This window comes from Trifolium pratense, linkage group LG3 (genome assembly GCF_020283565.1).
Source record: "Trifolium pratense cultivar HEN17-A07 linkage group LG3, ARS_RC_1.1, whole genome shotgun sequence".
NCBI lineage: Eukaryota > Viridiplantae > Streptophyta > Magnoliopsida > Fabales > Fabaceae > Trifolium > Trifolium pratense.
This window is the reverse complement of record NC_060061.1, coordinates 43030996-43152124: the sequence shown is the minus strand read 5'-3', so window position 1 is coordinate 43152124 and position 121129 is coordinate 43030996. Positions and strand designations below refer to the sequence as shown.

The 121129-nt window shown below is 32.8% G+C and overlaps 14 protein-coding genes across 23 annotated transcripts; 8 read left to right on the top strand and 6 right to left on the bottom strand.

The window, feature by feature from the left end:
- The first annotated feature begins 738 nt into the window (after positions 1-738).
- Positions 739-2212, top strand: LOC123915161 (classical arabinogalactan protein 9-like). Its single transcript, XM_045966307.1, has 2 exons — positions 739-862; positions 1608-2212. Exons 1-2 carry the CDS (start codon positions 739-741, stop codon positions 2210-2212), a joined length of 729 nt encoding a protein of 242 aa, XP_045822263.1.
- A 2528-nt stretch (positions 2213-4740) lies between these two features.
- LOC123912909 (4-coumarate--CoA ligase-like 1) lies at positions 4741-8061 on the top strand. Its single transcript, XM_045963501.1, has 6 exons — positions 4741-5203; positions 5571-6152; positions 6555-6747; positions 7017-7162; positions 7367-7434; positions 7680-8061. The coding sequence occupies exons 1-6, from the start codon at positions 4781-4783 to the stop codon at positions 7927-7929; spliced, it is 1662 nt and encodes a 553-aa protein (XP_045819457.1). The 5' UTR covers positions 4741-4780; the 3' UTR covers positions 7930-8061.
- A 5721-nt stretch (positions 8062-13782) lies between these two features.
- Positions 13783-15360, top strand: LOC123912908 (fasciclin-like arabinogalactan protein 1). The gene has a single exon (XM_045963500.1). The coding sequence runs from the start codon at positions 13856-13858 to the stop codon at positions 15104-15106; it is 1251 nt and encodes a 416-aa protein (XP_045819456.1). The 5' UTR covers positions 13783-13855; the 3' UTR covers positions 15107-15360.
- Positions 15361-17912: 2552 nt separating this feature from the next.
- Positions 17913-22776, bottom strand: LOC123912907 (nudix hydrolase 10-like). The gene is made up of 10 exons (XM_045963499.1): positions 22666-22776; positions 22461-22580; positions 21765-21961; positions 21496-21561; positions 21078-21215; positions 20902-20979; positions 20433-20483; positions 20299-20333; positions 18994-19102; positions 17913-18226 (listed from the first exon to the last, which is right to left on the bottom strand). The coding sequence occupies exons 2-10, from the start codon at positions 22477-22479 to the stop codon at positions 18032-18034; spliced, it is 888 nt and encodes a 295-aa protein (XP_045819455.1). The 5' UTR covers positions 22480-22580; positions 22666-22776; the 3' UTR covers positions 17913-18031.
- Positions 22777-24464: 1688 nt separating this feature from the next.
- Positions 24465-34245, bottom strand: LOC123912906 (NAD-dependent protein deacetylase SRT1). Of its 2 annotated transcripts, XM_045963498.1 has the most exons (15): positions 33997-34092; positions 32581-32642; positions 32191-32220; positions 31994-32086; positions 30726-30845; positions 30413-30513; positions 29924-30032; positions 29505-29584; positions 28997-29075; positions 28191-28244; positions 27666-27762; positions 27088-27170; positions 25432-25499; positions 25120-25222; positions 24465-25050 (listed from the first exon to the last, which is right to left on the bottom strand). In XM_045963498.1, exons 3-15 carry the CDS (start codon positions 32200-32202, stop codon positions 24760-24762), a joined length of 1290 nt encoding a protein of 429 aa, XP_045819454.1. In that variant the 5' UTR covers positions 32203-32220; positions 32581-32642; positions 33997-34092; the 3' UTR covers positions 24465-24759. The 2 variants fall into 2 exon arrangements, with proteins under 2 accessions (XP_045819454.1, XP_045819453.1); XM_045963497.1 differs by lacking the exon at positions 32581-32642 and having other exon boundaries at positions 33997-34245.
- A 4021-nt stretch (positions 34246-38266) lies between these two features.
- LOC123915160 (nuclear transcription factor Y subunit B-9-like) lies at positions 38267-38842 on the top strand. The gene has a single exon (XM_045966306.1). The coding sequence runs from the start codon at positions 38267-38269 to the stop codon at positions 38840-38842; it is 576 nt and encodes a 191-aa protein (XP_045822262.1).
- Positions 38843-41173: 2331 nt separating this feature from the next.
- LOC123912905 (probable L-type lectin-domain containing receptor kinase S.7) lies at positions 41174-43653 on the top strand. The gene has a single exon (XM_045963496.1). It carries the CDS (start codon positions 41399-41401, stop codon positions 43346-43348), a length of 1950 nt encoding a protein of 649 aa, XP_045819452.1. The 5' UTR covers positions 41174-41398; the 3' UTR covers positions 43349-43653.
- Positions 43654-45210: 1557 nt separating this feature from the next.
- On the bottom strand, positions 45211-54737 carry LOC123912904 (nuclear transcription factor Y subunit beta-like). 3 transcript variants are annotated; one of them, XM_045963495.1, is made up of 3 exons: positions 54359-54737; positions 52444-52696; positions 45211-45919 (listed from the first exon to the last, which is right to left on the bottom strand). In XM_045963495.1, exons 2-3 carry the CDS (start codon positions 52658-52660, stop codon positions 45252-45254), a joined length of 885 nt encoding a protein of 294 aa, XP_045819451.1. In that variant the 5' UTR covers positions 52661-52696; positions 54359-54737; the 3' UTR covers positions 45211-45251. The 3 variants fall into 3 exon arrangements, 1 of the variants encoding a protein (XP_045819451.1); XR_006811483.1 differs by lacking the exon at positions 45211-45919 and adding an exon at positions 50023-50805 and having other exon boundaries at positions 54359-54696; XR_006811484.1 differs by lacking the exon at positions 45211-45919 and adding an exon at positions 50110-50416 and having other exon boundaries at positions 54359-54696.
- A 3463-nt stretch (positions 54738-58200) lies between these two features.
- LOC123912903 (poly(A)-specific ribonuclease PARN) lies at positions 58201-63397 on the bottom strand. 2 transcript variants are annotated; one of them, XM_045963493.1, is made up of 7 exons: positions 62971-63397; positions 61696-61826; positions 60942-61267; positions 60650-60763; positions 60136-60262; positions 59783-60053; positions 58201-59260 (listed from the first exon to the last, which is right to left on the bottom strand). In XM_045963493.1, exons 1-7 carry the CDS (start codon positions 63333-63335, stop codon positions 58429-58431), a joined length of 2166 nt encoding a protein of 721 aa, XP_045819449.1. In that variant the 5' UTR covers positions 63336-63397; the 3' UTR covers positions 58201-58428. The 2 variants fall into 2 exon arrangements, with proteins under 2 accessions (XP_045819449.1, XP_045819450.1); XM_045963494.1 differs by lacking the exon at positions 62971-63397 and having other exon boundaries at positions 58203-59260; positions 60942-61248.
- A 1079-nt stretch (positions 63398-64476) lies between these two features.
- On the bottom strand, positions 64477-73952 carry LOC123912902 (DNA (cytosine-5)-methyltransferase 1-like). Of its 2 annotated transcripts, none has more exons than XM_045963492.1 (12): positions 73608-73952; positions 70070-71555; positions 68199-69711; positions 67884-68051; positions 67435-67630; positions 66999-67110; positions 66759-66906; positions 66248-66445; positions 65886-66164; positions 65618-65779; positions 65317-65535; positions 64477-64848 (listed from the first exon to the last, which is right to left on the bottom strand). In XM_045963492.1, the coding sequence occupies exons 1-12, from the start codon at positions 73651-73653 to the stop codon at positions 64699-64701; spliced, it is 4677 nt and encodes a 1558-aa protein (XP_045819448.1). In that variant the 5' UTR covers positions 73654-73952; the 3' UTR covers positions 64477-64698. The 2 variants fall into 2 exon arrangements, with proteins under 2 accessions (XP_045819448.1, XP_045819447.1); XM_045963491.1 differs by having other exon boundaries at positions 70070-71558; positions 73608-73890.
- A 9808-nt stretch (positions 73953-83760) lies between these two features.
- LOC123912901 (protein NOI4) lies at positions 83761-88643 on the top strand. Its single transcript, XM_045963490.1, has 3 exons — positions 83761-84259; positions 86989-87177; positions 88279-88643. Exons 1-3 carry the CDS (start codon positions 84254-84256, stop codon positions 88321-88323), a joined length of 240 nt encoding a protein of 79 aa, XP_045819446.1. The 5' UTR covers positions 83761-84253; the 3' UTR covers positions 88324-88643.
- A 662-nt stretch (positions 88644-89305) lies between these two features.
- LOC123915159 lies at positions 89306-92103 on the top strand. The gene is made up of 2 exons (XM_045966305.1): positions 89306-91140; positions 91198-92103. The coding sequence occupies exons 1-2, from the start codon at positions 89306-89308 to the stop codon at positions 91895-91897; spliced, it is 2535 nt and encodes an 844-aa protein (XP_045822261.1). The 3' UTR covers positions 91898-92103.
- Positions 92104-93270: 1167 nt separating this feature from the next.
- Positions 93271-106686, top strand: LOC123912898. 4 transcript variants are annotated; one of them, XM_045963483.1, is made up of 10 exons: positions 93271-93407; positions 94534-94594; positions 94928-94984; positions 95079-95184; positions 95751-95810; positions 96055-96120; positions 96206-96280; positions 96413-96487; positions 104978-105166; positions 106271-106686. In XM_045963483.1, exons 2-10 carry the CDS (start codon positions 94566-94568, stop codon positions 106394-106396), a joined length of 783 nt encoding a protein of 260 aa, XP_045819439.1. In that variant the 5' UTR covers positions 93271-93407; positions 94534-94565; the 3' UTR covers positions 106397-106686. The 4 variants fall into 4 exon arrangements, with proteins under 4 accessions (XP_045819439.1, XP_045819441.1, XP_045819442.1 ...); XM_045963484.1 differs by lacking the exon at positions 93271-93407 and adding an exon at positions 93862-93999; XM_045963485.1 differs by lacking the exon at positions 96413-96487.
- Positions 106687-106797: 111 nt separating this feature from the next.
- LOC123912900 (transmembrane emp24 domain-containing protein p24beta2-like) lies at positions 106798-109465 on the bottom strand. 2 transcript variants are annotated; one of them, XM_045963487.1, is made up of 5 exons: positions 109365-109465; positions 108333-108553; positions 107811-107997; positions 107598-107705; positions 106798-107434 (listed from the first exon to the last, which is right to left on the bottom strand). In XM_045963487.1, the coding sequence occupies exons 2-5, from the start codon at positions 108543-108545 to the stop codon at positions 107310-107312; spliced, it is 633 nt and encodes a 210-aa protein (XP_045819443.1). In that variant the 5' UTR covers positions 108546-108553; positions 109365-109465; the 3' UTR covers positions 106798-107309. The 2 variants fall into 2 exon arrangements, with proteins under 2 accessions (XP_045819443.1, XP_045819444.1); XM_045963488.1 differs by lacking the exon at positions 109365-109465 and having other exon boundaries at positions 108333-108681.
- Positions 109466-121129: the final 11664 nt, after the last annotated feature.

Sequence of the window (121129 nt, the reverse complement as noted above, 5' to 3'; positions counted from 1 at the left end):
GTGACAACTTGTTAAACATTGAACTATCTAAGGGTAAGGACGCCTTTTGGGCTGAACCATTAGAGGTGAGGATATTATAAAAACATGGGTGAAACCTACCAAGCGGTGACTAAACTCTATTCAAAATTGCAATATAAATAAGGGGAGGATAACTCTAAACTTATTTTAATAAAAATTAATCACCAGATAATATTTCGGTAGTGAGCAGATATAACGCCAGTTACCAAGTCGGAATAGGGGATGAATTCGAAAAGCACTTAACCATTGTTTTCATCTAAACTCAAAAACGTTACTTTCAAACTAATCTTTACTTTAATTGCTATTTATTTTTAACTTTCGAAAACCCTCTCAAACAAACAAAGCGAATGCAAAGTCCTTTACTTTAATTTACTTTTACTGCATAAATTCCTAATCGAAACTGGTAGTTTTGTCACAATCCCTATGGAGAACGATAACTTATCACTTTATTACTTGATAGCGATTCTGTGCACTTGCAGAGCCACCATCAATAAGTAAGGTGGACTTAGAATTCTCATCATTATTATAATTGTTATCCGAAAATTTGTACTAGATATTCGAAAGCTACTCAGGGCTTCAAACTATTTATGTTATTCGAATAAAGGCAAGCTTCGAGCGATATAGCACAAGCTTCGAGTTATATGTCAAAGTCAAATTCGAGAAGATTGGACAAAGCGTGCCAAAAGAGGTGTTCCCACCAAAATTTAAGTCAAAGCGGGAATGGTTTCGCGACGTGGCCTCAACATGGGGAAGTTGAGATCATGGAAGACATCACAAGCCCGACCACTACAGAACAGTTATCGAAGATATTTCTCAAGCTCTATCAATAGAGGAATCTTAGAAGGTACTTAGAAGGTACGTGTGTGGGTACTTAGAAGATACTCATAGGGTATGAATACATGTATAAAAGTTGTTATCCACATAGATATGAGAATAAATACGAGTATTTTTTCAAACTACGGATATGATAATATGATAATAAGTACTATAGTACCATACTCATTGTCATCCCTACTAATATTCTTTATAATTCAATTTTTACTTATAAAAAAAATTAGATACCATTTAGGCCTCATGTAATAAAAATAAAAATCCCCAACATACAATATTATGCTTTCCCCAACCCGAAAGATCAATGAAAAATAACAATAAAATACTGTATTGAATTCAATAACATAAATCTAATCCAAACTTAGTACTACTATAGTTTAATTAATAATCTGTTTTTATCTCCCAATGGAGAATCCAAACAAAACATGTCAGATCGGTCCAATGACACCAAACAACAATCAACGGCTACTTTACTGGCCATAACATGTGAACCATCGCAACGGTCACATTTCAGTTTCCCTAACGCTCCCAAACTGCTATAAATTCCCAACACCAACGTTTCAACGTTTCTCAAAAGACACACTTTGCCACAAAACAAAACACGACCACTTAGATTTCCAACGTTGTTACTCACAAACACATTGTTTCATTTTTTCCTCGTACTTTCCAAATCCTCAAAATAACTTCAAAAATGAATAAGTTTTTTTCACTCTTCGTACTTTCTATGTTCTTCACAACTTTGATTTTGGTTCGTTCAGATAATGCTCCGGCTTCTTCCCCTAAGTCATCGGTTTCACAGCCGCCGGCGAAACCACCATCTTCGGTTTCTATTTCTCCGGCACAGTCTCCGGCAGTTTCTAAAACACCCCCTGCAAAGTCTCCAACTTTATCTCCGCCTTCACAAACTCCGTCGATTTCTCCATCTGGGTCTACACAACCGCCAGCAACAGCCCCACCGGCGAAGTCTCCGACCGTTCAGCCGCCGTCTTCAATTTCTCCGGCAATCAGTCCATCCCATAATGCATCTTCACCACCGGTTCAATCTCCGGCGACTCCTCCACCAACGGCAGCGGTGTCTCCGGTGAGTAGTCCTGTTGCGGCTCCATCGGTGACCGAGGGTCCGTCTGTTTCTTCTCCACCAGAGGCTTCTTCTCCAGGAATCTCTTCAAGTTCGGCTACCCCGGCAGATTCACCGGCGACACTTCCGTCAAGCAAATCACCGCCTGTTGGAACTGCACCGTCGAGTTCTTCGCCGGAGACTTCACCGGGTCCTATCGGTGATGATTCGGGTTCAATGTCAAATCTCAGGGCTCCAGTTATTTTGTGTGGTGCTGTTGCTTTTTGGGTCGCCTTATCTTTCTAAGGCGTTTTGCAATTTTATGTGATTTTTTTTTTTGTCTAGGCAATTCTTTTGAACTATTAGTATTAGTATCTGTTTTATTATCTTGATGGATAAATAATTTATTGTTAATTAGTTTAACATTTTAATTTAGTTAGTTATTGTTTTTAATTGAATCTGCAGAGGGTTCTATTGTAAACCCAAGAATTTTTCACTTCTATATTATTGATTTAAGATTAATTTACAAAAGTAGACGAATATGTTATCATAATCGTAAATTTTTATCGGATACATGTGTAAAATTGCTTTACAAATGGTCGATAGGTTGGCTATGACATGGATGAAATATATTCAAAGGCAAATACATTCTGGGGTAAAACATTGTTCAAATCTTCCTTGTTGTAACAAGTCATAATTCATAAAACATTTGTAAGTTATTCAATAACATGAACACATAAACAAAACAATACAATACATACATTCTGATAAAACAATTTTTACTCTCAAGGCTTTAATCAATCTTTTGTCTTTTTGACTTGCAAATGTTGTAATAGTGGTACATCAAACAAGCCATTTTTACTATATCAATTTCCACCCTTAATCAATGTATTAGGGATATCATAACTTATAAGGTTGGGAATACTTAGGACTTTGACTGATATATATGATATATCTTATGTTTGGAGGGAGGTATTTGGTTCAATTTCATAGGGGATGAGTGCTATTTTATTTACTCACTTGGCCCATAACACTGATTTCTGTGATTGGTTACTGCATTGGTTGCTTGCAATAGATATTTTGGCTCAACAATTATTCAGCATCACCTTATGGAAATTGTGGCATCAAAGATATGCTTGTGTTTTCAAAAGGGATGATTCCTTTCAAAAGGAAATTGTGGCAACAATAGTGGTGAAGTGGTATTACAAAACCTGCTGCTATTGCTATTTTAGCCTTGGATTGTTTAGAAATTCTTGCAAGGCTAGAGAATGCTAGTGTTAGATTTGTTAAATGAGATTGCAATGTTGTTTTGTTGCTTATAGCCTTGTTGGTTTGGCACTTTCTTTTTTGACTTATTGGCACTTTCTTGTGGATGTAAGTCTTGGGAAGGCAATGTTCCTGACCAAATTATGTCTTCTTTTTGTAAGGATTTCCTAGTTATCAATGAAAATCATTTCCTGTCAAAATAAAAAAAAATTAAGCATCTTGGTTGTATCTCAAAATTTCATTTCCATTTGATTATAGTTTAGCTAGAAGTTAATATTTTCTTCATTTACTTTGAATTTCATGTGACTCGTGTCCACGTGACGTCACCCCAAAGGCGTCACTGCAATTAAAATAAAACATATCTACTTTGGTCCTTTTCCTTTTGGCGTCGCATTAAGAGAAGCGAAGTGGAGACGAACAATGAGAAAGAATAATATGAATGGAGGAGAAAGAGTGAAAATGGTGAGAGCGGATGGCGTCAAAGCAAAGGTGAGAATCACAAAAGAATTTGTGAGATCGGAGGAGAAAAGAATTTAAGATTTTGATCATTAACTTTTGTTTATGAAAAAAATTCAGTTGAGAGAGGATAATTCATCTTATATCCTCTTCAATGTTTTAATTTCTTTTTATCATGTATATGTGTATGACTTTTTATATCTTGTAATTGTGTTGTTATGTTAGCATCTACAAAAAACATAAAATTCTTATTTCTTGTGAAAAATCAAAATGTGTCTTCACTAAAAAAAATAACAACCAAGGGACACTAAAAGAGTGTTAAACAGGAGGTCTAAGATTTGTCTTCTAAAAAGTAAAAACTATTAAGATAACATCTAACTTACTAACACAGACCTCCACTTTTCGTACAAATATTTTTAAGTCAAAATTTCTTATACAAGACACGAGTTCTTATCCATAAAAAAGAAAAAAAGAAGACACGAGTTCTTACACTAGTTGATTTTAATTTGAATTTGGAGTACACGCATAGAATGGATTTTGCAAACTTTATCCCAATTTTGAAAAAAATAAATCCAAACCGGGCTACAAATCTACTAAAAATTCAAAGTGCAACACATGTCACACACATATTTGTTACCATATTAAAAGTATAAACTTTTACCGTCATTTAGCAACGATTAATCTCTATTGGAAAATAAAAATTAGTGATTGAATATGAACATAAAAGTCCAAATCTCTTATCACTTTTATGATACACAAACATATCTTCTATATGACTATATTCTGGTGTTAGAATTGAAACAATAAACCTTTCATTGCATAAGCAATAGGCGTCACCTACATTTATTTGTTAATGAAGGAACATTCACCAAAATAGAGAAACCGTTTACCTATTTGATTCATTAGTTGGATAAGAATAGCCAAATATTGTAGTTGGCCATTGTCAATTTCATGATTCAACAAATACTCACCAACAAAAACCACATGCATGTCAAATTTTCAATTTCACTTTACTTACAACTTTTCTAACTTCAAACCATACAAAAAGTATGACTAATGACTAAAAATGTCTATATAATAATCTCAAATCCTCAACTTCACTATTCAACTCCATCCTTTTATCAATTGCTTATCCACAAAAAACACTTAAACATGGGAACCTACATAGAAAATGTTGTAGATGAGCATGAACACATTTTCCATAGCCAATATTCGCCTGTTCCGGTTCCGGACAACGTGACATTGCCAGAATTTGTGCTTCAAAATGTTGAATTTTATGGTGATAAGGTTGCATTTGTCGATGCGGAGAGTGGAAAAGGGGTTACATATAGCGAGGTAGCGAGGGATATACATAGATTTTCAAAGGCTTTAAGATCTCTTGGTTTGAGAAAAGGAAGTGTTGTGATTGTTGTACTTCCAAATGTAGTTGAATATGCTATTGTTGCTTTAGGGATTATGGATTCTGGTGGTGTATTTTCAGGTGCAAATCCAGCTTCACATACTTCAGAAATTAAGAAACAAGCTGAATCTGCTGATGCCAAATTAATTATCACAAATAGTTCAACTCATGAAAAGGTAACTCCTTCTACATCATAAATCACATCTATTTTTAATGTTTGTTTTCACCACCAGTATCTGGCCCACTGGACTGTCTAATCTAGTTCAAGGGTCAGTTCTGACATCAAGTGGTTCCAGCCCCCTCCCGATCGCAGTAGCGGGGCATCGAACCGTGGTCCTCCCTACCAAATATATCATTTTTTTTTGTTTCTCATAGATTCCTCCAATTGTTATACGAGTACTATTTGACACAAAATATAGACACATCTTTTAACTAGGATTTGAACATTGATTTGTCACATTGATTTAAAAGTATTTTTACTTTTAATTACAATTGAACATGTTGAACTAGATTTTGAGACTTGTTGAATTGAAAATGGAACAGGTGAAAACTCTAGGACTACCTGTGATTGTCCTAGGAGATGAACTTGTTGAAGATGCTATGAATTGGAACAAACTTCTTGAAGCAGCAGACAAGGCAGGCGACGATTTAATGAAAGAACCAATTAACCAAAACGATCTTTGTGCCATGCCATTCTCCTCCGGCACAACAGGAATGTCAAAGGGTGTGATGCTTACACACAGAAATCTCGTCGCAAATCTTTGCTCTACACTCTTTAGTGTAGTGCCAGAAATGATTGGTCAAGTTACCACATTAGGGTTAATTCCATTTTTTCACATTTATGGCATCACTGGAATATGTTGTGCAACTATTAGAAACAAAGGGAAAGTTGTGGTTATGGGAAGATATGATTTGAAAATATTTTTGAAAGCTTTGATTACACACGAGGTCACATTTGCACCTATTGTTCCACCTATTATTCTTGGTTTGGTTAAAAATCCTATAGTTGATGAATTTGATCTTAGTAAGCTTAAGCTTCAAGCTATTATGACTGCTGCTGCACCACTTGCACCTGAAATACTTACTTCCTTTCAACATAAGTTCCCTGGTGTTGTTGTCCAAGAGGTTCTCACTTCATCCTTCTATAATATTAGTTCACTATAAATATTTTCTATTTTCATTGTTTTCTTTACTATTAGTTGCAATTTGTAAAGGAAATGATGGAAATTTTAAAAATACTTTTTCACCAATTTTGGCTGTCTGCAGTCACAATTTCACGCATTCATGTAGTCAGTACATCAGTAGTCACTGGATTGAGATCAAACCGTGCAAAAAGCAAGAAATTTTTTATTTTATTTAAAATCTAAAGTACCAAGCTTGAAATATGGACCATTTCCAATCTCAATCCAACGACTACCAATATGTTGACCGTATAAATGTGTGAGATTGTTGACTGCACGCAATCCAAATCTACTACTTAGGTACTTATAGTATGTTTTTCTCAAGTGCAAGTTTATTATTATGCAGGCATATGGACTAACTGAGCATAGTTGCATCACACTTACATTTGCACAAAAAGGATTAGGAAGTACACATAAAAATTCAGTTGGTTTTATCCTTCCAAATTTGGAAGTCAAGTTTATTGATCCTGAGACAGGTAGATCCCTCCCAAGGAACACACCAGGGGAACTTTGTGTAAGAAGCCAATGTGTAATGCAAGGTAATGGAAAATGTAGATACAATATTCCTTATAAAACTATGTGTAACATGTCCATGTGAACATAGTTCAGTTGGTAGAGAGTAGGGACATTGCATGTAAAATGCAGGGACCGGGGTCCGAACTCTGGTACTCCCACTATTTCACTTTAAAAAGTGAAATTCTAGCCACTAGGCTACTTGACCCCCAAAATTAAAAAACTATGTGTAACATTATGTATAGTTATATCATAAATATAAATATGTAATATAAGTTATTTGTGTCTTTATTAGGTTACTATAAACAGGTGGATGAGACTGCTCAGACTATTGACAAGAATGGATGGCTTCATACTGGTGATATTGGATTCATAGATGATGAAGAAAATGTTTTTATTGTTGATCGAATTAAGGAGTTGATTAAATATAAAGGCTTTCAAGTAAGTTCTTGTTCCTATTTATGAACAAATTTGAACATCATGTAACATTCATGCATCACCTACACATAATATGTATTACTAATTTACCAAATAGATTATGAGCTTGAACTTGGTCATAAAATAACATGTATCTATAAGCCTAAGGAATCATATGAAAAAGTATATGCTAAAATTAATTTATGTCTTACTTTTTTATGAATACAGGTTGCTCCTGCAGAGTTAGAGGCTATTTTGCTGTCTCATTCTTCAGTTGAAGATGCAGCTGTTGTACCGTAAGTAACCGATCAATGTAATATAAGATTGAGTTTAATTTTGATACATTGTTAGTGTAAAAGGATTTACTGTCGACAAATTACAACCAATCATGTGACTTTAGAGATATTTAATTTTAAAGTCAAATATTTTTAATGATCTGACGATTATGATTGACCGTGTCAGATATATTTATACAAACGGTCTATATGAATTAAATCTTATAAGTTGCAATCTTATGTTGTTTTGTGCAATGATTATTCAGATTACCAGATGAAGAGGCAGGGGAAATTCCAGCTGCAAGTGTTGTTTTGAGCAAAGGTGCAAAAGAGACCGAAGAAGATATTATGAACTATGTTGCTTCTAATGCTGCTCATTACAAGAAAGTGAGAGTGGTTCACTTTGTTGAAGCTATACCAAAATCACCTTCGGGTAAAATAATGAGAAGGCTTATCAAAGAGAAGATGGTGGAAAAGATGAAGGAAAATTCTCTAACAAAACCCAACAATTATTAAAATTATTAGCATATAATGTAATGTGATTTGATGGTTCATATGTCACCATCTAGTTCATGAGTGTTAATTTGACATGTTATTTTAGTATATGTTTAAATTAGTGTTTGAGAATAAAATTTAATAATTATATTTGTGTCCTTATTGGTATGCTTGATTTGTTATCTTATGTTTTGTCAAACCATTGAGATTCAACTTAAATATCAAACAATTTGCACATCTCACTTATAATTATAGGCAAAAATGTGAAATTATACCTTAACGGTATGTCACTATCATGATAGCTGAATGTCGACGCCACAACAATAATGTTAATAGACCAACGACAACAATATTAATATTGTTGTCGGCTTATTGACCTTGTTGTTAGTGGCCTTTTGACCTTATTTACCTTTAACTTAGACGTTCTTCATATAAGTTATATCCGATCGACATTTTTTCACCAATGTGAGTAATTTCTTTGTTTTTTTTATAAGCTTGTTCCTTTTTGTAATTATCGATTTCATGCTGAATATTCCTTCCATCACAGTTTCATTCACTTACTACTAGGGATCTTCTGATTCTTCTGTCATCATGTGTTAAACAATATTTTAATTTTCTTCTTTAAAAGGTTTGCTTAATATATGTATCACATTTTTGTTTTTTTAAGTGAAGATATGATATTATAATTATTGGTAGGTTATGTGTAACTTAAGAAAAAATATAATACATGGAGTGAATCTCACTTGTGAAATTTATATAATATTAATACTCACACCCCCTTCTTTTTGGGTGAATTCTCCTTGACAATAGTCAATAACCCAATCTCTCTAACACACAAGATATTCCTAACTTAATCAACTAATTCTTCTTCATTTTTTGAATTTCTCCTTTTATTTTTTTAGATAAATAAAAATAAAACCAGAGACTAATCAACCACATTAAATTTCCTTTCTATCTTAACACGAGACTTTGGAATTGTTAAGAAGAAAGAACAACAAATCCCAAGTAAATGTAATGTAAAGCACAATCTAAGTCATGCTTTGCAACCAAACGATAAAGGAAAATGAATAAACCAAAATGAGAAGAAAATATTGTCGGTGGTATACATGTTCTAGCAACGTCACATGCATGCATGCATCTCCTACATTTTATGGTCTACACTCTGAAATAAACTCCTTAATTTGTAGGCTTAATTGCACTATATGTCTTTAATGTTATATACTCACAAAAATACAAAATAGTAATCTCTTTTTAAAATCAATTTTTTTTTGTCATACTACTTTTAAAATTGTTTCAATTTTATCCAATTCGGTGTTTTGTCTTAAAAATCATAAGTTTTGTTCAAAAGTTATACTTAGGGCCTCATTGGTTCGAGGTAGATGGAGAGGAGAGGGAGGGGAGGTGAGGAGGTAAACTTGACAAAACAAGATTTCTTTTTATTAAATCATTTTTTTTTAAAAAAAAATGTTTTTTATTCTTGAAAAAAAGAAACAAAATTTAAAAACAAATTTTTTTAAAATGTTCCCCCACAATTTAAAATGTTCGATGAATCTAAAATATTTCTTTTGCCAATTTAAAACTTTTTTTAACATTGTAAAAAAAACGTTTTTTTAACCAATCAAATCTCTCTGATAATTGAGATTTTTTGTTTAAGAATAAAAAACATTTTTTTTTTTTGAAAAAATGATTTAATAAAAAGAAATCTTTTTTTGTCAAGATTACCCCCCTCCCCTGCTCTCCATCTACCTCGAACCAATCGGGCCCTTAGAGTCCGTTTGAATTGACTTATTTTTGCGTTTATGCAAAATAACTTATGTAAATAAATAAGTTTTTATGTATTATTATAAGTTTTTCAAGATGTATGAAAAAATAACTTATAAAGCCACAATTTTTGTTAGTGAAAACTTATAAATTAAGTATAACATAAAAGTTTATTTATTTGCTTAAATTATTTTCATAAACTCAAAAATAAGTTGAATTCAAACAGACCAGTATCACATGAACCTCTTTGTTATAACTTATTTTGTAATAAAAATGTCAATCACTCTTAGAAGTTTTCATTTGTTTGCCGCAAATTCTTAAAAAATGTGAATATATTATTAATAATCTAAAATTATATTTTTTAAATGGCAAATAATATTATACAAAATTCAATTAATAATTTAAGAATTAGTCACATATAATTCTTTTCACCCTTAACTAGTTAGTAACCTAGTAGTTACTAACTCAAAACAGTCTAGCTATCCACTTCACCCCATTTTTTTTTGAAGTTAAACCTTTATGATTAGATCTTAAGATCCCGTTTGCCCCTACTTATTTTTCACTCTGCTTAAAAGTAATAAATAAGTAAAAAATTGTATTTGACCTAACTTCTCCTTATTTTATACTTCTTTACTTTATTTCTCTAATTCTTTTAAGGTAAAATAGTGTAAAATACAATTTTATACTGCACTATTTCTTTTAAATAAAAAAATATAAAATAAATAGGGTCAAACTGGACTTAAATGCCAAATAATTTTTCAAATTGAAACCCACACGAAAAGCATACCTTTTCACTTTACGGTTGGTATTGATATATATGGTCTTGGGGCATGCATGCATTACAGCTTGTGATTATGCGATTCCACGCTTGTTTGGTAGTACAATTAAGTATTAACTTCTCTTTTTGTGTAACTCCTTCTATTCTCCACGAGAAAGGATGCGGTGGTAAATCGTTTGTTGATACACTTTTGGAGTAATATTTATTGGATTTAATTGATATGTACTAACGGTGTAAAATAATTTTACACTGTCAGTCAATACCAACTATGTTTTTTGCCACATCATCTCACTTCACCCAACTTTCTTAACATGACATGGCAAAATGATGGTTATTTATTGGACGATAATGTAAAACTATTTTACACCGTCAGTACGTATCAATTAAACTCATATTTATTTTAAGATCCGAGTTTATTTTTTTATCACCACAATTGTTCTGGACTGGGCCTTGAGCCCAATAGCAGAGGAAAATCCATGAATCAACGAGCATAAGCCCAAGTAGCGAACAACCCACCATTCTAATCTCTCAAGCACCAACGGTCACAACGCTCGACGCGTTGTAACAGCCGTTCACCGGAATGATGAGCATTAACTGCTCATCAAGGCTTTCCAGCCGTTTTCCGGCAGCCACTTGATGACCATTAATTCCACCAAGGGCCTTGGCCCAGCACTGGGGGCCATATATACACATCTCATTGTCATTTGCAAGGTACGTATCATTTAGCACAGAAAACCTCCAGTCCACACTTAACTTACTTGAGCGTCGGAGTACCTGCAGATACACAAACCCCCTCCGCTTTAATAGGGGCTTACGTGAGCAACGCCGGCGCGGTCGTCCTCTCTGATCAGGAAGGATCAGCAATACTAATCTTCGTTTGAGAACTTATGGAGCACACAAGGTGAATTCTTCTTTCATAATCGAATTTTTTTCATACGCATGAGCCAGAAATCGAACTCTTGATCACATATTTTAAGGGGACTAAATTTTTTATCACTTAGACTAATTCATTATCGGTGATCCGAGTTTAAATATCTAAAGACGACTAATTCAAAAGAAATCCATCTCACAAGTGATATCGTGAAATCCGGTTGAAATTAGAATTTTTTCTATGGTTCAATATTACAAGTGATGTCGAGAGAACTTAAATCCTAAATAAATTTTTTAAAAGGAACATATTTAATTTAAGGTCTCAAACCTTAGCATATATTAGTATTGTTAGTTTTTTACATGGACTAAAAACACTAGAAAAATTGTACCCAAAAAAAAAAAAAAACTAGAAAAAATGATAACCTAAGCGAAGATCACCCAGAAAACTTGATTTTTTTTTTTATAAGATTGATATTTGATTCAATCCAAAATCAAAAGAGTAATGCTTACAATATTTACTCATAAGTATTTCTTTTTTCAACAAAATTATTTAAACGGAAGGGTTATAAAAAAAAAAAAAAAAATAGCCAAAATTATTTAGTGAAAATTTCGTGCATGATCAAAGAAAGCTAAAAAAAAGAAAAAGATGACAAATAAATACACTAACAATTACTGTATATTAGGTAGAGTTCATTTAAATTAAAGTTTCCTAATTTATCGAATTTTCAACATCCAGTGTCATTGCCAGCAGTTAGCATCATTCCAGCATTTACCTTCTTTATTCTTTATCACCGTCCATAAACTGTAACCAGCTCCAGCTGTTAGTGAAAAGGAGATTATCTACTAAAAAAAGCTTAACTAATGAATCAATTACAGTTTAATTTTTTTGGTTAACCCTTCCGTTCTTAGAGGAAGGAGATTCTAATTATTTAGAGTTTAACCGCAAGACAATTAAAGTCTAGTTAGTTAAGAAATGTTTTTACCCAAAATCAAATTTAAATTCTTCCAAATAATTTAATTTTTTTTTGGTGAAATTCATTAACCATTTCATCTCAATCTATTAGTTAGTTTATCCAAGAGCATTTAGACTTAGATGAGATGTCGCATGTCTCTTTAGTTTAACCAAGGTCCTATATTTGATCTCTGGCTTGGACATACAACAATGTTAAAACTCTTAGGAAGAACTTGTCATCCATTTAGGTCTTACAAAACTCGAGGGATTAGTCTCTGCAGTTGCGCGGAATAGATACCCGCTTAAAAAAAATCTATTAGTTAGTTTAATTTTATTCTTTCTCCTAGGGAACAAGAAAGAGATGCTCCTCAAGTCACTTGTTATGCTCCCAACTGTTTCCTCTTTTATTCAACGAACTTCTCATCTTTTGGTCTTCCTGATTCTTTTCCATATTTTTATTCCAACTTCCAAAAGTGCTATCGACACTAGTGCCACTGCCAACACTGATTAATCAATTTTTTTTGTAAAATTTAGTTTTCTCATTTTATAAAACCATTTTTAAACTTCAGAATAGTTTGAAATAACTTATTTTTAAACTTATGTAAAATAACTTATATAAATAAATTACTAGTTTTTATGTTAATTTATAAATTTTCGCTAACAAATACTGTATTTTTATAAGCTATTTTTCTTATAAACTACTTTGACAAACTTATAATAATACATAAAAATTTATTTATTAGCATAAGCTGCTTTGCATAAGCTCAAAAATAACCTATTCCAAACAGACCCATAATTAAATTTTCAAAAAAATATTGCTAATTAAATGAAGAGAAGGAAAATATCATCATTTATCTCTTAATAATTTAACTATTTAAGGATAATTTTGAAAAGAAAAAAAACATTATTAAAAAATTTAATACAATTTTTTTTAATTCTTATGTTTTTGTAAAAAAATAAAGTATTTAAACTGATACATACAACTACACTACAGTATTAATTATTAAAACAATTAATTATTTTCCTTTTTTTGTTTTGAAACAATTAATTATTTTCTTAATATATCCATAGACAACTCAAATATGACCATACTCTTGTAAAAAAAACATCTGAAAAATTACACATTAGTAAGATTAAGTAATTAATTTTGGAAAATGCTAAACAGTGCCCCCGGAGCATTAGTTAAGGATACAGATATAGAAGTTTTATCTCGCAAATTATGCATTTAATGTTTTAATGATGTTAAAAGTTATTCTCTCTCATCATTAACTTTATCATTTGTTTCCTTTTTTAGTATGCTTAACTAGTGCCACAGGAGCACTTTTAGCATGACCATTAACTTTATTTCCTATTTCAAAAAACAATTAACTTTATTTCCCAAAAAGAAACTAATTAACTACTCTAATATCGCCAAAAAAGAAGTAAAAAACGTGTCTATCATGAATGGCAAAATCTGTAATAATCTTAAACCCCAAACCCCATTGTATATAACACTCTTATCAGTATCTCTCTGTTCTGTTGTCTCACTCACTCACTTTCTCCACTCTCCACTTCTTCTACAGATCTCATCTCATTCTTCTTCCACAATGCAGAACTTTCTCCGACCGTCACCTATGGCGGCGTTCACGGCGGCGCTACTCTTCATCTCAACCATTTTCACAACCTCCAACGCACACAACATCACAGCCATTCTCTCCAAAGACCCTGAATTCTCCACCTTCAACCACTACCTAACCCTAACACACCTCGCACCAGCAATCAACGGCAAACAAACAATCACCGTCTTAGCCGTCGACAACGACGCCATGCACGACTTAACATCCAAAAACCTTTCGATCTCCACCGTCAAAAACATCCTCTCCCTCCACGTCCTCCTCGACTACTACGACACCAAAAAGCTTCACCAAATCACAAAAGGAACCACTGACGTAGCCACAATGTACCAAACCACCGGCGCCGCTACTGGAATAGCAGGACACGTCAACATTACCGTTCTTCGCGGCGGAAAAGTCGGATTCGGTGCTCAAGACAACGATGGAACCCTACCTGCTACTTACGTCAAATCAATTCAAGAAATTCCTTCCAACATTTCCGTTCTACAAATCAGTCAAATTCTTCCTTCCGCCTCCGCTGAAGCTCCTACACCACCGCCAACCGAACATAACATCACCGATATAATGTCCAAACAGGGTTGCAAATCCTTCGCCGAAACACTTGCCGCTAATCCTGACGCGTTCGACACTTTTAACGGCAATCTCAACGGTGGATTAACCGTTTTTTGTCCCGCCGATAAAGCTTTCAATGCTTTCTTACCAAAATTCAAAAACCTAACAACCGTCGCAAAAATCGCGCTTCTCGAATTTCACGGTATTCCGGTTTATCAATCAAAAGATATGCTGAAATCGAGTAATGGACCTATGAACACTCTTGCTACAGATCGTGGCGGTTACGATTTCGATGTTCAAAACGACGGTGATGAGATCACACTGAAGACGAAAGCTGTAACTGCTAAGATAATGGACACGATCTTTGATGAAGTTCCCGATGCGATCTTTACTATTTCTAAGGTTCTTCTTCCAGAGGAGTTGTTTAAAGGTAAAGCTCAGAGTCCTTCTCCGGCACCGGCGCCGGAGCCTGCTGCTGCTGATGGTCCTCAGCCGCCTAAGAAAAAGGGAAAGAAGAAGGATGCGCCGGCGGACGATGATTCTGACTCGCCGGCTGATTCGCCGGATGATTCAGCTGATGATAATGCCGATGATAAAAACGGCGCCGCCGTTAGGTTTAACGGTATCTTTTTTATGGTTTTGAGTTTGGTTTTGGGATTTTTATTGCTCTGAGCTGTAACACACAAAACTTACATTGTGTTGTTTTTAATTTATTTAAATTAAATAATTTTTTTTTTTTAGTTTTTTATTTTGTTTAGTAAGGAAATGAAGGGAATTTCAAATGCTGTCCCTATTTTTCCGTTTGAGTCGTAACAGAGCAGGTGTGAATTTTTATTTCATTATTTTGGTGGTAAAGGAACAGTAATTTTTACTTGGTTGTGAATGTTAATGTAAACATTTGTTTACTACTTACTATCCTTTAACTATCTTATGGTTAGGTTAATCTTTATCAAAATTAAATTATCTTATAATTTTATCCTTTTTATTCTTAGTGATGACTTTATTTTCAATAGTGGATACTGTATATCATAGGTTGAAATTTCATCCCGTAAATTACATGCAATATTTTTATCGACGAATGAGTTGCACTAGAGTTCAAACTATCATTCTGCATATTACATACAATGTTTGTAACAACTCAACCATGCTTACATCCCAAGATTTTGTTTAATGTTGTAAATTTGAAAAAAAAATATTGACAAATGAAAGTGGTGTATTCTATTCTTCTGATGTTATCGACAAGGACAATAGTTGTATTCTTTCTTGTCTTTTCTTGATCATTATCAAGTACTGTCTTTTCTTTCAATGTTTTCTTAATTTCCAATTCTTCCATCTAATTTGGGGGAAACTGGGTTGTTTTCCTACTGCTTTTATTTTGGTTCATAGTTTCGAATTCTTTTCGAAATAATTTTGAATCAATCCATTTGGGACCTGTTGTGGCTATGTGGGTTGCTGTCTTCCTGATTCTACGATGTTAACTACTCCCTCCTACCAAAAAGTCCTTCTCATGATTGCAAGAAAAACAGAAAATATGAAAATTTTGCAATCAAACCTCCTCCTTAATCCATGCATTTCTCACTTATTGTTATTGCTTTTCAAGGTATTATTGTTATTATTATACTATGAATTTTATGTTGTAATGGTCCGGAACACAATTGAAAAGGGGGAAGTGGCGGTGAGACACCGCGGCGGTAGCGGCGAGGAAGATGTCTTGTCGGCGACCGTTAGTGAGAGACACTCTGATAGAGAGATGGAGATGCGGCGTAGAGATTGAGAGGTGTTTTGTTGTGACGGATAAGAGGAAAATTGAGAGAGAGAAGTAAGACGGGGTTGTTGTGAAAGGAATAAGAAGAATATGATTTTCCAATCTAATCTAAACCGGTGGGGCGAAGGCGTTGGTACGGAGAGAGATTTGACGGCGGCCAGTTGTGAGAAGATGTCGAGCAGTGTTGTAGCAACAAGGAAGAAGATGAAGAAGTTTACACACTATCAAGAAGAGAGAACATTTTAAATCTGGACCATTGATAAATTTTTATCCACGTGTCACGATCTAAACAAGGTAATGGAAACTAATGGAGCATATCTGAACTCTTATTCCAGAGCCTAAAACCATCAAATTATCCTTCAAAGCCCCTTGAATTAAGTCACTTTTAATGTGAAATAACGGAGTTATCAGGATACTATTTCCATAGTCTTGCATTCCAGTTTAAAAATTATTCTGTCTATAAATAACTTATATGTATTAACTAATTAATTAATGAGTTAAGTGATTAGACTTTCTACAAATTAGTGTACCTTATGTAATTATACATTTCAATTTATAAGAAAAAAAATCTATCTGAAATGTAGGAAATTACATTTCCATTATTAGAGAATAAGTTTCAATCAAAGGGAAAGTGAAATTTCCAGTGGCCCAGTCTGTGTATTTACAATAAAAACATTTGGTGGCTTCTCCCTTGTCCTAGAAGTAGGATGCTTTCTCTCCCGACCCCGTGATTCTTTTATATCCCCAATATTCCAATTTTGTTCTTGTAGAAAAATTCGGCTAGTAGAAACCAAATTTTTTATAGTGCAAAATCAGAGTAAATTTTGGTTTTTAGAAACTGAAATTTGTTTTTAAGACAAAAAAAAACTTCGCTTTTTTCAAATCGAAGTTTTTTCAAGGATAAAATTGAAAATTCAAAGGTATAAAAGAAACACGAGGAGTCGAGAGACAAAACATCCGGAAGTAGTAACTACCCTACTTATCTAAGGATTCACTATAAAGGGTTAAGATTTTCACCTCACATGCTTGTGTTTGTAGGTGCATATGAAATGATGGACCATTTTCATGTTTGCACAGAAACATATGTCATATAGTACATCTTTCATGTGTGCTCTTGTCGTATAGGATTATATTTTCCATTTTTCCATTTAGAAGATCCATCGGTAGAATTTTATGTGAAAAATTGTATGAAATTTGTTTGAATTCACTTTTTGGAAGAGTAAAAAGATTATGAAGATTTGAAATTGATTTTGGTCTTGATTAAAATTGTAGACTCTGAAGTTAGGATTTAAAGGAAAAAAACTTATTAGCTATGAAATTATTAGTTATAGTTTGAATGGTATCCTCAAGTATAAGTTATAAGCCATCAGTGATTGTTATAAGCTATGAAATTTGTTTAATGGTCGCTTAAGCCATTTACCTTGATTACATTTTTTTTGCTTTCACCATCGGTTGAATCTGGTTCGGGGTCAGTTATGGGATCAAGTGGTTTCAGCCCCCTCCCGATCGCAGTTGCAGGGGATCGAACCGCGGTCCTCCCTACCTTGATTACTTTTCATTCTTTGAAGCTTTTACCAGTATTGAAATTGTGTATTATGATTCAATACCAAGAATAGAATTAACACTTGGATGTTCGTGTGTGGTTAATGATTAATTATATTAAACTCGATAATTTTCTAAGAATCATACAACATAAAAGTTAAACATGCTGAATTTCAGTAACAAGATTAACAATTCTTGTTCAAAATCCAAATAACATATAGGAATCATGATATGTGGTCATTTCACTGAAATTTCAATCAAAATCAACTATACTATAATGAAAGACTAACTCAAGAAGATTTGTCTAAGTCTTTGGTATTCAAGTATACATAACTCAAATCCTTAGAGAAAAATGATGAGACAGGCCTAGGACATAGTCCAGTATAGACTCTTTCCATCTTTGCTATGCATAATTCAATTGTGTACTTGAAGGACTCATGCTTCTGATTAAATGGCTGTGCTGCATATTCTTCGAATGGCATCCACTTCATGAGAAAAAGACAAAGCACACCAAAACAAATTATGATAACAAAGATTTAAGAAGAAAAAAATAGAGTCATAATGCAAAAGTTATGGATTATGTGACAATAGTGCATAAATTAAGTGATATGCAGATGAACATGATTTGTTTGTGAAGTGATTGTTCACAAGTCTAATTTTCTTATAAGCAAGTTTTGTGTCTAAGTTAAGAATTTTTGTATTGCATTTACCATTTATCTTTGTTCTGTTGGTATATTAGATACGTCTCAAACATCGACATTTATACACGTCTTGAACAAGTGTCAACACAGACACTTTAACGGACCTGGATATGCTGCTGTAGTAGATACACACAGACACAGTTTTACGTTGTATTCAACCACGGCCGTGGATTTCAGATCGGACGGATCAGATTACACATCAGTTACAAAACAGTTAAACGATCTTAGCCTTTAATCTAAATCAGATGGCTGACAACAATAACTGCGTGAAGCAGTTACTACATCAATCCAATTCTCACTTTAAGGATGTTCTAATAATTTTGTTTTTCTTCGATTCGATGCACCTTAGACACTCTAAACATTTTTTTCATTGAGGCTCATTGTCATATAAAGTAAATTTCTAAGAAATATGTCAACCACTCATATACTTTGGACATTATTCATGTCATGATAAGTTATTGTTAGGTTATTGTTTTGGACAAAAGTGATCCTAGAGATAGGAAGAAGAAAACAAAAAAAAAACATGATCAGACATTGGCAAAAGGAAGTACCTGAGCTGCCTCAATTTCAAGTTCTTGCCTTTTGATGTCAAAAGAAAGAGGATGCAACATGCAAAGAAAAGTTAGGTCTGATTTTCCAAAGAATATATTGTGTTCCTGTCTGAAAATGAGAAACATGAAATTAAATGTCAAATGAAAAATGATAAAGAGAAGAAAGAATAAGAAAAAATCCAGGCCAAGATATGTTTAATTCTCAAGTACTCTAAAGAACTTAAGTTTATTAAAATGTTACTAGATTCCAAACAAATAAATTTTTTTGGCAAACAAAACAAATGATTATAAAAAGCAAGTGTCTCGAGAGTTGTCAACTCAACGGTAAGAGTTTGATCTTGTAATTTTAAGAGTCAGGGTTTAAATTTCATATGAAATAGTCATAAAATAATTATTAGTGTCACTTTAATTAATGATAATATATTTCCTTCTTTGTTAAGAGTCCTATATGAGATGACATATTGTCTGACAATATAAGTTACCCAAGATTATTAGATGATATTAGTCTATCATGTTTTCACTCATGGGTTCTGCTTCTGATGTCAAATCTTAGTGAGCGTGAGAAATTGTGTTAAGAGTTCCACGTTGAAAGAGATAAAACATGAACATGAGTTTACAAGTAGAGACAATTTTCACCTTACAAACCGGTTTTATAAGATTAAGTTAGACTCAACTCAAAATTCAAAGATTGTATCAAAGACTATCCAAGATCCATTGGACCATCTATTATCAGTTTTCGCTATTGGACTACTAGCTAGGATCATAATCTAGATGTCCAGTCCTAGGGATCGAGGTGTTAAGAGTTGTATATTAGATAAGATATGATATATAGAATGTTTATAAGTGGGACTCCCTAATTTTATTTTAAATTAGATAAAGCAAGTATAGAATTTTCAACATGCCTTTATTTTTGCTAAGTATAGTAAGTTACTAGACCATTATATCTCTATATGGGGCCAAGTTCATCAAATACACATCCATCACCTAAGAAACAAACCAATTAAAATCTCAAAATGATATTATGATATCCCCATCAATCTTTGAATATTAAATAAACACATATCACTAATATAATGCCACAATTTGACAAGTCCCAATCAAATGATTTCATATGCTGCTAGGAGCCTCAGCACTTCTGTGGCCTAATTTTTAATTCATCTAACATATTTTACAATACTAATGAAAAAATGAGAAAGTAAGAAGATAATTTTTAATTCAGTTTCCAATGTTAACCACATGAAGAAAACAAATAGACTAAAACTTTACAAAAAGGTCCTTTAAGGTTTGATATTAAAATATTAATACCTGAATCCAAGTACCTCCAAAAATTCTGTATCAATCTGATTTTAAATAAACAAACCAAAATAAAAGAAGTTACAGTTAATATAAACATCACATGGATTGAGATACAACATTGTACTAATACTAAGAATACTTACTCCTGTCTCTTCTTTTACTTCTCTAATAGCTGCTTCAAAAATCTCCTCACCCTGCAGGTGCAAAAACCAAGTTCCTACCAAATTGTAATTATTTTTAAAAATAATTATCAAACCAACTTATAATTATTATTATGATTAGTAGTAGTAGTAGTTGTAAGTTTAAATATACTTTTCGTCTCTGTAATTATAGTGTTTTTTTAGGTCATTGTAAGTTTTCTATTTAGAAACCGTTAATTTTGTTCATGGTGTGATGTCAACCTCTACAAAAACGCTGTCGTGGCTAACAAAATTTCAGTTGCCATCGGTGATATGGCAATTTTTCATTTCTAACTTTGCAGAGACGAAATCCAAAATCCGAAAACAAACTTACATAGACCAAAATCAGAATACGCTATATTTGTACGAACTTAAAATATGTAAAGATATTTCAAAGATGAGATGTAATATAAGTCTTTGAAAATGGACATACTGCATCAACTACTCCAGTAGGTGGCTTCCAAACTCCAATTCCATGAAATTTACCTCTTTTTTCCTTTACAACTAGCATCTACAAGCTCACCAAACAAAAATGAACAAAGTACTAAAAGAAAATGGAAAAAAGAGATTGAGAAGCTCTATGAACAACTAGTGAATCTAATTTTATACCTCTTTCTTATCATTCAAGACAATGGCGGCAATGCGTACGCGATGAGAAGCATTTGGAGGGATTGTGCAGCCTGTTTTAGGAATCCAGTAAACTAACATTACATAGTTTGGCTCAGCATGGTGGTACCAGAAACCCTCCTGCTCGGCAAAAACACACACGCGAAAAATTTAATTGAAGTATTTCCTTTTCAGGAAGTGTTTCGCTAAACGATTTAATTATGCACTTCTTCAATAAGTTCTTTGCTTATCATACAAAAGTTTATGCGCATAAGTTTTTTGCTTATCATACAAAAACTTACGAAAATAAGCAGGAAACAACTTTTGAACATAGATTCATAAGTTACTTTTATAAGTTTTCCAAATACTTGTACAAGTGCTTATACTAACAAAACTGTGAAATAGAATATGGAAAGATTACCTTAACTGCAATTTCAACAAGATTAACAAGTTCAATAGGTAACTTGATCCATACACCATCTTTTCGCTGCAATGAAAACTAAAGTTAGTAGGAGCACTATAATATGATGCAGTTATAATGGAAAAACCAATAAGCTAAGGTTGATTTATTCGTCGACGGATGAAATGACTTAATTGGTCACTTTAGATGAGTTAAATCCGTGTATTTGACGCAGTTATAAGCAATGATCAGTACCATTTTAGAGCTAGAATTTAGATCATAAAGGTCACCTGTTTCTTCCATTGTAAAAGTGAAGATTTAAGCAAACTAGCAAAAATTTCAGGGTCCATAGGATCCTTCAAGTCAACAATGACTCCTCCATGTGCATCATTGGTGGAAGGGAGAATTTCAACACATTCAAATCCATTTTCACACAAGTGATCCCCTAAAGGGAGTGCTGGACTAGCTGCCACTGACATTAGCTCAACTGCATATTCAATCACAAAATATTCAACAAATTTGTTAAGTCAAAAGCTGAGCTCTTTATGTGAGCATATTTAGATTGACTTATTTGATCTTATCTACTGACATAAGTTTTCTGAAACCGTAAAAAGTTGCATAATAAGTTGCTTTTGACCATAATTTTTGGCAATATCAAACATTGTGGCCACAATTTAAATCTCAAAGCTAGCAAACTTTTTGCATACTATGCAATTTGAATAGCAAAATACCATTTCCACAACATTAATGTATTATATGCTACAAACATTGTCCCGAGTAGGTAGCTTGGTTGGTGAGCTAAGTGACACTGAATGAGTTCTTAGCCAGAGGTCCAGAGTTTGATCCCTCCAAACTAATATAACTACTAATTTCCTAACTCCTAACATTTGCATATGAAATTTTTCTCACTAATGGAAAAACCAGAAAAATATGGTAAACAAAGTATAGTAAGAGATAAAATAACACAAAAAACAAGATAGACTAACCAACACAAACAAGTTCCATAGTTAAGAGGAAAAAACACGAGAGTTATAAGGATGACTTGGTGGCTGAGGTGGATGAGATAGAGAGTGGAGTGATAAGGAGGTTAGGAGTTCGATTCTCACCTACAGCAAAAACTAACAATACTAATTACTAACTATGATTACACAACAGTGTTACTCATAAAAACCAAACCAAGAGAATATTTACCTTGGCAAACAAACTCTAAGAAGGTAGTGAAGATTTAACTAGAAAGTTGAAGATTTAAAGGCAAGAGTTTGGTAGCAAAAAAAGGGGTTGATAGGGAACTAACAAAGAGCACTAACAAGTGGAAGTTGAAGAGATGAAAGGCACAAAGTTGCATATTTATAACAACAAACACTCACTTTGGTACCATGAGTGCTTGGTGACGTAGTTCCAATATTATAATTCTTGCTTCACTACACAACATTATTAGCCTTTCCTTCATTCAATCATTCATTAGCCGTCCATGTTTATAGATTGGTCACTATTTGGATCTAAGTGCAACATCCAATTGCACTAACTTATACTATTGTATTGTTGTGGATGCCTAAAAACTAATAACCAGAGGCATGTTGTAACACTAAACTAAGAAATTATCCGCAATATTGTGCAACTCGCCAGAGTGTCAATTCAACTTACATCTAAATCTAACGGTTGTGCAGCCGTGGTAGAGAATTCATATACGTCATTTGTCAATGTCATGGTTGGGTGGATGGTTAAGTAATCAATAACTGATCCTTACACTTACACCAGTATGAACAAGTTTTAGCTCTCAATGGACATGCTTTTGAATTTGTCATCCCTTACGTACAATATTATTCTCAAAGTGCAAAAATTTCAAACATTTTCAATACCCTTTGACCCCTTGTGATTTTACTTTGTCCTCGGTATACGTTTGTCGGTTCTTATTATTAAAAAAATTTACTTTTTTATTTTTGAGGAATATATTTTGTATTATAATGAATTAAGGTACGAGGTATATTCTCTATAGGAAAACAAGTAATTGAGCTTCATTTACAATGGATCGTTCGGAAAAATCTGAGTTTGATCCGAAATTTAATTTGATTTTCGGTAGGAACGATTTTTAGTTGGATTTTACTTATTTTGCGAACGAGCTTTGAATTACTAATGTCTTCTTTCTCAAAAAGGATCTTCGTATAAAAAATATATCACATAAATTCCGTAATATAAACAGCAAAAAATTACATCACTAAACTATATACATAGTCAGTCATATATTTAAACCGTTTGATGAATATCAGACAATTTAGATTTCAATCTTGATATCTTATATTTAAAAAAATTAGAATTGACTTTGAAATATGTAGTCTAATTTGGATTAGATGATCACTTCATATGAAGTGAACCACAAATACAGGCTTTGTCTAACATGCACCACTTGATTAAGTGGTGTATGGTGCACAAGTCTTCGATATTTTTATAATGAATACGAATTTTACAAAATCTACCGTTGGATGGAAAGTTTATATCGTTTAGATCATTCATAATTTTTTTAAATTTTTTGAAAATCATTTTATATGTTTTTGAGACCCAATAAGATTAACGGTATTTAATAAAAATTCATAAACCGTTAATTTTGATATGTCTCAATAACATATCAAATGATTTTCAATTTTTTTAAAAATATTAATGGATAATCTATACGATATAAACTTTCAATCAAACGGTAGATTTTATAAAATTCGTATTCGTTATAATGTTTTCGGTGCATGGTGCACAACTTGAGGGACTTATGCACCATAGAGTTTGGCACAGATACAAATATAAAAATTGATACTGATATATGGACACCAATAATAATTTAAACGAATTACAGTATAATTCAATATAACTAACACTAACATTATCCGAAAGCTAAGTCAACGAAATGTTGATTAATGTTAGGTCCACCAAAGTCAATAAATTGGAAACACACCACCCGCACTAAGTCAAACAATGACTTATCTCGTTTGAAGACGATGGCGTGTCATAATTTGAACCAAAATATAAAGAATTAAAGAACATTATACACCTATTGAATTCTCCATATACTTATAATTTCTCAAAAAATAGAAAGAAACATTACAAAAGCCACACCAAAATTACACACTATATTCAGTAATTAGTGTATCAGAAAGCTTTTCAGCATCAAGAACACCATTTAAGGGAAGACTGAGTGTATAATCTAACAAAATTCACTCAGTCTCTACATTTTGTCAATCCTGTCAGTTCTAATGTTTGGTATCATACTTACAAAAAACTACACCTTTCTATCTATATTTACACCTTCGATTTACCCTTAGAAACTTTTGAGCGCTTCCTCGATGATCCTGTACCGGTCATGCTATCTTTTCTCTTTTTATGATCACCATTGGTTAGAGAAGTGGGGACTGGTTTGCTGTAATGAACGGCATTGGTCACAACTGCATAGGTAGTAACGTTGCTACTAGGTGTCGAGATGGTCTTTCTTTCGATAACAGCATTCTGACCGCATTTTGATTCATTAACTGCCTTGTCTCTCAGCTTTTGGAATATGACATCCTTGTCGAAGTTGAAGCAGTCAGTTGAACTCTGTAAAAAAATGTAATTTTAGGTAAAGACATTATATCAGAAGATTGGTGAAATTTATGCAAGTCTTACCGTAAAATCTATCGGAACATCAACTTCAAGGGAAGAGCAACCGCAGCCATCACCAAAATTGAGGTTTAGAACCATTTCAAATGCTTTGTTATATGCTGTTCTCCTAAGACACCGTTCATCGAAATAAGTATAAAAATGTAAGCATCATAATGAGATGAATTTAATCAATGATGAGAGATAAATAAATAAAATACAAACAACATATGTGGATCCTCACAATTCTTCAGAATTCAATTTGGTCTTGTCTAGTATGTAAGGAACAATAGATTGAGGAAAAAAATTGATCAAAGGAACAAAAAATAAGTGTAGGACCTTTTAAGCCGAAATGGTTGCTCCTCCAGAATGGCTGGTTTGAAACCTTCCGTCTCCAAGAAGGAAACCTGGAGACAAGGACAGATATGCTAGTCAATTTCTAGCCTTCCGCTATATTTTTACATTTTGCCAAGAGAACATGAGATTGGTAAATGGAATACAGCTATGCTAGTAAGGAGAACAGGAACGAGAAAGTTATATTCCAATGAGGAGATTAAGAATAAGGAAGTTCCATTCTTACTTCCCTTGACATAAATCATTAGGATTTATCATCTGATTTCATTAATCTTAATAAACACAAATTCACTAGAATTATTTTACAAAAAACAACAAATTCATGAGAATTTTGTGGTCCTATGTTGTATTTAACATGGTATCAGAACCCAGTAAGAGATTCCAATGTGGGAATTGGACCCAGGATCCACGCTATGTGTGGGGATGGGTATTGAAGTTGTATTGGAGTCTCACATTACTCAGGTTCCCAGGCTGTTGAATGTACAAAATTGTCAATCCCTGATTGCATAGCGAAGTGGGAGCATTGGTGCCCTTATTTGAATAAGTAGTTGTCTTGGTTGTTGGAATGTGAAGAGGCAAGGAAGCGGTGGCTAGGACAACGGCAGCTAGTTCGCAGGAAGAAAGAGGGGAGTGTGAAAAGAAGAGAAGGGAAAATGACTTTCTGGTTTGCAGGGAAAGGAAGAGGAAAGAAAATAGGTTTTCTTTTTTTGTCACTGCACAAAATACATTCAAACCCCAATGTTGTGGGCACTCATGTAGCAGTACACTGTGACCAAAAGACGAAACTTAGACACGACAGTGGCCGCAATGACTGCAAATCCATTCTGCCACATGTGGGGGAAGCTAGCCACTGTTCTGTGGGGACACAGCTACTGACAATGTTGTTCTGATAGGGAGCAGGGTATGGGAGAAGGGGAAGGAGAGAAACAAATCATGAGACTAGGAGGAGAAGATCTACGAATAACAGCAGTTTAGAAGCAATTTCAATTCCCAAATTAAGTCTAATTCTAAAAGTTTCAACACAATGCCATCCTTAAAATAGGAAAAGGCTTAAACCAAAAAAAAATAGGAAAAGGCAGTGGACTACTTAAGCCCTATGAGATGCTAAGTGGACCACTTAAGTAGCTCGACTTGATAGCATAAGTGGTACGAGAGCTAATTGTTGGTGTACTGAAAGGAGCTACCTATGGAGGGGCTGCTTAGAAAGACCAAGAGTCTTACATTGCAAACACTAGAACGTCGGCTCTTTAGGGGAAGTGCAATGATAGAGACTTTGATATCATGTCCAAGAAAAAATATATTTTATCACATCTCTGAACAACCCCCAAAATCATAATAAATTTTTAAATCTGAAGTGAATTCCAGATATGCTATTCTATGTACCAAATAATCTACATATCCATATTCTATATCTTGTTATTCTTATCACATTCAACATTTAGTTCACCATTCCACATGAAGTTTACTGCCAAGTTAAGAAATAAGCAAGGAACTAACAGTCTAACACTAATATTACCAAAAGTCTACAACTACATTACTAGATTCAAGCATGTTCATACACAAAAGGTCAATTTAGACAACAACAAATGTGGATATAAATGAATGATAAAACAAGCAGATAGAGTCAACATATGCATTCACCTCGACAGACTTGATGAAAGGTAGTGCTGCTTTCTGGGCATGGACACTTGCAACTTGGAGAGTCCAGTTCACAAATTTTTTATCTGTGTATGAAAATTGAATCAATTATGTGAAATATATAAATCAACACCTCATGTTAGCTAGTCATTCGTATTTTGGTCGTGTGATATCTCGCAGTGTGACACAAATTTTACTATGTAAAAAAGAAGCTTTTGTTAGGTTTTTTTTCACACTGTAACTCCTGAGGCAAATGTTTCTTGGTTTGGAAGAACTGATGCTACTCATTAATAACAAAAATGCATAGAAAACTCATATTTCCTTCCCGGTCACAACATTAAAATAAATTGAAACTTTTCAATAGCTAGGTTGATCTACTAATGCAACTCGCGATTTATGAAGTTTACTAGAACAATGGGGCATTAAAGAATCAAATAATGAGTTAATTTTGTTAACTTGTGTATGTAGCATGGGATTGTGAGTGTCAGTAAGTTTGTGGGCACACATCAAAAAGTTATATGCATAAAAAACTCAAGCACATCCTAAGGTATAGCTTAAAATTACAATTGAAAGTTGATTACCATTGCTCAAAGCATGCACTACAATAATCTGGAAAAGGTCAATCCTGATGAAAGGAGGAATCTGCATATTAAGGTGCTCCATAACACCTGTAATAACCTGTTGCAATTTAAAATGCATCAAGGCAATGTTGTATCTATTTCGCATTACAGCAGGAAAAAAAAGCCAATACTAGTCTAATTCAAACTGAAAATCTTTGGATATGAAAGACATAAGAAAGAATGTGTTAAACAAAGAAAATGGATGATATGGATTGACAATTTGACATGTCATGTACAAATCAGACCACACGGGAATTCAGCAAGGTGGTGAAACAACTGAATGATCGTTTAATGATAAACTTAATAAATAAATAAAAAGAGCTCTACGTTTGTATATAGATGCCATTCTCTACGTTTGTATATAATGTGCACACCTATGTCTATTTAGTTAGCAACATTCGATACCGGAAAATAAACTTTGTAGCATTATCATATTCAAAGGTTACAAATAACATTAATAGAGTTTTACGAATGCAGTTCAAATACCTTATCGGAAAACCCATGTATGACTAAAGTGGCGTTTTTGTCCTTTGGGGTTTTCTGAAGAGTTCAAAACATTTATAGTTTAGATGACTACAATCAGAACAAGCATAAAAGTATAATAAGAAAAAACAAAACTGTGAAACTCTAAAATTAGAAGCCTCCAGCGTGTTCAAGGCTGAATTTCAAAGATTGAAAATATAATTACATACTTAACAGTTAACATTGATAATATCATAGTTGTAGCAAACATAAATATCCTACAGTTTTGACATATTCTATTGTAAATACAGAAAATGTGCGGCAGTGGCCATGGTTGAATTGGGTCGTCTAAATGCTAGAAATTTAGGGCACTCTATGTAGCTTTGCAGTGCACAAGCTTGTCGGCACAGACAAGACTTGCTTTTCCACATGATACCAACATGACCATAGTGACAAATAGGACAATCACAAGGATCACATTTGAAATAAAATAAAATAAAATATTCTATTCGGGATACTATTGAACACATATTGAGAATGTACTAATTATAAATAACTAAGATTTTCTTCCCATAAAATTTTAATTACTAATTTAATCAGTAGATCTTAAGTAGAATCATAGCTCTCGTAAAGAAAAGCAAAAAAATTAGCAAGAAAAGAATTTGAGTACAGGAAACTCGTTTGCAAAATAGGAAGGAAAAAAAACAGAGAATATGAGGTCTCCACCTCTTGAAACAGCAAACGAAACATCATTCATGAAAAAGGGAGATGGGATCAAACACCCTCATTGACATGCAGAAAGTGGTTAGCAGAAAAAAGGGGAGACAAACCTGGAGATTTACAATGACAACTTTACCTCCGCCACGGAGTGCTTTAAGAGGCAAGTTGCATGCTGGAGTTATTTGCAGACTGCATTAAGAGATTTTAGCCATGCTATATCAAAAGAAAAATATAGCAAAGCAAAACATTTTGGAAAAGAGATGGCATATAGTTCATTAATGTATGCCAATGACAAGAAATATGTTCGAAAGATCAATTTTAAAGTTGGTCAAACTTATGTCTATAGTATAATCTGATCACTCAATGACAAACCACAAAAATATAAATTTTCTTGATGTTAGAACATTACTTCGAGAGCAGTCAGCAGTATGATTCATTTTGAATTAAAGTTACTCTACTATAATCAGTTATTAATAAACAATTAAACTCGTACAAGTTAAGACAGGTAGAGAAAGCCAAAGACATATGTCAGGATAGCGAAGTACTGGGAAAAAAAACATAGGAAACAGATAAAAGAAAATTGTTGCAATGATAAGAAATAAATCATATTATTATTACCTTGTCCCCAAGCACAACACTATATCGGCCTGTTTGCAGTGCTTCTCAGCAGGATCCATCTCCTTTGGAGGCAATGCATCCTGAAAATACAACAGCATACATAGAGATACTAAGAGGGAAACTTAAATATCCAGCAAATATACAGGCGTATGTTTTTCAAGTCCATAATCATATCCCTAAGCTTAATATTTTCACAAACATAACTACAGATATATCAACAAGCCCATTGTGTCAAAAAATGGTTAGCTTGGTCAAGGACAAATGGGCTAAATATACAACTTAAACTAGCAATCAACGTCAAATCTTTCAATTTATATTTTTCAGTGAATGCGCACATTAAGTTTGTACTTCTAGCATATTACCATATTATTATTTTACATTATTGTACAATTGGGACCTAATGGTGAACAACGCTGTACCTCCCAGTCAAGGACTGTATCCTTAAGTCTTGTTCCACATTTTACATCTGAACACCGCCGTGATGTCTCCTTTAAACCAATAGTTTCGACCTCAAAATCACGAAAGTACCTTAAGAGGTTCAAATTATACAATTAGATAACAATTCTTTTAAGATCTAAGATTTTAAAAGTTACAAACACGACAGGAATGAGTCAAAGTCACTGCATGATTGATTAAATGCAAGAAGTAGAAAAATCAGGCCAAGTCTACAGATCTATGAAGAAAATATTATAAATTATTCATAACTTTGTGATTAAAAACAGTTATGAAATAGAACTTGTATTGATGAGAGAACTGTAGTTGTCCTTTTTTTTACTGATACTTGCTAGCATCTGCATTGTAAATATTCTTAACTTTGTGGAAGATATATGTTGAATATGCTCGATTAGTTAACTCCTATAAAAAAAAATCTTGTGTGGATTAGCATGGAAAGAGCAATAAGATCGTACTCAGCTCCACAAGAAGGGCATGTTTCCATAAAGGAATTCCCGTGCAGTTCAGACAGTTTCTCCCTTGGTATTCCAGATCGAAGATGGAGACCATCAACATTCTATCATAAGAAAATAAGAGGTTATAAGAATGGGAAAGAAAATTAAATGTTGAATTCAGCTCCAAAGAATGACCATTTCAATTAAAATTGGATGAAATTATTATTGAAGTTTGATTGTGATTTGCAAGAGAACAAGTGAAAAGATAGCTAAAACTAAAGTCTTCATATACCAAGGAAAGAAGTATATACATAAAAAAACGTAGTGATTCTACCTGGCTGATAACAAACTTCAAAATACCAGCCTTTTCTAATTCAACCAGAGCCATATGAGTCAAGCTTGGCACTGCACGGTGAAATGGTAATGATGCTTCTGGCAAGGCTTTACCTTCACGCTGTAATTATAATACAGAAAAGAAAATAGGATGAAAAGAGCCGCATAAAATCCATAAACCATAAGGCTCCGGAGTACAACGGAACGGAGCGGAATGGTATAAGACGGAATGGTGTGGAATGGAACATACATTTCATTCCGTTGTTTGGGTATTCTTAATATGACGGAACAAATTAAATTTTTTTCATTCCATTTATATCCTTATTTAAAATTATTATTATGTACCAAAAAAAATAAAATTATTATAATTATTATTAAAAAGACCCTTTGCTAGGGTTAGCATGGGCGCCGATCACACAGTGCTGCGTTTCATCGGTGTTGTTCGGTGGTAATCTGTGTTTCAATTTAATCTGGTCAGTGCAATATAATCCCAATCGGTGATACTAGGCATACCATTGGCCAATTTGTCTTCACCATCCAACAACATTCAACGTGTTGCCCCTTGCCAAATCTAAGAAATTTATATATTGTGAAGTACATGTGTTGCGGCTTTCAATGGAAAGTGTGTTCGTCTGAAACGTTGCCGGTTGTGCCAGGACAAATGCAAAAATGAAGAAGGCAACTCATGCAAAAATGAATAAGGCAACTCATTATCAGTAGTGATGTGGTATTAAAAGAATAGGGCAAAAAAGTAATTTTCAAATTTAAGGGAGTGATTCCATCACATACCTCCCAAGTTGGATGGAACAAAAATTGGGAGATATAATGGAATAGGATGGAATGCATCCCACTATGTTCCATTCCATTCCATCTTAATTTTTTAAATCCAAACAATGGAATGATATATTATTCCATCTCATTCCATTCCATTCCATCTCATACCACCAATCCAAACATAGCCTAAGAGAAAGGTAGAAGACTACACACGAATGAGTACAAACAAACAATAGTAGCATCTAATTGGTTCTCATCACGTCCAAAATTATGTATACTTACTTCAAACTGGTTAAGTTAAAGAACTTTTTATAGCAAATGTGTTGTAAATATAAGCAACAGATGACACTATTCTAGTTAGCATATGCACACTAAATGTGAGAGAAACAGATGAGATTGTCATTTGTCAAGCATACATTCACAACTGTGTGAACATCCCAAAAAAAGTTTAATTTTCATTATAGTACAAGCATACACAAACTTCAAAACTATCACCTGAAGCGTCCAAATTCCCTTGGGACCTCGAAAATCAGGTATACCACAAGAAGTTGATATTCCTGCACCTGTGAACACTACTAGATGCTTACTCTGCAAGTAGAAAAACAAATACAAATTAAAGAGGCTGATTACATAAAAAATAATACTGAGAAAGGTTCCGAATATAATCACCAATACGTAGCCACAGTCGATACCTTTTTAATCATGCTAGCCAGTTGCTCTATCTGCAAAGAAAAAATATCTATATCTTAGCTTATAAGTTATTCATCTCGGTCAAGTGAAATTTACTTTCATGCATACACATTCATTAGAATGTAATGAAGGAAACTTCTCGCTAGGTGATAAATTGGTATATTGCATTCACATACAAAAGAAGTGAAACAATTGAAACAGAACTAATATAACAAAAGTAAATGTAGAAAAAGAGAATTGTAACGGTATGGACTTATGTAGCCCAACCTGAAGATCAATCAGACTATTGCTGCATTAGCTCAGTACCTATAGACCAAGGCCATGCCCAATCAAGTAAGACCAAGTTAACAAGGCGAAACGAGAGTTAAGGGGATGAAATGAGGATCGGTTACCTAGACTCCAGCTGAGGGGAAATGGAACTGTAGCGTTCATCCTGACTACGCCTCAACGACTCCTAAAACAGGATAAGCGCCACTAAATCAACCAATCAGAGGAAAGGAGCGTATCGCGGCTCGGAGGGTAAAGCCAATATAAATAGGGGGTTGCAGGTCAGGAACATTCCCCCACTTTGGAGAAGGAACGTACTAGAAGAAGCAAGGAGATCACATCACCGGTCAATGTGATCAACCTCGTGTTCATTGCAACCATCCACCACAAGAAAAGAGAACCATATTGAATAAATCACTGTAACATTCATGAATTGAAGACAGAAAACCACATTTAGGCGTATCTGCATAAAGAGTGTACTTCACATAATCATATTGACAAACTTTGACAAATACCACAGAAAGCCCACGATACAATAGGAACATTACCCGCACATCGCATGTAAAGTGAAAATTGGTAACCTACTTTAAACAAAAATACATGTTTAACTATTGCTTATGGTACTCGTTGAGAGCTCCAAGTTGGATAGTGATACAGTCTGAATAGTAGTTATAAGTGGTGGATATCTTTCACTTACAAGCTGGTTTTGAGAGGTTGAGTTAGATCCGGCCCAAATTCTAAGATGGAATTCGAGTCTATCTTAGATCCATTTGGGCCATCTGTTATTGGGCCACAGGAGCCGCGCTCAAGATATCCAATCCTAGGTATGAGTGGTGTGTGTTGAGAGTCCCACATTGGATTAATAGCTATATCCAATTCTAAGACTTGACTTATAGTTATAAGTGATGGGTATTTGTAACCTTACAAGTCAATTTTGTAAGGTTTAGTTAGACTCAACCCAAAACCAAAATCATAAATTGTACCGAAATCTCACATAGGTAGCAGTATATATTCATATGTGGCATGATATAATTTATCTTCAAGGTACAAAACCATTCAACACTATAACATTCATTGATTATTCAGATTTCGATCAACTAATAACATCAATTGCACGAATTGACACAGCCCGTCAATTGTTGATTATCTTCAGCATATTAACCAATGTCTATCAAAATTTTGCAATGATGAGATGAAACATAGTCCCAAAAATACCTAACAACATTTTTAGTCAACATTTCAAAATCTCAAAGCATTGCTCACTAAATCAAAACCCTTGTAAAACAAAAACATAATCATCTAAACCAAAGTATTTAATTTATCATCACAATCCAAAATTCACAATCATGCAAGCTAATTAACCAAACAAGAATTAAATTTCACCCAAATTTCAACTCAAATCAGCACAAGATCACTTCCATTACCAATCAATCATGCAACATATAAGCATATAACCCACAAGCATAAAAAAGGGTAAGCTACAGTGTAAAGAAGATGACAAAGAAACATCAACAAAGTGAATGGAGCGAAAAAAGACTCACTTTTTCAAGCAAAACATGAGATGGGTCGAAATGTTCTGTCATTCCAACGTTGCCTACATCTTCTATATAGGATAGTTTTTCAGCATACCCAAGAGACATGGTTGATTGGTGACTGAGTACGATGCCAGAATAGCTCACAAAGTTAATCACTCTCACTTTCTCTCTCTCAAAGAAAATGGGAAGAAGAAGGTTTTTGTGATTCAGCAGAGAGAATGAGAATGAGAATGAGAAATGAAAAATCAGAAATGAGAAGGCTTTGTTCCTTTTAAGGAGACCCCAAAAGGCCAATATGATCTCACACTAGCACATGAATAGGCGGTCCACGGTAGATCCGTGTTAAAAAAAGATTATCAAAAATTCTAATAATTATTTATAACGATATTCTTAAAAACTAAAGACTCGAGATTTTTGGGTTTTTATGACTTAAATGAGGATTAAGTTAATGATGATTGAATATTAGATGTGTATTTGTTTCTCCTTGTTTAAGAAAAATAAATCAAGGTTAATTGACTCATTACTCAATATTCAATTATGGACCTGAAGCTATGGATGATATGGCGTTGAAAGTCGATGTGTGAGGATGTCGGCAGGTGATTAGCTGGTTGTAGTTGATGGTTTGACCCTGTTGTAAAGGATGAGGGTGGTACTTGCAAACACTCTAACGATAAAGTCGGTAAATGGCGTAGGTTAGATATATTTAGGATTATATATTGCATACCTGATGTAGTTTTTTTCCAAGCTTTATATAAGGAAGGAATTAGGTCATGAAAGACCTAGAATACCCTTCTGCCCCTTATGATTGTGACAGTTGTTGTCTGGTGGCACAACGGTAGTGCCAGACGGTCCAAGTGTCCCTGTTGAGTGGTGATCGTCTATAGACATGATTTGTCCATTGTATGGTCTATATTATTACTTTATGGGTTAGGTATCTGATACAGCATGCAGATGGGCCCTTAGCCCAATTTGGAATAATTTCCCCCAAGCTCAGGTCATTGTAAAACGTCTGTTGGCTTGAAATTTGTAGCTATATTTGAAATTCCTTGAAGACAAGAGAACCCAAAATGTTCGAAATTGGCCTCTACTAAGAACGAAGGTCCTGGTAGGCGTTTCCGGAACTTCGGTTCTAATTGGAGAGAAGGCCTTTATTTTTCTTTGTCAGACCTAGAAATGTTTCGGATTTAGATTATTATGAGAACAAAGGTCGTGATAAGTGTTTCCGGACTTGTGGATTGGATTTATAAATTAAGGTTGTTTTTGAGTTGAGGGACGACAACCCCCTTTATCAGTCGTTTGATGACTTGATGTCTGCTTGGGATTATGAAACCTCAGATAGTTTGTCGTGTGAGGAGAGGACGTTAATCTTGTTGGTGCGCATTGCATGATTCTTGAAATTCTTCTAACTATGTTGCATTATGGGTTGCATATGTGGACTTGAGATGTATTTGAAAGTTTATATAATCCTTTTCAGTCCGCAGATTTCATAAGTATCTTAAAATGATGGTTTTTTAGCTGGCTGGCAGGTTTATGATTTTTTTTTATTTGTTTCGTTTCCCCGGATTTATTTTGTTGACATGTGTAGTCTTTGATTGTTATATGTTTGAGTGTGGCGACGAATTGCCACTTGAACTAAGCGTTCAAAAATGATCTAGGCTGACAACGTCCCAGCTAATGGTAAAGTGTTGATGATGGTGATGAGCTTGACGATTTCAGCCTTTGTGTGTTGGGGGGAAAGGGTACCTGCAGTCATGTTAGCACTCTAACACTCAAGTCAGTATATGAAAGAAGTTTTAAAGAGTGTAAATGGAGGCGCAGAATGTCATACCTAGGGATTGATGTATGAGTATATATATATATATATATATATATGGGAGAAAATTAGGGTTTACAGTACCGTGCAGTCCCCCATGTGGAGTGGATCTGCCACTAATAACACTTGTATTGTCATTTTGTACGAACACTTGAGGATGGTTTAAGCTCTTCACCTTTAGTATGTGCTCGTTTGTATGTTGCCATGGTCGTTTTGCCACATGCTTATTCTTATCCCATTTTGATGGGCCTTCTCGTATGTTGGCTTTTAGCCGATCCAGAACACCACTTTTCAAAGAAAGGTATGATTTGGGCCTTCCATTTCTTTTGATGTGGCATTGTTTCATTGGATCAAGCCAAACTTTGGAATGCTCTTCAATAGTCATAGGGTATTATTACAGATTATAAACATTTACGCAAGAACTGAAGAGACGAAAAACCAACAAAAATTGATCATGAGGCATGCATCTAAAACAATTGTGTGTCTTATAACTTATCTTTCATGGTCGTGGCATGTCCCACTACTTGATATTTTCTTAACTTTTCAAATGTTCAACTTTAGGGACGATTTCTTGATCATTTGGCTATAACCAGAATTTATTTGCATTGATTTTCCATCTTCTTTTCATTATGAGAGACCTTCCACTACCATAACCATAAATCAAGTTTGATCTTTAAGGCACCATAAAATGCATCCAAACCATTATTTTCTTCACATTCCAATTATTTATTCCTAAAACTATAAAATAAACATAAACAAGTAAATAATTTTACTAAATTTTAATAAAATCTTATTCATTTAACTACATACTACTAAAAATTATGTATATTTGCATGTCATCAATTATCAATGCAGTGCTCAAATTTTTTGTTGAAACCATACTTGAGGCAAATAATTTTCTAAGGCTTAAGTTGTGGTTCAAAAAGACATTTGTTTTTTGTTACAAAAAAGACATTTGTTTGATTGAATAATCATGTATAACGCGGTAAATGATAAATGTATTAAGTAGGATATTGTATTGTAACATCCTCTAAAGATGAATAAGGTAAATTTATTAAATATTATTCCAAAACACATAAGAAAAATTTGAACAAATGTAATAACACATCGAAAGTCTAATCCCGTGGCCCCCTCTGGCCAAATCCTTTCATTTAATCGCTTTCTTTACTCTTGCCATTATTTTTCATTGAGTTTTGGTTTATGTCCCCAATACTTTTCTATTTTTTTTATTAATATATTTATGAGTATGTTGCAACTTGCAAGTAATTTATAGGGGCATGAGGTTCCAATTTATTTCGGATCTCCTTTCTCTACTATATTGTGTGGGAATATCCGTATAGTCAAAGTTACGTTTATAGTCAAAGAAAAATCTGCGTTTTCTTTTCTTCATATAATGTCCCCTCTTTGTTTTTTCTGGTATATCCGTATCATTTGTCGTGTAATAAATAAATATCATAATTTTAAAGTTAATTTTTATAAAGATTAGTCTCAAAAATTGATTGTAAAGATACTTTAGAATAAAATATGAAAATTATGTTTTAATTAGTTGTAGGACTTCTTCACCTATTATAAATTCAATAGTTGGGTTTGGATTGATATCCATTGAAGCTTAGAATCAAACATGAAGCGCAAATATCCCTTATTTCACAATGGTCAAAAACCAAGCTCTAGTTATTATGGTAAAACACAATACCAAAATACATTAGACGTAGATATGTATTCTTTTTCGTGCAAATGTCTCTAGATTTCAATAATACTAGTATGACTCTTTTTCCATGTGATGTCTTTGCTCTCTAGTTTGTTTTAAAAAAAAACACCAAAAATTTAATATTTTTACTTCTTTGATTTAATTTATTTTGCTTTCTTCCATTGTTGATTTACATATAGTTTTGATCGTTTTTCTTACTAAATTCATTTTCATATACAAATACAATGACTTCTAACCAAAGCTCTTGGCTTGTCTCTAATACATATAGAGAGGATATATCAAATTATACCACTCTATTATTTGGGTATGAGATACACATGTTACAAAATTGTCGTTGAATTGAAAATTAATATCATATAGATTAATTAATTATATGAATTTTTATGTAAATCTAAAGTCCTTTGATTTATTATTGCATTTTTCGAAGAATATTAATGTGTTATACCTTTTAAATAAATGAAATTAATATTGAGGTATGTCAACAATATTTTTTATTTATGCAAAAATTTATAAAAATAATCTTTATAATATATAAAACTTTCAATCTAACGATAATTTTTGCAATATAATACGGTACACAAATATCGAGATATCATAATTGGTATAATTTAATTCTTTATTATTTTATTTTTAAAAAAAATGCTTTACTATTCTTATATAATTGTATTTGTTTTTATTGTACTTTTATTTTTACAATAGTTATTTATGTACATATATATAATGAAAGTATTTGTTGGGTTGATTCAGGTTCATCTATGTTGCCACAAACTGGTGCAGATGCAAATACTAGAGCTCCAACAACTTTGATGAATCCTAGGAATGATGTCATTGTGCCCCAACTAATTATGCGAAACAAAAATACTCTGCCGTTCAAAAATATAACAGACATCATGAGAAAAAGTTTGCCACCAAAGATCAAAATATCTTACGGTGCAAAGAAAATGGTTCAAATATGTTCCTCAATGTTCATAAGCAAGATAACCAAAAAAGCCAACGAGCGTTGCAAAAGTGAGTCCAGAATAACTTTGGGTGCAAATGACATATTGTGGGCGATGGATACTTTAGGTTTTAATAACTATTTTGACTGTCTCAACCTTTATCTCAAACGATATCGCTATGAGAGCTACTTTTGTCACCCTACTGGTTACTCGCGCGCCCTAATTGATGTTGGGACAAACTCTTCCATGAACCCAAATCCTATTTTTGAAATGGTTGAGGCAATAGACATGGATAAGTTTTGGGCTGGAGTGGATAATTTGGATGTTGGTTCTTCAGGCACTGGTTTGGCAAACTTTGATCCTTCTACTGAGATCAACTTTCATGGCATATGAGAGTGTTGATAAAATGAATGACTAAGGTGCTTTTAATGATGCAGTAATATGTGCTTGTCAAAAAAAAAATGCAGTAATATGTTATGTTTATCTTAATTTCTTATTTGCGTTTTTTGTAATTTGTTCTAAGGATGGGGCATAGCCCAAACACCATGTTTATGCTTTAAAATATATGATTATAATAGAAATAAAATTTATGGGATAATCTTATCTCTTCTTAATTTTTTTTTTTTGTTTTGAATAATTTTAATCTTATGCATAACGCGAAAATATTATTTGTACGGTTTTTCTCATCAAGCTAATGATCTCACTGAAATTTAGAAATATATTATCATATATAAATTTGATTAAGATTTAATGTGAGATTTTCTATTTAACTTCTTAAAGCATAATCGTAATGGACTTAGCCCCTCTCGTTTTTATCCCGTCAAAAAAAAAGAGTCCCTCTCGTTTTACCAAAAAATAAGTAAAGCATAATCTATATCTATCTATATTTTATATATAAAGAGAATATATTAGTTTTTTTGTAGACTTTTCATAATACCAATAATACCCTTGACTTTTTTTAGTAACAAAAAAAAATTATTAACAAACTCAGCATAACATAAAACACATTTCAGCAAAAAATTTTTATTAACAAACTGCCATAACATAAGACATATGTTTTTTTTACATAAGTTAGACACGTACCTGCCTGGCCCGCTAGTCATAATAAAAGGCATATGATAATTGAGTTCCACATCATTAAATGGTATCACCTCAAATTAAATTTGAGCGAAAATTTGGAGAAAACTACCAAATCACAATGGGAAAACATATCTATATATATAATTCCTAGATAGTTCTCCTACTATCCATCTTAACCCTAATCCACATCACCCACTTACATCCAATTAAATCACACAATAATGCCACATCACTTCCTTATATTATATCATTTTCATCTCTATTTTTTTTTTTGTTTCCACATCACTTCCTTATATTATATCATTCTCATCTCTATCTTATTTTTTATATTATATCAATCTCATAATAAATAATAAAGAATTATGTTTCTCCAATTATCCAAAAATTGATGTCACAAGATGTTACAATTTTCTACATTATTATTGAATTATACCTCTCCAATTATCCAAAAATTGATGTCACAAGATGTTACACTTTTCTACATTATTATAACATTTCTTAGTGACAATGAAGATGAACATAGTTGAATTCTCTTTCAACATTTATCCCATTTAAATGTCAACCGTTTTCATAGAAACAACAAAGAGTTTATAATTTAGTCACACAAAAAAATACGAAGAGTGTATACATTATTGACTTAATTACATTATAATTTTAGAGAAGAGTGAAGGTTATGCAAAAAGTTAGGTTATGGGATTGAAATATATAATAACCATTATCATTATCATATTTCATTCAATTTTAGTGTGTCGCTTATGCGTTGCACTATTACATTGGCTGGCGCACCCCACAAAAAAAAAATTCATTCAATTTTGATGATCCGTACTCATTCTCTATACATATAGGTATATATATTGGTTGGAGGAAGTGATAAGTACATCATTTTTATATTATTATTATTATTATTATTATTATTATTTTCATTTTATAATACTTATTGTTACAATTTATACGAATAATTTTTCAATATTATAATATAAAATACCACATAACACCTGTGCATCGCACGGGTGTGGGACTAGTGGGATCAAAACAGTTAAAAAACAGTGGGGATTATACTTTGTTTGGTAAAAATAAGTTATAAGTTAGTTGATAGCTGATAAGCTAGCTTATAGCTGAAAAGCTAGTTTATAGCTGATAGCTGATGGCTGGTAGCTTATAGCTGAAAAACTAGTAGAATAAAATTAAAGTGTTTGGCAAATTTAGCTGTTGTAAGTACAAAATGCCATAAAAATACATGGTTAGTGGGTAGTTTTTTTTTTGTAAGTGTTAGTGGGTAGTTATTATAATTTTTAAAAAATAAATAAATAAAATTAATTATGGTAAATATGGAATAAAATGAAAAAGCTATAAGCTATAAGCTCATACGCTACTTGAAATAGCATCTCAAAAAACGCTATAAGCTAGTTAGAGAAACTCGTTACCAAACACTTCACATTTTTTTCAAACAAACTTATAAGCTAGTTCAATAAGCTATAAGCTAACTTATTGGACTTACCAAACAGTGTCTTAATCCGCAAAATCACAATGGTTAACGATATTTTAAACATCATTGATATTTTAAACTTATTTATCGACATTAGTTAATCATCATCATCAATATTAGTTAATCATAAAAAAATGCCACATCAAGATTAAAGAGACCAAATTTATCATATCATCATTGATATTTTAAACATATTTATGACATTTTCCACTCATTAGAATTTAGTATATATATATATTTTCTTTAGTTTATTATAGTACTAGTTTGGCAACCGTTGTAATCCCATTCCCACCATTCATTCCTTTTAAAAACACACACATCATCACCGACAATAACCAATGACATAACCTTATTCTCTCCAAACAACAAACCAACTTACCTCAATGTCTCCGAACACGCTCCTGTTCTTCTTCTTCCTCTTACCAACAACACTCTCATCACAAAACACAACCTTCATCTTCTCATCTTTCACTCTCCGCAACATAACCCTCCTTGGCGACTCCTTCCTCCGCCACGGCATTGTCGGTCTAACTCGCTCCACCGCCGTCCCTGCTTCTAGCTCCGGCACTCTCCTTTACAACAACCCCATTTCTCATATACCCAATTCATCTTTCTCTTTCTCCACCAATTTCACTTTCTCTATCACTAACTCAAATCCTAACCCTCCTTCTTCTCCACTCAATGGCTTCTCCTTTTTCCTCAACTCCACTACTTCTTTCATTTCCCTCAATTTTCACACCAATAACAATAACCAAGTTGATTTTCATTTCAACAATACTTCAATCCAAAAAAACATTGATTTCAATTTCACAAATGGAAACTCGATAACTTCTTGGATCGACTATCAGGGTCCGTTTGATGGTCAGGATAAGAGACAGAACAATTTGATTGTTTACTTAAGCTATGAAAATTCGAGTTTTTCGAAGCCCGAAAACCCGGTGTTGAGTTTTGATGTTAATCTTTCTGAGTATTTTAAGGAGATTGAGCTTCTATATGTCGGGTTTTCGGGTTCTGCTGAAGGAAGTACTGAGCTTCAACAGATCATGAATTGGAGCTTTGAATCTTTTCAATTTCAAGTTTTGAATCAAACTCAAAATAAAAATTCAACCTTTCACCATGTTGGTTATCAATATGAGGATATTCCAGCTTCAAATTCAACAAGAAAAAGTCATGGAAAGAGATTCATGATTGGTTTTTGTGTTGCTATTGTGGGTCCTGCTTTTTTCTTTGTTCTGCTTTTGGTTTTAGGGTATGTTTCTTTTAGGAAATGGAGTAGTTTAAAGAAGCTTAAGAAGAGTGAAAGTTCTATAGGGTGTCCTAAAGAGTTTGGTTATAAGGAATTGAAGTTTGCTACAAAAGGGTTTCATAGTTCAAGGATAATTGGAAATGGTTCATTTGGGACAGTTTATAAGGCTTTGTTTGTTTCTTCTGGTACAGTTGCTGCTGTAAAAAGATCAAGACATTCACACGAAGGAAAAACCGAGTTTTTATCCGAGTTATCGATTATAGCTGGTTTAAGGCACAAGAATTTGGTTCAACTTTTAGGTTGGTGTGTTGAGAAAAGTGAATTGTTACTTGTATATGAGTTTATGGTGAATGGTAGTTTAGATAAGTTGCTTTATAAGGAATTTGAGTGTGGTGTTTTATTGAGTTGGATTCAAAGAGTTAACATTGTTGCTGGTTTGGCTTCTGTTTTAGCTTATTTGCATCAAGAATGTGAACAAAGAGTGATTCATCGAGATATTAAGACGGCGAATATATTACTAGATGGAAATTTGAATCCAAGATTAGGTGATTTTGGATTAGCAAAGCTTATGGATCATGATATGAGTCCGGTTTCGACGTTAACGGCCGGAACAATGGGATACCTAGCTCCTGAGTATCTTCAATACGGTAAAGCAACCGATAAAACCGATGTTTTTAGCTTTGGAGTCGTTGTTCTTGAAGTTGCTTGTGGTAGAAGGCCAATTGAGAAAGAGGGTCAAGAGATGGTTAATTTGGTTGATTTTGTTTGGGGACTTTATTCACAAGGAAAGTTAATTGAAGCTGTTGATAAGAGATTGAATGGCGAATTCGACGAAGATGAAATGAAGAAGATGTTGTTGTTAGGTTTGAGTTGTGCAAATCCAAATAGTGATGAAAGACCTTCTATGAGAAGAGTTTTGCAGATTCTTAACAATGAAGCTTTGCCTCTTGTTGTGCCTAAAGTGAAACCATGTCTTAGTTTCTCTTCTGGATTGTTATTGAGTTTTGATGAGATTGTTTCTGATTTTGATGAAAGGTTTAGTTCTAATCAATATAGTTGCAAGATACAAATTGAACCAAGTTGTTGAGTTTATTCATTTGATTGATTCTTGGGGTTTTCATTTTTTGGTTTTCACCACCAATATCCGGTCTACTAGACTGCCTAATCTGGTTCGGAGTCAGTTCTGACATCAAATGGTTTCAGCTTCCTTCCGATCGCAGTTGTTGTAGTTGCTGGATTCTTGGGTTTTTTTTATATATACTTTATTGTAACATTTTATATTGTAGTAGTCTTTAGTCATGAGTTCATTCTGATATGAGTTCAAGCTAATCTATTGAACTTCATGTAACCACGTTGTATTCAAGATATATACATTACCTAAATTTACACAAATTTTATTTATTTATGTAACAATTGTGTTTTATTTTTATATCTTATCTTAGAGAAAACTCTTCACAATGATGATTCAGCATCTTCTGTTTTTATATATCCACAAAGCATAGTTTAATGAATTTTGGTTTGGTCTCATACGTATAGTTATTGAAGTATCTGACAATGCTGAAGTTCAACTATGACCAAAATAGAAATTCACTTGTTCTCTTTGTTGTAATGTTTGTGACATGACAATGAACTAATATGAATGAGCTTCTACTTTTAGAGGACGGTGTAAGTGTTGTTGGTGTGAAATAATTTTTTAGATATTTATCAAGATTGTCGACCATATAATTTGACGGTCTCGAATTCTCACCGATGGTTTGATGATTGTATATAATTTCAATTACTTATATGAGTCTACTACATGTAGGTTGAGATCAATGCAGAATGAGTATCATAAACGAGACGTTACAAGACGACCGACTTTTGAGTCTACCTCTTACTATTCTTTTAAGAAGTCTTTGTATAGCTCTCTTCTATTATTATTTTTCAATGAAGTACTATCCAACTAGAATTGATGACTGATTCAATTATTATAATTTAATTTGCATAATTGGGGTGGCATTGACTGAAAACTAGATTCGATTGACTATAGTGTAACGGCATAATTTTAATTTAACCATGTGATGTGACTCCTATAGTCGTATCACAAAAAAGATAAACAATCATGTAACTTTGAAAAAACAAATGGATAATATAAAAGCGTCACCATATATGTATGAAATTTGCAACGGTCATAACCCATCAAATTATTATTCATTTTGAACCAGTGGAAATGGACCCCATGGCATGGCAACAACTTGGCCTTCAACAACCTTCAACAATGCCAATATTATTAGATAATGTGGTCAATTTTCTTTTTAGGAGAAAATATTTAAGGTGATTTTGAAGTATATATCTCATAATTTTTTTTGGACAAGATGTCATAATTTCAGAAACCTATTTTAAAGCATACGATAAAATTAGGGACGAAGTACAATAGTCTCATTCAGAATATAAATGTTATGATGCAAGACCAACACATATGTTTGCTGGTTGTGGCTTTGGTCAAGGACCTGGTCATGGTTGGACGTAGTTGATTTTTGCGGATTTTATTTTGGTATGCTCAACATATTATATATCTTAAAATATAAATAATTAAATAAACTCTCAAAGCCTTCACAAAAAAGAAAAATATACATAAAAAAAGTTTTAAAAAAATATAACTAATTATTATTTTTTCTATAAAAGCAAAAGGTAAAAAGTAACGGCTAAAAGATCATAACTATATTGACATCTCAAAAAAGACACACCCCTTAATGAAATTTATTAAATAAAAATATGAAAGATACATAGAAACCTTTGAAGGCCTGGACCAAAACAAAGGTATGAGAATCCCTCCGCCTCATTAAAAACTTTACCATGAAAAATCTGATGGGATAATAGTTTGGTGAAGGAAAAAAAAGTACAAAGATAGGATATAAAAACATAAATAACTAAAATCAATAAAACTTATAGGAAGATAAAACAAACTTATTGTTTACTTGATGCATATAATAATTCATTGTTCACTGCACCTAGTTATCAAATCTCTCATCAAACCCATCAAAGTTGAAAAAAGTTGAAACATCAAAGCTAGTTGAATCAGCATTGTCAACAAACTCATCAAAGTTGAAAAAAGTTGAATCATCAAAGCTAGTTGAAGCAGCATTGTCTAAAGAACCAACATCCAAATCACCCAAGTTAGCCCAAACTTCATCCATCTCCACTGCATCAGAAATTTCAATAATTGGGCTTGGACTTATGGGAGTGTTCAACCCAACATATGCCTCAACATGTTGTGAAGGTAAGACGGGCTTAGGAATCTCTACAGGTGGTTCCATAGGCCCAGGCCTAGGCCCAAGCCCAAGCCCACTATCTCGATAGTTTTTGAGATAATGGGTGAAGGCCGTATCATAGTTATCAAAGCCTAGAGACTTCATGGCCCACAATATGTCTTCTGCCTTTAAAATTTTTCTGTACCCTCTTAGACAACGCTCATTGGCTTTGCTAGTTATAATGTCGTTGAACTTTGAGACACATTTTTGAATCATCTCCTTTGAATTAGTAGAGATTTTTGCTTTTTGTGGCAACAATTGTCTCATTATTTTTGTTACCTTTTTTATTGCAGCTGCATTTTTGTCTTGCTCAACCAATTGGGGCACAGAAACATTGTTGTTTGGGTTGATTTGTGGTGCTGGAGCTCCTGCATGCATTTGGGGCAATATATAAAATAAATAGAATCTTCATGATAAAAAAGTAAGACTAAATATCTAGCACAAAATAAAAAAAATAGATTAAATAACAAATTGTATAAATAAATAGATTAAAAACATGGAAATCTTAAAGGTAAAAAACTCTCCATCATTCATGTAAGTGAAAATTTTAAAAAATTTGTGTAAAACAACTAATACTCCCTTCGTCCCACAATGAGTGAGCCAGTTGACTGCGTCACGCATGTCAATGCATAACTTTGACGATTAATATTTTTAATTGTATAATAGTAAAAATTATAAAAATATGATATTTTGAAAATACTCATCGAGATGAATTCAACAACATATTATATACTTATATATGTTTTTATTTATTAGTAGAAAAATAGGGTCAAAGTAAGATCTGAATAGTATATATAGTCAAAATGACTCACTCATTTTGGGACGGAGGGAGTATATAAGATTTATTCAACAAAATAAAACTATAGTAGTACACAAATAGTTTTGAAATAATCATATATTAATAAAAATATGAGTCATTGAAGGTATATCATTAAATCGGAAGTGTGATAATCTGAAATTACCGTCACGAATGCCAAATTTATTACAAGAAAATGGTGAAATTGTGCTAAATAAAAATAAAATTGTGAAATTAATAAAGTCATTGAATTGGAACCATTGAGTTAGGCAATTCGCACTACGATCTAATACAAAGAATTAAAATACAAATTTATTTTATTTTATTTTTTTTATTTTCATCCAACTTTTATAAGTGTAAGAATAAATTTGAATTCATACATTCATAGCCATCAATCAACATATATATATAATATTAGGTTACAAAAAAAAAGAAAAAATGATATATAGATTAAAAGAAACATTACAACCGTGATGACATATCTATATGAAGAAGAAAAATCTTATATAAATATGTGTTAGTGTGTGAGTTTTTTTCTTAGTTGAGTGTTTACCAAAACTTGAGCTCGCATATTGGCAATGGTAAAAGGAGGAATCTCCATGATCCATGTTTGAATTGAATCTAACACTTGAATTGAGACTAATCCAAATCAAACTAATGAATTTTGTGTAGGAAGGAAAAATCAAACTAATGAATTTATAGATAATTTTGTCAAAAAAGTGAGTTTATAGATACAGTTAATACAAATATTTAAGCGAAAAAAAATCATATATTAATAAAAATATGAGTTAATATAGCTTTGACTTCAAAACTATCTATTAAAAAATATATATAAAGTGCGAAATTGTTTGTCGTGACGCAAATAAGTGTTTTTAAATTATCATTAATAAGATCGGTCAAAAAGAAATTATCATTATTACGAAGAATATATTGAAAATAGTGTAATTAATATTTGATTATATATTTTTAATAAACGATTTGACCGGAATGCGTTTTTATTGGTGCATAATAATTATTAAATGAACTTAAAACCCTTTACCCTTCTCTTTTAATATTTGAAAAACTAATAATATAATAAATTTTGAATTTGTTGTATATTTCAAAATTAAATTATATTTTATATTACATAAAGAAGATATTGAAGTTATATATTTGATATGTAGATACAAATTTGATAAAGAAATTGATAATAAGTGTGTTAAGGACACTAATTCCATAATTTTTCAACATAAGCCTATTTACACTTAAAAAAGAATAAGGAAGCTTGTGAGGGGGTGCGATAGCAATACTGAGAACAGGTGCTCAAATGAGTTGAAGCTTCTCACGCTAGTCTTAGGGTGTTTTAAAAATCGGATCGGACGGACCAATCGAACCGCGAATCGGGGAGGGAGAGGGGGGGGGGGGGGGGGGGGGGTCTGGTTCAAATATTGGATCAGACAAGTATTTAAACCGGCACGAACGGCTTGAAACCGATAAAATCGGCAGTTTCCCCAAACCGATGGGTTGAGTGCACATGTTTTTTTTTCAACTGTGGTTTTTTTTTTTTACGGAATTATTATTATTTTTTAAAATAAACGATAAACATATATAAAACAATAGAAATAGAAAAAGATAAATCCTAGCATAGTAGCATAGCAACACAACTCACTTTAAATTTTTTTTAGAGACCGAGTATTCGGTTCGACCGATTTAATAGCTATATACTTTTATTATCGAGACTGGTTCATGCGGTTCGACCAATAAATCAGTGACCTAGTACACTCATTGATTCAATGACCGATCTAGTTTTTAAAACACTATTATAAAAGGAGTGGGGTTATCAAAATATTGTATCTCTGATTGCAACCAAGTACACTATCTACAAAATATCTCTCTTCCCACCCATACTACATTAAACATCCTGGTACAACAAAATCCATGTATTGTTGTCCTTTTCTAATCAGCATAGGTTATGTGTTAACATTTTCTAATTTCTAATCAGGCATGAGATTCGTCGAGGTTTTTTTTACCTTTGCGCTGTTTCATAATTACGGAGTATGTAGTAGTAGTGTTTTAAAATTCGAACTGGGCCGGATGATCGGACCACGAACTAGAGGAGGAACAGTCTGGTTCAAATGTTGGATCAGACAAGTAGGGTTGGGAACAGGTTAGGTCAGGCCAGACCTACATTTTTATAAAAATAATATCAATTAAAACATAAAAATTATCATTTAATTGAAAAGTTATTGTAAAAAATATAGTTAATTGTGTAAGCTAATAAAATAGGTTATATTTATCTAAAACTTTTTTTAAAAAAGTAAATTTATGATTTTTATTAATTTGATTTAATTTTTTTTAGGAATCAAATTATAGTTTAATTGATATTTGATGATGATGTAAAAATTATTTACACTTGCATACAATTGTATCTCAATAAAATTAATAAGTATGATGAACTAATACATCAAAGTGACGTAAAAAAATATTTAATAAACGAAGAGAAAAAAATATTAAAAAAAATGAAATGGGTCGGGTTGACCCATTGGCTCACATGCCCCATGTGGCCCGAACTCTAAAATATGTAGCCCAAAAATAATTGTGTCGGGCCAGACTAACCCATATATTTAGTCTAGCCCACTGGATCGGGCCGGGCTGGTCCGGGCCAGCCTTGACAGCTCTAGGTATAGGGCAGGATGAATTCTCTCCATTTAATTTTTAGCATGTTCCTCAATTTCTTTCATCTCCACCTTTCAATTCACCTTTTTCTTGTTTTCCTTTTCTCTCTCCACCTAAATCAATGGTTAAAAAAAAATATCCTAAATTAACATTCGAATCCACTCTCGTATAGGGCTCAATCTTTTATTTTGATAGTTATAATCCAGTTAGATAATAAATTAAGATGTTCTCTCTTCCGACCCATGTTTCTTTTATACCCATTGAATTTCCAATTTTGGCTTGGCAAAACTAAATCAGTTTCTACAAATCGGTTTTTTTTTTTTGCCTTGAAAAAAAATTTCGATTTCTAGAAACCGAAATTTACTCTGAATTTGTACTAGAAAAAATTCGATTTCTATAAATAAAATTTTTCTGCAAGGGCCAAATTAAAATATTTGGGGATATAAAAAAATCACGAAATAAAACATTATAAATTAATAGCAGCCCAGTCTCATAATAGGCCCACATCTCCTTCCTTAATAACCAAACAAAAATATACTAATATTTCAATCAATCTCCTTCCTCATCAACCCCTTCATTGAAAAAATCTTCTCTTCCAACGTAGGTGTTTTGATGGATATGACTTTTTTTTATTTGTTAGTTACATGAATAAATGATTAATGTTGTTGATACTATTTAAGATTAAAATAAATTATGTTTTTTTTTTATTAGGGTCATTTTTATTATTTGTCCTGAACCTCTAAAAATATGATCCGTCGTGTCTATCTAGTACACTTAAAGCTTGGCCAAATTAAACCAACACATGAGAGTATCCCTTCAAACATTTTTCAATGTTGGGACAAAACGTGCTAGAAGAATTTATCAAAATTCTTATTGAACAACTTGTTGTATATCCTTGTTAATTAATGAACCACACTTCACAACTTCTTAACAATTCACAACTTAATGCCTATTATGGATTTTATCTTAATATAATATCCCCCCCCCCCCCCCCCCCCCCAAAAAAAAAAAAACTTGCCATTACAAATACTTGAAAGCTCTAAATTGAAGATAAGAAATTTTTTAAAAGCACTTAATTAAAAAATAAATTTCTAACACAAAAAGGTTATACAATTACACCTTGAGTCCTTGACCTTTGGATCACCACCATAGTACTTCACGAGGGTGTCTCATGCATCTTTTAAACTTTATGCATCTGTAATTTTCCCAAAAACTTTGCTATCTATACACATTGATGAATGTAGAACAAGGCTTTACAATTATTTTTTTGCCCTCTTTAATGCAGCCCTAAGCACTTCTGTAGGATTTGCTGGTAGTGCCTCCACACCATTGTTCACCACCTCAAACACTTCTTGAACTCCAAAAATTACCTTTATTTGGATAATCCATTTGTCCAAATTCTTTCATTCAATAACTGATAAGTTTGTATGAAAATTGTCATTCCCAAGTCATGGCTAATCAATCTTGCAACACTTTCTTGCCTGAATCTTATTGTTCTAGATACTACTTTATTGGAGATAGTTTGAGAGGGTTGAGAAAATATGAGTTAAGATGAATTTAGAGAAAAGAGTAAAATTGCATTATTAACAAAATGAGATTACAAGTGTTTATCTATACTGAAATGTTAAGTAACTAACTAACTAACAAACTTAGTCAGATGTAACAACTAATTGACAACTAACTTCTAACTAACAAAACAGAAAAATAACAGAACCAGATGTTCAAATCCTACTAGGTCAGAACCTACGAGTTCAGAACTCAGACTTGTAACTTCAGAACCCAAAAGGTCAGAACCTAGGTTTGCTGCATCAGAAGCACAAACCTTCAGGTCAGAAGCTGAAAACATCATACTTGAATTATCAAACTAATTACAAACCCATGAATATAATTTTTCAAATAATTGGTTTTGCTATAAAAAAAATTAATGACACAACTTATTGTTCGCCTATGTTTTGTTCGCCTATGTTTTATTCATGTAATTATTTAGATAATACTATATAACAATATAATATTTTTTAAAAAACTATTGACTCCAATATTTTATGATGATTAAAATCCAATATTTGAATGTACACATGGTGTAGCTGAAAATTATTGGTGTCTATACAAGCACCATATATTTAACAATGTTAGATACCATTTACCAAAATAAGTGGTCCAAATTAAACTCAAGTAATATATGAACCGATCTTTCTTTCAAAGTAGGGAACACTTATTTTGTTTGAATATCATGATATACACATAACTAGAGATGTGAAAAGCATCATATGCAAACAAAGAGTGAGACAAGAAAATAACAAGTCATTTTCTGAAGTTGAACCAATTAGGAAAGGTTGAAATAGTAACGACATCATGTACTCCTTTTTCTTCCTAGTGGATACACCATTAGGGTATCATCTCATTTATGTCCTAGTTTCGTCTTCATTGTAAAAGCCATAGTAACTTTTATTTTGTTGGTTTAATTTCATTCACCTACATCAGATCATTATCATGATCATATATACCATTTTTTATTTGGTTCTTCATGAGGACATTGCATTCAAGGACAATGGAAAATAATTTCATCAATAATCAACCTCTCATTTCTGACATTTTATTGACCATATGCAAAACGTGAAGAAAAAAATTATTTCACCGTAGTAATATATAATATGCCTTAATACATAATAGTAGTTTTACAAATATTTTAAAAGACTTCTCTTTACTCGAAAATTCATAAGAAATGGATTTCTTTGAACATTTTGATGAGATGCAAAATCATTTATAATCACGCTAACATCAATGTTTTCTAATATATCTTGTACTTTTCTAATTTCTTTTTATATTAATATATAATATATTTGTCATAAAACAAATGTTTTCTAATATATCATTCTCAATTAACAGTTGTCAAATCATTCAATCTCTTTTTATTAACAAAAAACTGGGGATTGAATCGGACAACTTTTGTTGTACCATGTTTGATTCAGAAACTAATTATGGGACTGAACAAAATATGTAGTAAAGGACGGGACGAAAACAAACTTTTTTGTCCCTCACTGAACCAAATAAAAATATCAATTTTATTTTCGAATATAAGAAAATGTTATCTCTCTATAATCCAATACTTACTATGTAATTAACTCCAAATTTTTATCAGTTTGCTTAATAAATATAAATCCAAAAGACATCGAGTAATTTATTCAAGCAATATTCCTTCCTCTTTTTATCAAAGGCCTTTAATGTATCATTCCACCTTGTTGATACTCTTCATTAAATAAAAGTATTTCCTTTATATTGTGGATTAATTAATTGATATAGTCATTAACTAGGACTCCTAATGTAGGGGTCCCTACGGTCAATCAACACAATTCATAATTGAAAGATGATATTTACCATTTGAATAGGGAAAAAAGGACATATAAAACCAATCAATATGAAGTATAGAAAATATCACATCACCTTGATTGGTATGAGATAGTGGTGCATATAGCAAAGCATGGAAAGTATATAGTAAGTGATGTGATGATGACAGAAGAAGGGAGAGCACACTCCCGACAAAAGCAAAGACTCTCTTTAAACCATTCCCGGGTTGTGCTCTCTCTCTTCTGTCAACATGAAATGTCTCATGATCACATATTTCCACAACTATACTAACCAATGAAACCCTTTTTGCCATGCATTCTTCCACATATTAAATATTTGATCAAATTCCCTGCAATTATATTTGAGAATGTATTTATTGAGTTTCTTCTTCATGCAAGTGATAAAACTCACTTAAACAAATTTATTAAAAAAAATATATTCTAGAGAGCATATATATATAGTGTGTTACATTACAAATCAGAGCCACAAATCTTTGTTAATTATTTTAAGTTAGTTATTATAATTAGGTACTATAATAATTGGCAAGGGAAAAACTCATTTACACGTGTTTCATAATTTACTAATATGACTTCTAGTTGAACCCAATATATAATGTGTTAATATTGACTCTTTTATGATATATTTTGATCAAATGATTTAATTTCCTGCAAATTATGCAAGCCTCATAAGAAAAGCTATGTATAATTTCTTAGTAGCTTTCTTAATATTAACATAATAATATGTGCAGAAAATCTGCAGGTTACTATATTTCAAATTTAAATTAGAATGCAGATCAAAATGATTCATAATTATTTCACCAAAAAAAAAATTCATAATTAGAGGGTACCCTTGGATTCTGTACATGATGTTAATAACACCTGAAGTGGTCCAATGACTTCGACTTGTTAGAGTCTTTAAATTAAAATTACATTCATATATAGGTGCTAATTCATATACTATTTGAAAATGTTAAGTACTCATAGGACATTGGTTTAATAAAGAATTAGAAGAAATAATTTTTGCATAAAAAAGTAACCCTCCATATTATTATTTCAAAATCTCTCTTTCTTTTTTTTTTTTTACAATTGTACATCTTATATGGTATTTGAATCCCGTTTTTTAAAATTACAATGTCAATTTCTTTATCACTGTACCAACATCAGAAACAAAAATCAAGATCAATTGATATTTTTTAGGGACAGTTTAAGATTTGTAAAAATCATCATCATTGTAAATAATAATTTTTCCTTTCACAATTATTTTTTTAAAAAAATAATCTATTTTTGTGATCTAACTTATATATAAATTAAATAGATCAATTTGTATACCCAAAAAAAAAAAATTAAATAGATCAATGTAATGAATATGCATCTCAAAATAATCTGCCTCGTACCTTTTTCTTTAAGGACCTCTGCCTCATAGTACTTAATAATGTAAATGATCAATTATAATATTGGACTCATTTATTTAATATTCTTAAAAAATAATGATTAATATTTTAGTTATGTTTTTTAGTAACAATATTGGACTCATCTATGTTGAAAATGAAAAGCTATCAATTAGCTTTTAAAAAATTATTCTTGATAAATGAGAGAAACACAAAATCTCTTTTTATAATTTTAAACAAACACAAAATGATTTCAAAAAATATTTAAAAATTAATCTCTAAATTATTTATATCAAAATAACTTTGTAAAAAGAAAATCTATCCACAAACATAATTTAAACGTAAGAAAAACAAATTCATATCTTAAACAAATGGGCCCAAATACAACGACTGTTTAAAATATAAAATATACATATATAAAATTCATAATTAAAGTCAACATATATACTAATTAATATCTAATCTAATCTTTCTTCAAAAAAATCATATTTAATCTAATCTATAAAACACATATAAAGAGATTGAAAAATATGCAACTATTTTTCATATTTACAAAGAGAATATCAAGGTGTATATACTTATATATAATTACCAACATAAAATCATAAATCAAATATCACTCACCTGCGCATACTCATTTCTCATCTCCAAAAATCAGCCACATCTTGTAAACCTTTCATGATTAAAAAATCATGTATAGATGAATAAAACTAGAAAATCTAGCTGAGTAGAATGAACCAAGAAATGATTAAGGTCTAAAGAAAAATGTATAAGACCAAATTTTTCTATAGGAGGTGAAATATAGTGAGGCTAGGGAAAACAAAGTTTTGAAGGGTTAGAGTTTATAAAGAAAGAAAAGAGAGAAAAACGTATAAAATAAAAACTCTATCTCTAAATTGGAATAGATAGAGAAGACACTAGAAGGTGTTAATATATATACACACATCAAGTTGAAGTTCATTGAATGGTTCACCATGTGTGAATTAAAGTGGTCCACTTTCTTCCCAAGTTAAATTTGTTCAGTAGGTGGCTGTCACTATTTTTTGGCAGTTTCTATATTATATGTTTTTCCTATTTTGAATGGTAACTCTTTACTGTCACTATTTCCAATTCTTGTCTATGCTTGTAGACAATTGGATTAATTTCATTTGCATTTTTATCCTTTAAACGCGTTTTTGGATAAGCATTTTAATTAATTATTACTTTCTCCATCCCAACAACTTTTTTTTCTTATTTCTCAAATGTTCTCTTAGAGATACTATATAATCATATGAAAAATGTTAAATAGTGCATCTGGTGCACTAGTTAAATATGCCAAAAAGAAAATTTTATCTTAAAACTTGTGTATTCAATGCATTGAAAGTGTAAAAAGTTGTTGCTATCAACATTAATTTTATATTTTATTTATATTTTTTTTATGCTTAACAAGTACACCGGATGCACTGTTTAACATGACCCTAATCCATTTTCCTACAGTCGGTATATACTGCATGAAATCCATTTTCATCGAGAACAGAATTACTATAGTCAAATTTTCTACATTTTATGTATTGCATTATCATGTGCATTTAGGGTTTATGACATTTTCTTATTTTTTTTAAATCAATATATGACTTTTTTTTATCTAACATACTTTCTCCGACTATAATTATAAATAAAATTTTAATTATTTTTTATATAGTTTACAGTGTTGCACATTTTAAAATAAACACTTTAACATAAATTATTCTTAAAAGTTTATGAAAATAATCTATAAATAATTTTTTTTCACGTTAAAAGAGTGAATTTCTAACCGCTAAATTATTTGGAAAAAAAATTCGTTTGAACCTATCAAAAATAATTTGAAGATTGACCTAGTTAATTATAAGACACATAATAATAGTTGTAAAAAAAAACACATAATATTAATAATAATAATAATAATAATAATAATAATAATAATAATAATAATAAATAGACCTTTTTTAAAAAAATAATAAAGTATACTCTACGACACACTTGACGTAAGAGTAGATATTTTTATTCGTTGGTGTTGAAAGGGCGTTTAATTAAGGGACAATCACAAACAAACAGGTAGTAAGAAGTTAATGTCAAATTAAAGTTGATAATGATATAGTAGTCGATAAACTCTGAGTCTAAACAATAATAACATCATGACAACAAATTAAAGGTTTTTTTCTAATTAACCCTCACATAAATTGAGGGTAGGTGCCTTATGCTGATATGACACTAATTAAATTAATTCAGTAATTTCAAGTTAAACATTAATAATTTTTTGCCAAAAATTAATTTTGACTATTTTAATTTTTAAATAATTATATTTTAGGTTACTACTTTTCATTAATTATATTTTAAGTTACACTTATTTTTATCATTTACTAAAAAACACTTTTCACAAATCCTATTCATTTTTTCCTATAGATTCATCTTTTCTTTCTCCGTAAGATCAAATTTTTTCGTCGGCGCTTCGCTTGTTGCCACCGCTTCACTTGTGATCCTTGAAGATCGCCATTGCCGCTTCCTATGTTTTAATCACTATTTTTCGATTTAACAATTCAAATAGCAATTACAAATCCCTCAAGGAATTAAATCGACAGAGAGTGATTAAAACATACAAGAGAATAAAAAATAAAATCAATGTTAACTGGATGAACTGATTCTGGAACAAATGTGAAGACAATTGTGAAAGACAATTGTGAAGAGGCCGGTGATGGAGAAGTGATTCCAAGGAAGCGGCGGTCTTCAAGGATCACAAGTGAAGCAGCAACGACGACAAGTGAAGCGTCGGCGACAAGCGAAGCGCTGGGGAAAAAATTTGATCTTACGAAGAAAGAAAAGATGAATCCGTAATAAAAGATGAATAAGATTTTGTGAAAAGTATTTTTTTGTAAAATATAAGAATGTGTAACCTAAAATATAATTAATGAAAAGTCATAACCTAAAATATAATTTTCTGAAAATTAAAGTAGTCAAAATTATTTTTTGATAAAAAATTATTTTTGTTTGACTTGAACACATAGATGGCTGAATTTGATTGGTGTCATGTCAGCATATGATATATACCCTCAATTTATATGAGAGTAGAAAAGTAGTCACCCAAATTAAATGTGTGTCTAGCAAGACACACATCAACAATTTAATAATATCTAAAAAAAACCAAGTGATTTCATCACAATTTTGTACTATTAGTCTGCATGATTTATTTTGTACTTTGAAAGGGTGTCATCATGATTTATTTTGTCACATTTAGTCAACAAGCTCATCTCGCTCGATCATCATGGCTTAATCATCAAAACAACTCAAGAAAATATGAACGTTTTTTTGAGCTCAATCTGTCGATGACATGAGTTGGACTAAGTTTACTCGTAGGTTATTAACTTTTTAATAATATGATGAATGATTCACAAGTATTTATCTATTTATCTCGTGAGGTAAATACTGTTGAGTCATTCATTATATATTTTTTAGCGTATTATATTAACTTTAAAATGTCTCATTTTAAAATTTGTTTTAGACTTCAATATGTATTGGGTCACGATATATAAATAAAATAAGCTTTACTATAGGTCTTGTATTAAAAAGAAAAAGAAATTGTTCTTATGAGTTTAATTTTGTTGGTGAAACATTGCATTCTATATACAGGAGCCGAGTTCGAATTCTGAACATTCCGCTTATTCACTATAAAGGATGAAATTCTAGCAAGTGGGTGTGGTTGATGAATGAGCAGCAGCAGCAGCTTATAATGTATTGCAGCAAATGCATGTGAAACTAACAGAAGATTTTGGGGATATTGGAAATTTTGTTACTACAATGACATAACAAGTGGCTATGCCATGCTGCTAACGATACATGCACTCAGCATTTTTGGCATTTTAGATTTTATTTCATGGAGATTCCATTTTCATTTATGGAGCATTCGTTTGTTTCTGACTTCTGAGTTGAGTGAATTCTGACATCAGAGAAGAGAAGATTTTCTGTGACACGTTTTTGACATGCACAACTGGCACTGGTCCCCGTTTCAGCTATATAACCCATGCCTCTTATCAAATCAAATATAAATAAATACTATAGCCTATGCTAATCCATTTAAAGTAAATCATATAGTAGTTTAAATGACAAATATAAAAAAAACAAATTACTAGTACAAGTTAAAGATTTCAAATTTCATACAACAGAGAAAGAGAAATAAGTATCAAGTTAACCATTGGCTCATCTATCTTTTTTTTGGGTGGAAATTCAGTTCATCCATCTAAGAAAACGATTTATGCAGCTAATAAAAATGTTAAACAGGTTAATTGATTGTGGCTTCATCACAAATAGTTAAACAGAAAATGCTAAACAGATAATGTGTTTATACTGACTTAGTGAAACTAGAATTATGTGAAAACAAATAATCTTTTTCCTTTCAAAGTATAACAATTCTGAACTTAGAATACATACACAATAAGTATCCCATTAAGTACTTTGAGCAATAGCAATAAATGACAGTTACTAATATAGTTAGAATTCTCTGTTGTTATAAGTATTGATGTATCAGTTACAACTGAATTTAACTTACGACAAAAGATACTACACCTAATTTTAACCAAATCAAAAAGGATGACTTCTTTATAGTCATCGAATAAAAGATTTTTTATTTTGTTAATATTACACTACAAATAAATCTAATGGTATACACAATAATTAGCCAAAAATCACAAATTGGCTTCGGCAACACAGGATTCTTCAATCTCAGATGGGGAGGCTTGCCCACGGGATTGATCATTTCTTAACTGATCAATTTTGTTTGGCTTGATCTTTTCTACAAGATTCAAAGCTACATCATTTGCATTATCATGTAAACATGAACTTTCATGTTCTTCGCTACTTAATGATATCTTGTTTTCAATCAATTTGGTTTTCCACTTCATAGAAACTTTGTTTGCTTGATCAGCGAATAGAGTTTCAGATAAGGGTGAACCACAAATTTCTTTATAAGTATCATAATTAGCAGCACATGTATTTCCACCTTCCAAAAGTTTTGCCAGCGGATGCAAAACCGAGATTGGACCATTACTTCTCTCTAAGCTTTCCTTCAATAAAAGAAAGTCGGAAACTAGTTCAGTTTTGCTAAACTGAACGAAAACTGCTGTTGCATCCAAGTGGTAGACAGAAACTATAGCAGTTAGACCAAAAGCTTTAGATATACACTCGCGTACTTCGCCAGCCTTAATATTAGAAGGAAATCCCCAAATAATAACAATGTTCTCGAACATAATCTTTGGGTACCGTCTCTTGAGGTTATAGCTTGGTGTAGAATTTGCAACTTTATCACCTGTATTTAGATCAATAATATCGCCGTGCATCCAACTAAGATATAGATGATTAATGTATTTCCGTAGTTTCTCATTGAAAGCTAATTGTTTTGAAGATTCGTGGAGTTTAAAATCGACTCCTAAATCATTGCATAATTGGGCAAAAATGCATCCAGTCATGAAAGCATCATATCCAGCCTCATGCTTGCCACCAGGGTTCCAGCTAGACGATCTGTAAATACACAGTTCATGTTGTTATGAAAGATACATCTAAAGAGGCAGCTTACACAACACAGGAAACTGAAGGCAAATTATTTTATGCGGACAAACAAGAAAAATTAGTAATTATTTTAACTTGTCTAAAATTTAAAATCACCTAAAATTATATGTAGATTATATGGACAGAAAAATGCTGTGAAGAGTAAAAAAAAGCTATCCAACATTGTACAACTTTTTTTGAAATAAAAGAGAAGGGAAAGTGAATAATATATCTATATAAACTTTGTATTACTGGAGTAAGATATCAAGAAAGAAAAACAATGAAATAATGATAAAGGAAAAAACTGTGTCATATATGAAAAAAGTTGAAAAATGTATAACCAATAGTTGTAACATAAACTCCAATGTCAAAAACCAAAAAATCACTGAATTAGCATGCCCCTCAGCCCTCAATATAAAATAATAAATCATTTTGAAATTGTGTAGAGAACAAATCCTCCATAACTATTATACATAGAAAAAAAGAGAGACAGACCTTGAATCATCAACTTCAACATTTACTTTCACATGGGATGGTGAAACTAGCTCAGTGCTTTTGGAGCCTCCAGCAATTTGTGGACAAAACATAGTAAATGCTGCAGCCAGAGACTTTTTTGACTTTTTCATTCTTTCTTGGAGCATAAAATTAGTGTTCATGAGTATTTTTGTGTCCGCAATGTGTGGAAAGCACTTGTTAACAGAAGCAACAAACTCTTCAGGTGTCCCAGGAAGAGGACCGATAAATTTGCTGTAGACATGAGCAATATCTGTATCATGGAATTATATAATATTATCTCTCTGTCTCAGAAAAGCATATAGTCTGTTAAGGACTGAGAATGTCATTGATACCTAGAAAACAATTATGACCAACTATCAACTTCTGTTCTGACGAAAGAAGATCAATAACATGGCGAAATCCGACTGCAGATTGGATCTTCGCCTCTTTTGCCCTGTGATTTTCCTCTTTTACCTCCTTCTACAAGATATTAAAGAACATTTCTTAAGAATTTAATACGGTGCTGTAGCATCAATAAAACTCAGTTCACCACTTAATTTTAGCTATCTCATCTCTCAGCACCACGGTGTTCAGCCTATACTATACACGAGATGCTATGCTAATAGAGCATAAAAGCATCATCTTTTAATATTTAATTGTGTCCATTTATAACTAAAAAACTAGAGTTAAGCTCAGTTTCTAGGAAGTGCTTAGCCATCTCAAGATTCTAGATTCAGTCAGCTAACCCCTTATCACCCTCATTTCAAATGGGCAGAAAAAGCAATTATATTCCAAACACCACTGCCAGTGTAGAGCTACACATCACAAATTAAAAGGGAAATAAACATAATATTAAGATCTAATTACCAGAAGTAAGTTTAGCTCATCCTCCGAGTCCGTATACACAACTATTTGTTGTGAACCAGAAACCTCATTGTTCACATTGAAATATGAAAGATCTTTGAAGTGTTTTTTTACAACCTGAAATTTCAAACTTATAATTAGCAAAATTTAGCCATTGTAAAACCTAATACATGTGCAATACTACAATGTCTTTAACCAAAGGACATGAAGAGATGATGAAATCAAAATAGGGATATGAAAGGAGAGAAAAAAATGTGAACAAATAAACAATAAAGATAAGTTATAATAACATTACCAACTGAATCAACTTAAGTTGACGTGAGGTGAATCCATCAAGCTTGAGAGCTGGATGCGTCTTAAAGAACATCTCTTGAAATTGTTGTTTTGAGTCTTTTCGAGTTCCTTGAATTTGGCCTGACTGATTTTGCTCCTGTAATAACCCATCACGCCATTCACTGAACTTATCTTTCATTCGTGCAGTGAATAAAATGTCTGCCATGTTGACAGATGGCGCATCCCTAACATCATTTAATTTAGAAATGTCTGACCACTCACTATCATGTGTTGAATTCAAACTCCTTATTGCTTCTCTTTCTTGTTCTCTGGACAAATAAGATATTCCTGACATTATCCAAGGGTGCAAAATCTCAAACTAAAGAAATCATTGAAGTCAAGATAGTCCTGACATTATCCAAGGGTGCAAAATCTCAAACTAAAGAAATCACTGAGGTCATGATGGGATTATACGTAAAACCAAATGACTATTCTAATTTCCTAAAAGTCATGCATATAGAGCCTTTCAGGTTTGCATTAACCATGACAGACATCTACCAAGAGCTCCTTTGCATATCACTTATTTTCCATTGAACCACCCAACCATCCAAGTTAATAGACTCATAATTGTAGAATCCACAGTTTAGTTTTTCCAAGTATAAAATAAACGAAAGAAAAATGTAAACGCTAATTCCAACTTTCTTCTAATAATTAGCTAATTACTAAATGGCGCAACCAAAGATAATAGCACAAAATAAAAAGGAACAGTAAGCAACCTTCATGTATGCATGCATTAAAATCAAACTGGTATCTGGCCAAGAAATCCATTGAAGTAGTCTGGCAGAGAAATTCATTACATGGGCCAAAACCTGCAAGCTCCTGACGTGGAAAAACAAAGAAATTGTACCTGAGAAAAAGCAATAGCTAATTCAGAACAAAATAGCTAATTCATTGTATGAATTAAGAAAATGAAGGAAAAGAAGAGTGAGACGAAACCATTTCCAGCAGTGACAATATTTACAACTATTATTCTGGTAAACTATACTAATGTACTATTACTTCCTATCAAATACTAAAACAATTGATAAAATTAATAACAATAAAAGAAAGATGTTTTCTCTTCCCAATATTCCAATTTTGCCCTTGCAGAAAAATTCGGTTCGCAGAAACCGAATTTTTACTAGTGCAAATTCAGAGTAAATTTCGGTTTTTAGAAACCGAAATTTGTTTTCAAGGCAAAAAAAACTTCGGTTTCTACGAACCGAAGTTTTTTCAAGGGCAAAATTGGAAATTCAGGGGGATAAAAGATTCGCGGGGGGTGGGGAGAGAAAACATCTAAAAGAAAGGCTTTTTCTATTGCTTAAAAACTCCATTCAAATCAGCAAAAACCTAACACGACATATCTACAAAAAAAAAAATGTGGCATTATCAAACCAGCATGAAATTGCAATGTTTTCCAATCATGATCCATCACTCGTATTTCATCGGCAAACATTTCCACTATTACTTGAACGGTTTTAAAACACAATCCACCATTAAAATTTGAAATTGCTTCAAACACACCACACCACCACTAAGTGTCTGTTTTCATCGATTTATTTAAGCTTATCTACTAGTATAAGCATTTACGAGACTGTCTGAGAGAGCTCATAGAACCAGTCAATGACATGTACATAAGCTCTCCAAAATAGCTTATAGAAACACCTTATAACATGTCCATAATCGCTGCACGATAGCTTATTTTACCTTTTGTTATAGAAATAGTTTATACATAAACACTTATAAGCGTTCATATTATAAGCACTTAGATTTAGCTTAACACCAGTAATGTTCCGTTCAACCAAACACACACGCGCACACTCACACCACGCCTGAAACAAAACAATCTATATGGCTATCAATCTAATTTCACTTTGCTAAAGTTTCCTCAACACAAAAGAATCAATTCAATCACAAACTAATAGCATAAACTAATTATTAGTAAGTAATCACAATGCAATAAGCTAATTTTCCATTTCTCAAAATCAGAGAGAGAGAGAGAGAGAGATTACGGATAAGCGACAAAGGACTGGATGGAATGATCCCATCGGAAGGGACAAACGCCAAATTGAACAACGGCGAACCTGCTCGCGGAGTCTCTAACCTTAAGATACCGAACGTCAGAGCGATCAAACTCAAATGAATCACGCCAGGGAGAACTGGTAACTCCGGTCATCTCGAGGTCAATCGCAACAAAGTCCGATGACCGGACATGGTGCCGGAGTTCCGTTAACGACGGTTCAAAGTTTGCAACGGTTACTGTCTTCAATGGAAACGCCGATCCGCATTGCGGGGACGTGGTTGTTGCGGTTGAAGAGCTTAAGGCACGTGATAGCGCACGTGAGAGAATCGAAGAATGAAGTTTTCGTGGCTTCATGGGTTCGGGGTTTAGAAGAGGGGGATAACGAGAGACTGTTGTACTCGTACGTACTCTTACTTTTTCTTAGTGAAGATGTAAACGGCGTCGTTTTAACTTAGTGTCTTTTAATTTGGGCTTATTAGTTATTACATTTTGCAAGGAGGTTTACTTTTCGCACCCCCGGAAGACACGAGCGCCCTCGATATTCCCAAAATACCCCTATCGCTACTTAAGAAGCGAGTGTAGAAATTAACAAATCTAAATCACCGTTGCTCGCTGGCTATGTCGCGAGCAAGGGTGTTCGCCTTCTAAGGAGCGAACTTGTCAGTCAGCAGTAAAAAACAACCCCCCATGCAGTCAAAATTGACTGCCACATGGCCAAATATGATTGGTCAATTTTTTTTTAACGTAAATATGATTGGTCACGTTGGAGGTTGTAATGTGGCTTCAATCAATCACCATGAAGCTGAATTACTATAACTAACATGTAAGAAGCTTGTGAAAGATAGAGATAAAGTTTGGTAAATATTTTGACTAAAAAATGATCGAGACTAATGAAAAATCAGGTTAGAACAACAAATTTGCGATTCTGATCACATATAACAGAATGTCAAAAAATGTTTTCCAAAATCACTTTGGAAAATATTTTTCAAAGAAATTTCGAATTCTGCATTCCAAGATATTTGAATTTTTGGGAAACGTTTTTCCAAAATAGTTAACGTTGTGAAAAATAGAATCCGAAAAAATATAAATTTTGGAAAGCGTTTTCCAAAATCTCTTAGGGCAAATGGGAATTTCAAGGGGACTGGAAAAAACATGGCGTTTAAAAGAAAAAAATTTCACTCAATTGTTGTTATAACTCTTATTCTCATTGTCTTTTTTTTTTTTTTTTGCTTATTTTATTCTCATTGTCTTTGTTGTGCTTACCTTGTGCCAGATTAGACATTTTTTAAATAAAGTTTTTTTTACTTATTCAAAATAAAAAACCTCCTGAGCTAAGAGTTCGAGAACCACCTTAATTTATAACACAAGACAATTTATAACACAAGACAATAAAGGATTAATTGTTAATTTTAACTATACATTGAGAGGTAATATTCCTACCATTTCTTTCATAAAGTAACAGCCAAAATATCACCTAAATCCAAGAAAACCAAAATTGATGGAAAAATGAGTTTTATAGCATTATCCATTGAAACAATAGATTGATTAAGCTACAAAAAATGGCCAAGAGAACAACTCTATACAAGGGTTGGTTGTTTCTAGAACACTGAGTAAAACGATTTGCAATGTGTTGATGAGAACCTATTGTTATTCAAATGTTTAATATGATACACATGCTTCCTTGAGTTTCAACCCTAAGGTAAATAACCTATATGCCCTATCCACTACTTTTTGGTCTATGTGCCCTGTCCACTGCTTCCTTGAGTTTCAACCCTAAAGCAAATGCAAGAGGAGGAGGAACAGCATTTCCAATCTGCCTATGCTTGTGAATAATGTTTCCAGAAAACTGATAGCAATCTGGGAAGCCCTGCATTTATAGATGAAAAATATGACACGTTAAAGATGATACCAAATCATGTGATATTTTTTCCTATCACATTTTTCAAATTATTCACATCATTCAATATATTTTTCCTATCCACGTGTTTGGATAGCATGATCAGAATTCTTCCTAATAAATTGACAATAAGAAATCAATTTACACTAGACTCTGTAAAGAAGAAAAAAAAACAAATACACAAACATCTAAATCATGTCTTACTATTATGTCATGTTGTGATTTTATTTTTAAAATTACCTACAAAATCTCTATATGATATGATGTGATTGATCGTCTAGGTCAAATATATAACTTTAAGCATATCTACCAATAATTGTTTGATATTGCATCAAAATAAATTTCTTTTAAATAAAACCATACTTAATTCCCAATCTTTTAGGTTTCATTTCTTATCAGGGCGTTTAGGGTGACAAGTAACTTAAGTAATAGACTTACTTGAGATCGGGCACATTCACGAACTGTGAGAATTCGATCTTGGTCTGGATGGAAGCACATTCCGACCTTCCCCATAGGTTGCGGGTCAGTAATGGAAGTTGGGAAATTCCCTTGCCAATCCAACCTGCCAAAGAGACCCTTCCATTGATTATGCCTTTTAGCTGTGTTTGGCAAGCACCATGGTATCAAATCAACCAGTTGTCCATTAGACAATTTTATCTGCATTGTAGATTAGATAACACTTGTTAGATTAGCCACACAAATTATTGTCATGCTAAAATTCACAAAGATTTAAATTTACCTTTTCATCTGGAAGATCACGCCAATCACAACCTGGTTTCTTTGGAATTTTCTGGCAACGAATCAAGTTCAGCTCATTCATTTCCTTTGATATGTGATCGGTCAGCACAGCCATATTGCCTCGAATCTTCTTTTGAAACCAGGAAACAGGATCACTTTGATACTGCAAGCATATAAAGCCAAGTGAGTAAAAGTTTCCCAAATTCCAACTCTCAAATTATTTCAAGGGTTGACACATAAATAACATGTATCTTTCCTAATTCACATACCTCCATATTTGTCCTAGAGGCTCCATTGCCGACAGCTGGGAGTTCACCAATGGTATCTCTAACCGTTATTGCACGTAACGGGGCGCCATTTGCAGTACTGCAAACAGCAGCATACTGGACATTTTCGGACAATTTGATTTTCAATTCGGGGGCAGAAAAGACATGCATTGGTTCTGGCCACTCAGGAAGCACATCTTCTGGAGAGGCAGCCCATATGAATGCCCTTTTTCGTGACTGTGAAACGCCAAAAGCTCCAGCCTCAAGGATACCGAACCTCACCTTTTGAACAAGAAAACCAGCATTCATTAGTTCTCCTCAACATTCTATTCAACTCCATAGTAAAATAAATTATGAAAACTTACCTGATAACCCATCTCAAGAAGTGATGCCAAAGTTAAACGAAACGTCTGTCCTTTATTAAAAGACACAAAATTCCTCACATTCTCCAACAGGAAATACTTTGGCCGGAAATAATCAGCAAATGACAAGAATGCTAATATCATCTCGCATTGGACTTTACTCCAAGTGCTTGTGTTAAATCGATTCATTCCTGAGAAACCCTGCAAAAACAAATTATTCAATAATCACCAAACTATTTGTTAACAGTCCTACATTGGATGAAATATGGACTGAAAATGAGTTTATAAGTGGTAGGATCCATCATCTTAGAAACTGATTTGTAGGATTGAGTTACGCTCAACCCAAATTCTAATATAGTATCAGATTTCTAATCCTACGCATGACCGGGGTGTATCAAGAATCTCACATAGGATGACATATAGCTTGAAAATGAGTTTTAAGTGGGAGACATCACTCGGCTTACAACCCAAATATTATTGTCAGCAAGTCAAAAAAAGAAGGAGCTACACAAACCTGGCATGGAGGACCCCCATTAATGAAATCAACTTGCCCAGGCAAGGGTAAACTACTCAAATCCTTCTCATCAAGTTTAGAGGCCAATTCTGCAGCCTCGGTAGTTGAGATACAATCTTCTAGGTCCCCACATTTCTCCATTATAGCCCTGCATTACAATCATTTGAGTAATTTAAGTCAAATGTGTTCTATTTTATTCAACCTTTAAGGATGGAATGGATATTTTTAGGGATCACTTACCTAAGAATAACATTGCAATTGTCAATGAACACCAATGCTTCAGGATGATTGGCTTTAAATGCATTCCCAGCTGGCTCTTCATACTCAATAGCCCATTTAGTTGATGAAACGCCTGAAGCATGCAAACAGTAAAACAAAAGTTAGATTATGATAGATATAGGACTTGTTATCGACTGGAATAATATCTTGTGAGATTGTTTGGAAGAACTTAAAGAAACAACTTATGATATGTCCGTAAGTTGTTTTCAGATTTATTTTCATAAGCTTTCCAATCCAATATAACTTATGAAAATAGTGTGACTTTATTTTATCTTTAGTTATAGAAATACTAATATATAAGCATTTTTGCTGTAAGCAATTAATTCAGTTGTATATACAAACAATGCCATAGCATAGCCAATTGTGTGTCTTTCTCAAAAAGTGCAGTTAGGATTACCTGACTGGTGCAGCCCCTCTGATAAGCCACCACATCCTGCAAATATGTCCAAGGTTGCTAACCGTTTATCATTTGATGTTTTTCTTTCAAGATCAGGCTCTGAAATGCTATCCCCTTCTTTACATTTTCCCTTTTTTCTAGCTGCAGCATCAGCTGTATGTCCACTAGAATATTTGACTTTAATATTAGCTGGCAACTGTCAAGCAAATTAAAAATAAATTAGTTATTCGATAAAAAATCATATGCCATCCTTATACTTGCATCAGAATATTGATTTGATATCCCTAAAATTAATAGTTATAGCAATAATAATAATAATAATAATAATAATAATAATAATAATAATAATAATAATAATAATAATAATAATAATAATTTTGTCAAATAATAATAATAATAATAATAATAATATTGATATATTCGTAATAACAGGGTCAAGGATACACTACCTTCTTGAGGGATCCAGTGGTAGGATCATACAAGTGCTCGCAGAAAAAGACATTATGGAAGATTCCTCCAGGGGTACATCCTTCAGGGACATCAATCTTTTTCCTGACCTCGCATCTACCCTCTATGGATTGTACAGAGATTGTATATGTTTCATCACTGTAATACACCTAAAATCACAAACCACGATATCTGAGTCAATATAAGCATTTACACAGAAAATGTACATAAAATAGAATCATAAATCAGGATTATTAGTTATGTTATGTCTACTGTGTGCATATTGTTACTTAGTTAACTTCTACATAGCTTTTTACCTCTTGTACATCAGAGCAGTATGCCTTCTCACTTGATACATCTTCTGGTCGGAAGAATCTTCTGACTTTGAGCTCTGTAGATTTTATTTCAGCTTGTTTTGTTTCCTTTTTGACAATGATCTCAAGCACTTGGCACACAACATAAGCTTTCAACCCTACATTCCTCCCACTCTTATGAGTCCCCTGCTCTATCCTCTCCTCAAATTCAAAAGGACTGACATAAACATAGTCATTGAGAGAATATTCGGTTCCCTCCAATACAAAAGTAGACTTTGATGAATTTACTTTGAAAATCTGTTTCTCTTTTTCGGCTTCCTCTAACTTGCAAGATTGACAAAAGCCAGACCCGAGACCCAGCTTATCAAATGGAAGGCCGAAGAAAGCACCTCTTTCAGGCCAGTACAAGCTTTTACAGTAATATTCAGTAGATAGTCCTTTCTTTTTCCTTTCGTCTGCCCTCTCCCTATCAAGTTTATCCACAACAATATTATCCTTTCGATACTGATGCCCCCAAGGCATTTTTCGGATACTTACAACATTTGTCTGCTTAACATCCTGAAGTCCCAAATCCCTGCACTCATTAGTCAAAAACACCTCTCTCTCATTGGCAGCGTTGCCAAGAACAGTCTGACAACCATGCTGCATCATCCTACCATGAAACATTTTTCTCCCATTCTTTGCTTCAAACATATATTCAATGTAATATATATCAGGAAGTTCATCAGATTCATCAACTTCAACTGACACAGATATTCCAACAGAAACAATTTCACCATGAATAATTGCCTGCTTATAAAGAAGGCATCCGGAACTGGTCTTCCCTTCAGGAGCCCCTTCCCATCTAATTTCTCTTTCATCAGAAAATGCTTTAGTTTCTTTGGAAACTGAGTGTGGCTTTTGTGTTCCCTCCAACAGTACTGTCTCCTCCTCATCCGCATCCACATCTTCATTCTCTTCCTGTTCTTGTTCATCGACTTCATCATCATCCTTTACTTCACTATTAGTTCCTTCTTTCAAATCCTCCGGCAAGTGGTTTGAGTAATACTCTCCCCATATTCTATTGATCAGCTTTGTGGTTGTAGCTTGCATAGCTTTCCTTTTGGATACAACAGGAGCCATTGCTGCCCTAGGATTTAAATTTGGCTCACTCCTTGGCATCACTTTCTTCTTCTTCACTAACCATTTGGTATGGTGTCGTTCTTCCATTTTTTTAGCAAGACCGATCACAAAAGCAGACTTCCTGATCTTGTCATCTGGAAATTCTGCAAACAGTTGCAGAATTATCTGTCCATGGACAACAATGTATCTCTCAACAGCCATTGGATCAGTAGAAATGTAGGACTTATGGTCTTGCTTATACTCAGATAATTTTTTTATAACATCTGCAAAGGAAAGTCTCGATACACGGCTCTGCTCCTTTAACAATGTGATAATGCTTATAGCAATCCTTGCAGTTTTCAATACGGTGTCATACCAAGGAGTGTACTGCTTTGACGGTTTTCCAAGTCTATACCTGAAAGAAATCAAGTATGGATAAGTCTGGCCATCATTTTTCTAACAATATGACATTTTGAACAAAAATTCAAAGATTTGTGTAACTGTGCACAGATATTTCAATTTTCAATAAGATGACCAGGTTCATCAATGACAGTTGACACAATTTTCTTGCAATAACTTTATCTGCAATTAGTTTCTACCAACAGTTTGATAATACTACTCAAGTAGTCAAGTGAATTCTCAAATTTTATTTCATTTCAAATAAGATTGCTGTAAGTATAAACATAACAGCATATATTCCTAATTCCTATAATACATTAACATACAAAAATAAAATTATAAATAACATTTATTTTAGAGGAGAGGTACCATACCAGGCCATATCTGTTCGGATGGATATGAAAACCATAGACGATCCAAATTCAATCATCCATTCCTTTATGGCACTCAGATAAATTGGAATTCCATCTGTGGCCTGTGCTCCAGAAGCACTGGAAGATTGGCCTGCCTCTGTATCGAGATTGAACCCACTTCCATCATCTGCCGTCATTAGGCCTGATCCAAAGATTGTAACATCTATCTCTGAGCAAGGTTTCATAGGAAGAAGTTCCAAAGAAATCAATCTAGAATCAGAGTTGTATAAAGCCCAATTATGCAGCATGCTTCTAGGAAGATCTTCAATGTCATACACGTCATAGTCATTATCAAAAACAATAAACTCGTCTGTTTCTTGAAGAGAGGTTTTGTAATAAGCAGGGAGAGGGTAATCATTGGCGATCTCATCTTCATTAATTTTGATATAGAATTTGTTAGACGAAGAGGACGACCTAGGGTTTTTCCTCTGCTTCCGAGAATTCCAATTCTCTTCTTCCTGCAATAGTCGCGCTAACTTCGCATCCTCATCTTCATCTACAGAATCCATCTGATTCTTTTTCTCCTCATCTACAGTTCCCGAACCAATCTTTAAAGTTGCATTTGATGGCATCACTTGTGCACTTGCAAAGTTTGCTTGTTTTTTGCTCTCATCTCTAAGAGCAATCAGAGCAGGAATGTCTTCAAACCCCTTGTCGTTTGCCTTCAACTCTAAACCAATGAGCTGCTTATAAATAAACCCGCCCTGAGAAATAATGAACTCCTTTAAAGACACGGTTCCAGAAAAGTACTTGCTACCACTCATTGACCGTGCCATTCCAGCAAGTAACTCGTCAAGACTTATGTCAGGGTCTCCACCAGAAGACTTAGCTAGTTTTTTGTATACTTCTAAGCAAGCACGTGCCTTTTCAAAGAAATGATCGTAATATTTTTTATAGCTTGCAGCTGCTTTCTGGCAATTGTAATCAGCAATATCGGTGGAAATCCATATCACTGGAGAGCCATCTTCATAGCCAGATATATCCCACGACTCAATTCGTCCAAAGCCTACGCATCTAACACCTTGCTCTTTTTTCTTGTCTGCACTTCCTTCAAGTGGCAATATAAGCCCAGTGATGAATAAATCGTTGATTTCAAGCATCTCAAGTGGTTGCGCTGCACCAGTCTCATCGTGAAGGATAAAGTCTGTAAGTCTTCTATTTGGACGGCCATCGTCCTGTCCAGCAGTCATACGGACAGCTAGAAATTCTTCTTCTACAATCTGATCCTGCTTTGTTTCAATAAGAGAAGATTTGTCGGATATGGAAAAAGTCTGCTCCTTCAAATTTTTGCGTGCAGCACTCACTGATCGTTTTGGCATTTTACGAGTAGGAGCAGGCTGCTCACCGCTCTCTGACAAACCTCGCTTCTTTTTTTTCCCACCAGTCATAACTTCCTCTTGGGTGTTCGAAACAACAGGTTCCTCTATACTATTGTTGTCCTTAACACCTACTTTGAACAATAAGAGAAAGAAACAGGAAAAATGAATATACAAATTGGATAGCAAGACCAAGGTAAGTAATGTAAAGGCAACGCAGGGCAAGAGAGCAGAGCATGAGATATCAATAAGATATTTATAAGCATCATAATCATCCACATTGCCTGTAAAATAGTAGCACTAAAAGGGAAAGGAAATAGAACATTCACATACAGTCAAACAAACAATAAAAAAGTTCGCAAGATATGGGAGCAAAGAAATAAACAAAAACACATCAGAGAAATTTATGTTTGATTTTAACATTAAAGGAATAATAAGCGTCTATACAAATATCTTTCCTCGGATATGTTTCACATGGAAAATAAAACGTTATTAGTAGTAGTAGCAAAAAAATTTGCAATTAATTCAAAGGATAAGAGATGGGAAAAGAAGATAAAAAAAGGAGTAACACAACGAAGACACAGCGGCAATGAAAAAAAGATATCAATCATTAAAAATTATAAATTAGTGTAATCTTTACATATGCTAATAGTAAAAATCAATATCAGTTAATTCGATTAAACTGCACATTCATTGTGATGTATTGGATGCTAAAACCAATGCCAACTCCATTCAAACATCAAATAGATTTCCGAAAGATTTTATTTGTTTCTGATTCTGTTTTTGTTCTGTTTCTTTCTTACTTTTAAAAAATTAAAAAGTAAAAAATCTACATAGAAATGTAAAATTTAATTGCTCTTTTTCTATGGATAACAGTGCATTATTAACATTCTGAAATTAACCCTAGCAGTATTACATTTATGAGCACCCATTAGTTCCACTATCTACTACAGCTGCAAAATTTGAATTGAAAAAATTTAAGACATCCAAACAAAAGAAGGAATCACTTATTAATCATCAATAAGCATGCTCACCATTACTCATAAGTAAATCAATAAAAAATAAACAAAACCATTCAAGTTGTAGAACAACATAATAAATAAAGCACTTCAATAAACAATGCAAAACTCAAATTAATACAAAACACGTAAAATTGACCTAGAGTCACACATACACAGTCCACTACAATCAACATGTGTGTGTGTACTTGGTCCAAACCATATACAATCAACCAATCATTTGATCCCACGGTGCCGAAAGAAAGACGAATCATAACGATGACTATATCAATAAAAACAACACTAATCACTGCTTATAAGGCAGATCATACTTGAAAAAACAACAAAAACTTTTGGTTGAACACAAGCAAGTCCAGAGCTTTTATGATTCCAAACCCTAAGCTAGAACCACGGTAAAGCGCGAAGATCGATCAAATCAATGCTTATAAGGCAGATCGTGGTTGAAAAAACTTTCAGTTGAAGACTAGCAAAGTTCAAAGCTATTATGTCTTTAAAACCTAAGCTAGCAACACAGTAAATCACGGAGATTGATTCAAATCAACAATGACAATATAAACAGTAATCACTGCTTAGAACGCATATCAAAGCTACAACAAAAAAATTCCAGTTAAAGAGTTCAAAGCTACCACTACAGATTCAAAACCTAACTGTTCCAACCTCAAGTCCGCCGGGCTGTTTTTCCGAAGCAAATTCCGATGCACCCACTCCCCTCAACTCAGTAATGTGTCTTTTAACAACGGACAACATCTTGAGGGTTTACATAAGATCCAAACTGGAAAATACCTCAGAAAAAGCAGTGCCTCCGACTTAGATCGAAATGACAAAATGCTGAAATTGTTAGGCTGGACGTCATGTCCCGCGTTCGAACCCGGGATCTCACAATTATATGTGAGTTTTTTTTTTTTAACGAAAAAACAAATTCAATTATATGTGAGTTTAATTTCACCACTTCGTCTAAGACAAAAAAAAAAACACAAAAATCAAAAAATCACAAACACTAAAGAAAAAACAAATTCACCAGCACTCACATGAACTAACAAATTGAATGTACCTGATGAAGAAAAACAAATGACAAAGCAGAAATTTTGGCCGCTTAAGCAACAAGAACAAGAAGAATGAAAATGATGAATAAAAACCCTAGAAAAGAGGGTATATTTAAAATACCTTGTTGCGATGAATCAGAAGAATTGAGAAGAGAAACGGAACCCATGAGTTAATTATTTTCCTTTTACGCAAAAATCGAAGAATTTTGATGAATTGAAATGGAATTGAGAATCGTTTTATGGAAAGAGTGTTGTTTGAAAATGATGATGATGATGATGATGAAGATTTTGGTACATTGGATTTGGCGGGGAATGAAAATTTTGGGAATAGGGTTTTTTTTCGCGCCCATTGATTTTCTTACCACCTTTTACTCTACCACCTTCGTTGAATTGAATTGATGATGATGAAATGTTTTTGTTGTACAGTAAAAATGTTGTCCAAATATTCTTGACCAAAAAATAAAATAAAAAATGTTGTCCAAAAACGCTCTATTTATTAATAGTAGTATAATTCAATTTGGATAATATTTTTAAAAAAAAAAGACATAAACATCCTTTATATATTAAGATAAGATACATGTTAAGAAAGATTTGGAGCCAAAACTTTTTATTATCCCGCCTAAGTACTTTTCCACCCACCTTCATTCTTTTTCAAAAAAAAAACCCTTCAACTTCTATTTTCAAAAAAAAATTTATTTTGACTCAATTAATGCAATTAGTTAGATACTGTTATGAATAATATGTGATGAATGCCCATTATGGTGTAGGTTTTCTTGTCCCTTACATATGTCCTATAAATAGCACTCTCATTTTCATGTAAAGACACACAAGAAAGAAATACTACAACTTACTTTCCTCTTTCTCTCTATTTGTTTTCTTACTCTTTTAACTTTGTTTCACAACACGTTATCAGCACGAATGATCTCACCAACTGAGACATGTAATTCTTGTTAATCTATTTTTAATATGTATATAAATTTTAATCTTTGTATCGATGATTATAGGCTATACTGTTATAATTCCATCAATTGGAATGAGCGCCTTATAGATACATTTAATCACTACTAGTATTTTGTGAATTCATATATAATAAAGAATCACGAAAGATTCACAGATGATTTTGGAAGAATTCAAATTCTTCTAGATAGTTTGTTGGTATAGCTTAAATCAATTCAATGTTGGCCACTCACACATGACTACGGGTAGATTTGAATGCAACACATATTAAGGGTTCCAAAATTATTGTGGAACTGAAAGGTATGTCTCATTTTTCATTTCATTTTTGTTGCGTCCACTGTTTCTATTGTAATTGATAATAATTCAATGTGTTAAACTAATACACACTTAAACAAAACTATATATAGAAGAATATATTTGTTTATGCTGTTATAGTTGTTAATTCAATATACCTAAACATATATGCAGTGAACATAGAACGATGCAATTTTTTTTTATATATCGTAAACATGTAATTATGTTTTTGTTTTTATAATTTATTTATTCCTTATATATTCCAGAAGAATATATTCATGCATCCCTGAAGGATTGCACAAGATATTATTGTTATTATTATACAATTCCTGAAGAACTGAAGAATTCAAAAGCAACTCATTATTCTCTATGAATTCCTGAAGAATTCAAAAGGGTAGTTGCGGAAGAACTCAACATTATGCTATGTGAATTCCAGAAGAATTCAAAATGGTTAATCCTTGAAGGATTGATTAGAGAATTAATTTTATTGTTAAAATATATTATCTAGTTCCTGAAGAACATAGAAAACTCAATTTTTTCCATCATGAATTCCGGAAGAATTCACTATTAAGAAGTCTCACAGTTTATTATGATCTTAGTTCCAGAAGAACTTACGAATCTCAATTTTATTATGAATTCCATAAGAATTCAATTGTCATATATACCCTGATAAATTTTTATACGGTTCAATTGTCGTGTAAGTGAGAATTATCGGCAATTGGCTGAACACTTAAGTTGGCAGTGCCAGGGTTGTAGGGAAGTCTAGACACTTCTGTTAAATTAAATTGCCTACAATTGTTGTAGGGAAGTCTCCTGAGACACTTGGAATTATTAACTCGGGTTAATTAGATCGGGTTAATATCAATCTAAATTTCCTAATATTGTGGTATCCTAAAACAAAATCACGTAATATTAAGGTACTGTTTTGTTGCTTATGTGTATATATATATATATATATCCATATCTTCTAAACCAGTAAATTTTATATGCCACGTTTCCTATTTATTTTGGTACATTAAGCCATGTTTCCTATTTTTATGTTGATTCAAAAAATATATAATTACGGGTGTACATAGTTTTGATCTTATCTCCTTTTAATTTTTTATAATATTGTTTTTAGAATATTTCTTTGATTCTAATACATCACATTTTACGATTATAATATTTTTTTAATTCAATCTGCGTTTAAAGAGAAAAAGGGGGAAAATTGATTGGTTATTTTCTTTATTCATATTTGTAACTAATGCTATTAAATAGAGCATTTCGGTTGATTATTGTCATCAATTTATTTTTTTTTATTGCATTGAAAGAGAATCCCATGATCCCATGCGTTTATTGCATTGTAAGACAATCAATTTATTTTTTTATCACTTGAAACGTAACTACAGGCAAGGTGATAAATGAAAAACCGTTTTTATTTCTTTTCTGATGCCACATTAATTTATAGTGTTGTGTGCAAGACTTTTAAAATTAGAAGTATATATTTATCATTATTTATGAAAAGAAGCAATAATTTTTTTTATAAATCCTGAAGATTCATTCTCTACAAGTTCAGAATAATTGTAGTAAAATAAACATAAATTACGAATCCGAAAGATTTATTATATACAATACAAGTAAACTATGAGTCCTGAAGAACCATAGTATGATATAATAGAGCTATGAATCAAGAAGACTCATTAATAGTTCCAACAAAGAAAGAGTGTAAGCATTGAAATGCACTAGAAAATTTGATGCTTAAAATATCATATTTGTTAAGCTATGACTATTGATTTTCATAGAGAAAATGTTTATCTCGCTGATTGTGCAACAATGCACAATAAATTATCATTCGCATCCTTGGCAATGAAAGAATCAAATGTGAGCACCATATCTGGTACTGTAAAAATGATCGAAAGCTTCATAAGAGATAATGTATTGTTACATTAAAGAACAAGCACAATGCTAATGCAGTAAGTCCTATAGAAATTTATTAAGTTTCAAAGATATATTCGTCTAAATGAATATCATATTGAAACAAGAAATGTAGAGATGCCGAATAGTGATGCAAGAATTATTGAAAGCTCCAGAAGAGCTAAAATATTGTTATTTAGAGGAACACAAGTAAATATTAAGAATGCATGATATTCCTCAAAAGCTAATAGAAATTTATTGAGTTTTAAATTATGAGCTCGGAAGAGCCATAATATGATGTACTTTAACTAAGAATCCAGAAGATTCATAGCAAAAATTATTGTAAACCAGAAGTTTACAAATCATATTAAATTTATCGTTGGCAAGACCGGATGGGTCATCCCGAATCTATTATGATGTGAAATATAAAATAATTTTATATGAATTGAAGGGCCCGAAGTTTCTTCAATCTAATAATTTTATGTGTTACTAGTTCCCGAAGGAAGTTGATAAATTAAGTAAATGAACATCTTTTATTTTTTAGAATATATATAAGGTGATATTTGTAAATCAATACACCGATCATGTGGACCGATTCGATTCCTAAAATTTTAATTGATGCATCAACTAAATGGTTATGATTGTTATAAACTCACAACCAGAAGTTTGTGAGATTATTTTTAAGAGCTCATTTTATATATATTATTCTAGAAAGTATTTGATAAGTATCATATGTTAATTGAAATTTATACTGAACATTTTGTAGAATATGTTCATACAAACAAAAATAATGGACTTGAAGATCCATTCTTTAGAGGTCTAAAGTTAATTACACGACCGATACTTATGAGATCGTAACTTCTAAGTTATAGTTGGGAACACTCAAACATGTATGTTGAGATATTAAATAGCATCATGCCAACAAATTATTATATACATAAGTTCTCCCCTAATTTATTTGAATTTTGGTTTATAAACCTAATTTCCCATATATAAACATTTTTGGATGTGTTGGGTACGTCTCAATTGCTCCAATATAATGCATTTAAATGGGTCGTAAAAGAATATTGGGAAAATATATTTGATATAACTCTTCATCCCTTATAAATTATATCGAGCCAATAAGGGACTTGTTTATAGCCCAGAAGGCTAATTTTCAAGTGATGAATTAGTTTTCCCAATATTAGGGGGAGATAATAAGCAGCTAAAAATATGAACTAGAAGTTCAATTGAAATGTTTTAAAATAAATTAATAATTGTTATTTTGATCCTCTTAGAAATCAATATGAACCAGAAGTTCAAAAGATATCTCATTTGCAAAGTTTATGAAATCAATCAACAGCTGCTAATGCTCCAATAAAAATGAATGTCTCTGTTGGACAATCTAATATTGCAAATGATTCTTAACCATGCTTGAAGCATGGTAAACAAATCGGTTTCAAGGATAAATTCCTCAAATAAGATAAGGAGCTAAAAAAAGGAAAGATGACCCAAGTGAGGATATGAAAATCTCAAAAGAGCATTTGACATAATTGATTTTTTAGTTCCAGAAGAACTCATCAGGTACCTGTAATTTATTAAAACAAAGAGATCTCAATAAATTATGTCATGAATAAAATACGATGGAACCGAGATGAAGTCAACGTTGACAATATGTTTGCACATAATAAAGCGCTATATGTGATAAATGACAATGAGGATCATGGATCAAAGTCTATTAAAGATTATAGACAATGAAATTATTGACTAATTAAATAGGTAGATGCGATTGATACAATATTAAACTAGCTTTGCAAAGCAAAAGGTTGTTGGACGAGCAGTCCGTACACCTGAAGATGAAAATAACTGGTACAAATTAGTTTTCGCGCGAAAAGAAAATGATGATAAACGTCTACCATTAATTTTCAAGAGGCGTACTCACCTGAAGTGAATTCAATACTTCTTTATAATTGATTAAGTTTTGTAGCACATGAAACACTCGATTTATTTGAAAGATGTGTTACAACGTGTTTGAACGGCTCATTAGATAATGATTATGTGAAAATCCCTGAAGAATTTAATTTTCGTGAGACATGTAAAATAGACTATTGAATAGATGATTTAATAAAATGAATAAGTCCTTTTGTCTCTCAAACAATTTTGATGCATGTGAATATTTCCAAATGAGGAATATGAGAAGGACATCATTTATCCATTTTTAAGAAAATATTTGAAAATGAATTTGTTATATTTGAGACTTATATCGATGATAAAAATATCATTAAGACTCCTGAAGAGCTTATGAGATATTGTCATTTTTCTTACAAAATAAGTAATTGAAGAATGCTTAGTGAATCATGAATATTATAGAAAACATGATTCTATATGAAATTGTTGTAAGTTCCTCAATAATGAAGAACTAATTGGTCCCGAAGTACCACATTTTAGTTCAGTTGGGGCCAAATACATTATGGATCTAATATTTGTTGACAATATATCATAAAGTATACGTTTCGTTATTTTAGATATTTGCAGGTTATTTCTCTTATCCTCATAATGATATATATCACAAACAAACTATATGTTTACATGAAGAAATAAAATCACTCATAGAGATCTGCGAAACAAATCACAACAACAACCCCATGAAATGATGATGAAACTTTAGCGCTACGAGAGATGAGTCAAGAATGTGTTTTAATTGAAGTTCGTGATTTATCACATACAAGAGATTTGTAATTTTTTCTTCTGAAGGGTTCTTGCAACAATTCAATATGAAGATAACGTCGCAAGACTGCTAATTCGCGGAGTAACATAAAAGGAAGATAGAGCAAATTTTCTACAAGTCACCGCCAAGTAAACTTTTGAGCAACTACTACAGAAGATTATTTAAATTTTCTTCGTCTCATATATAATTGTCTTTATGAGGGGGAGATATAAATATGTTCTGCACTCTTTTTCTCTTAACCATGGTTTTGTCCCACTGGGTTTTCCTGGTAAGGTTTTTAATGAGGCAGTTCACACACAAAGGATAATGTACTCTTTTTCTTTCACTAGGATTTTTTTTTCCCAATGGGTTTTTTACTAGTAAGGTTTTAATGAGGCATATCCTTAATGGACATTCAAGGGGGAGTGTTATGAATAATATGTGATGAATGCCCATTATGGTGTAGGTTTTCTTGTCCCTTACATATGTCCTATAAATAGCACTCTCATTTTCATGTAAAGACACACAAGAAAGAAATACTACAACTTACTTTCCTCTTTCTCTCTATTTGTTTTCTTACTCTTTTAACTTTGTTTCACAACAGATACGTTTATTTTCTTTCTAGAAATCATAAAATTTTTCTTTTCCCCAAATTTCACCCTCCTTCATGTTATTTTGAGAGTTTGAATCACCACCTTACCCAATACTCCCTCTGTCCCTTTCTTTTAATTACACCTTCACAATCATTTTTTTTTTTGATAAAATATTCACATTCAATTTTTATTCACACTTATTCGCATTCAATTTTCCAAAGTTTTTCTTATGTACAAATTTGCATATGTTAAGAAGTTTAAAATAGTAATAGTAAGTTTGTATTACAATTTGTGCATTTTATTTTATATTAAATGTATAATTTTTAATAAATAATTATTGTTTTTTAATAAAAAGTTGCTACTTTTTATTGCTTTAACATGTGCAATATTGCACATGTTAGACAAACCAATTTTTCAATTCCAACAAAATCAAACCTATACAATCCTTCTAAGTCAATTTTTTCTCAATTATTACCAATTGACATGCCTTTATGTTTGTTTTTTCATTCTCCGAAGTTTTCCTCTTCCTATGCTTTATATTTAGTGTTAAATATATATTTGGTCCCTACAAAATGTCGATCTTTTAAGTTTTGTTCTTACTTTGTTTTTACTATATTTATTTTTAGTCCCTCAAAATTATCATGCATTTAGTTCTGGTCCCTACCGCTAATTCAACATATATTTTTGAATGATTTTTTCGCAGGTATGTTTAGAACATTATAAAAGATCATTCAAAAAATTAAAAGTTTACTGATAATTAAATAAATTTAGACTAAATTTAATTAGTAAGGACTAAATTTAGAAGTCCATATTTTATATGGAACAAATACGCATTTAATCCTTATATTTTATTTATATTTTCATTGCAGTTATTGGAGTTTATTTTTCTTCTTCCCCTTGGTGCATATAGAGTAGTTGGGTCTATTCATGTCTTCATTCATCAATTGGTTTGTACATTCTGATCACTGTAGTTGGAGGTAATTTTTGTGAGTTCCTATTCTAAGATAGTTGCTTTCTTCTTTTGTTTCCAACTAAACAAATACTCCTATTACACTAAGCATCGATTATTCTTTTCACTAAACACATATACTTAATTGGGACTACAAAAATATTACATATGAGTGTACGTATATAGTTGTCATCATTCACAAGCATTATCTTAGTTCTTAGAAACAAATTTATGAATTTGAATACCTGAAACTTACACAAAATGAGTACATGAGAGAAAAAATTAGAGATGATTCAAATCTTTTTATAATTATAATGATAAAATTTATAATTATATATTCTCTCTCTTACTAATTATTCTCTCTCGGTTGTTTACTTCTTTTTTTCATCAACAACGCCATAGAATTCATTCCCATTATAATCAATTACTCAATCGACTCAAAATGTAATCTTAGGGGATCAAAAGTTCATATTTTTCAAAATAGGGGATAAAAAAGTTAACTTTTAAAATAGGGGATCAAAAGTTCATATTTTTCAAAACAGGGGATCAAAAGTGCATTAAAGTCTATAATATTAATTTAGCCGTTAATTTATGCATTTTGTGGTATATGTTAGCCATGGAGTTTGTTGTTTAAAAAAGGAAATGAACAGAGAACAAGGGTGGTGTGAGAATACAGAGTAATTAGTAAGAGAGAAGATATAAAATATTATTGTAAAAAAATTAAAATATTTAAATTCTTAATGTGTTGTATTGTTTTTATTGGCTGTGTGTAAGCATTAATATTTAGGTGCGATACCACCTAGGAATTTTTCCCGTGCATCGCACGGGTAGAAGTACTAGTTTTATATGCAGATCCGGACACTTTATTTATTCATTTTAAAAAGGTGAAATTTTTAGCCACTAGACTACCTGACAAAAAAAATATATTATTATTAATTGTTTGTGTATATTAACCCTTCGGTTCTTAAGAAAATAGACTTTAATAATCTGGAGTTCAACCGTGAGGTATATAAATTTGGCAAAAAAATTATTACACCCAGAAATATAACTCAATTCTCTCAAATGATATGTCATTTTGCTAAGCTCGTTAATCATTTGATTCTAATATTTTGGTTATTATTATTTTTTTAGTTATATTAGTATCATTTTTTAAAAATTTGAAGAACTAAAGAATTGAATTAAAATATTCTAGCACAAGGCTTGTAAAACATCATATGAGTCCACCACATATTAGCATCATAATTTTTCTCTCTAAACCCCCCATATTTCTTTCAAACCCCTGAAATTCTCATTTTACCCTCATAGATTTTAGAAAACGTTTTCCAAAATTTATATTTTTTCAGAATATATTTTCCAATATAGACTTAAATGTAGTTTTCAAATCTATTTTTTCCCCTTCACATTAAAGTGTTTTGGATTCTATTTTCCAAAAAGTTAACTATTTTGGAAAATGTTTTCCAACAAATCAAATATTTCAGAACGAAAAATCCAAAAAATTCTTTGGAAACTATTTTCCAAAGTGATTTTGGAAAACGTTTTTCGAAATTCCGTTATCTGTCAAATTTGATGTTCTAACTTGAATTTTCAACAGTCTCAATAATTTTTTAGTCAAAATTTTTATCAAACTTTGTCTGTATCTTTCTCAAGTTTCTCACATGTTTGTTATTTTGTTTTATTAACTCAGGCTTGCTGCAAAACATCATGCTCGTCTGCAAGTGTACATAACTCACATCCATCAACACAATTATATTTTGGAATATGTTTGGATACTTGATTAGTATTAAAAATAAAATAAAAAATGATTGAGACTGATGAAAAATCAGGTTAGACCAACACATTTGCGGTTTTGATCACGTATAGCAGGATGTCGAAAAATGTTTTCCAAATATTTGAATTTTGGAAAACGTTTTCTAAAATAATTAACTTTTTGAAAAATAGAATCTGAAACAATTGAATATAAATGAAAAAAAAAATGAAAACTACGTTTAAATCTATTTTGGAAAATAGATTTTGAAAGAATATGAATTTTGGAAACGTTTTCCAAAAATTATTTAAGAGGGCAAAATTGAAATTTCAAAGGGCTTGGAAGAAACATGGGGTTGGAAAGAGAAAAAATCATTTTTGTAGTAGGCTTTAAAAAAAGTGAAAAGACTTGTTTTAAAAAGGTTTAGCCTTATCTTTAACCTATCTTTGTTCAACAAATTTTCTAAAAGGTCCAATCCAAGGTTGTCCATTAGTGATGGATGACCATAAAAAAAACTTTTGATCCTTTTCCGATTCAAATAAAAGAAGATAAAGAGAATAATTTTCTTTTGCCATCATCTAAATACAAAATTAAAAACACGCGCATACACAACCACATTCTCACTATCACATTCTCAGCACGCATATGAATACTTTTTATGTTAGTTACAACAAGAATGACTATTTTGTGTTATTATGTTATTTACAATTTAAATGAGAATTATTATTTTTGCAAAGGTCTATACCGGACTAGGTTAAATGCCCATATGCATATTGGATCAGGTTACCCGACCCTTGAATTAACAAACAAACTATACGATGGACACACCCTAATTACAGTCGATCATTGCTCAATATGAACACATGGGCCCTCCGAATAGTTAGAGTCGACTACGAATGCCAATACTTTTTACAAAAACTTACCTATCAATATAACTCTCTCGGATAACACCACTTCAACCAATACAAATGAGGTGTCCTTCTCACCAAAGATCAAGCTTCATTGAGGTGCATTAACAACACAAGTTGCTTTCTTGATTAGAGCATATCTCTTTATATTATGCAGCACATGTTACTTGAGCTTGATGAATTGGTCTCGCATATCCTATCTTGATTCTTGACCACCTAAGATAATAATAGTCATGACAGCATTCACCTTAATTGAATTACACTCATAATCAAACATTAAAAAAAATCATCACTTTACCTTTTACATTATTTTATCGTAAAAGTTTCATTAGAAGTGACCAGTTGAGAAGCAAGATACATACACCCTTCCAAGAAAGAAAACAAAAGACATCATGAAACCAACAAACATACAACCCCGCACGTCGTTACCGTTTGCCAGCTCAAACTTCCGTTACTTTACCCAAACACTCCTCACTGTTTCACTTTCCACGTCACGGATGACGCTAAATTTAACACCAAATTGTACTTTCCCCGTCTAACACGTAACGCCGTTTTTCAAAACTCCGTTACTTTCTCGTTAGGCCCATTTTCGGGCCCAAATTCTTACACACTCTCTCTTCAACTAGTCGCTCCAAAGTCTTCTTCTTCACAACTCTCTCTCTCTCTCTCTCTCTCTCTCTCTCTCGGATTTTTCTTCAATTTTCCGTTTCCTTTTGTTTATTGGCGCTTTCTCACTCGTATTGATGTCGGTATGTGTTTTTATTTCCTTATCAATTTTTTGTTGATTTCATTGCTTTGGTAATTTTTTTCATAAATTTTCTTTTTGATTATTGTATTATGCTGATTATGTGATTCTCTAATAGCTGATTCGTGTTTTCATTTTTATCATTTTTGTGGTTAATTTAGCATTTTTAGTAAGAAGATTTTGATTTATTTATTTTTTATTTCTGGATTTTTGCACTGTGATCTTTACTCTTTGATTGTTTGAATTTAATGTTCACCGATTTGATGAAAAAAATTTCTTATTTTTATTGGTTAAGTTTGAAATTTGAAGACAAAACTAGTGAAAATTGATATATCAATTTATATTAGAAGCTCCACAGTGTGATAGATTATGATTTGTATTTATCGTTTAGCTCTTTTTTTAGCTTTAATTTGTTTTTTTAATCCTATATCAAAGCTTGTTTGCGTTGTGATTTGATCTTTAAATGGGTAGTGACAGAACAAAGTAGTTTTAAGATGTGGCTTTTTTTCGTGTGTAGTTAGCAATTTAGGTATTTTAGTTCATTTTTCATTGAATTGAGTGGTTAATGGAAGTCAGTTTATATATGCAGTTTAACTACTATTAAGAATTTATGATTTCTTTCTTTTTTTAAGCTGAAAATTCTATATAAGCTGTTTTGATAAACTATACTTTGAAGCTTACTAAAATAAGCTGAAAATAGCTTGTGCTTATTTTTATAAGCTCTTGTAAACACTTGTTTAAGTGTTTATGCCATAAGATAAACTCTAACAAGCTTTCTCAAACACCCCTTAAATTAATAAATCATGATGTGAAGTCTGTTATTAACTTATTAGTTTTATAGGTTGTAGATCAGATATTCTGTAATTTCTTGTCGATTTGTTTATTCCTTACTTGTGTGGATTCAAATTACAGAACTCTTACTTGTCATGTTCCAGTTCATTAAGTCTGCCCTTTTCTAATTTGCTGCCTAGAGTTATTGTATATAAAGTATGAATGTTAGTTATTGTTACTTAAACTAGTCAGTTTGAGCAAGCACTTTTTTCAGAATATCAATTTTATTCGGTAGGGTTACTTGGGCTGGGGGAGCGAATAACTTGAAAATAAGTGTCAGTGTAAAGGGAGCAAGGACACTTGAAAATCAAACAATAAAAGAGAGGCAAATCAACTAAGGAAAGCTTACCTTAATAATAGTTGTCCTGTTTATTTTTCCCAAATATTTGGATTTGGATTATGTGCAGTTGACTGCACTGCAGTCACTAAATTTGGACTGTCCGTCAAATATTTGAATGGTGTGGAAGTTGTTTCAATTTCCAAACTGGCAGGACTGCTCCAACATTCCCCATTATACCGAAGAGTCTAAATCATTTAGCAATGGAAGACTATTAGTCTCAATAACAACCAAGCCTTATCCCACTAAGTGGGGTCGGCTACATGGAACAAACTATGCCATAAGGTTAGAAAAAAGAAATGAGAACTTTGTATGTTTTGTGAACGTGCTGGAAATTATTTGCGATTAATTATAAGAAGTAGCATAGTCCAAACTCCAAGTAATGACTTGACCTGCCCTGCATATAGTTTAGTGAGCTGGCCTTTCTTATGCTTCAAAGTTTCCCACAGCAGAAGAAGGAAGGTTGGGTGGTGACTCTGGTGTATACGGATTAATAGAAATCGCAGAGTGTGGGAAGGTGTTGAAGAGCTGCCTGGTGCGGTGGTAGCACGTGGTAGACGAGTGCTTCATGAATAGAGCTGGGCTAGACACGAGAGGATACTGTTTCTGCAAATATTGGCCAGTACCAAGCCAAATGGATCAATCTTCTTGATGGACATGTTGTGTAATATAGACGTGGCTTTTCCTTGTGACACTGACAAGGTTGGCATTGGTATGTGTTTACGAGATGACCCCGGCAGGTTCTTAACGGTTAAAACACTATGGGTATCTCCGAAATTACTGGATTGTGTAGGGGAGGCTATAGCTCTACCACATTCAGTTTTGTGGACCATGGAGCTGGAGCTGGATAAGGTGATATTTAAAATAGCTCGCTGATGGTATTAACCACCCAAAGGCGGATGCTACCGAGTTTTGTGCTTTGATTGAAGAATGCATAAAGTTACTGAATGCTATAGTTGTAAAAACTCAGCTGTTGAATTTTCTAAGAGGAAAGCTAATGTGTATGCTCATACTTTAGTAGGGGTGACCACATCAGCAACTAATCCTCTGTTGTATTTAGCATATTATCATTGATAAAAGTAAGTAGTTATATTTTGGTAAAACAATGTAATGGCTTGATCTTGAGGGAGTTGTGGATTTTGAATTAACAAAGGGGGTTTGCAATTGGAAACAAGTTACTTGTTGGAGATTGAATAAGAATTTTGAAGGGCATTTACTCAGGCAGACCCAGAAGAATCCAGAGAAGCATTTCTATGGTCACACAGGGATTTTGGCTTCTATTTGAACACTAACTATTGCCTTTAATCAAAACAAACCATTTTACAGTGTTATGTTTAGTGTTCATTCTTCTATGCTTAATGGTATTTTGCACCCAACATCATTTTTTAGGCATGTATTTATCAAATTTTTGTTTGTATGTAGAGAATCTATTGCATAATTGGATTTCGTTTCCATCTTAATTACTTCTGTAGTTTATGATTTACAAGTTCACAAGCATAATAATGAATTTTAAAAGTTTTTTGAGTCTTTATTTTACATTGCCTTCTGTGATTATTATCCTACAGGACAAGGGTCGGCCACTACCAAAATTTGGTGAATGGGATGTCAATGATCCAGCCTCAGCTGAGGGGTTCACAGTGATTTTTAATAAGGCAAGGGATGAGAAAAAGACAGGTGGCAATCCTGAGTCACCAGGAAAGACTGCCACTGAACCTCAGAGCAAACCTGCAATAGATCCTGGCAAACCTCAGAATGTAAGATGCTCTCTAGTTTATACATATATAAAACTGACACACTGTTGTTTGTTATATGAGAAGCATTTGGAAAAACAGTTTAGTTAAGCACTTCCATAATTTATTGTGAAAAGCTTATTGAAATAAGCTGAAAATAACTTATGGACATCCTATGAGTTGATTTTCTAGTGTATCCATTTCCAAACACTAACATAAGCAGTTACGTCTTGAGATAAGTTATAAATAAGCTTTAAATATACTTCTTCAAATCCTTTTATTCTAAACATGAGATATTTGCCCATCTGAAGAGGTTAGTTGTAAGCTTGTGATAACGCTGATTGTGTGTATAATATGTTTTTTTAATGAATTAGTACAAACATGGGATAATTTTGTCAATCCGAAGAGGCATGCTTTAAACATTTTTGCCAATCCAAAGAGGCATGCTTTTAACTTTTTTGCCGATCCGAAGAGGCATGCTTTAAACTTGCAAAAATGCTGATTGTGTATGCATGTGCATTTTTTATTAAGTTGAGAAAAAATAGGATGACAATATAAGCATTTTAATGTGTATGATGACAAGATATGCTAGGCTAATAATAAAAAGAAAAATATGAATAAGAAGTTCTAGCCAATCAAATCCAAGATCTGTTAAAATCATGATTTTATTTATTTATTATAGCCTCTGTTGAGTGTTTTTATTTATTTATTGTATCAGTCATATCTAAAAACAGTAGTTTTACCATGCTTGAGGATCACATCTGGTACTCTAGAATTCAAAATTAAAATATATGCATTCCCATACATTATACTGTGCTTAGGATGAAGGTAGAAGGATTTATTTTCTGATTTATTTGACTGCACCTGATTATGTCTGGTCTTGGTGAATTTTAGTTGCTAGTCTAGCACTGGTAATTTGTTGACCTTTTGAATTTAGTCAGTTATGAAGTCTAAACAGATAATAACATAGGAAAAGCTTAGGATTTATGTTTTTTCTTCAGTAGTGTTTTGATAGTCAAGCTTAGACGTAATAATTCTTAAATACTGGTGGTGGAGCTGTAAAATCATTTTACAGTATATATGCATTTTACCTTTTTCTCACGAGTGATTTTACTTGGTTTCCAGAAAAAATGGTTTTGCTGCATACAAAACCCTCCTGCAGAATCATAACAAAGCTGGCTCAGGTGAAACAGAACAAACTATGTTTATGTGTAACTAGCTCCACAGTATTTTCTCAAAAGATAGGAGCTGTAGAGCCATAAGTGAATTCTACTGGAGTTTATATTCTGTGCTATAAAACTGAGCTGCAATGGGGGAAAGCAAAGAAGATAGTATTATTTATGTGTGTGTATCAATGTTATGGTTTATGATTAGGAGCCAAGGTTGCTTTCTGTTTTGCCTTGTCTTATGAGCTAAAGCGTTGTTTGTCACACTGTATTCCTTGTATTATCAAACAAGTCCTATTTTATGAATGCATTTCATTCCTTTGATTTTGTTGCCCATACTACAATGCTTGCAGTTTGGTACATGCTGTGCTATTATTGATTGCCATTACCTGCCTGTTTTTGTTCACTTGGAACTCTTCTTTCAAACTGGAAAAGAATGAAAAAAGTTATATTATATTATATTATATTATATTATAAATTGTTATAAAGACATGTCATGTTCTATATACATGTTGCATGCAAAAGTAGTGTTGCTCCATCTTAGTTCAAGTAGCCTGACTTGAACTTTGATAGAGACTTGAATCATGAAGTGGGCCTTGACTTTGGCCCAAGCCTAAGGTGTGGAAAGGAAGGGGGAAGGAATAAAAGAATGTTGAGGTGGCAAAGAATGCATGAGGAGTGCATGTGCTGCATCAAGAATTGGTTATATATATAGTGCTTAGTAGAAAGAGAATATTATTCATTCACGTATTTGGTTAGTTTGTTTGGATCACTTTCATAGTGATTTGGGGGCACTTAGTGCTTTGGGGCTGTTAGATTATCTCTAACAGTTTGTTACTCTGTTTTTACTTGTTTTCCATGTTCAAATAATTGTAATTGTTCATCCGTTTCCATAATACAGTTACACAATTTTCATCACAATCCATTTATATTTCTTCTTTAAGATCACAGTTCTATTAATTGGTCCGACCTGCCGGATTCAAATGATGGGAGACAGAATTGAACTGTTGGTTAAGAATTTGAGAGAAGTGAATTCAACGATGCTATTGCTATCAAAGCAAATGAATGAATATGAACAGAGACTGAAGTCATTTCCCCAGAGAGTAGAGATTCAGAAGGTGAATACAGAAATTGGTGATGATTCAGAGATGAATTCTGAATCAATGAAGAAGTCATCGGAGCAATTAGATCGAAAGTTTCCAGCAACAACTACGGTGACAGCATCAATCAAGAAGAATCACACAACTGTGGTTGAGGTGATGGAAGAGAATCACCAGGAGCCAAATAACAAAGTTAATTCAATGTTGAAATTGAACAAGGCGTCTAAGGGTAATGGAAAGGATTTCATCGTGTGCATTGAATCGGGAAAGTCGGAGAAGGGGAAGTCACCAAACACGAAGGTTGAGAGACAACGTGCACATAGCGTGGACTTGCGATCGCCGTCAAAACCACCGAACGTGGAGGTTGAGCCGCTGGGCTTTGATCAACCTACGAAAGTCCGTTCACGGCGAGAACCACCGGCTAAACCGCCAGATAGAAGCGTAGCTTTGGATAAGGGTGGATATGTGAGAGAGGGTGTAGAGAGAAGGAGGATACAAACGAAATTGCTCAGGCCACCATTTTCACCAGACCCGCCAGATGCCGATCGATTGGCAGCGGCGCTATCACGGCGAGCATCGCCGCATATGACGTCGTATCTGAACGGAGAAGGATATGAGAATTCGCGTGTCATCGCTGTGGATGGAGAGAAGGATCTAGAGATACCAAGGGTGAAAAGGGAATTTGCTAAGGTTGGTAACCATTTTAATCTAATGGGTCAGATACACACATCTCTTCCGTCCATTTTCCACCATAACAACTTATTACACGTGTTATCATCAGGTCAGTATTCCAATTTTCATGTGTCACCCAAGGAACAACCTTTACCACTTGCTATTGCCACGTATCCTGCTTACACAATGCAATCTGTTGATCTTACGGGTCAGACCCAAGTTAATATTTGTTTATTTTTTGAGATATTTTCCCTTTGGGCCAGAGTAAAACTATCCGGCTGGGCCCAAATCAAGAATAATAGCACTTGGGTTGAGGAAAAGAGTAACTCAAATATTCTAAGTCAAACAAGAAACTTCGTTTTTCCATATGAGTTTTCAGCTGAGTCCATTGCGTCTCATCATAAGTGTTTTCCATTTTCCAATTCGTGTTATGTTTGTAAGGAGGAATCCCAATCAATTGTCAAAATTCGAGAATTTGAGCAAGAGATTGTTGTGTACGGGTCAAGTTTACCTCTAGAGAAGTTTAAACAAGTGAGGTACAAGGGGTACCAAAAAGTAGCTATAATTTCTGCATGTGCTTTCCCTTTGTGCAAGTGTTTTGGAAGGCATATTAAGAGGTTTAGTGTGAAACTGGAAGTGGGTGCTCTTGACAAGGATGTGATTGCAATTGTTAACTCTTATCTCATGAGTGGCAATTGGGCTTTGGTGTTAGAGGGTTTTTATGACAAGAGAGTATGGAACTTGATAGCTTTTAACTTTGTAACGGAGAGTTTTAATTTGAAGGCACCAAATGAGAAAATTGTTGATGTGTCTCAATGGATGGAAAGTAAAGAGGTGTCACCAAAGACAATTAGGAACTCTTGGATAAATGAGATGAGTCTAATTTTATCATCTAAATTAAGGGACATGTTAGTTCTTTGCATAGAGGGCTTTGCAGTAGATGATTCAGTAAAGGGAATTGTTAAGCTATTGGGAATGAAAGAAAATGCAGCATTAACTATAGTGGATGCTGCAAATGAGCTTGATGGTCTCTTAGCTAAATATGTGACTGATGACATATTTTTTCCTCTGCTTGTAGCAGAAAGTGACGGCAGCATGGCCCCTAATGATGCTCACCGGTGGAGTGAAAATGAAGAGATGTCACCATATACAACAATGTGGTACTCTTTGATTAGCGAGTTTGCACAACAAGGAATGTGTTTGGAAGTGCTGAAATATTTTAGGAGTATGATGTTGTTGGTGCATATATGTTCAAGAACTTTCATGAGTTGGTTCATAGCATATGCCGATCCATTGTTGTTGTCAAATGGAAAGGAGGTGAATGGGTGCTCATTGAAATCTTTGGCTAATAGAAATCATTTGTTGTCAACTACTTTGATTGAGATGCTGAGACGATTTTGGAATACTATGATAGGGACTTTTGAAGAAATGAAAGCTGGATTTGATTGTGGGATGATGTTCTTGCATGCAATCATTTTGAACAAACAATGGGATCCAGAAGAATTCAATTTTCCTATGGCAACTACAACTGATGACTATTGCTGGGGTGACTTACTTATTTTTCCTGGATGGTTCAACTTTGTATTTGATAGAGGCAAGTTTGATGGATGTAAAATAAGTTCAACCTTGAGGACAAGGTTGTTTGAAGAGGTGGGTATTGATAGAGACTTGAATCATGAAGTGGGCCTTGACTTTGGCCCAAGCCTAAGGTGTGGAAAGGAAGGGGGAAGGAATAAAAGAATGTTGAGGTGGCAAAGAATGCATGAGGAGTGCATGTGCTGCATCAAGAATTGGTTATATATATAGTGCTTAGTAGAAAGAGAATATTATTCATTCACGTATTTGGTTAGTTTGTTTGGATCACTTTCATAGTGATTTGGGGGCACTTAGTGCTTTGGGGCTGTTAGATTATCTCTAACAGTTTGTTACTCTGTTTTTACTTGTTTTCCATGTTCAAATAATTGTAATTGTTCATCCGTTTCCATAATACAGTTACACAATTTTCATCACAATCCATTTATATTTCTTTTTAAGATCACAGTTCTATTAAACTTTAACAATGAAGCTTACAAAATTGAGCTTCTGGTATATTTATAAAACTAAAAGTTGTGTAGGTATAAACAATCATAATTCTTTGTAAGATGCATTTTAAAGTACAACAACACAGATATTTTATTTATTACAAATCAATATATCAACATAAATTTTTGTGGTCACATCATATTAATTTTTGTAAAATACACTTTTATTTAGTAAAAGTTCAAACATAAAATTGAACTTTTTAAATAATAAATAATATTAGTCTAACATTTATTATTTGTGCCATATCGCATGGATACAGACTAGTTTAGAGTAGAATCATGCTTACTAGTGTTCTTAACTTCTTATACACTAATTAAGAAAATAAGGAAAGAAAATTTTCTATTAAAAATAATATTCTTCACATTTTTAAAATGTCAATTACCTTTTTTTTTTTTACTCAATTTGACAAATTTTAAAATACTTTTACTTTACTCTCTCGATTTCTTTTGAAGTGTCGTTTGAAAATCGTACGCACTATTCATGTAATTTACTTTGACCATATTTTTTATTAATATATAAAAATAAATGTCACCAACATATAAGATATTGTTCAATAACTTTAAACGAGGATTTTAAAAATATAAAATTTTCATTTGTACGAGTTTTAAGCTATGAAGCACTGAAACATCTATGATTAGGCGTGTTGCGGTGTCCGACAAGTGTCGGTGTCAGACACTTGTATGACACTCGTCCGACACATGTTGGATATCTCATATCGGTGTCGGAAAAAATTCAATTTTTCCTTTAGTTTGACACTCCTTTGATCGGTGTCCGACACCTATAAAACACTCGTATGACACGTATCGGACAAGTGCCCCAAAAAATAATTATATGTAAAAACAATAATATTGATCAATGAGGGATCGAAGACATTACATTTTGATTACGATATTTTTAGTTTTTTCGATCGTAGATGAATAAATAAAGATAAAATAACTTGTTCAACCTTTTTTTTTAATTACTATCTTGTTTTTAACCTTTTTTTTTTAAAATAACTTGTTCAAATTAGATTTACATGTATATATTTTAATTCTCAATTTATATGTTTTATAAATATGTAGTCGTGTCGGGGGGTCCGTGTCCGAGTCGGTATTTTATAGATTTTAAGTTTTAACCACCGCTTTGGTCACCGTACGAGACAATCAACAACACCATTTCTGCTCCTCTCTTCACATTCTCCTTCCCGGCTCTTCATTTTCGCGATTGGAGCAACTCTGTCGACGAACTGTAGCTAGTAAGTTTGCTTTGTTGCTCATTTCTGTTGTCGAATATATCTCCGCTTCTGTTTAATGTTATTACCATTTTTTCAGCTTTCATCTATTTTCTACATTTGCTTCATTTTTTATTTATTTATTTTCTGTTTATGCATATTCTGTTTTTTTAACTTTTATTGTGCTTAATTGTACTTTTTTTTGGGATCGTAGACGAAATGATAAATATCATAGCTGATAAGCTAGTTTATAGCGGATGAGCTTATAAACTAACTTTTAACTTATAGCGAAAAAGCTAGCTGATTGAATTTGTAGTGTTTGGTAAAATTATCGGTTGAACTAACTTATAAATATGAAATGATAAAAAAATATGTTTAATTAATATTTAATATTTTTCAACTAAGATGACAAGGGTAAAATAAGCTATAAGATATATGTCAAGCTACTTGAAATAACGTTTGAAAAATAAGCTATAAGCCAGTAAAATAAGCTATAAGCTTTTTTTGAAAAACGTTTACCAAACATGTCTTTTTTGGTCATATGAGCTTTTAAGCTATAAGCTCAAAATCTGGCCTTACTAAATAGAGCCTAAGTCAACGGTTCTTGACATGTATCGTAAGTCTTTTTTTTTTTTGTGTCTATATATAGGGCGTTGCGCCATTCACCATGTGTTTATGGATGATTTTTGGCTTGCTTCCTTATTCCGCAATACTGACAATGATTTTTTTTTTTAGGCATACTGACCATGGTTAATGACCGGATGTTTTGATATTACTTGCAGTTATAGTTCCATATTTAGATTCACACTTATGTTGCTTGATATGAGTATTACACAAGCTTGTCACACTTTATATACTATCAATAGCTAGTATTGCTGAAGTTTCATTGTTGGCATAGTTTGTGTTGTTGAAGTTTTGTAACATGATTGAAATTTGTGTTATGCCATGTCTCTCCATAATAGATTGAAATTCCTAATTTCCCGTAGTTGTGTTATAGAGAATTGTAGTCATTTTGTTTCGTTTTTTAAGTTGTTTCGAAGTTAACTGCATTGTGTGTGCTTGAAGTTGGATAAAATATGTGAAAGTGATAAGAAAAATAGAACTTTGTAATATTTGTGCTTATTAATTTATGATTTTGAATGGTTTTCAGGTAGCAGCAATAACTTTGGCAAAAACTAGGGGATGAAGAGGAAGGGGAGGAACAACATTTTGTGAGACACTGACATTTTATTATGTTTTTTGGGAGACTAAATTTGTTTTATATTATATTAAATTAAATTATCACATTCACTCTGAATTTTTTGACCTGACTTAATATTGGGTAGAGGTATATCAGTTAGAAAATTTCTATGCAGTTAAAGTAAGGAGTGAGCGACATAATGCATTGTTGTTGATAGTAACTAATTGGATTATGACTTTTAGGTCCAATACTATTATTGGCTCTTTGTAGCGTTTTGTTTGATTTTAAATTGTTTTTGAAGTTTATGTGTTCATTTCTATTTATATAATTGGTTATGTTTTTGTTCTCCTTTATTTCTTGCTAGGCTGCGTGAGAAGAATGGGCAGTTTAAATTCTTGAAGCAAAGCTGTGATCCCTATTTGTGAGTTTTAAACGTAATGGTTCTTTTATAGGTGGGAGAAAGATTTGTGAATACATAATTTTATTCAGAATGTTTATTTTTTCTTGTCTTGTAGATGTATATGTCAACATTGTTTATTCAATGAAAATAATGTTATGCGTCGTGGGCCAGATGGACGGAAAAATTTATGTAATGCATGCGGTCTCTTTTGGACGAGAACGGTTAGTCATTTTGCTAACAAGTATGGTTTCAACGAAATGCTTGGTTCAACTTCTGTACATATTTTGTAGTACAGCAACAATAAAAGTCTTTTTTACATTTGTTGGAGTTGGCTGCATAGGTCAAATGGTGTTAATTGTTATTGTGTTATGCCAAAATAAAAGTCTTTTGGATATGTCATATAGATTTGAAGTAAAATATTGAATATCTGATGTGCAATACTTTTTTCTTTTATATCAATCCTTTCCTACACGATAGAACTTTATGGCGTAGTTTGATCTATGTAGCCGACCCCACTCTGTAATCTATTCCCATTCATTATCTTTCATGGTACCATTTTTATGTTTACGATTGGGACTATGGGAGCTCCCTTATTACGTTTTAGCAGCGGAAAGTTAGATGTTTTGTTCTATCTATATGATGTGCTTGTCGCATACTTTATGCTTCCTTTTTACTTAGCATTTTTATTCCTGTTCACCATACTTGTTTGCTGCATTCTCAATATTTTTTATTGTCCACATCTTGCAAATATAACAATCTTTTCTGAGTCTTTTTCTTAACTCTGCAGGGGAAGCTTAAAGATCTCAGTAAGGGACGAGGAAATCTTTCTATTGATCAAAGTGATTTGGTATGTAAGACGGAGTGTTGAATGTTTTCTCATGATTTATTTTGTAATTGGAAAGCCAAATGCAAATGCTTAGTGGGATTAACTTTGCAAACAATTTTTTCAAAAGCATTTCAAAACAACCTAACCCCCTTATTAGGGGAAAATAAACCAATTCATAAGTTTTGAAATAGCCTTACCTGAAAGTCTCCATAGCTCAAATCATTAGATTCGTTTAATTTCATCACTTGTAACGTTATATATGCAGGATCCTCTTATTGATGTAAACGTTACTGTTCTTGAAGGAGAATTTCCTGTCATCCAAAATGAACAAGTAAAACTCTTTCACATATTGCTAATTCATGCTTAGATCGCACATGTTGTTCCATTTGCATAATTTTTTTATGGCACATGTTCAGGGTATTTCTGAAGATCCTTCCAAGGCCATTGCCGCTGAAGGTTCGAATAATCATGCATTATACACCCGTGATGAGGTAGTTTTAAATATTTTTTTCCTTTATTCTTTTAATCCAATTTGGAGTTTTCGGACACCTTTTCTTGGGTATTGACAAAACGAAAGCTTCTATGAATTGTTTATGATACTTTCTACATGGGTATTTGTTCAGGAATTGCCTGAATCTTTAGAACACCTAACAAACACTCTAGGAATTGATCATTCTTCAGAAAATGACGATGAGCAGGTCAAATGATGTTATTGTGTTGTACTTTTGGTCCCTCTATTTTATCACACTCACAAGAATAGTCGCCTTTTTTTTTAGTTGAATTTTTTGGTCGCTCAAGTATTGCATTTGTTGCAATTTTGGTCTCAACCCATAGTTTTGGCCAAAAAATGGTTATTTTTGGCTCCAAAAGTGGTAATTTATTGTCCCAATTTTCATTATGAATAGAAAACACCACTTTTGAGGTCAAAAATCACCACTCCTGGGACCTAAAATCACCAGTTTTGGGGCCAAAAATCTGAATTAGGACCAAAATTGCAACAAATGTGATGTTTGAGGGGCCAAGAAGTTCAACTTTGTTGGTGTTTTGATTGGCTACATTTTGCAAAAGCCAACCAGCCAGATGCTGAACTGAGATGCTGTAGCATTATAGTACAGCATACTGAAGCTCTGTTTTCGTGCAGAATTTTTATTTCAAATCTGAGTCAAGATTTGCTTCAATTATATATTCAGGCACGTGCGTCTAGGCAAGACGAGACTTACTCAGCAAGTTTTATTGAAGTCGGTCAAAGGAAAGTGATTTAAAACAAAAATATAATTATATTATATTTTTGGCGTTTTTTTTGTTTGGTACAACATGAAACAAACAAATTATATTTTTGAAATTAATTTAGGGTTGGGCCGCAATTCTCACAGCTGTACAAGTCTGAAGACCTAACTTGGACATCAAGACAATTGAAGACTATAAATATGTGAAGCCTCAAGCTATTTTATTCATGTATTCTAAACCGTGTTCTTTACAAAGTGTGAGTTTTTAGGGTTTAGAGTTTGTGTCTTTTGTCAGCCTTTCTTGTATCAATTTGATGCAAGTTTAGGACTGTGTTTTGGTTGTTAATTGTAAGCTACTCCTAAGCTTTGAAGCACGGAGTTAGTGTGTGTGATTCACTCATAAGCTTTTAAGCAAGAGTGTGGTCTAGTTTCTAGGAGAGTGTCTCCATCTTGATTATTATTATTGACAGCAACATGGTACGTGTTGTTAGAGGGAATTTGGGACGGGGTCTCATTATCTAAGAGGTTCTTAGATAGGATTGCACGGGTAGTGTCTAGGCGATAAGTCAAGTACCGGGTGTTGGTCGAGGGCTTTGAACTAGAGCTATTATAGTGGATTCATTCCTGGATTGGTATCCCCCAGAGTAGGTGACGTTGCACTGAACTGGGTTAACAAACGATCTGTGTTATTTATTATTCTGTCGTTTATTGCTTTATTTTATTCAGCGTCTGTCTTGCTGCAACATATGCTATAGCATCTTGTGCAGCATTGTGTTCACTGCGTGCCAGATTTCAATTGGCATCAGAGCAGGCACCCTTTCTGGTTATAGGGTGAGCTCCAGGGAGAATGTCTGGCAACATGGACAAAGAAGGAGGGCTTGTAAGCAGACCACCGCTTCTAGTTGGTGTCTCCAACTATGATTATTGGAAATCACGCATGATTGCTTTCCTAAAATCTATGGATAGCAAAACTTGGAAAGCTGTTCTGAAAGGATGGGACCCCCCTGTGGTCATGGACAAGGATGGAAAGCCAACACTTGAACTAAAAGCTGAGGAGGACTGGTCTAAAGAAGAAGATGAGCTTGCTTTGGGAAACTCAAAAGCATTATATGCATTATACAATGGGGTAGACAAACACATCTTCAAACTGATCAAAAAATGTGTCTCAGCCAAGGAAGCATGGAAGATTCTTGAAACTGTTCATGAAGGTACTCCTCAGGTAAAAATGTCCAAATTACAGATCCTTACTACTCAGTTTGAAAATTTACGTATGAAGGATGAGGAAACAATTCAAGATTTTCATATGACTATTCTAGATTATGATAATCAATTTGATGCTTTGGGGGAGAAAATTCCCGAAGAAAAGTTAGTAAGAAAATTGCTCAGATCTCTTCCAAAGAAATTTGATATGAAAGTCACAGCTATGGAAGAAGCCAAAAACATATCTCAGATGAAGCTGGATGAACTGGTTGGATCACTCCAAACTTATGAAAGTGTTGTAAATGGAAGAAGTGAAAAGAAAAATAAGAGCATTGCTTTTTCATCCAAAAATGATGAAGAAGATCTAGAAGAGGATGAAGAATCTAATGAAAGTATCTCTGAAGCTATGGAGTTGCTGGGAAAACAGTTCAACAAAGTTCTAAAACAAATGGACAAAAGACCCAGACCAAATTCTAAGAATGATGCTCCAGGCACTATGCGCAGCATTGTGAATCAAGGAAAACCTAAGAGTGATGAAAGGTCAAGCTTAAACAAGAATATTCAATGTCATGAATGCGAGGGATATGGTCACATCAGACCTGAATGTCCAACATATCAGAAAAGAACGAAGAAAGGACTAACTGTCAGTTGGTCTGATGATGATGACTCAGAAGATGATACAGCATCTGTGACTGCCAAACATATCTCAGTCTTAACAGGTACTATTACATCTGATACAGAATCTTGTGATGGAGAGGTAACCTACGAAGAACTTGCTGATTCTTACAGAGAACTCTGCCTCAAGAGTGGAGAAATATGCAAAGTCATTGAGAAACAAAAGGTAACCATCAATCAATTGAAGGCAGAAAAATTTGAAAATATATCAAAGATGGATGAGCTCCAGAAGAAGGTAAATTATCTATCCTCTGATCTTGATGAAGCTAAGGAAGTCATTGAAAAATTAAATGCTGACATTTGGCGTTTGAGAAAATTCTCTGACATGTTGTATAAAGATGATGATCATCTTGATAAACTTCATAAAGCTGATGGTCAACTAGAAGAAATCTTAGAGAAAAATGTTCTAAAGCCTAAACATATTGGACTTAGTTATGAGAATGTCAACAAACACAAAGGTTACAGCCCAGATCTCACGTACATGCATCCAAAAGAAACTCATAAGCGAAAGATGCCTCAACAGATGCTACAACATCATAAGCAGCATCCCTTGTCAAAGAACAAAAGAAAACATCACTCTTGGATATGTCACTACTGTGGCAGAAAAGGGCATATAAGACCTTTTTGTTACAAATTGTTTGGATACCCTAACAGGCATCATCAGCCTAAACCAGTTTCCACAACTGCCTCCACTCAACAAGAATGGAAACCTAAAGGTAAGAATGTGAAGACCAGTGATGATACTCAACTTGAGAAGAAGATTACTGCTCTGATTGCTCACACATCACTTAGAGCTTCATCAAGGGAAGACTGGTATTTTGATAGTGGTTGTTCAAGACACATGACCGGAATTGAAAAATTTCTTGTTGATTTAAAGTCTTACTCAACTAGTTTTGTAACTTGTGGTAATGGTACTAAAGGAGAAATTGTTGGTATAGGGGAGCTCAACAGTAATAGCTTGCCTAAACTAAGCAATGTGTTGTTAGTAAAAGGATTGATTGCAAATTTAATAAGCATCAGTCAATTATGCGACCAAGGGATGAAGGTAAACTTCACCAAGTCTGAATGTTTGGTTACAAATGATGAGGGTGAAATTTTGATGAGGGGCGTCAGATCAAAAGACAACTGCTACTTATGGGTTCCCCAAGAAGAGGCAAATGTGTCGACATGCTTAATCACGAAAGAAGATGAAATAAAATTGTGGCACCAAAAACTTGGTCATCTCAACTTAAGAAGCATGAAGAAAGCTATACCTGAAGAAGCCATCAAGGGCTTGCCAAATCTCAAGATCGAAGAAGGAAGCATTTGTGGTGAATGTCAAATTGGAAAACAAACCAAGAAGCCACATCCAAAGCTGCAGCATCTTACCACTACCAGAGTTCTACACATGGATTTGATGGAACCTATGCAAATTGAAAGCTTAGGAGGAAAAAGGTATGCCTATGTTGTTGTAAATGATTTCTTTAGATATACCTGGATAAATTTTATTAGAAAGAAATCAGAGACCTTTGACGTATTCAAAGATCTATGTATTCTACTTCAAAGAGAGAAAAACAATGTTGTGAAAGATGATACAGAAGATGCTACAGCATCTATCCTAGGTAGCATAGATTCTGAATCTATTGAGGAATTCAAGAATGATACAGAGATTACTATACCTGAACCAATCTTTGCTACTTCAAAGAAAGGGTCACCCATTCGTACTCAAAAGAATCATCCTACAGATCTGATTATTGGTAATCCTAATCATGGAATTACTACTAGAAGGACACTTGACTTAGCTCCTAATGCTTGTTTTGTTTCTAAGTTTGAACCCAAAAATGTGATGGAAGCCCTTACTGATGAGTTTTGGATAAATGCTATGCAAGAAGAGCTAAATCAGTTCAAGAAGAATGAAGTTTGGGACTTAGTTCCTAGACCAGAAAATACTAATGTGATTGGTACCAAGAGAGTCTACAAGAACAAGTCTATGCTAGAGGGGTATTGTGATGCTAATTGGGCAGGTTGTGCAAATGATAGAAAAGGCACCTCAGGAGCCTGTTTCTTTTTAGGCAACAATCTTATATCTTGGTTCAGCAAGAAACAAAATTGTGTATCTTTATCTACAGCTGAATCAGAGTACATAGCTGCTGGTAGTAGCTGCTCCCAGCTATTATGGATGAAACAAATGTTGTTGGAGTACAATGTGGTACAAGATGCTATGGCATTGTACTGTGATAACCTTAGTGCAATCAATATTTCAAAGAATTCTATCCAACATAGTAGGACGAAGCATATTGATATTAGGCACCATTTTATCAGAGATCTAGTTGAAGAAGGTATTGTGACTCTTGAGCATATTGCCACTGAAGAACAACTGGCTGACATTATTACTAAGGCTCTAGATGCGATCCAATTTGAAAAATTGCGAGGCAAACTTGGGATTTGCCTATCTGAAGAGTTATAGCAATTATTGCAAGTGTGGCGTGCAGTTTTCTCTTCAACTTATTTAGTAATGCACGCTGTTATGGGTAATGTTGAAACATCTGAAGATTTGGTAAGAATTGTGTGTTTGTTGATGATAAGGATGTTTCTTGTGGTGAGAAAGTATTTGTCAGAGAAAGTTATGTGGTGTTCTCCTCTGCTGTGTTTAACATTTGTTGGTAATGATATTAGCGCTCCAACTGAGGTCAAAGATGACTCTGTGTTGGAACATGTCAAGAAGAGTGTTCCTGAGAAAGATGTTGCACATGATGCTACAACATCTGCAGCACGGGAAAATTTGGATAACATTGTTATACCCGAGTCTCCAGATAATGTTATTGTTTCTAACAAAGAAAAGGGTTCTGAAGCAACTACTACTGATAATGTTTTTGTTCATCATATCTATGTGATCCCTTATGTTGATGATAGTGGTAAAACTATGTATGTTCCTTTGAATGTTGATGAATCTGCTGAGAAAGATTCAAATGTTATTTATGTGGACAATCTCAACCTTACTGAGAGGACTCCTGCTTGTAGTACTAGGAGGTTAAGGAGCAATGCTGGTAAAGGTGTAGATGTTTCTAATGTTCCTGTCAAGACTGCCAAGGAAAACAAAATCTATAGTCTTAAAAGACAGTGGAGTAAGATTACTGGGCCCTCTGAGCCAAAGAAGAAGCTTTTGTGGAGGAAGACTATTTCCTCTAGTAATTCAGAGTTTGAGGAAGACCAACATGCTACTGCATCGCCTGCAGCATCCTCAAAGAAGTCTGTGAAGAAAAAGATGATCCCTCAAGATGTATTCCCTGTACCCATTGACAACATTTCCTTTCATTGTGTTGAAAATGTTGACACTTGGAAGTGTGTGGTAAAGAGAAGGCTTGCTGTTGAGAGGAATTCAGTGAAGAATTCTCACAATGCCAAGAGCTTGTTGATCTTATTAATGAAGTGAACTTGATGAGAACTGTGACTGGGCTGGGTAAGTGCTTTGAGATGCTTACCAAAGAATTTTTGTAAACATAGGAGATGACTGTGATGATCCTAAAAGTCCAGAATTTGGGAAAATGTTTGTTCATGGAAGTATGCAAGACACTCACTGGAAAATACGTTCTCCTGAACAAGATTGCAGCAGCCAACTAGGCTCCAACTACTCATTCCAATATTGTTGCTACAGGTTTGGCTCGGTTTATATATGTTGTAGGGACCAGATCACCTTTTGACTTTGGTTCTTATATTTTTGATGAAACTGTTCTGCATGGTAAGTCATGTGCTGTGAAGATGCCTATAGCCTTCCCTACACTAATGTGTGATATTGTTCTGGCACAACATCCTGGCATCTGTACTGAGGCTGATAAGAGAGGTTGTGATTTGTCTTTTTGATTTTAGACTGTTTGAGTAACACATGCTGCAGACTGTGCTGCATCATCTGTCAATCTGTCATCTGATGTTTTGCCTATAAAGCAAATGATTGTTGACCTCAAGGTGTTCTCCAATGTCAATCCTGGTGTTCTTAATGATATTGCAGGTGGTGATACTGAGGTAGAGGAGGAGGACTCTGACGCAAGTCCTTCTATGTGACCTGCTTATGCTTTATTTGCATGTCCTTTTGGATTTTAATTTGTGGGCTACGCCCTGATGCTCTCTGGGTTGTAACATGTACAATCCATGTCTTTTGGCTCTGATACTCCAGGTTCTCTTTGCCATAATGGTCTGTAATATGCACTTTATGATCTCTTATGCTCTGATACTCTCTGCACTCTATGTTTCTCTATGCTCTGATAACTCTGTGGAAGTCTGTACTTTGCTCCTATTCTATGGTAATGACTTTAGTTGTCAGAATTTATGGCTAAAAAGGGGGAGTAATATGTTGTGCATGATGTGATGCATAATGCTATAGCATCTAGTATAGCATGTCTGTTCTATGTGATATGCAAGTTTTGAGGGGGAGTGAATGTTTATGCATAAATTGAGGGGGAGTAGGTAGAATTTATTTTTCTACTACTTTTAATATGCATGCTTATATAGGAATTTATTTTTCCTATTCTCTGTGGCGCTACTTAAATTTTAAGGAGTTTATTTCTCCGATCTTGAATCCACTATGTGAGAGTTTATTTCTCTCTATCTGTACTTTGAGGCTAAGATGTGTTATGTTCCGCTGTTGCATGCCTCTGATGCTTACGTGCTAGCTATCTATTCATCTGATGAATTCTTTTACTTTCTTTCCTAGTTGTGTGCGTATGTTGACTCGAAGGAAAGTTCAAATAGCTTAGCATCGTTCTACTTTCTTTCCTAGTTGTGTGCTTATGTTGACTCGAAGGAAAGTTTAGACTGTATCTCTCTATGCACTGGCCTAAGGTTGTTTTAGCCAAAATTTGCCAAAGGGGGAGATTGTTGGTGTTTTGATTGGCTACATTTTGCAAAAGCCAACCAGCCAGATGCTGAACTGAGATGCTGTAGCATTATAGTACAGCATACTGAAGCTCTGTTTTCGTGCAGAATTTTTATTTCAAATCTGAGTCAAGATTTGCTTCAATTATATATTCAGGCACGTGCGTCTAGGCAAGACGAGACTTACTCAGCAAGTTTTATTGAAGTCGGTCAAAGGAAAGTGATTTAAAACAAAAATATAATTATATTATATTTTTGGCGTTTTTTTTGTTTGGTACAACATGAAACAAACAAATTATATTTTTGAAATTAATTTAGGGTTGGGCCGCAATTCTCACAGCTGTACAAGTCTGAAGACCTAACTTGGACATCAAGACAATTGAAGACTATAAATATGTGAAGCCTCAAGCTATTTTATTCATGTATTCTAAACCGTGTTCTTTACAAAGTGTGAGTTTTTAGGGTTTAGAGTTTGTGTCTTTTGTCAGCCTTTCTTGTATCAATTTGATGCAAGTTTAGGACTGTGTTTTGGTTGTTAATTGTAAGCTACTCCTAAGCTTTGAAGCACGGAGTTAGTGTGTGTGATTCACTCATAAGCTTTTAAGCAAGAGTGTGGTCTAGTTTCTAGGAGAGTGTCTCCATCTTGATTATTATTATTGACAGCAACATGGTACGTGTTGTTAGAGGGAATTTGGGACGGGGTCTCATTATCTAAGAGGTTCTTAGATAGGATTGCACGGGTAGTGTCTAGGCGATAAGTCAAGTACCGGGTGTTGGTCGAGGGCTTTGAACTAGAGCTATTATAGTGGATTCATTCCTGGATTGGTATCCCCCAGAGTAGGTGACGTTGCACTGAACTGGGTTAACAAACGATCTGTGTTATTTATTATTCTGTCGTTTATTGCTTTATTTTATTCAGCGTCTGTCTTGCTGCAACATATGCTATAGCATCTTGTGCAGCATTGTGTTCACTGCGTGCCAGATTTCAAACTTTAAGGAAGGGGGACTATTTTCATGAGCGTGATAAAAGAGTGCAATATAAATTGTTCCCTATAGATTATTAGCAACTGTGTTGGATATCTTTAACATCTGCCACTACTGTGGGAGATTGAATAAGATTTTACACAAGCAGACCCAAAAACATTTCTATGGTTAAAGTGATTTTGGTTTCTATTTTAACACTAACTATTGATTTTAATAAAAAATATCATTTCAGTGTTATGTTTGGTCTTCCTACAGGAAAAAGGCCGGCTACTACCAAAATTTTCTGAACGGGATGTCAAAGATCCATCTTCAGCTGAGGGGTTCACAGTGATTTTTAACGAGGCAAGGGATGAGAAAAAGACAGGTAGCAATCCTGAGTCACCAGGAAAGACTGCCACTGAACCTCACAACAAACCTCCACTGGATCCTGGCAAACCTCAGAGTGTAAGATTTTCTTGTGTGTGTGTGTGTCTGTGTGTGTATATAAAGCTGAAAATAACTTGTGGACATCTTATGAGTTAATTTTCTAGAATATCCATTCCAAACACTAACATAAGAATTTATATCTTGAAATAAATTCAAATAAGCTTTACATAAACTTTTCCAAATGCTCCTATTAATCTAAACACGACATATTTTTCCCTTCTGAAGAGGCTAGTTTTAAGCTTATAAAAATTATTACTATTCTTGAAAGAAGTCATTGATAAGAGAAAGTAAAATGGACATTAGATTGATGAGAGAATCGTATTATATTAAGGGGCACATGAGGCTTATATAGCCAATGAGAGGAACAACTAACTAGTGTAACTAACTAACTAACTAACTTCTATTTTGGTGTTAAAACCGTGGCTTATTTTTGAATTTTTCTTGTCTTTGATGAAGAATGATGATCAATGTTATTGTTGTTGTTGTTATGTAGAGATGAAGGCAAATGAATTTAATTACCTGTCTTTGAAAAAGTTGCAGTTGTATATTTTGTGATTAATTTAAGATTCAAGTGGTTGATGTTAATATTTTTTTTACTAAGTGTTGATTTTGAAATTTTAATGAACTTTGTTGTGTTGGAAAATATTTTGAAGGATAAACTAAGTATTAAGCATAGGGATTCTTTGTTATTTTAGTTTTTTTTTTCTTTCTTAAAACTGGATTCGAAGTGGAAAGATGTTTGAGTGAAGTTCTCTTTGTTTTGGCCTTAGGCCGTGGGGATGCATAAGGTGGGAGGTCAAAATATTTCATGACTTTAGTGTTTAAGCCATGATGTTTTGTAAAACACCTTGTAAGCCAAAGTGCCTTAGTTTATATTCTTGAAGGAGTGTGTGAAAAGATTATCAAAGAAAACAAATTCTTTCTCATTTTCATAAGGTTAAGTGTTTGGGTGAAAATATGTGTTGTTTCTAAATGCTTTATGAGTTTTGTTATATATATATATGTGTGTGTGTGTGTGTGTGTGTGTGTGTGAGGTTATAATATATGTTTAATGTTTGTTTTTGATGGTACTGATCCCTGTGTTTGTGTTTATGTATGTGTTTGGGCTGATCGCCACTTCAGCCGATGAAGAGCTTCACATTTTCAGAGACTTCGGTGACGATAGAGTCATTGTTGTCATTTCTCGATAAGGACATTCCATCTACCTCAGAGGTAGACCACACTTCAGTTGTTGGCGTTTCTCAATAAGGACTTTTCGTCTGCCTCGGAGATGGATCTTTAGGAGTCTCGGTGTGTAGGTGGTCACTTTTTGAAGTTGACTGTGGTGGAATTCTTGGTATGATATGTTTGGATGAATGTGTTATGGAATTAGGGGACAACACTTTTGGAGCATCTTCTTCTTCTTCTTCTTCTGGGACTACACCATGATTATGAGTATCTTAGGTGAAGGTATTTCACAGCTTAGATGTTTTTCTTTTTTCTTCTGACAACACTTTTTTTGTATATATTGAGGTAATTCGGTATATGACTTTTTTGCATTATAATTTGTTTATCATGTTTTGAAAAATGTTGTGATTACTAGAGGAGGTGCTGTTAGAATTTTAAGGTTATTTCTTCTTGAAATTGAGAGTTCTGCCAACAATTTTCTTATTTATTTCCTTTCTCTCTTTGAATTTTAAGAATATTGTCATTTTTACTAATTTACTAATAATTACAAAAGTTAACTTTGCTACCAAGTGTTTTAATAATAAAGGCTAACTTATATTATACCTTATTCCCATAAAAATACGAAAAATAAATGAAAAATAAGATTGTATTTATAATCATCATTAATTAATACAAATAAAAACAATTTTCACAAATTTAACATATCCATACATATAATGCTTACATAACTTTGCATAAAAAAAAAATAATGCTTTTTGTGCAGCATACTATAGGGAGACAAAAATACACGTTCATGTGTCTAAAAAGAACTATATAAGCTATGTTTAGAATCACAATGGACTTGACAAAATCATGGCGACACTGTGATTTTGTCAAATTCATTGCGAATACAAAGTAACACTTCTATGAATACTATTTAACATACAAAGGGAAACAAAATTTGGTGGATTGACAAGCTTTGCTTCAAAATCAACATACAGATGATTGTAGTTTTCTACAAACCAAGCTTTCTTTCAAAGAGGCGGCGAAGAAGATAAACTTGGAGGGTGCTTGCACCAATTAGTGCTGCTGATTCAAGTAAGGCCTTGTGAATTGCTCTGGAACTCATTGCATTATTTACTGTAGTAATGGTAAATAAATATAAAACTCAATTAGATATAAATTCTCTTTAGTAGTAGCACCGAGATTTCTGATAGAAGATATATGTCTAGTGCTGACACGACACCAACATATATAATAATATTAATTATTACCGTTATCGACATGTAAATATGTGATTTACCTATTGCTTGGCGTTCTGTTTGAGCCTCAAGCCAATGTTGTTCATACTGAATGTTGAAAAGAGCTTCCTCTAACTTAATTATTTGGTCTATCAAGGGAGTAAAATGCTCTGCATAGATGAGGGTATCAAAAGTAACACTCATCATTCTAGATGGCTTAATAGTCTCAAAATGAACTAAAGTGTAATGTATTAATCAATTCAAACATGGCTCACCATCTTGTGCATGTTGATCAAAGGTTGAAAAATGGTTAGAATGAACATCGAAGTCAATTTTTTCCCGATAAGGTGACTTGTTAGTGAAGCAGAAACGATAGGGTCCTCTAGTTCGAGCTACAAAATCGAATTTCTCGCTTACCTTACCACGAAAATCTCGAACTTGATCACCAGAAGGTCCTTTAACCTAATGATTCCAACAAAAACTATAGTAATTTGAAGATGTAGCAAAATTTGAGGTACAAGTAACATTTTCAATATAAGGTGAAACAAATGGAAAGTGAATTTAAATACAAGACATGCCCTAATTTGTTTTCCACATATGATGTCACATTCCTTCCTAACATTTTTTTTCTTCCAATAATCTAATTGTTAGAAAGTCACCTTTATGGAAAATAAGGGGAAAATCCTGGTTCGAACTTCGACTCGCATATATAATTACAACGTTCTCTACCGTTATTCAGATCAAAAAGCAATTTCACACACAAAGGATCTAAAATACATCTATTTAACAATACTTACCGTAACGTCTAAACCTTCTTGAGTTAATGGCCAAGTTGAATCACTAGCGCTAATCACAACAAATGAAGCATGAACTGTATCACCTTCATATTGAACATTATGAGAGAAACATTCTTCTCTATCAATCACAAATCTAATCCCAAAAACAACATTAATGTTGGATAATAATATGATTGAAAATGCAATGGCAACATTGTGTGTCCCCACCTTCATCTCTATCACTACATGAACACATTCAGCAAAATTAGCGTTAGATTTTTGGGCTTTTATCCTCTATGTAATAAAAAAAAAAAAATTAGAGTTAGATTTCTAAATTCTCATTAATTTCACATTGTCCCTTTAGACAATTTTCACACTAATTTTTTTTTGTTTTGTTTTTGTTTACAACCCTCTTGTTCATAGGAAAATTGACCCTATTAATCCATAGTTCGACGCGAGGTAATTAAAGTCTGACTAAGAAATTGTTCAACTAAAAATTCGATAAATTTTCATATTTAGAAATGATCAATGTGTAAAACAAAATATTATAATCTCCAATCAAGTCAATCAACTCATGTAGTTAATAAACTTTGTTCGGGAGTATCCGAGTTCAATTTCTGGTAAAAAATATTTTTTCCCCAAATTTTACTTATATCGAGGGAATTCTAGATTACTAGAGTCTCCCCTGGGAACAAAAGGTTAATAATAATAAAAAAATCTCCCTTCAAATTTTCCCAATAAAAATCTCCATTTAATTGATTAATGATTTGTTTGTTTGTAATGTAAATTTCAAATTAAGATTTTACACATTCATGGGATCGCATGAGGAGAAATCAACATGATTAGAAGAATACATAGGATATAAAAAAAAAATAGAAGAAGAAGAAACATACATAGAAGAATCAAATATATAACATGTTACCTTTTATATAAAAAATATTTGATTTTACTCCAAAAAGGGAGTAATGATTACAAAGGAAATTGCAAAACGTGAGATGTGTTGTTAATGAAGATGTTACCTTTTTTTTTTTATTTTGACTAAGAAGATGTTACCTTTTATATCAAAGATTTTTCCATTTTGTAGATCAATTCGTGAAGTTTGAGGTTTGTGTTGTTAATGAAGATCTGTGATCCTCTGCCACTAGAATTTAGAACAAAACATGTGTTGAACATATAACATTTGTTTGGATGATGATTATAGTAGTAGAAACTTATTTTATTAAAAAGAAATTAATTTTATAGATATTTTTTAATAGATAATCCCTCCGTTCCAAAACTTTAATCTTTTTAGAGTTTTGCACGTGAATTAAAAAATACTAATAAAAATTGATAAATTAGTCATTTTTACCCTTACTTTATTAAAAAAAAGAAAATCTATTTAATGAATGTTTTGGCTTTTATAAGGGTATAAATGGTAAAATATCAATAATGGTGTCTTGATTTCTTAGAAAAAACCAAAGTTTTTGGATAAAACTAAAGAATTCCATTTAAATAAAATTTTTATTTTTATTTAAAAAATTCAATAATACAATTTTTCAATGTGTTGACTTTATGCATTTTCATAAAAATTCTATAAAAAATTTACTATTTAAGGTCTTAAAGGGTGTTCCGGGGACATTCGTTAGCATTTCCCAAAACTAAAGCTAAAAGGATAAAAAATTTGAGACGGAGGGAGTAGTAGATATTTTTACGAAATAAAAATATCAACTAATATGAATTTTAAATTATATGCACCATACTTTATAAGATACATCCGTAAGTATAACGGTCGGAATAAAGTTCACATTAATATGTGAGTTGAAAATAAAATTGACTCTCATATTGGGTATTAGAGCATATTAATGTATTGTAGCATAATAATATGTAATTCGAGGTCACTACCAAAAAAAAAAAAAAGTAATTTGAGGAAATAAATAAATTAAGTTTTACATCGGTTAGAAACATTATTTGTTTATTTATTATTCATTATTCATGGCTACTGTAACCGAAAAAAAAATAAAACCATGGACCTGTATAGTAAACTCATATGATCATGCTCCATATAAGTGTGAGAAGGGAGTTTGCATCCATCGAAAAAAGAAAAAGAAAAAAAAGTGTGGCTGCTAGCAATGTTTTTTCCTTCACTGCACTCTATTGTCGATTCAGCTATGGTCCTTGATTATTATCATGCGTTATACTGACGGTGAGGTTAGTTGCATATTTAGATTATCTTATATTCATGTTACATTATCTAAATATACAAAAAAGTCATGTTGAATTTCTTACTAAAGGTATTGAAATATTAATTTGATTACTTGTGAACATGATAATGCCCAGCGTATTTGAAAATTTGCATGTAATATGATAAATTATATGGATATGAGATTATGAATAAGAGACTTGTTTACTTTTTCTTGGCTATAATTGTGATTACAAATTTGATTGTAATTACTTTAATATTTAAAACTATAACAGATTGAACATATATTGGTCTTTCTTAGTATGAATTAGGCACATGAATTAGTTCTTTTATTTGGTTATGCTAATTGGAAAGATTTGCATGATGTTTTGTCACTAATTGAATTGTTTAGAGAAGAAAAAGTTTATTCTATGTATTGTCTGATACTAATACTAATATTATTATTAGTATTATTTTATTTTAAGAGTGATCAAAGTATCACTAGTTCCGTTAAATAAAGAATGGTCTTAGCACCATTATTCCTTGGATTTAAGATTGCTCTTAGTACCATATTAGAGTGACCTCAGTATCATCATATTGATTGATATTGTAGTATCAATATGGGTGGTATCGTAGTACCGTTGATCCATAGATTGATGTCGTAGCATCAATTTGAGTGGTATTGTAGTACCGATGAATCATAGATTGACGTCGTAGCATCAATTCGAGTTAGGGGTGCTCAAATCCAAACCAATCCAAATAAAAACCGAAAACCGATCCAAAAAAACCGAAAACCGGAAAAAACCGAAGTTTTTTGGATGTGTTTGGATGTTCTTTTGTGAAAACCGCTGGATCGGATCGGATTTTGGATTGATTTCTTAAAACCGATCCAAACCGAACCAAACCGCATACATATATTTTAATATTTATTTATCTTTTTATTAGTATAAATATATATATTGCATTAACTTTTTTTTCATTTTAAATTTTGTTAATACTATATGTTAGTTTAATTTAATCTATTTTTTTTTACTTTTTATATGTTTCGAATATAATTGGTAATTGTCATTCCAAAATATTAATTTTCAATATATTATATGTAATATTTTACATCAAACTTAATATTTTATGTCCAAAAAAAAATCAAACTTAATATTTATTTTGTCAAAAATGTCAAACTATTATTTTGTAACGTTTTTTATAATATTTATATTTATTAAAAAAAAATTACAATTTATAATTTGGATATCCAAAAACCGATCCAAATTAAACCGCATAATATTGGATCGGATTAGATCGGATTTTTTTTATTTGTCATCCAAAACCGAACCAAACCGCAAATAAATTTATTTTTGGATCGGATGAGTTTTTGCCTCAAAACCGATCCAAACCGAACCGCGAGCACCCCTAATTCGAGCACCCCTAATTCGAGCACCTCACGATTACATTAAGTTAACATTAGCTTTAGGGAGTGTATGATGTGTTGAACTATGTGAGAAAGTTGGGATTGTCAAATGGTTGAGGTGAATGTTGATTCATTGGTTGTTGTTGAGGTCTTAAAAAGACAAAAGGATGGTAGCGTAATGGGATGATTGTTGGTTCGAAGGATTCACTTTCTTCTATATTTGGATTTGGAAGTGGTGGTTCATTATTCATATTCGAACATTTAAGTGTTCTTTACGACACAAACTAATTTAACGCTAAAAATTTTGTAGTGTCTGTTTTGGGTCGCGACGCTCCAAAACAGTTTTGTTGTAATGTGAAGTGTCACAATGATGTTATGATTGAGGTTCCAATCCCGACTCCTTCACTTATGTATGTGAGTTCATATTGATTTTGTCATTTCATCTATCCAAAGAAATAAATGGAAGCAAGACTAAGAGGATCTTCAATAGTGATATCACTTTGAGTATCATACATTATTAATAAGTGGTCCCTATAACGTCATTTGTTTTTTTATAATTCCCTAGTAGCAGAGGCTGGACCTTGACCCACCCCAAAATAATTTGAAATTACTATTATACCCTGGGAAATTTAATAAAAATTTCAGGTACATACTATATATATTCATTATATTGTGTTGCGTGAGATATTTGATGTATGAATGGATAGCCTGGTGGATAGAGAGCACTTTGTAGTGTTGGAGGTCTTGTATTCAAATCTTGCATAGTAGGTTTTTGCATTTTTTCTAAATTACTAGAACTTTGACCCATGCGGTGCATGGGTCTAATTAAGTGTAATATGTAACAATAAAAAATAAAATACAAAAATTCTAAGAGCATTTTCAATAAGAGTAGTATAAGGAATTTCATGGACTAATTATTCTATATTTGTTTATGTGCTTATTTTATATTTTATATATTTTTTAAATAATTTTGAAATCCCATCGTTTTGTTTACTTATTAAAAAAAAATTGCTGATAACTAAAGGTTAAAAAATTGATGATAATTAAAGGTTAAAAAAAAATTAAAGACATAATGAAGAACATAAACTTAAGTAGACATCCATAAATAAATAAAAATCGTGATTAATTCCGCCGTTCAAATTTATTGAAAACAGGGTTAACATATTAGGATTCCTAAATTCTTTCATAATTGAAGCACATGTTTTAGCGGTTGAAAGATTTTATTGTAAGTAAGGGATACAGGTTCGATGACAAATATGTATTTTTTTTAATATAAAGCTGCAATAAAAAGAAAGAGAAAATGAGAGGGGAAAAAATTTGGTTTAGGGTTAGCTTATGTTAGCAAGCTTATAATATAAGAGATTATCGGTTTTTAATTGTTTAAATTGTGCAATGAAAATTGATGGTGCTTAATTGTCGTATGAAATATTTCCTATGAAAGTTGATGGAGCTTAACACTTTGTGGACATAATTTAAATCACAATTGGTCTGCTAGTGCATAATGTATCAATTGATCATCGGTTAATATTAAATCTGCAATGTTAAAATCAAAATAATGAATGTGATTAGTGACATGACTATGGTTGTGTTTGGTTGTATTGCAAAAAAAATTGATTTAGCAGAATTGAGTTTGATAATAACTTTCTAAATTACACGTGATAATAACTTTCTAAATCTCACATGATAATTATTCTCTAAATTTATGATCCGGTAGAAAAAAAAATCATTGATCAGGAAAGACGTAAAAATATTTCGTGATGAATAATATAGTCAACAATAATTTTGATATGATATACTTTTAAAATTGATGGTGCTTATCAATTATTGCACATAATTTTAATCACAATTGATATACTTGCCATAATGGTTGGAATTATTGCCTTACATTGAAAGGTTGTGGGTTCGAATCATAGTCAAGACAAAATTGTATTATTTTTTAATAAAAATTGCAAGATAAAATGGAGGGAAAACAGGGAAAACAAATTAGGGTTTAGAGTTTGCTTGTGTATACAAGCTTATAATATAAAAGATTTCATTCAAAAAATTTAATGTATAGATACATTTGATTTTAAATTAATTAACATCATTTTTTATAAATATTATACTAAATTTTTACATTCTTACAATAAAAAAAATAATTATTCACTATACTGAGTGATGCAAATTTTAAAAACAAATCAATTTTTTTTTTTTTTTAGTTTTTGAAATAATAGCTAGTTAGTTATTATAAAGTTATTATATAGTTAGTTTCTATTTTCAAGAATAAATTCTCCTTTTAATATACGTGTAATATAATAAAATATATAATTTTTTATCATCAATTTTGTAAATGTTTGTACTTAATTTAATTTATATATTATATTTAATTTTTAGCGGCCCACCTGAAATCATTTGATACCACCTGAACTATATTAGGTGGTTGATTAGATTAGACCGAACACTGGTTATAAAAAAAAAAAAAATTAGCTCAATTTTTATTCTAAATTAAACTATGAACTGTCCTATCATATTCTATCTTAGCCTATCCATATAATTAAAAAAGATATTAAAGAAAGTTAATAATCTGTTTATTTTATTTTATTAAACTTCTAATATATAACCCCAATCTAACGGGTAAGGTATGAAGTGGCACCATAATTGCATTTTATTTTTGTGGCATCTCGATCTGCCAGAGTCCTTATTTAAGGTATGATCAGTGGCCCCATAATTGCATTCCATGATAAAATAAGTTAACAACTGATTCACTTCTATATTTATTTTTTTAATTTAAAATTGATGATATTATATCTTAAATAAGACACCGTATCATCAGTTTTGATACACTCTACGTCACGTCATGAAACTCCAATGATAAAAAAATAAGGTGCAGATCCTATAAATCTTTGATACCCTTATTGGAAATCCGTACCTTAAATTTCTTTTATCATTTGAGTTCTATGATGTGAGATACATAGAGGGTATCAAAATTATGATACGGTATATTATTTAAGGTATCATATTATCAATTTAATATCATCAATTTCAATTAAAAAAATAAATATAAAATGAACCATTTGTTAATAATGTTTGATATTCAAATGTGTATTATATGACATTGTAGGGACACTTATTAGTAATGTATAATACCCAAAGTGGGAGTTCAGGTTCCCTCCATTTAATGAATCCTCCATTTAGCCAATTAATTACATGGATGTGTGACATGTGTCAAACAAACAATCTAATGGCTGTGATCAAATCTCTAAAAATACACCTTCCCTGTAACTTTCCCCTTCCTCTGATATGGAACTTAGCAACTCCCTCTTCGTCCTCTCATCTTCGTCGGTGCTGCCGCCATCTATCCCAGCACCAAAAGTCGCGTTGCATATTTCTCTGTACCATTGAACGATCGCTTATGATATCCATGGTCTCCTCTTCATCTTCCCCGCGTTCCGACATGTCATCCTCTGCAGCGTTTTTCCATTCTCGATCTCTTCTCCTTCCCGGACTGTAACCTATTCTTCTCTTCAATTTCTCTTTTGATTCATGCTTAAATTTGAGACATTGTTAAGCTTCATATTTCTACTTCTGGAAAATTGAATTTTGTTAGGTCAAAATGGTGTGTGTTTGGCTTGTAATTGTTGGGTTTGATTCCACTGTTATTTCAAAATTCAAAATTAATTCAATTTTATTATGGTTTGCCCCAAAGTAAAGTGAAACAAGGAAGAAGAGTGAAGGTGAAGAAGAAAGTTACAGAGATCCGAAGGTGAAGAAGAAAGTCACAGGGAAGGTGTATTTTTAAAGGTTTGATCTTAGCCATTAGATTGTTTATTTGACACATGTCACACATCCATGTAATTAATTGGTTAAATGGAGGATTCATTAAATGGAGGGAACCTGAACTCCCCAAAGTGGTATTACCATTGGATATGCTCTAATATGCTAAGGTAATTATGGTAGGTATATAATGGTTGATGATTAATAGGTCATATGGTATTTTTTTTTTTTTATAATAAAAATAGGTCATATGGTGATGAATAAAAGGAATATTATCCTTGATTGCTAACCATCATTAAGAAAGATTTAAGTGAATCAATTTCAATAAGTATTTGGAGTTCTATAAATTAAGATTGATATATGCCTTGAACATATTGTGCATCTAAAGCTATGGCATATCAAAATTCATTTTCCTTCAAGTTCTTAATACTACTAATTGTAGTGTTTGCATTTGAGAGTAGAGAGATCAGTGCTGGTCTATTTGGTAGAGTAACTGTTACAATTATCAATAATGTAACGATTGATTCAAACCCTACTGATATCGAAGTTCATTGCAAATCCAAAGATGATGATCTTGGATTTCACACACTCAAATTTGACGAAAGTTACGATTTTTCATTTAAACCAAACATGATTCCATTTAAAAATACATTGTTTTTTTGCAGCTTTACATGGCCAGGAGACTCGAAACTTCATTATATTGATATTTATAATGATAGAATTGATGACTGCAATGAGTGCAAGTGGAATATAAGAAGAGGTGGTGGCTGTAAGTATATGAAGGAAACAGATTCTTTCTCTAGTTGTCTCCATTGGAACGAAAGTTGAATTATGGATGTAAATAATACATCTACGTACGATGTAATTTTCTTGTGTTTCTTGCAATTTAATAAAGCAAATCCAATTTATCTATCTTTTCACATCTGTATCTTCTTGTTTTTTTAGATCTATATTCTTTTGGATTTTACGTATTTATATCTACTATATATCTATCCGTAAGTTGTAGCTTAAATTTGTTGTATGCTTTTTCCGTTGAACTTTTTTGTTTATTTATAGATTTATGACTTGTATATTTTACAATTACAACCATCACTGTCGAGATTTTAATGCAATCCATTGAGATTTGAATGTTAAGGGTTCGTTTGGTGTCCGCAGGATAAAGAAACAGGGTATATGATAAAACTATCCTGCTATCCTACTTATTATTTTAATCCTTATTTTAAATTAGGTTAACAACTTGATAGGATTTGCTAAATCGCATAAAAATAACAAGCGTGTGTAGTCTTCGAATCCTGCTAAATGTCACTTTGATGAACTTTATTTTATTTTATCAATTCGCCATGTTTTGCCTACGCCTAGCGTATATATTTTTAAGGACAAAACTTATACATTGTTCTCTACATCATGTTTTTATTGTTATCAAATCAAAAGTTGACACATGTACTATTTTATCCACGTCATGTTATAAAACTAAACGGCGTGAAGTTTCTAGTTTTCATAGTTCGCTTGCCCTATTAATTGCAATATGTTTTTCGATGAGCACCACACCACCACTACCGCCCATGTTTTCTTGAGGATAGGTTTACCTTGAGGATGAAATGGGTGTACCTTGAGGATGAGTGTGGTAAGACATATATATATGTTGGGAATAACCGTCTTGAGGATCCCATAATGTGAGTGAAATAAAGTATATCCTTCGATACATGAGGCACTTATCCGTTGTGGATAATGTACCGTAGGAGAGGTGACATTGGTCATTTATCCGCTATCGGTTGTGCACCATAAAAGAACAATACACCTTAACTTCAGACAAGGGTGAGCTGACTTGGGCCTTGGTCCAGTTTGAACAGTTGCCCCCAAGTCCCAATGAAATATAGTAAAGATTCAAAATTTTAGTAGGCCCGAATGAAGATGATGAGCAACACAGTGTTAGCAAGACGTATTAAGTAATGTTGCTTCAATATTGTCCTTCTTAGTGAAAAAAAAATTTGTCCTTCTTAGCCGGAACAAGGATGACAAAAGTGTCTTTGTGTGTTTGGGTGTATCCTATTTACTTGGGTGGATCCATTGTGGCTTGAATCTATTGTGATATATGGAGAAACCCTTGATTTGATAATCATTTCTCATGTTTTTTGTGCGCAATGACGTGTACTTGTGCAGAAATGAAGAGACGTTTTTAGGCGTAATAACTTCCACGCCCCCCACTCGCTCGCAGGTGTGCAGCGACGCACCAACCTAGACTCATTTCACTTGAGTGTGGTTGTATTTACAAGATATCATTTGGACCGTTGAATTATTTTCTAATTTCCCGTTTCATTTGGTGTGTTAATTTCTTTTCAAAACAATATTAATAAGCGGGAGTTTAGGTAAGGAAACTGTATAGAATTTTGATCCAAGACATTACGCCTAATTCTTTTATTTTTAGAAAATACTACTTTTTATTTATTAGAAAAAAGTTTCGATGCTACTTTTTTTTTACGAGTAAAAATATGAGTAAATTTTTAAAGATAAAATTCAAATCGAGATTAATAATAAATATTTCTAGCAGAAGATAATACACCTCCACATTGTTACAAAAAAAAAAAAAATACACCTCCACATTTCCAAACAAATTTTAAATGAAAAGTTAGTTATAAAGTAAATTTTCTACAACAAAGGCACACAAACCACATCATGACAAAAACCACAACTTTCCAAAAGCGATTATTTTTCAATGCCTTGAAAAAATTCATATTCTCTTCTTCAGAGTTAAAAATATGAAGTTTATTCATAAAAATAAAAGCTTTAATCATAAACATAAAAATTCTAGCCACGTAATACAAAAACAATTCCAACTACATATATAACGTATACAAATTTAATCTTTCATTGGTTTGTGATTAAAAGTGAAGAACCACATACGAACATGTTGTCCAAATATGAGGGCAATCTAACAGTTAACGAAAGTGCAATCACAATTCTATGGTAACAACTTTTAGAAAAACGAAAATCACATAGAATTATGATATCACAAAGTGAAACAAGGAATAAAATAGAATAAAAGACTTACATGAAATATTGCAGATGTTTAGTTTAGGACTTAGAAATTATGAAAATCTTGCGAGGGACATACCACAATTTGAGTAAGAAGGTCGAACCTCGGCTCTTTCATTTATGTACATGAATTTATAATGATTTTTTCATTTCGTCTATCTAAATAAATAAATGGAACCAACTCAACAAGAATAATATGCTAAAGGTAATTATGGTAGGTATATAATGGTTGATGATTCAAACAACACGGTCAATGTGGAAAGTCAATCAACATCTAATGGAGATGAACACACCACCATGGCTCAAAGAAGTGGAGATAATAGTGTGGGAACAACCCATGACACTACTATGTTTCATAATTAATGTATCCTTTTATTAGGAGTAGTTTGTTTCTTATATCATATTATTTTTAATGATTATTATTAATTGGAATTGTAGAGGAGCTCAAAGTTTAAATTTTCGGCGAGCTCTTAATAATTTCTGCAGGAAGAATAAAGTTGATATAGTGGCCTTACAAGAGCCACGCTGCAGTGGGAGTACCGCAAGAAAAACTATCAAGAAGCTAGGTTTCAAAAATTATGTTATGGCCGAAGCTAGAGGTTTTTCTGGTGGTATTTGGCTGATGTGGAACAGGTCAGACATTCAAATTCAATTAATTCAAAATAACTTTCACTTTCTTCATGTGCAGGTTAGCGAGAAAGGTATGGAACCTTGGCTTCTCACTGTGATTTATGCTAGCCCTTGAGAGAATGAGAGACATGATACTTGGCAATTATTGCGACACCTTGCTACTTCAATTAACAAACCGTGGCTTGTGATGGGGGATTTTAATGAAATTGCTTATCCAGATGAGAAGAAAGGAGGTGCCCCAGTAGATGTTAAAAAATGTCAAATTTTTAACAGTTGGATCAATGATTGTAACCTCCTAGAAGTCACTACCGCAGGAACGCGCTTTACTTGGAGAGGTCCTAAGTGGAATGGAAGGGATAGAGTTTTCAAGAAACTAGACCGTGTCCTATGTAATGTTGATTGGAGAATTAAATACCATGAAGGGTTTGCTAAGGTCCTTCCAAGGGTTCAATCTGATCATCATCCCATTATTGTATCACTAGAGGGGCATGCCACTTCAAGCAGAAACCGTCCTTTTCGTTTTGAGGCAGCATGGAATTCTCATGTTGATTTTAAGGACTTTCTGAATTCCAACTGGGAGAAGGACACAAATATCGTTCAAAGTCTTCACAATCTTACAGTTCAACTCAAAAAGTGGAATAAAGATATCTTTGGGGACATATTTAAAAGAAAGAAGGAGATTTTGGATAGACTTAATGGTATCCAAAATAGCTCTAACTACGAACATAGCATATTTCTTGAGAATTTGGAAAAAGAGTTACAAGATCAACTTGTTGTCACCCTTTATCAGGAAGAGTGCTTCTGGTTTCAAAAATCTAGGAGTCAATGGATTAATGATGGAGACCGAAATACAAAGTATTATCATTCTAAAACCATTGTTAGAAGGAGACGCAACAAAATCATTTCTTTGCGCAAAGAGGATAGAACATGGGTGGATGAACCAGAAAGCCTTAAAGACTTGGTACGAGAATTCTATATCAATCTTTTTAAAGAAGATAAAGAAGTTCGTGATCCGATTATTTCTTGGACTACCTATCCAAATAACATGGAAGAACATCAAAATGTTTTAAATGCTATAATCCAGTTTGATGAATGCAAGAAAGCCCTTTTTGATATGGGGCCTCTGAAATCACCTGGGGAAGATGGATATCCTGCTCTCTTTTTTCAACAAAATTGGGACATTATTGCTGACTCTCTTTTTCAATATGTTAACCAGGTTTGGCGTAATCCTTCTCTCATCTCTTCAATCAATAATACTTTACTTGTGTTAATTCCTAAAGTTGACAGACCTGAATTTGTTTCTCAATTTCGTCCTATAGCTTTATGTAATGTTGTCTACAAAATTATCACTAAGGTTATTGTGAATAGAATTAAGCCTGCGTTGGATGGGATCATATCTCCCTATCAATCTAGTTTCATCCCAGGGCGCACTATACATCATAATATCATAGTGGCACAAGAAATGGTGCATTCTATGGCTAGGATGAAAGGTAGTAAAATGTTTATGTCCATTAAAATTGATCTTGAAAAAGCTTATGATCGTCTAAATTGGAAATTTGTGGAAAATTGTCTGAATGAATGTAAGTTTCCGCCTAACCTCATTAACATTATTCAACATTGTATTTCTTCCTCCTCTTTTAAAATTTTATGGAATGGTGAGAAAACAGATATGTTTACTCCTTCGAGAGGCATTAGACAAGGAGACCCTCTGTCTCCTTACCTTTTCGTCATTTGTATGGAACGACTGTCTCATATTATAGCTGATCAGGTGGATGCCCAGTATTGGAAACCAATGCGTGCAGGTAGGTATGGCCCTCAAATATCTCATCTTCTTTTTGC

Excerpts from the sequence above, each read along its gene's own strand:
- LOC123915161 (XM_045966307.1), top strand. The coding sequence starts at position 739 with ATGGTTTCGCGACGTGGCCTCAACATGGGGAAGTTGAGATCATGGAAG. Across the intron at positions 863-1,607 it reads CAATAGAGGAATCTTAGAAG|ATAATGCTCCGGCTTCTTCC; the intron begins GTACTTAGAAGG and ends TGGTTCGTTCAG.
- LOC123912909 (XM_045963501.1), top strand. The coding sequence starts at position 4,781 with ATGGGAACCTACATAGAAAATGTTGTAGATGAGCATGAACACATTTTC. Across the intron at positions 5,204-5,570 it reads ATAGTTCAACTCATGAAAAG|GTGAAAACTCTAGGACTACC; the intron begins GTAACTCCTTCT and ends AAAATGGAACAG. Across the intron at positions 6,748-7,016 it reads AAGCCAATGTGTAATGCAAG|GTTACTATAAACAGGTGGAT; the intron begins GTAATGGAAAAT and ends TGTCTTTATTAG.
- LOC123912908 (XM_045963500.1), top strand. The coding sequence starts at position 13,856 with ATGCAGAACTTTCTCCGACCGTCACCTATGGCGGCGTTCACGGCGGCG.
- LOC123912907 (XM_045963499.1), bottom strand. Across the intron at positions 19,103-20,298 it reads TTGGAGGTACTTGGATTCAG|ACAGGAACACAATATATTCT; the intron begins GTATTAATATTT and ends TCTCATTTTCAG. Across the intron at positions 18,227-18,993 it reads TTGAAATTGAGGCAGCTCAG|TGGATGCCATTCGAAGAATA; the intron begins GTACTTCCTTTT and ends TTTCTCATGAAG.
- LOC123912906 (XM_045963497.1), bottom strand. The coding sequence starts at position 34,095 with ATGTCTCTTGGGTATGCTGAAAAACTATCCTATATAGAAGATGTAGGC. Across the intron at positions 32,087-32,190 it reads TGGCTAGCATGATTAAAAAG|AGTAAGCATCTAGTAGTGTT; the intron begins GTATCGACTGTG and ends TTCTACTTGCAG. Across the intron at positions 30,846-31,993 it reads AGGGAATTTGGACGCTTCAG|CGTGAAGGTAAAGCCTTGCC; the intron begins GTGATAGTTTTG and ends TTATAATTACAG.
- LOC123915160 (XM_045966306.1), top strand. The coding sequence starts at position 38,267 with ATGTTGCCACAAACTGGTGCAGATGCAAATACTAGAGCTCCAACAACT.
- LOC123912905 (XM_045963496.1), top strand. The coding sequence starts at position 41,399 with ATGTCTCCGAACACGCTCCTGTTCTTCTTCTTCCTCTTACCAACAACA.
- LOC123912904 (XM_045963495.1), bottom strand. The coding sequence starts at position 52,660 with ATGGCAAAAAGGGTTTCATTGGTTAGTATAGTTGTGGAAATATGTGAT. Across the intron at positions 45,920-52,443 it reads ACTATCTCATACCAATCAAG|GAGCTCCAGCACCACAAATC; the intron begins GTGATGTGATAT and ends AAATGCATGCAG.
- LOC123912903 (XM_045963493.1), bottom strand. The coding sequence starts at position 63,335 with ATGAAGCCACGAAAACTTCATTCTTCGATTCTCTCACGTGCGCTATCA. Across the intron at positions 60,764-60,941 it reads AACTTAAGTTGATTCAGTTG|GTTGTAAAAAAACACTTCAA; the intron begins GTAATGTTATTA and ends TTGAAATTTCAG. Across the intron at positions 59,261-59,782 it reads GTTGAAGTTGATGATTCAAG|ATCGTCTAGCTGGAACCCTG; the intron begins GTCTGTCTCTCT and ends GTGTATTTACAG.
- LOC123912902 (XM_045963491.1), bottom strand. The coding sequence starts at position 73,653 with ATGGGTTCCGTTTCTCTTCTCAATTCTTCTGATTCATCGCAACAAG. Across the intron at positions 71,559-73,607 it reads TTCTGATTCATCGCAACAAG|TAGGTGTTAAGGACAACAAT; the intron begins GTATTTTAAATA and ends TATTGTTCAAAG. Across the intron at positions 65,536-65,617 it reads GTGATCTTCCAGATGAAAAG|ATAAAATTGTCTAATGGACA; the intron begins GTAAATTTAAAT and ends TCTACAATGCAG.
- LOC123912901 (XM_045963490.1), top strand. Across the intron at positions 87,178-88,278 it reads ATCCTGGCAAACCTCAGAAT|AAAAAATGGTTTTGCTGCAT; the intron begins GTAAGATGCTCT and ends CTTGGTTTCCAG.
- LOC123915159 (XM_045966305.1), top strand. The coding sequence starts at position 89,306 with ATGGGAGACAGAATTGAACTGTTGGTTAAGAATTTGAGAGAAGTGAAT. Across the intron at positions 91,141-91,197 it reads CTCTTAGCTAAATATGTGAC|TGATGCTCACCGGTGGAGTG; the intron begins TGATGACATATT and ends CATGGCCCCTAA.
- LOC123912898 (XM_045963483.1), top strand. The coding sequence starts at position 94,566 with ATGAAGAGGAAGGGGAGGAACAACATTTT. Across the intron at positions 94,985-95,078 it reads CAAAGCTGTGATCCCTATTT|ATGTATATGTCAACATTGTT; the intron begins GTGAGTTTTAAA and ends CTTGTCTTGTAG. Across the intron at positions 95,811-96,054 it reads CTATTGATCAAAGTGATTTG|GATCCTCTTATTGATGTAAA; the intron begins GTATGTAAGACG and ends TTATATATGCAG.
- LOC123912900 (XM_045963487.1), bottom strand. The coding sequence starts at position 108,545 with ATGAAGGTGGGGACACACAATGTTGCCATTGCATTTTCAATCATATTA. Across the intron at positions 107,998-108,332 it reads AAGAAGGTTTAGACGTTACG|GTTAAAGGACCTTCTGGTGA; the intron begins GTAAGTATTGTT and ends TGGAATCATTAG. Across the intron at positions 107,435-107,597 it reads AACAGAACGCCAAGCAATAG|TAAATAATGCAATGAGTTCC; the intron begins GTAAATCACATA and ends CCATTACTACAG.